Genomic DNA, 144,179 nt, shown 5'->3' with positions numbered 1-144,179 from the left:
TTTGCTTATGGCCTTATAGAGTTGGTTGAGAGTGCCAGCTTCATTCTGTGTGGTAAATAGACGGTTACAAATAATATAGATGAGAACTCTCTTGGTTGATAGTGTGGTCTACAGCTGATCATAAGGTACTCTACTTCAGGCGAGTAATACCTCGAGACTACTTTAATATTAGACATCGCACACCAGCTGTTATTGACGAATAGACACACACCCCACCCCTTGTCTTACCAGAGGTAGCGTCTCTGTTCTGCCGGTGCATGGAAAATCCTGCTAGCTCTATATTGTCCGTATCGTCGTTCAGCCACGTCTCAGTGAAACCTAAGATGTTGCAATTTTGATGTCCCATTGGTAGGATAATCTTAATCGTACGTCATCAATTGTATTTTCCAATGATTGCACGTTAGCAAGAAGAACGGATGGCAGTGGGAGTTTATTTGCTCGCCTACGGATTCTCAGAAGGCTGCCCGATCTGCGGCCCCTTTTCCTGCATCTTTTCTTTACGCAAAAGGCGTGGATCTGGGCCTGTTCCAGTAAAAGCAGGATATCCTTCTCGTCGGACTCGTTAAAGGAAAAAGATTCTTCCAGTCCGCGGTGAGTAATCGCTGTTCTCATGTCCAGAAGTTATTTTCGGTCATAAGAGACGGTAGCAGCAACATTATGTACACAATAAGTAAAAAAAATAAGTTACACAAAACGCAAAAAAAATAGCACAATTGGTTGAAAGAATGTAAAACGTCAGCCATGTTCTTCGGCGCCATTTTCATTAGTGTGGACATGGACTCTACAAGGTGTCAAAAGCGTTCCACAGGGATGCTGGCCTATGTCGACTTCAATGCTTCCCACAGTTGTGTCAAGTTGGCTGGATGTCCTTTGGGTGGTGGACCATTCTTGATACACACGGGAAACCGTTGAGAGTGAAAAACTCAGCAGCGTTGCAGTTCTTGACACACTCAAATCTTTTGTCTTGCCCATTCACCCTCTGAATGGCATACATAAACAATCCACGTTTCAATTGTCTCAAGGTTTAAAAATACTTATTTAACCTGTCTCATCCCCTTCATCTATAGTGATTGAATTTGATTTAACAAGTGACATCAATAAGGGATCATAGCTTCACATGGTCAGTCTATGTCATGGAAAGAGCAGGTGTTCCTAATGTTTGTACACTCAGTGTACTGTACATATACCGCACATGTGACCAGTAATAAGACTATACAATTAGCCTATTCAAATGTTTATCTGACGCCATAAAGATTATTTAGCAATATACAAGGGACTAAAGTTGAGTAACAGTAATAAGAAATCAAGGAATGTCTGAGAAAGGAATTGTAAATACAAGTGTATTTAATTACTTAGTAAAATTAATTAAATCACATACAAGGCATGAAGCTTAAGTTACAAAGCATTAAGCAGCATTACAAGGCATTATTCTAGGCATGATCAGAGAGGGAGAGAGAGAGACAAAGAAACCATGGCTTGAGCCACGACCTCTCATGGGAGAGGAAGAGAGAGTGTAGGTCTATCAACAGTGCCGGTTTTTTATTTTATTTTTATTTAACCTTTATTTAACTAGGCAAGTCACCAGTGCAGGTCAGAAAGAGACAATGAATCTAAGACCATTTATAACCATTTATAACATTTGATTTGTTGTTGAGCAACAGCAGTTGTTGACCAACAGCTTTACTGTAAAGTTAACCTCTGCTACCCAGAAATGAGACAATGAGGGTTGGAGTGATAATGAGGCATTCCTAACACAACACAAAGGCATCGTTCCATAGAGTTGATACAGTTTTGCTCAATTGCTAAAACACTAAAACCCATTGGCTGAACAAAGTTCTCAGTTGCCTGGACTCATTTAGCTAATTATGCAGTCTGTGGTCAATACCTTAAACCATTTCACATGGTAAAACACAATTTGCAGATCTCACTTAGACTTTTCAGCAAAACTCTAAACACATTCTCATTCTCAAAACACATTCTGCACTCTAATGCACATGTCATCCATACTGGTAAACACAAGTGGCAACAATCAAATACAAATCGAGAACACATGTCATTGATTGAACACAACCACTCAAAATGTATTTAACCTGTTTCAAATGATGCGACACAACCAATATCAGCCAGTTCAGAGAGCAAACAGGTTGTTGAAGGTGGGAAGGAGAAAGTCTGAGAATGGATAGAAGAAACAATGTGAGAGGACGAGGACGAGGACGAGTGCGTATGCGAGGTGGGCGACGAGGAGGAGGAGGAGGAGGAGGGCAAGAAAGAGGAAGAGGAGGATGAAGAGGAAGAGGAAGACAAAGAGTGGAAATATCTGATGAAATTCGAGCAACAGTTATAGACCATGTTCTTGTCCATGGACTGACAATGAGGGAAGGAGGACTTAGAGTGCAACCCAATATGAGCCGATTTTCTGTGTCCACCATAGTAAAGACATTCAGAGAAGAGAACAGGTACAGTATACTACTGTATTTTTGTAATTGCAAATTTACTGTACTACACTATATGCAGCTGTTTCAATAGACCTTTGTAAAGTTAATCACTGTATGTATTGTACTGCATGAATATGTTTTGTAACTTTTTGTAGAATTGCAAGGCTGCCACATGCAGGTGGAAGGACAGCTATATTCACTCGGGAGCAAGAGGCCGTTATAGTTGGCAAGATAATGCAATACGACTCAGAGAAATCCAGGGACGAGTGATACAAGACAACACACACTTCCAGGGAATCGACAGTGTGAGCATTTCCACAATTGACCGTGTCCTCCGTCGTAACAGGATGCGAATGAAACAAGTATACAGAGTACCTTTTGAGCGCAACTCACCAAGGGTGAAAGAACTGCAAGCTCAGTATGTGCAAGTAAGTGTACATTCAGAAACATTTACTGTAATCCAGATTGTCTACAGTACTAACACATACTATGTGAATGACATTACTCTTCAGTACATACAATGTATGTGAATCAGATGTGCATACAGTAGGCCTAATTGTACTCTACAGTATAGCACTGTCTCTGTACGACTTACAAAATCCTACATACAGTATATTGTATTTCTACACAGACAATATTTGACTTGGAATCCTTGGACAGACCCCATGAGTTCATCTTTGTCGATGAAGCAGGTTTCAATCTAACAAAGAGGAGAAGGAGAGGCCGAAACATGATTGGACAGCGGGCCATTGTTGAAGTCCCTGGTCAACGAGGTGGCAATGTTACAATCTGTGCTGCTATCAGCAACCATGGTGTTCTACATCACCATGTTACACTCGGGCCATATAACACCCAGCACCTTCTAACATTTATTGCCAATCTAAGAGATATTTTATTTGAGCAGCAGGTTCAAGAGCAGCAGGGTCAAGAGCTAAATGAGAATCCCATTCCCACCTATGTGATAGTGTGGGGCAATGTCAGTTTCCACGGAGCTGCTCAGGTAAGGGAATGGTTTAACATCAATGGGCAGTTTATGAACTTGTACCTCCCTCCATACTCGCCTTTCCTGAATCCGATTGAGGAGTTTTTCTCCTCTTGGAGATGGAAAGTGTATGATAGACAACCCTACACCAGAGTAAATCTGCTGCAAGCCATGGATTTAGCCTGTGGTGATATAGGGGAGGAATCATGTCAGGGCTGGATACGGCACACAAGAGGCTTCTTCCCCCGTTGCCTCAGGAGGGACAATATTGCTTGTGATGTCGACGAAGTGCTCTGGCCTGACCCAGCCCAAAGACAAGAAGAAGCACATTGATCACGTTTACTCCTTTGATTTTTGTCCCTTTTAGTATTGTATACTGTAGTACAGTGCATTATAGGCTGTATAATGGACAAATGGTATTTCCCTGAACATTGTGCTTTCCATTTATTAACAGTACGGACTGCTCAATAGATTTTGACTGGTTGCAGGTTCATATCAACAAAGAACAAGAATTACAGTATCACAGAGACAAAGGACAAGTTTGTGAGGTGCAGGGTACAGTACTGTATAAATAGGGGTACAAGGAGGAGGAAGAACAAAAAACTAAATTGCAAAGAGCAAAGCAGAGTAGTAATTTCTGATCCATTTTGAGCTACTAAGATAGAACATGTTTTCGTTCATCAAAAGACAATGATGGAAAAATATGAATATTTTTCTAGATAAAAAATGTACTTCTCCCTGAGAATTGTATGTTTTGAACAATGTGTTTTCTATTTTTTGGTGTATTGTTTACTGACTGCTTGAGAGTGTATATCATTTTGATCACTTTGTTTATGATTTGAGAGCAGTGTTTGGTTTTGAACACAGGTGAAACTGTTTTGAGGAGAAGGTTTCATTTTGCGAGAGGAGTCAGAGGTTATGTAAATAGTGCTTGAAGATGAGGTTTTGTGTTGAATGTTTTCAGGAAATGGAGCAAGGTTTCAGAAATGGTGTTTTAGCAATTGAGAAAAACTGTAATAGTCAATTGGGGGCTGGGCCACACTACAGTGTTTTGGCTGTTATAAAAGACATGCAGACAAGTGTTTTTTTAAACCATGCCCAGCCACCTAAAAGAGGGGTGCATGATTTATCATAAACAGAAGAACATGTACGTTACAGTGCCTTCAGAAAGTATTTACACCTCTTGACTTTTTCTACATTTTGTTGTGTTACAGACTGAATTTATTTATACAATTTTGATTTTTTTTCACTGCCCTACACACAAGTCAAATTGGACTTATGTTTCTCGAAATGTTTACAAATTAATAAAAAATGAAAAGCTGAAATGTCTTGAGTCAATAAGTATTCAACCCTTTTGTAACAGCAAGCCTAAATAAGTTTAGAAGTAAAAATATGAATGACTACCTCATTTCTGTACCCCACACAAGCAGTGAATTTCAAACACAGATTCAACCACAGGGAGCAGGGAGATTTACCAATGCCTTGCAAGGAAGGGCACCTATTGGTAGATGGATAAGCATACAAAATCGCAGATTTTGAAGTTATTAATTACACGTTGGATGGTCTATCAATACACCTAGTCACCACAAAGATACAAGCATCCTTCCTAAATCAGTTGCCAGAGAGGAAGGGAATCGCTCAGGGATTTCACAATGGCTGTGATAGGAGAAAACTGAGGTAGTTACTCCACAATACTAACCTAATTGACAGAGTGAAAATAAGGAAGTCTGTACAGAATAAAAAATATTCTAAAACATTCATCCTGTTTGCGACATGGCACTAAAGTAATACTGCAAAAACTCTGGCAAAGCGATCCACTTTTTTTCATGAATTTCCTGAATGTTTGGGGCAAATCCAATACAACACATTACTCAGGAGCCACTTTCCAAGCATAGTGGTGGCTGCATCATGTTATGGGTATGCTTGTAATCGTTAAAGTCTGGGGAGTTTTTCAGGATTAAAAAGAAACGGAAAGGAGCTAAGCACAGGCGATATCCTAGAGAAAAACCTAGTTCAGTCTACATTCCACCAGACACTTTCAGCAGGACAATAACCTTAAACAAAGCCCGATCTACACTGGAGTGAATGCTCCCCAGTGGCCAAGTTACAGTTTTGACTTCAATCTACTTGTAAATCTATTGCAAGACCTGAAAATGGTAGCCTAGAAATTAACAACAACCAATTTGACAGAGCTTGAAGAATTTTGAAAAGCATAATCCAGGTGTGGAAAGCTCTTAGGGACTTACCCAGAAAGACTAAGAGCTGTAATCGCTGCCAAAGGTGCTTCTACTAAATATTGACTCAGGGGTGTGAATACTTATGTAAATTAGACAATTCTTTATTTCATTTTCAATACATTTGCTAAAATGTCCAAAAACATGTTTTCACTTTGTCATTATGGCATATTGTGTGTAGATGGGTGAGAAAAACAATTCATTTAATCCATTTGGAATTCAGGCTGTAACACAAAAAAATGTGAAATAAGTCAAGGTGTATGAGTACTTTCTGAAGTCACTGTACTGCCTGAGCAATTCATGATGTTTTTAAATCGTTTGATCTTTACACTCTCTGATTCTGTCTTTGATGCTTCTATCTCAGAAAGTCAACAGTCTGAGACCACAATGCAGTTTAATATTAACTTCTGACACTGTGAAATAAAGAAAATCCACTCTCAGATATGCGATGACGCCCCAACATTTACTTCATCCTCGAATGATATCAGGTAAAGTTAGGGGTCTACTGTTTCATATCTAAATTTGGCTTGACTTGACGTTGACTGACTATCAAAGTTCCCTCCCTACTCCTCTGTTGTCTGCCAATTTGTAATGGAACACAAGACAAATCTCAACGCAACTCAATCACAGTATGCCTTTGGTTTCTTTAACATTATGTAACAGAAAGTTATATGCAAGGATATGCACAGTCTGCAAATATCATGTGAAGTTACTACTTCTGTGTGTGCAAAAGCCTGCCAATAGCCAAGTCCTGTCCTCTGTCAAAAGGATTGCACAAATCCTGGAGTCAAGTTTAACACTGTATTTAATTGCCACTACCATGCCAGCTATTGTACACGTGACATCCTTGATGAGTATACTGTGGCTAAACAGAACAGGGTAAAATACAGCACCTATCCCCCTATTAGGCAATGTTATACAGTACACTGTACCTGGTTTAAGTTTCAGAAATAACTCGGCACAAGGTATGTCTGAATGGAGCAGAAGGCTTCCAAATACACCACAGACACACATAGACACTTCCCTGGTTATATCCTGCTGCCGATTAACAACACTTTATTTATATTCACAAATAGTTCCCATAGAGATGTTCGGAAGTCTTTGATGTGATGTGAAATGACACATAGTCATAAGGGGTTATAATAGGAAGCATCCCACATTCCAATGCTGCTATGTGGGTGTGGGACAATAAGACAGTAACAAAATAAACTTAGCATGGTCAGCCAAGCCAGTCGTCAGTCCCTTCAGTCCCTGTCCACCCACCACCTCTCACCCACATAATGATTTAAGAGGGGTCCTTTCTCCTGTCCAGAAGCTGTCCCATGAGGCTTGATTTCCCTTCCATGCTGCTGCTCAAGCCCTCACGCCCTACCCCCTCCCTCCCTTGCCACCCTACCCTGTCATCTGTTTCAGTTACATGAATAAGAGGTGCCTGTAACACATGCAGGGCAAAGCATTCAGCCCCAGTCCCTCAGCCCCAGAGGAGTGGGGGGGGGGGGGTGGAAGTGGGAAGTGGAAATTTACAGTCCCGAGTCAGTATCTGGATAGTTGGTCCGCGGCTATGAGGCAGTGCCCAATCTCCACATAGGATTTAATTGTCTTTATCTGAGGGGCGGGCCTCGCTGTCAACTCTACTTCTTGTGAGCTGTGTTGGCATAAAGGCATTCAGTACAGAGGAATGTAGACAGCTGAGAGAGAAGCACACTACACATAGCCACACCATGAAGGAAATGTAAGTCCTTGGAATTACTCAACTGGAATTAGAAAATAGCCTTATCTTAATATTAATGTCAAGTGATTATTAAGGTGTTTTGTTGGATGCTTTTTGTTTCAACTGAATAAGCAATTTCATGTAAGTACTTAAAAACCCTTCAATGAAAATATTTTAAATATCTTTGTTGATGTTTGTGAGTGTGAAAATAGGAATTGAAATTCACGAAGACTATGGATTGCATTCTGTTCTTTATGTCTGTTTACCTTTTGATCTGTTGCAATTTTTACAGGATCTTTCTTTGTGTTTGACTGACTATCGGATGCTAAGGTGGACATGTTTCTAATGCTGTGTTTACAGATAATGACAGTGTAGTGTTTTTAGAAGGGCTTGAGAATATCTAGTCAAGGGTTTCTGGGTGGGCCACTTGGCCATTCCAAGGACGGTTTGCCTTAAGTCTTACACAAGGCAGACAGCCTCCCAGCACCCAGCAGGTGAAAGCACATAGAGAGAGAGAGAGAGAGAGAGAGAGAGAGAGAGAGAGAGAGAGAGAGAGAGAGAGAGAGAGAATAGAGTGGGCGATAGCTGATCCAGTTATGTAATGAGGTTTGTGAGTGGATGGCGGTTCAAGTTGACTTGTCATGTATAACAGAGACAGAGAGAACCTAGAATATTACAGTGCAGAATGAGTCCTGAGCGATGCAGAGGAAAATAAGAGTGGATGGATTGAGTAATGAGGGGCTGTGTTGTTGTAGCTCTAGCATCCTTTTAATAACTGAACGAAATAATAAGCAGTTATTTTACACTGCAAGACAAGACTCCAAAACAGAAGCACATAGTGGTCACTGGTCAATGTTTGCAGCTTTGCATTGCATTTTCCCAATGTGGTATTTGTCTGTGAATAGCTACAATGTGTGTAGAGTAGTTTTCCGTCTTAAAAGCATCTCTGTTCTGTTTCTCACTCTGCCTGTACAGTTGCTACATGATGTTCCTGTATGGAGTGTTAATCATATGACATGGTGAATGAAGATACCTTTTTGAAGATTTATAGCTGCCTTTCAACTGAGAATAGTTTGGATAGATTGTTCTTTAAACTGGTAATATGTATTGTCCAACTATAAATCAACTTTGAATAATACTGTCACTTTGTGGCTAAAAGAGAAACATTTACTCATTGGAGAATAATAGTCGACCGACTCGTAGGCTTTTGTTAGCAACGCAATCACCTATAACAGATTTCCATTGGAGCCAGCGAGAGTAAAGGGAAGCCTTTGATGTTTCTGTTCCTGCCAACTGCATTTCAGTCTGGGACAGCCTCAAAAGGAGAGGAAACCTTACCCCGGTACACTGGTATATCAGCCTCACGATTAATCATAGCAGCTTTTTTCATTCTTCTTGTTTTATACAACGCTATTCATTATATTACAGCAGTAAGTAGTATTATATTACATCAATTTGTGTCTTAACATGTGCAAGCAATTTCTTACCTTCTGCCCTGGCCCGGGTTGGGTGTTTTACAGCCCTTTGTCACAGGCAGGGAAACGGCATACCTAAGACGCTAATGACAAATCTTGTCTTTCTTGGAAAGGATGTTTACAATATAAACATTCAGTGAACTTGAGCTGTGGGATCTTCCGGAACCAAGCCAAGCTTTCGGAAAACACAGGGATATCTTCTTCTGTAAATTTGGACTACGTTAGTCCAACTGCTCTAAGCATTAGGCAAATTATTTGAATATATATCTATGGTGGATATCATGAGTTTGTCAGTGTTATTTAAGATGTTTTTTTATTTTTATGCAGTATACAGTATACAGTAAGGCATACTGTATATCATGTTCAAAACATTCCCTTAAAGTATAAAAAATAATACATAATCAAGATTTTATTAAATATGTTATATTATGCACATAGAAATTATAGTTGTACAGTATAACTGCGCAAGTGAGTAATGCCATCAAGAAAAATGATTTTACCATAAGTTATCTAGTCCAACCCAGAGTGATTTTCAATGCAAGATTGAGCACAATATCCAAAGTGAAAAAATTTAAAGAAGACTGTGCCGAGGACGTAGCCATACTGTTGCAGTTCTTATAGCTGAATAACTGTATCACACCATGGCTGACTATACAGCACGTGAGACACTCTTATCATGCTAATGCACCGTCCTATCTCTGCCTTTGTCCGGCTCACGTCTCTCTCTATCTCCCCCCTTCTTACCCTCTTCCTGTTCATCTTGCTCTCGCTTTCTTTCTCTAACTCTTTTGCAATTTTTTTCTCTTTCTCCTCTCTTTTTCCTTCTCCTCATCCTCTCTTCTCTCAACCTCTATAGAATGGCACAGAAAGAGAAGCTACAAAGTCTGAAAGATTTCCACAAGGACACACTGAAGCCTTCGCCAGGGAAGAGCCCAGGCACTCGACCGGAGGATGAGGCAGAGGGCAAACCCATCCAGAGGGAGAAGTGGGCCAGCAAGTTAGACTTTATCTTGTCCGTGGCCGGAGGCTTTGTCGGTTTAGGGAACGTGTGGCGCTTCCCGTACCTCTGCTATAAGAATGGAGGAGGTAGACATTCAAATGAACATGGGCCCTTTCTCCATAGGAACAGGTCTTAAAGTGGGGAGTCAATCAAGTTAGATATTTTTTTTCAGTAACCTTCAAAGAACTCAACTTGGGGACTGCAATTACAGGATTTTGATTTGTGAAATGGCTGTAGGTAGGCACATACTGTAGACCCTGTAGATGAACTGTCTCTCTTCCTCTCCTCCACCCAGGTGCGTTTCTCATCCCCTACACCATCTTCCTGTTTGGTGGAGGCCTGCCGGTGTTCTTCCTGGAGGTGGCTCTGGGCCAGTATACCTCTGAGGGAGGCATCACCTGCTGGGAAAAACTCTGCCCCATCTTCACCGGTGAGTCACCACACTTCCTATTGTCCCAATACCATTCTCCCATATTGCCCTTAGACCAGTCATCATCAGGGAAAGTAGGCAGGGAAAGGACGCGGTGTAAGCCTTCTTGGGCATGGTGTGATGTACTGTAGGTGGTAACGTCAGCGACGGAGAGAGGAATTAGTGAAGTACCTAAACACTGCAGAGTTTCCATTAGCATTGCTTAGGCGGGGCCTGCTCTGTGCCAAGCCTACTCCATGCCTGCTTAGTGATGTGTCCCATCGTAGAAAAAAATCTCAAATTAAAATTATGTTGCCTGCCCTTGATCTAGCCTTGGTGTTCTTCACATCCTGCTTAAAAAAAACTAAATCCAGTGACGTTACCCAGCCTGTGGTTGGTATTGTTGTTCTGACTGCTCTTGCAAAACTCACTAACAGCATCCAGCAGCACTGATTATGCTGTCTGTCTATGGGTTGCTAGACTCAGTGTACAAACATTATGTTCTACTGAGGTGTCCCTCGCTGGGTTCCAATAGGTAATTGGACCACATTTACTTCATTCATTAGCCGGCTCTGTGATGTGTAAAGTACATTATTCAGAATAGCATGAGGAGCAGCCTAGTCCCAGATCTGGATATGCCTCAGCCAATTTCTCTGACTGTGCTTTGTTTTCATGAGGATTTGACTGAAGCACATAAACCTACTGATCTGGGACCAGGCTAATTGAGGATTGCCTAATTTACATTAGAGACTGGACGTCGTCAAACACCAAACATTGAACACTCACCAAACATTGAGACTGGCCTATTTTTGGCAGGTAAATACATACATACACACCACATATGCATGATGTTGTTATTGCAGTCCTGGTGTGAGGTTATGTCCCTAAAACGTATCTCCTTATCAGTCAGGGTCCTGCCATAGATTTTCACTGTAATATACTATAGGAAGACCAGTTCTATCATGCAGACCAGTAAGTAGTGAGACAGCTGAACATAACAAAGCAGCAATAGACCCCCTTCAGATGTTTTAACACTCTAGTGAATGCTCCCAGCCATGAGCTGCTATTCCATGAAGCCGGGAGCGACTGGTAGAAAGAGACAGCTGAAGACAAGGGCTGGGAGTGCAGCCGATCTTTAGCAGCTGTTGATGAGCTTGAATAATCAAGGAGTGCTGAGGCAGCTGCCTGTCTGACTGGCAGGGTGTGTGAACTGGCACAAACATGCACGTGTGCGCACGCACACACACTCACAAGTCACAAGTCCGCACACGCGCACACACAGACTACAGAGAGACAGACACCCACCGGTGGCCTATAGGTGGCTTCCACTATCCCTCTTAGTCTTTTTTTACACATTCAGAAGGCCTGTCTCACCCACCACACACACAACCATGGATTCATTTGTCTAACAGTTTGTCTGTGGAATGTGGGGGCTGAGAAGGGAGGAAAGGGGGAAGAGGCGGGAGAGAGGGGGTTACCGGAGGTGACACCAGTCTAATAATAGTTCAGAGGAGTGGAAGAATACAGGGGATTTCTGTATCTAGGTGGGGACCAATGTCATATCTAAAAATAACATACAAACACTAAGGTCATTATAACTGTAGTTAGTACACTCAAGCCAGGGAAACATCCTCTCTTTGAAATAGGAGTTGAGTTGAGTTGTAAACCATCTGAGTGAGTAAATTTGTTTCCATTGGTTATATATAAATCTCTTCAAAAGGCACTAGGTCAGTGTTCACTGAAGTGCTTCAGCTCCAATGTTGGCTTTACATATTGTCGTTTACAAGGGGATTCAGTGTCACATACTGTAGCCCCTATGACATTGTTTTGCTAGGGATTACATTTTTTCTCTTCTCTGTAGGTATTGGCTACGCCTCCATTGTGATCGTCTCTCTCCTGAACATCTACTACATAGTGATTCTAGCCTGGGGACTCTACTACCTATTCCAGTGCTTTCAGCCGGAGCTGCCCTGGGCCAAATGCAATCAGCCATGGAACACAGACCGGTGTGTGGAAGACACGTTCCGCAAGAACAAGACCCTGATGCTGGCTGCCAACATCACCAACTTCACCTCCCCCGTCACTGAGTTCTGGGAGTGAGTACTCACTGTCCAACAGCTGGGCTAACTCTGTTCTGACACACATGCAGTCAAACACACACAGAGAAAATCAGAAAAGCCTACACACAAGCATACACAAATCAATACACACACATGCAACCACGCACACACGCACACACACGCATAAACACACACACATTCTGTCCATATATACATGGTCAAAAACAAATAAAACAGACAACATGAACACTACAGATACTGTACCTCTTCCTTGTTTGATGTAAACATATGTTTGGATTGGCTACATTTCCAGAGCAGAAAGCACACTGAACTTTAATAAACTCCATGCTCAGTCATGAGGTTTATTCTCTCTTTAAATTGGATCTTTCACTGCACTATATTTGGATCAATGGGTATTATTGTTTTCCTTTCCTTTTAAAAGTACTGCCAAATATGTGTCCTCTTGGGAAGACACAATCACTTAACTTCAAATCCCAGTTCCCTGTAAAATAATGCTTACTTACATTTGGTCAACACAAAATCCAACAGCATAGATTATATCTACTTTCTACCATATCCATGGGCCAGACACTGATGAGGTAGAATATCCCACAGAAATATAACACATAGAATGAAAATAATATACTGTCATCTCTTAATATTCTCTCAGGGCACAGCACATTCAGGCCCAGGAGGAGCTAGAGCAGAGGGGGGTTTGTGAAAACTTAACCTCACCACACATTATTTCCCCACCACATATTGTCTGTCTATTTGCTTTTCACTGCTTTGATGTTACAGCTGTTGGCATGAAACCTTGGTCAGGACCCACAGGAATTATGAGATGTCACACTTGCCCTACTTAAAAAATAAATAATAATTGTAGAGCGAGAAATTGTACTATACTGTACTGTATCATGCAGGGGTCTACATAGACGTACAGTTCCATCAGAGCCTCTCCCCAAAGACCGTAATTGACCTGTATTCTGTCTGTTCCCTCCTTCCTAAGACGCAACGTGCTGAGCATCTCTTCTGGGATCGACGACATCGGCCCCCTAAAGTGGGACCTAGCCCTGTGTCTCCTGGCAGTATGGATTGTCTGCTTTTTCTGCATCTGGAAGGGAGTCAAGTCCACTGGGAAGGTTTGTAGAAGCTTGCTGTGGTTGTTATCAGACTTGTTTGCAGTCTCTAAAAATAGTGTTCATGCACACACCCAAAAAAGGGAGATTTAATAAGGTAGAGTAATGTTTTTCATTATATCCAATTGGTATTTACAATCTTGTCTCATCACTGCAACTCCCCAACGGACTCAGGAGAGGCAAAGGTCAAGAGCTATGCATCTTCCAAAACATGACCTGCCAAGCCACACTGCTTATAGACACACAGCCAGCTCCACCAATGTGTCCGAGGAAACACCGTCCAACTGACGTCAGCTTGCAGGCACCTGGCCCACCACAAGGAGTCGCTAGAGCACAATGAGCCAAGGAAATCCCCACGGCCAAACCCTTCCCTAACCCGGACGACAACTGGGCCAATTGTGCACCGCCCCATGGGGCTCCCTGTCACAGCCAGCTGTGACACAGCTTGGGATCAAACCCAAGGCTGTAGTGGCACCTCTGTGCTGCGATGCAGTGCCTTAGACCACTGCGCCACTTGGGAGGCCCAGGTGGTGGATGTTTTCTGCCGTAGCCAACTTGTCGATGTCACTGTGTTGATGATATCAGAAACAGTCTGACACCCAGGCATGCTAGTCTGCTTTATTACCACTGTGACTTGTTGGGAGATCTATTTGGCAAATTCTTACAGAAATACCCCATTTGTGGCTTCAGCTCCCTACTTAAACAAAATACAGAATTAGCCCCTTCCATTATGGTAAACCGCTGCATATCCAGCATACACTACTGTACGGTGTATTTCCATGCACTCACTTCAGCCGCCCACCCCAACTTAAAATATCCTCACACAATGCAATCTACAGTCAACTTTCTTTGAGGAGTTGTGTTCTTCTGTATATTCCATGCTCCCCTTTCCTATGTGTTTATCTAAAAAAAATTCAAAGCAAGAAACATTCCATTCTGTAAAATGGCCGACTACGCCACCTATTAAAATTCCATGATGAAACCTTGGCTTCAGCTGATGGGCCATCCCTGGAGCCCCCACAGCAGCCATACGCAATAGGCATCCGGACCCAGAATAGTAGAATGCACAAGCTGCAATTTAGACATTTGGAAGTGTGTCAGCAGTTTCCCTTTTGTTATGTCAGTCATTACAGAGCTTAGAGAGCTATATATGACAGTTCATCAACTAGCCCATGTCAGCTAAAGTTTTTTTTTAGCCCATTGATTCTGTTATAACGTTTGAGTCACTCAGACATCACATGAACACACTTAAGAATGGCAAAATCTGTAGAATTACAGGAAATGAGTTTCAGAACTGCCAAATTGTCTTTCCACCCCAAGGCAAAATGTGTGTGTGTGTGGGGGGTGAACAGTTTGTGTCATGGACAGTGCTTGTGCCCATTGAAATAAATGTGGCACAGCTTGCTGAGGGGCGGGGGGAGGTTGCATGGGTTGCGAGGTGGGGGTTTGTTACTACACTCATAAATTACAATATCCATCTGGATTTTTGCCACCTAGGACATTTGTGTGACCAGACCTTCTCAAATATCCCTCCGTAATATATTTTTAAAAAACACGTCAAATTTGCATTTTGACATTTCACATATCAGAAAACACCTCGTGAAAAACTCACTTTATAATGTTTTTTCCTCACTTGTGAAAAGATTGTGTTAACATGTTTCAGCAGTAATGTTTCCACTGGTGGAATTATGGTGACCACATCTACAAAGCCCAAATGCAAGACAAGGGAACGATTTTGCGGGACTTTTGCGGAGTAGTGGACAGATACATTTTTTGGTGGACAGGTTAATGGATTACGTTCAAATGGCGACATAGTTCTGCTGAATGAAGGTTACTGAGTCCCACTGCGAAGCTGGCGCAATTTGGACTAACCCCTCTCAAACATTGTGTTTTTGACCTACAGACATCTGGGTTGTACCATTGGATCAGTCTATTTCTTCTGAATCAGTGTGATTAACAGGGGCTGAGATAGAGTGGTGTTTGTGAAACAAGTGTGGAACCCGAAGGGGCCCGGGGGCCCGGGGGCCAGGGGGCCAGGGGGCCAGGGGGCCCAGGGGCCAGGGGGCCCGGGGGCCAGGGGGCCAGGGGGCCAGGGGGCCAGGGGCTGAGATAGAGTGGTGTTTGTGAAACAAGTGTGGAACCCGAAGGGGCCCGGGGGCCAGGGGGCCAGGGGGCCAGGGGGCCCGGGGGCCCGGGGGCCAGGGGGCCAGGGGGCCAGGGGCTGAGATAGAGTGGTGTTTGTGAAACAAGTGTGGAACCCGAAGGGGCCCGGGGGCCAGGGGGCCAGGGGATCCGGGGGCCCGGGGGCCAGGGGGCCATGGGGCCCGGGGGCCAGGGGGCCATGGGGCCCGGGGGCCAGGGGGCCAGGGGGCCCGGGGGCCCGGGGGCCAGGGGGCCAGGGGCCAGGGGCTGAGATAGAGTGGTGTTTGTGAAACAAGTGTGGAACCCGAAGGGGCCCGGGGGCCCGGGGGCCCGGGGGCCAGGGGGCCAGGGGGCCCGGGGGCCAGGGGGCCAGGGGGCCAGGGGGCCCGGGGGCCAGGGGGCCAGGGGGCCAGGGGGCCAGGGGCTGAGATAGAGTGGTGTTTGTGAAACAAGTGTGGAACCCGAAGGGGCCCGGGGGCCAGGGGGCCAGGGGATCCGGGGGCCAGGGGGCCCGGGGGCCAGGGGGCCCGGGGGCCCGGGGGCCAGGGGGCCAGGGGCTGAGATAGAGTGGTGTTTGTGAAACAAGTGTGGAACCCGAGGGGGCCCGGGGGCCAGGTCTTTTTACAAACATTTCTGTAGTATCCGAATGGTTTGAGCTACAAATTATTAAAAGCTATCTATGAAAATCGGAGACTCTCACAAACCAGCACATAAAACACTGTATAGCCTAAAAAGATGGTTGAAACTATCATTTTCATATCATGGATGGTCAGTCCTTGCATATATAGCATAGTTTATGGATTTGAGAGTGTTTGTATTTCTCCAGCCCCATCCCTCAGCTTTTTACTGAAACTGTGGTGGGGAAAACACATTGTTAATGTTTCAATTAAGGATTTGGTGCAATTCTCTAGTGAGCGAGTCACTTTTGTGCCATTAATATCAACCAAGACTTCTGAAGTGAAGAACAAAATTCTTAGTATTGAAAACAAAAATGATATTGAAAGCAAAACATAAACCCAAAAGTATTGACAGCAAAACAAAATATTGCAAGGAAATCATTTTGAAATGCGAGAAGAAATTAATTGTAAATGGATGAAAAAAAAATGTCTTTAGTGATTTCAAAAAATATATAACATAATTAAATAAAACTCACCCCTCTTTTCTGTTACCTTGGCCTTTGCTTTGGCTGCCTTTTTTCGAGTTGCAACTTTTTGGCCCATTCATTCCAGCAACATAGCACCCTGCATCCCACTGCTGGTTTGCTTTTGAAGCTAAGCAGGGTCAATACTGGTTGGTCCCTGGACAGGAGACCAGATATAGCTGGAAGTGATGAAAAGAAACATGAGGAAAAATGTATATCACAAGAAATGTAATGAGGGAAAACTGTGTGAAAAATGTACATTAGTACATGTCCGAAAATCATGTCTGACTGTGAAAATCCTATAAACCAGATGTGTTTTTGTTATTGTTGTAAAGACTGCCCTACGGAGGATCAGATATTTTTTCATCACCTTATTAATGGGGGATAGTAGATCTGTAGTTGGGGGCAACTTCTTCCTAAAGCATGGAACCTTTACATCAGCGGATGGAACAATCTCTGTCCCATTGCATCATGGAACCTTGACATCAGCTAATATGTCTCTACCAGTCTTTATCTGTTTTTTTTCTAGGTGGTGTATATCACAGCAACTTTCCCTTTCATCATGCTTATCGTGCTGTTGGTGCGTGGTGTGACTCTGCCAGGGGCATCCGAAGGGATCAAATTCTATCTCTACCCCAACCTGACCCGCCTACAGGACCCAGAGGTAGGAGCCAGAACCCAGAATCCTAATCCCCACCCCTAATGACCTTATCAGACATCAATGCATATCTGTTTACTTACACGTCTATCAGGGCCTCTTACTGATATCTCTACATCGCAAAGTCATCTCGACTGCGGAAAAGGAACCGATGTTATAACAATAGGCTGTTCAGTTTTGATGGAAATGTTCCTTTTTATTCCCCGAAATTGTATTTGCGATCGCAACATGTTTAATCAAGTAGCTATTTGTCTTAGACTCAGAAGCTTAGTTAGTTGTGCATTCAATTAAACAGAGATAGAAAAAGTAATAATAAAATGCTTAATCAAATTAAATGTCAAATCTCATCACATTAGGTTAATCTAACCCAATTATGTCCCAGCAAAGATGAAAAAGGTTGCCAACCAAGTGACCAGAAGTGTATGATGAATGGTGAACTGAACAGACTGGCATCATGTTGTTGCTGTTGCCGCCTCAGGTGTGGATTGACGCGGGAACCCAGATATTCTTCTCTTACGCCATCTGTCTGGGGGCTATGACGTCACTGGGGAGCTACAACAAGTACAAATACAACTGCTACAGGTGAGCTTCGTTGTCATGGGGACGGGGGAAAGGCTGTAGTAGTAGTGAGATCAACTCGTGTCAAAGCAGGTTGCTTAATAAAAAAATGGGAACTTCAGTTCCGTCTGTCTAAATTAACATCCTCCATGATATATGTGTGACATAGGGACTGTTTGCTGCTGGGAGGCCTGAACAGCGGTACCAGTTTTGTGTCTGGCTTCGCAATATTTTCCGTCCTGGGCTTCATGGCACAAGAGCAAGGGGTGGATATTGCCGATGTGGCAGAGTCAGGTACGAGGGTCAAAGGTCAACAGTGAACATAGCAGTGATGGTGGGCACTGCTGAAACGACAATGAACGACAATGCCGAAATGTAGAGGTATCGGCAATTGCACACTCCTTGAATAAAGGCCTGAAAGAAAGAGAAGTGTTGCTTTTTGTATGATGTGTTTTCCACAGTGAATTTGGCCCTGGTTGAGTGTTGTGCCGTGTGTCTGAGCTACTGCTGAACCATGTAAAGCTGGGTTCAATAAATAGCCACTCTAATCAACCATACTTATAACCACAGCTGTACTTTACCATCCACAGCCACCTGGGCTCAAAGGCACCAGGTGGGCCAATGTACCACTCTAGGGTTTAAAATCTATTTAATTTGTTTTAAAAAATCATGCCATTCTGTATAATTACATTTTATGGTGAGGGGTCATCCATAAGATGTAATGATATAGAATGGCACGATTTTTTAAAGAAAGATCAATATTATCAATAGATTATAAACCCTAGAGTGGAACATTGGCCCAGCTGGTGCCTTTAACCCCAAGTGTGGCAAGTGTGGATTTATTGAATTAAGAAATTGTCTAGAGGAGTTGCTGTAATGTGCAGTAAGCCAAAATAAGAAAATCTTGGGCATTCTGTTCCAATAAAATTGGTAATTGTTATCATTTGTGTTATAACAACCAGTGCTCACCACCAGTGAAATAGTTGTTGAAAACAAATGTGCTAAGTATTGTAATGTAACTGTAATGTTAAGAACTTTACTGTATTGAGCTGTGGATCCCTGAAGTGGACTCTAGCTAGCCCAGCATGATATTATATTCCATGTGGATTTCGAAGGAGATGCATCTTCTTTAAGCATGCCCGCTCTGTTCAGTTCAGTGTTGCTTAACAACAACCTGCTTTAGAGAGAACCTGTTTCCATGAACTTTTACTTTAATTATTACGAATAGAGAATTCTATTGTACTGTGACTGTTATAGCTATGTTTATGTCAATTGGAATGAAAGAAAATAAATAGTTGATGAATGTTTTCTTAAATGCTATAATTCATGCATATTTATTGGAAAAAGGTTAACTTCGAAAATAGGTCATATTTGCCAAAAGGTTACTCTAAATGTAAATTGTTGTTGATAACAGTAAATAATAATTACAAAAATCTGTGCAAAAGTTCATTGTGTTATTCTGCCTGGATGGACTTGGCAAGATTTAATGATAGTTTGTTGAGTTGAGTTTGCTGTCATTTTGTATATGTTCAAGTGCCCTTGAAATCCTGTTGAATTAGCTTTTGAGCAAACCTCTATCTGCTTTGACAATATTTGTTTAGCTTGTAAACTAATGCAGGATGCTAGAGTCACACACAGCATATGACCAGTAGCAGATACTTAATGGATAGTTCCTCCACCTATCCAGTCCTTACATAAGACAAACATATAGCATACAGAAACGTTTATCACTCCAGTTCTGTAAATGTAACATTACCATTTGAATGTGTTTAGTTTAACGTTTTTACCCCCCTCACACCGTCCAAGCTCAAATTAGATGGGTTGGTTCATTCTCTTCTCCGTCTCTCCCCCCTGCCCTCTCTTCACCCCTCTAGGTCCTGGCCTGGCCTTCATTGCTTACCCTAAGGCTGTGTCCATGATGCCCATGCCCACGTTCTGGGCCATCCTATTCTTCATCATGCTTCTGCTACTAGGCCTCGACAGTCAGGTCAGTACTAAAGCAATAACTAGTATACATTTCTATTGGTAATACGGTACTTGGTACATGTCTCTAGTTTCAACGACCCTGTAACAATATATATCTACAATGTACTTACACTATGTAGTTAGTGTATCTACATTGTAATTACACTATGCCTATGTAGTTACAATGTAAATATATAGGTAGTAGGGACACATACAGTAGTGTAAAGTATACTGAACAAAAATATAAATGCAACAAGCAACAATTTCAAAAATGTTACTGAGTTACAGTTCATATAGGGAACTCTGGACATTACAGTGAACTTATAATAAGATACAAAATCCAGACAAGAAAAGCAACCCAGAACAGTTCAACCATGTCAAAACAGTTGTACATCTTGAAGGCTTGAACGTAAATAGTAAATCGTTTTTGTAGAAGTATGTGAACCAGTAATACATTTATTTCAGGAAACATAATTGAATAGATAGAACCAGACAGTTTAGTCTCATAGCTTTCTCTTGAGGTGTCCATTGCAGTCCAGACTCCCGAGGTGTTGACTAAGACGAACGGAGGCGGGTTCTCTCACTATCACATTTCCTGCTTCCAAGTGTAATTTTACTTTCTGCTAACTCGGTCCTCCTCGTGGTCAATGACATCTCAGCCAAACACCAAAAACTTATGCTTCAAGTACGGTTATTTCCATTGGAAAGTAGATCAGTGGGAGAGTGAGTGGGCATAATTCTTGACCACACATTTTACGCAGATTAGTGGTGCTGAATACAGTATTGTTTCATGGCTCTTATGTACATGCCATAGTTATGAGGAGAGGGCTTGTTATAGGATGTGGAGAGAAAAATGCTTTCAGTGTATGCTAAATAACAAAGTCTATTTCACTAAATCAGAGAAGTGTGACTCCAGATACATTTCCACGATAACAACAGCACTGCCTATAAATTATTCAGCCAATGGCATTATAACTGGATAAGCCCGAAATGGAGAGGGTTTCCATGAAGAACAGAGAGAGAGAGAGAGAGAGAGAGAGAGAGAGAGAGAGAGAGAGAGAGAGAGAGAGAGAGACTGTTGTTTTGCATGAAATAGCCAATTGAAGGCCCAGCCAGGGTTCCCAAGAGGAGTCTTGTATAAAATGTCTCATTATTGCACAACAGAGACAGCAGTGATTCTTTAGTCTAATCAGTGATTTGAGGAGGAGGAAAAAGAAGTCCATGTATGGAGGCAAACTTTGTTCAACTTTCAACAGACCACTGAGAAGTTAAATTGGTCCCACATTTCAGCCATTTTTCCATATTTGGAACCTGTGTACATGCTCATATAGCATGTGTTCGATAGACAGTTTATTAGGTACACCCATCTAGTACCGGGTCGGACTCCACTTTGCCTACAGGACAGAGAACAGCCTGAATTCTTCGGGGCATGGAAACGTTACTCAATTGGTGTCAAGGGACCTAACGTGTGCCAGGAAAACATTCCCCACACCATCACACCACCGCCACCAGCCTGTACCGTTGACACCAGGCAGGACGGGGCCATGGACTCTGACAAATCCTCTGCCATCAGCATGATGCAACAGGAACCAGGAATTGTCGAACCAGGCAATGTTTTTCCACAAAAAACATCCAGTCAGCGGCAGTCCTGTGGGTGAAAACAGCTCGTTGATGAGAGGTCTACGGAGAATGTCCACTGTAGCTTCTTTTTGTTAGCTGATAGGAGTGGAACCCGGTGTGGTCGTCTGATGCAATAGCCCATCCGTGACAAGGACTGATGAGTTGTGCGTTCTGAGTTGATGTTCTGCACACAATTCTAGCCATTCTCCTTTGACCTCTCATCAACGAGCTGTTTTCGCCCAAAGGACTGCCGCTGACTGGATGTTTTTGTCATGTCCTGACCAGTAAAGGGGCTGTTTGTTATTGTAGTTTGGTCAGGTCCAGAGTCCCCGCAGTCCCCGTCCAGAGTTTCCAACGACAGTTCCCCGTCCAGAGCTTCCGACGACAGTTCCCCGTCCAGAGCTTCCGACGACAGTTCCCCGTCCAGAGCTTCCGACGACAGTTCCCCGTCCAGAGCTTCCGGCGACAGTGCCCCGTCCAGAGCTTCCGGTGACAGTGCCCCGTCCAGAGCTTCCGGCGAAAGTGCCCCGTCTAGAGACGGCCCACAGTCCGGAGCCTGCAGAGACGGCCCGCAGTCCGGAGCCAGCAGAGACGGCCCACAGTCCGGAGCCTGCAGAGACGGCCCACAGTCCGGAGCCTGCAGAGACGGCCCGCAGTCCGGAGCCTGCAGAGACGGCCCGCAGTCCGGAGCCTGCAGAGACGGCCCGCAGTCCGGAGCCAGCAGAGACGGCCCGCAGTCCGGAGCCCGCAGAGACGGCCCACAGTCCGGAGCCTGCAGACGGCCCGAGGTGTCCAGCGACGCGCCTCGGCCCGAGGTCTTCAGCGACGCGCCTCGGCCCAAGGTGTCCAGCGACGCGCCTCGGCCCGAGGTGTCCAGCGACTCGCCTCGGCCCGAGGTGTCCAGCGACGCGCCTCAGCCCGAGGTGTCCAGCGACGCGCCTCGGCCCGAGGTCTTCAGCGACGCGCCTCGGCCCGAGGTCTTCAGCGACGCGCCTCGGCCCGAGGTCTTCAGCGACGCGCCTTAGTCCAGAGACTTCGGGAGGGGTAAATAATAATAAGCAATTAGCGGGGGTGGACAGGTTAGGTTGGGGAGTAAGGCCAGAGCCTGAGCCACCTCCGTAGTAGGAGGTTGGGGAGGGGGGGTGTAGCACAAGAACCGTCAGTGACGGTGGCCACCCTCCCTTCCCTCCCTTTAGTTATGGGATTATTTTTGTGTTGGGGTTTATTTTTGTGTTTTTTTTTTGTTGTTGTTTAAGGTGTCCCGGGGTCTGCACCTTTGGGGGGGTACTGTCACGTCCTGACCAGTAAAGGGGCTGTTTGTTATTGTAGTTTGGTCAGGGTGTGGCAGAGGGTGTTTGTTTAGGGTGTTTCAGGGTTGTTTGGGTTATGTTCTATGTTAGTGTATTTCTATGTCATTTCTAGTTGGTCTATTTCTATGTGGTGTTTATTGGGTTGACCTTCAATTGGAGGCAGCTGCTTCTCGTTGCCTCTGATTGAAGGTCCTATTTATAGGGGTGTTTGTTCTATGGGGGTTTGTGGGTAGTTATTTCCTGGTTTAGTGTTTGTTGCACCTGACGGGACTGTTTGGAGTCGTTTGTTTTGTATACGTGTTTATTTTGTTTTTCCTTCTTCAATAAAAAAGATGAGTATACATTTTCCCACTGCGTTTTGGTCCACTCCTTACGACAATCGTGACAGTTTTTTGTTTGTCGCACCATTCTCAGTAAACCCTAGACACTGTCGCGCGTGAAAAGCCCAGGAGAACGGCCATTTCTGAGATCCTGGAACCAGCGTTCCTGGCATCGATGATGATACCACTCTCAAAGTTGCCCATTCTAATGTTCAATCGAACAGTAACTGCCTCGATGCCTGTTTGCCTGCTTTATATAGAAAGCCCCGGTCCTGTGACTCACTGTCTGTAGAAGTGAACCATTTTCGTGAACGGGGTGGTGTACCTAATAAACTGGCCGACTGATTGTAGGCTGTTGCTTTATAATGTATTTAGCATTCATGTTTGTGCAATAAGGCCTAAAAGCAATACCAATTATAATGGTAATGGCCATCAGCGTTCTGGTAGGACACTAAGGTTAATGGCTTTCTTTATGTCTCCCCAGTTTGTGGAGGTGGAAGGACAGATCACCTCCCTGGTGGATCTGTATCCATCCGTCCTAAGGATTGGTTACCGCCGTGAGATCTTTATAGCTGTGATGTGTTGCATAAGCTATCTTCTGGGACTTACCATGGTAACGAAAGTGAGTACACCAACAGCACTTCAGTGTAACTTTATGCACTACATGTTGTTCTTACCTTACAATTATTGTATTAGACCTTGACATACTATAATTTCTGGGACCATTGTAATGAAAGTAAGTTCACCTACAGCAACAGGTCCATAATTATTGTCACCCTTGATAAAGATGAACAAAAAATACTGTATAAAATAAATAATTCAAATACTGAGTTATATTGTATGCTAAAACAAAATGGGCAAATAATATTATTATACACTAATACAATTGCTCAGAGAAAGAGATTTTGTTTAAGTAATAAAGCAATTATATTAGTGTCGTTATACTAGCAGGGGAGGGTGCTAGAGTATTGAAAACAGGGGTGCCAATCATTTTGAACCCTATCTTTTTTGGATTTTTTGACTTACTTGTTGAACAAAATTTCTTTCTCTGAGCAATTGTATTAGTATAAAATCATATTATTTTCCAATTTTATTGAGCATACAATTTAGCTCAATATTTGTATTATTTATTACTATATTTTTTGCTCATCTTTATCAAGGGTGCCAATAATAATGGACCTGACTAAAGACCTTGAGATTCTATCATTGCAATTCAGGTTAGCGTACAAAATAGATAACAACACATGCCTTTTTCCACATGCTTTGCCGTTGTCACACTTTTGCAACCAAATGGGGGGGTTCTACTACCGAGCTCTTATAGCACATCCTGTGTGTTTCGCATCATGAATGGAACAATTTGGAATGTCATTTTCCAGTTAGCAGTTAACTTTACTTCAATGACATCTCATCACCTGTTGAACTCTCCTTTCATTGGCCCAGTGCCAGCATTCTTATGTATCAACCACTTTTTCCTATCCATGTCCAACCCCATCTCTATCTATCTTTCAGGAAACTAACTTTTGCTATCTTCATTCTATTCAGGGTGGCATGTATGTGTTTCAACTCTTTGACTACTATGCAGCCAGTGGTGTGTGCCTTTTGTGGGTTGCATTCTTTGAATGTATTGCTGTAGCCTGGGTTTATGGTAAGTTTGTACCTTTTTTGCCAAATAAATTGTTTATCCTACATTTAGGAACAAACGTTATGAGTCTGTTTTTAAAGGGAAAAACAGCAACAACGCATGAGTTATGACCTCACTTGGTGTATACAATACCCTTGCTGTTCCTTTTCACGCTTATCGTAAAACACTTGCATTGGCTTCCACATATGTCCCATTGGCTTCTATTGACTTCTATTGAAGACAAATTAAGAACTATGCCACCTTTATAATGAAGAGGTGAACAGGAGCACAGCAACCCACATGCCTTTTCTAGAGGTGTTGTTACTAGCTCTGTGATGAACGTTGCTATTATTAAGAGAGCAAGCATGCTGGTTTTGTAAATAATCGTTTTGTAACGGATAACAGTAAGCTAAAGAGAGATTGTTCATGCCATATGACTTCATGGAACAACCAATAGGTAGATGAGGGTGTTTATAGAAGCTATGATGGCGCCACACCCTGTAGCTCTTCTCAACACACCCTGTAGCTCTTCTCTCCACACCCTGTAGCTCTTCTCTCCACACCCTGTAGCTCTTCTCTCTCTGCTATGATGGCGCCACACCCTGTAGCTCTTCTCTCTCTGCTATGATGGCGCCACACCCTGTAGCTCTTCTCTCTCTGCTATGATGGCGCCACACCCTGTAGCTCTTCTCTCTCTGCTATGATGGCGCCACACCCTGTAGCTCTTCTCTCTCTGCTATGATGGCGCCACACCCTGTAGCTCTTCTCTCTCTGCTATGATGGCGCCACACCCTGTAGCTCTTCTCTCTCTGCTATGATGGCGCCACACCCTGTAGCTCTTCTCTCTCTGCTATGATGGCGCCACACCCTGTAGCTCTTCTCTCTCTGCTATGATGGCGCCACACCCTGTAGCTCTTCTCTCCACACCCTGTAGCTCTTCTCTCCACACCCTGTAGCTCTTCTCTCCACACCCTTCTCTCCACACCCACCACACCCTGTAGCTCTTCTCTCTCTGCTATGATGGCGCCACACCCTGTAGCTCTTCTCATGGTCTAGAGATGGATACTGATTCTGTTTATAGTTGATAGTGAGATGTCACCCTGTTTTACCTTGAGAAAATGCACAGGTCTTATATGATGGTTAACTTTACTGTATAGGAGACTAGGAGTGTGTCTCTAACAACAAGTTCTTCTGTATTGTTGACAGGTGCTGATCATTTCTATGATGCAATTGAAGACATGATTGGCTACCGACCTAACCCGTGGATGAAATGGAGCTGGACCTTTATCACTCCCGTCCTCTGTGCGGTGAGTATTCAACAGCCCAACACTGTTACTGTGTGTTCAACAGCCTTCCACTGTTACAAAGTGTTAAACAGCCCAACACTGTTGTGCTGTGGTTTTGAAAGCATGAGGAACCTCTTGGATCAGAGTGAAGATGTACTGTGAAATAAGTGATCATGTCCTAAACCATTTTTCTTGTTGTTCCCAGGGTTGCTTTATCTTCTCATTGGTGAAGTACACGCCCCTGACCTATAACAAGGTGTATGAGTACCCAGACTGGTCTATTGGCCTGGGCTGGTCTCTGGCCCTCGCCTCCATGATCTGCATCCCCATGGTAATGGTCATCAAGCTCCTCCAGTCCGACGGACCGTTCATAGAGGTACGCAAACAAAAAAGATGATGCTAGATAGCTCCTAGTTGTATGAATACAAACACTGCATGAAAGGGAGTGCAGCATTGTGTTAATTACATGCAGTATGCAATTGCATAACTTGGATTATATTGCACACATGATACAAGCCGTCTACATGATGAAGTATACCATGTAATGTGATTTTATGGCATGATACAAGCCGTCTACATGATGAAGTATACCATGTAATGTGATTTTATGGCATGATACAAGCCGTCTACATGATGAAGTATACCATGTAATGTGATTTTATGGCATGATACAAGCCGTCTACATGATGAAGTATACCATGTAATGTGATTTTATGGCATGATACAATGATTTCTACAAAGTGGCTTTTTATCGTTGCATTATTTTCATGTCATGTGGGTCATTTGACATTCTCCTCCACAGAGGATTAAGGCAGTGGCTGCCCCAGTAAAGGGAGGTGCGAGTTCTCGCCCCAAAGAGTACAGCGTGAAGGGCAGCGAGCTGACCCAGCCTCTGAACCCCAATGGGGACAACATCCTGATCAAGCCCACCCACAACATTGTAGAAACAATGATGTGAGCACTCTCTGTGAGAGGAAATACTGATTGGCGTGCTGTCTACGTTATTATCATTTATTTGCTAACTTTGATAGTGGTAGAACCAGGTTTACATTGTTCTATAGATCTGCACTAGGAATATTCTGGTTTGGTTTCTATGACGATGATTAAGAGTTTTATATATATATATATATTGCTGTTGGGTTGTTTTTTATCTTGGTAATTTTTTATCATATTGTTGTTACCGTTTTTGTTGGCGATATCAGTTTGGGCAGAATTTTGACATAGAACAACATGTTCTATGTTAACTACCTTTCTGTTGATTGTGGAACATTTTCACTTAACAAAAATACAGTAAACTGAATGTGTAACTAATCGTGTAACATGTTAGGTAGCAAACAATTAAGATAATATCCTAACGTTATTGTGGCAGTATCCTTGTCTGAGGTCATTTGTAATCTGTTGTCGACGCCATTTGTTGTGAGATGCAACTGAATGAACCTTCTCTGTGCTAGCGGTGGACGCCAGCCACTCACACCTGCTGGTAGAGTAGCCATCTGTACCACCTAGGCTGAACGAGTGTTGGGCCATTAACCGAAATATCGTTGGCTCGAATCCCTGAGCTGACGAAGTGAAAATCTCTCGGCGTGCCCTTATGCAAGGCACTTAACTCTAATTGCTCCTATAAGTTGCTCTGTATAAGACCTAAATTACTAAAATATAAAAGTAACATGCAGTGTAGATATAGTAGTTCACAGGTACGTCCTTATGGTTACTATGGCCCTGCCCAAATCCTGTACAAAACGTTCCCGGAAGGATGTGTCCTTAGGAGGGAGGTGAGGAAGTGAAGGAGAAAAGGGAAGAAGCATTTTAAGAGTATTTGTGCCTAAGACCTTCAGTCAGTCCCAGTGCTGAAACCTCTTTTTCATATGTTGAGTTTCACCTTTATTTTAATGATCTGTTATTGTCACATGAACCTGCTGTTACATTTGCAACATTAATTTCAAAAGAAACGCTATATAGCTTCAAACCTTTTTGATATTGTTCATATCTATCCGTTCAAACATGAGCATTATACTCTCACTCTTGCTATAAATATAAAAACTAAAATAAAGGTGGAACATTGCCATACAACATTCTGTCTCTCTATGACTAAACCTGTAATAGTTGTGAGAACCCTAATTTAATTGGAGCAAAAAATATAACCTTAACAAAATGATTACATTTTTTTGTTGAAATAATAGTTTTTTCTCCAGTGATCTCATTTTAATAACAGTAATGGTCAGTAAATAACTGTTTCATACAAAATTTCCATCAGACTCAATTGTATTTTAGTATTTTACTTGTTTGTGAATCACGTATGCCTTTTTGTATTAACCATTTTATACTGTACAGCATATGAACACCGATGACCTATTTCTTCTGAATACAGTCAACAATTCATATTTCATGTTAAATGTTATGAGCCTGAATGAAATTTGTAGTGTGCAATATTCATCAAATAAATGACCTTTACCACTCAAATTATTTCAGTTTGAAAACAGATGTAAAAATACTAAATATGATATGTGACCAAAATACAAAATTTGAACATTTAAAGTTAAAGTGAGATTCCTTAACCCAAAGCATGTACATGAACATCCAGAGTACAGTGCAACAAAATTCCTTGTCCAGAAGGCAATAAAAAATATTTTAAAATACCTGTTGGAAAATCAAGTGTATTTTTGTCTAACATCCATCCCCCTTTGAGATGCACCTTCATCATCTCTTCCTAAACTGAAAATAAACATATTTTTCTTTACATGTCTTGTAATTAATTATTCATTTGTTCTGTGAGTGCATTTAAGGGCCTACTGGCCTGTTTCTTCTGGCCTGCTTCTTCCTCATAAAGACAGCTACAGTATAAAAACACTCCACAAAAAAATACTATAGTATATTATGGTATAAATACCCTAGTATTCACTGTAGTGTTTTTGCGGACTTTACTATAGACATAAGTTTGCACAAACACTACAGTGAATACTGTAGTATTTACTGTAGAAGTTATAGTTAACTATAGTATAAATATTGTAGTAAAAGAAAACTAAAATATACTATTGTAATTAATGTGGTGTTTTTGCAGATTATAGTATACACTGTAGTGTATTTGCTGAATACAGAATACTGTGGTATTTACTGTAGTGTTTTTGCTGACATTAATGTAGTATTTACTATCGTTTTTTTGGTTTTCTTATCTTTGACATAGAAGCGGAGGCTTTCTCCTTGAGGAAACTAAAATAGCACATATTCCATAACCTGTAAGTATGTAGGACTGGGAAGGATATGAATAGTTAAAGAGCTTCTGTTCTTTTGAATAACATGTACGGAACACATTATATGGTCTATACTTGTATACCCACTTATGGGTGGCTAAATTTGGATATGGGCGAGGGGTATATGAAAATGAAATACTGTAGTATTTACAATAGTTAAAAAATGGTAGTGTTTTTGTGGACTGTAGTGTTTTCGGACATTACTGCAGTATTTACTATAGTATTCTACAGTATACTACAAAATTATACAGTAAGTACTACACATGATCGAGGGATAGTAACGTGTAGTATAGTATTCTACAGTGTACCACATCATTCGATAATAATGTAGTATTATATAGTAAACTGAAATATTTTTTCATGTGACTACACACATTCACTTCCAACATAAGGATACAAGGTATTTTCTACATTCATCCATATTCATAATATACCCAATACTTACATATTGACTGTGACTTAAAACAAGTGCATTAAAATAAGGAGGCCTAAATAACCCCACAATAAAAGTGTAGCTTGTGTAATTATCTAAATAATGTTGGTGTGAAGAGTAGACTAATATTTAATTTTAGCAATCACAGAGTGAATAAAATACTATTGCTGACACCCAAATTTGAAGAAACTGTATTCACACACCCCATCAAAATGACAACTCACAGACCAGTTACGCCTGGCCACAACAGTGAAATGGACTCATGGGCTATAGGATGTGGCAACTCTGACCATACATTTCTCTCCGAGTTAGTTAAAGCTGCAATATGTAACTTTTAGGGCGACCCAACCAAATTCACATAGAAATGTTATATCATTCTCATTGAAAGCAAGTCTAAGAAGTGATAGATCTGTTCTATGTCCACTATTTCTTCCCGTCCTTAAGTATGGTTTTTCCATCTTTTACTTTTAACAGCTTCAAACAGCTGAAAATACAATATTTTTGGTTATGGAAAATATATTTCACAGTGGTTTAGATGGTACAATGACTCAACACTATACTTGCTTGTTTTGTCACAAACTGAAATTTAACTTCCAACAGATTAGAAACAGAGATGTCATGCCTATTGAAACGTGCCTCCATTAGTTTAATCCATGTAGCGTAAATGGACATTAAGCGTCACCTTAAAGGTATAAGGTGACAGAGACATTGAACAGTTGAGAAGTCCCTCTGGTGTTGGGGAAAACTCTGACCCTGTCACCAGGGCAGGAACATGTGCGTTTAGTGGAATTTGTTCAGTGCACTATGCACATGTGATGAGTTACCTTGAGTAATCTGATTAATACTGTAGGGAATATAGCATCACTGCTCATCTTCACATCACCTTCATTATCAGAGCAAGTGCTGCTTCAATGAATCACAATACAACTTGCACTCCACCCCCCAAAATAGCCAATTATAATTATTTGAACTTGTCTTCCTTTGCCCCCTTGCTTCGGCCTTACATTGACACAGGGGTGTCAAAGATAGTCTTTTCAATCCGTCCCACAGGAGGTAGTTAGTTAAAAAACATATACCTTGTAGAAGTGATAACAGACCTATATATAGTATATAGTATATAGTCTCTTCACTCTATCCAGCTTGCTAAAAGTCATCAAAATGAAATCAAGAAAGTCAGGGCGCATCGAAAATGTTGAAGTCGATGGATAGAGGACTAACTTCTGCAAATTTTAACAGCGAGGAAATCTAATATAATACATTAGTTTGACAAACCTGCATTGGCATTTCTGGTAAATGATCCTAGGTGTCCCTTCTAGGCAGGTGGAAACCATGTTGACACCTCACCCACAAAGACGTGACGGTCGCATCTACAGAGAAGTGAGTGCGGCGGGACTGAGACCATTGTAGATTTATGGCCAGCTTGTTACCTGGGATCAACAGTGTTAGGGGAGGCTGGCCAAATCTGTCTGGAGCAAGGTCTTTCTTGGTAGAAATATGCATGAAATCATGATTTAACAAAATGTTTCAGGACATGTTCTTTCTGCAAACCTTCCTTTGCTTAATGTCCAAAGGTAGACTGGGCAAAGATAAATGGCTGAATTCAAGAAAGAAAAAGAGACACAAAAAACACCCTATTCCTCAGATCCTTATTTTAATAAAAAGCAGGAAATACATCTCTCACTAAAGAATCCAATAACATCTTACAAACCAATTTCCTTCAACCCCCCCACCACCACTTAAATAGCTATGCTTGGATGCAGCTGTGGGACAATGTAAACAGAAGAACTGTACAGAAAACAGATACTGCACTCAGTCACATCTTACATACAAAACCACACATGCAGAACGTCAGTTCAAATAAAAACACTTAGGAAGGGAGACTATGTTGTACAGACTTTACTGAATAAAATTCAGAACCCCCTCAAATAAAACGAATAGAACCAAAAATAGGTCTCTGAATCAAATGTATGACAGTTTGAGAGCAACATAAAAACATTCTTAAAACATGTTTCCTCTCTGAGGATTAAAAAGCAGTGAGTCGAGTCCTGAACGGGACAGCATGACTGTGCAGTCTCACATCTCTTCCCCAGCCATTACATGACATGAAACAAATCGTATTTCCACTGAGGCAACTTGGTAAGCAGGCCAGGGCGAGACGTGTTACGTAAGAGCTTTATAAAAACATAATGTCATGAGAAAATGGGAACAGCTCTTGGGAAGGTTGTCTGACTGAGCAGGACAGAGATGGTTCAGCACAGAAAAGCTCTAAACTTCCCCCTTGTGAACAATGCAAGCTTTCTATGGGTGGGACATTAAATCCTATAGCTACATGTTTATGCTTACTAGGATGGGAGGGAGAAACAGCCATGGAAGCTGGGGAAAATACTCTCTAATCCAAGTCCATACCCTATGGAGAGTTGAGGGCTAAAACTCAACAGATACATTAAAATGGGTTTAAAAGGTTAAAGTGAAATCATTCATCATCTCAACTGAAAGGTATTTTCGTTCCACATTTGTCAGGGGATGTGATTTACTTATGAGGGTTTTTGTAGAGAAACCACTGTACTCCTGAGAGTTGATACTGTACACCTGAGAGTTGATACTGTACTGGAACATAATCAGAATACTATGTTTTAATGACAAGGAACACTCCTTTAGACAAAGAATGTGACATTATCACCATTAGTTGTATAATACATTTAAATATTGAGTGATAAAGCATGTCAATTCTAGTGCATGGATCTGATTTAGGTGACCTACTAGTGCATACAAGCAAAAACCGTGTGTGGTTTGGTTTCAGAAATATAGTGAACTAGATTACGTAAAACCATTGACAAGAACCTTGAAACAAAAACGCTGATCCCAAAAAGTAATGAATGACATGACAAATGTCTGCTCAGTCTATCCAGTAGCTAATAACATGGTGTGAGAAATGTAACACGAGAAAGAAACATTCTGCAACAATGAAGGTGTGATAAAAAAGGCCTTGGTAAGTATTTGTCTTCACTTGATGGCCATATAACTTGGACCCAAATCAATTTTCACAAACATTTTAGACTTTAGGACAGAGAGTGGGGTATCTAAAATAGAAATGTCTGCAAGACTTAGCAAGTAACAGTGAATGCCAGCTTAGCATTCTACCTATGTTGTGGCGCTAACAGTTAGGGGGGCTGGCTGGCCAGGCCGGGCTGAAGGGAAGGAAAGGGCAGCCAGCCAAGACATGGCTAAAATAATAGTTCAGCACAGCATGCCTGGACTCCTCGAACACCCACATGTGCGCACATTCCTGTACGTGCAACTCCACCATTCCCCAGCAAGAGGTCACAGAGGGTCACAATTGCACACATTTCACCACACTGTGGTGGTGCTGTATCCCGAACACACCTTCTCTGAGAGGGAAGTGTGCGTTTATGTTTCTCTGGGATTTCTGTAGAGTTGAGCAGGCTGAGTCAGAAGCTGTTACGTAACTACATGTGGTTCTGCCTGACTGAGCTGCTCTCGATCACATGAATACACTGACTAACACTGGTCACAGCAAATGTATGTGTGTGGGAGTGTGAATTAGTGACTGACCGTGTGTTTATTCACGTACACATGTATTCTCACATGTGAATGTGAGTCTGTGTGTATGTACAAGAGATATAACAAAACAAAACCAGTGTGTGAGACGTGCAGTGCCTACGTGCCACATGGTATAATGTGTAACACCATTTCAACGTGCTATTATCCATTACCTCCCCCCTAGACCTTTGTCACAGGGTGATACTATTGGTCCTATAATGTAGGAAGCTGAACAGGGAGTCAGAAGGGTCCTCGCAGTCCTGAGGTGGCCCATTATCTGCCTGTGCCAGGGAGTTTCTGCTGATGACCAGGTCCAAGCTGTCTCCTGCTTCAGTGATGAGAGAAACGGTCAGGCAGCAGTCAAAGTCTCTGGTCCTCACTCTGTTCACCTGGGACAGGAGCGTTCAGTTCAATATAACAAAGACACACAGTATTAATAACAAATGAATTCAAAATGTTAGTTGAACAAATATGTGTACCTGCAGAATGCGGTCGTAGGGTTTCAACCCGGCCTGGTTGGCAGGACCATCTGGTCGGATCATGTTGACGTAGATGCCTTTCTCCAGGAAGCCGTCTGACACACTGAAGCCAAAGTCTCCACACTCTGGGTCCCTCCTCAGGGTCACCTATAGAACAGACAGTAAGGCACATTCACTTGATCCGTGTAAGTTGCCAAGCTCTCCGTTGGGTCCGGGAACAGTGCGGGGTGTAAATTTACTTAAACTCTGAGCGTAATGGCGCTGACCCCAAAGGCCTAGCTCTCCGTAACCCTCTTAGTGAGCACAGCGCCTCCTCCATTGAAAAATAATGGCTTGCTCGGCGCAATGCCATTCTTGCGGACGTCATGGGAATTGGGCATTACAGGTCACATACCGCCACAGGCTAAGTGAATTATGATATGGTTTAGCAATGTAAATTATGCAGATTAGCTATGGAACTGCATCCAAACAAGTTGGCTGTCAGAGGAAATTATACCAATATCAACAATCATTCAATTACAGGAGGTTGGTGGCACCTTAATTGGGGCTTGGGGTAATGGCTGGAGCGGAATTGATGGAATGGTATCAAATACAGCAAACACATAGTGTCCTTGTGTTTGATGCCATTCCATTCCAGCAATTATCATGAGCCGTCCTCCCCTCAGCAGCCTCCAGTGTATTCAATCTGCAATTCATGTTTGTTTTTAAGGGCGTGGTTAGATTCAGTTACTAAGTGCTTGTGCCCTTATTCAACCCCACTGCCTAAACCAACAGTACACTGCAGCACAATAGAACAGACTGTACTGTACATGCAGTGGGGTCACGGCATGTGGCGAGGGGACAATAGTGCTCACAACACCAGGTGCACTACATTATAATGAGCAGGTTCAGTGTATGTTTGTTATCTATTATCCCACACACAGCAAGTCCTGACTGGCCTGGCATTCACTGAGTCCAGTTACACTCCAGTGATGGGCAGGGTAGCCTGCAATTCAGTTAGTGAAGGGTGAGGCTCAGGGTAAGATATTAATTGAACCCAACAGGCATGTTCTCCCTGTGCCATATTATACAACGGGTGGTTCTAATCCTGAAGGCTGATTGGTTAAAACCGCATTCCAGCTGGTGTCTATTCCACAAGTTACCACCAGCTAAATCTATGATGTTAAAATGTCTATTTACTCTGTTCCATCTGACTGCACAATCTTCTGTCTCATCAGTCCAGCCAGGTAATTTATAAACTTGATCTCCACTATAAAAAGCATCTAGACATTATCTCACATTTCTTTTAGACTAACATTTCGTTTTCAACAGCAGAGAATTGTATAAACCTTGCTGTCTGTCTCTCCGACATTTGCAACATTGTTTCAATATTCAAATTGGATCTCCAGCTGTTGCATAGTAATGAAAGTGTCGGGAGTCGGAATGAGACAGACAGGCTGCGTTTCTCAGCCAGTTGAAATCATGAATCAGCTGGCATCATATTTATGGATATAAACAAAGAAATATCAATTGAAAAACGAAGTGCAGCTAGTTTGCAGTCTTTCCAGCTTCTGTTTAAAGTGATTGTGTTAGCTGCATTGTTGGCTAGCTCTTCTGAACAACTGCCTGGCATAGAAAACAGATTAAACAAATGCAGTTATAATTCTGGCTGCACTGTTTGACGCGATTAAGTTAGCCGTAGTTGGCTAGCTAGAAAGAAAGTGATAAGAACGATGCCAGCCAGTATGGCAATGGAACATTTAGAACGAACGACTGGGTCACGTCCATAAATACAGAACAAAAAGCCTGAACAACTAGGTCGCGTCTCTAGCAACCGAACTGATAGAAAAAACAACCAGCCGGCTTGGGTAGCAATCCTAGATTTGTGTCGGGACTATATATGGTGGAAGGATGAAATAGTATGAATAAATTCATCAAAATAACGTTTTTTTAATGAAAGTATGTCAATCATTATGTGAATATGTTGGTAACCAGTATGAAAGTGATGATGCCCTCGAAGCTGGTGTTTGGAGGATATATGTGCATGGTTTTGACTTTGTCTCGGGCCTAACAACACCTGTGCCAATATATCCTCCAAACACCGGCTTCAAGGGCATTATCACTTAAATGTACAGCAGGGTCAGGCTACAGTTCACTGATCAATAGCTTTACAGGGTTGTCTGCATACTCAGTCGATTATATGGTAGCTATTCATGCTTTAAGCATGGATTGGATTGGAAATCAATCCACATTCCCCACGGACCAGGGTTGATATCAGTTCGCATTTCAAGTCAGTAAATTCATGAATTGGACTGAAAATCCAATAATTTGTCAGTCCATGAATAGGAACTGAATTGTGATGCCCCCTCCCACCCTGCTATGCACCTTCAGTAGTTCCAGAGCTGTAGGGGAAGTGGTCTCCTGGGCCTCTCCTCTCCCTCTGGGGGGTGTGTCCCTGGTCCTGTTGGACCTCTGCAGGTTGCCTTTGGTTTTGGGCTCGTCATGGATGGGACCCCTCTTCACAGGACTGATTCTGCTCTGTAGCACTGAGTCTTCCTGGGACGCCAGATACAGGCTAAGAGTGCTGCCTGTCATGGACGCCTGGGAAAATTATGGGCACGTGAAGGAAATAACTTAATATATTGCACGCACGTACCTATGCACACACAGCTTGACTGAATAGAAAAAGTGGCAGCAGGTGTCTGGACTGTCTAGACAATCAGAATTTTGTATTGCTTCATTTAGTAGCAGATTGAAACGGATGGGAGGGAGATGTAGCCTACCTCCAGCTCCCTGAGTATCTCTGATTGGCCGCAGGTCTCTAGGTCCTGCAGGGCCTGGGACCAGAAGGTGTCCTCCTGGTTCAGGGTGCCATGGCAACGAGGGGGGCTGGCGTATCTATGACAACGCAGTAACCAGAACATGAGAGGAGCCTTGCTGTTCTGGGACTGGGGATGCCTGCTTCTGGTTTGAAACGGGTGTGGCCTGCAAAGCAGTGGGGGTAATGCAGGCATTGCACTGCATCGCGGAAAGAGGTCCTTTAAAAACTTTTCAGGCCTCAGGGAGGGCAAGCGTTAACTCTCTCACTATCACAGTAGAAGGCGCAAAACAGTGTATTCCATTAGAACAGACAGAGCCTTCATGCAAATAGTTCACAGTTTAAAAGCACACAAAAAGCCTTTAAGAGTTGACAATTTGTGGCAGTGAAGGTCACAAGTTGAGAAAAAAATCTAGTCAAGAGTCAAGAGTGAGGCAACAGACAAGGAACAGGTGTGTATCTATTTGGGCCTTTGGGTGCTTTAGAGGGACAGGTTTGGTGAAGACAGAAGCAACAGAGAAAAATATGTGTTTATGTGAAACACCAGGAACCTCACGGGCGGCTAGTAAAGCAGATTAGAGAGAGATTACCTGAGAAAGAGAGAAAAAGCACAGATAGGCGAAGCACGACAACATGGATGAATGAAACAACTGTGGTGATTTAGAGAAAAATTGCATATTTCTTGGATTCATTTTACAAATTGATAGCTGGCAGTGAATCAATACATATTGAGTTTTAGACTAAACCAGACTTGTTTATGTTGCTCATTGCTTACATACATCAATGGAGGCATACAGAAGGCATACTTGAAGATGAAAAGCAAAAAATAACAACATTGAAAGCCACAAAATGAAACAATGTTTGATGTTTGATGTAAAATTATTATACCTATTACCTATTACACTTAACACTTATTTTTCTTAAAATTTCTTAAAGCATTGTTGGTTAAGGGCTTGCAAGTAAGCATTTCACAGTAAGGTGAATTGTATTCGGCGCATGTGACAAAATTTGATTTGATAAAATCCATTTGCCATGTCCAGATCTGCATGTGCTTTAAGAGGGTAAAGCACAAACAGACCCTGAACCAGGCTGCTAATCCATTGTTCTCGCCTGAAATAGGCACTCACCCAGCAGCCTTATCCCAGTCATCCTCATCGTATCTCCCATCGTAGAGGTGGGAGTGGTGGGTAAGGGCGGCATGGCCAGTGGAGGTGAGGTGAGTCCTGGTCGGTTTGGTGTGTCTCCACTCCTTAGGCTGGAAGGTGAAATCTGCAGCTCTGTGGAGATACGTTCCTGAACACAAAGGACAAAAACAAACATAAATAAACATGATAACATTCTACCCACCCCTAACAACTGATTTCAGGACAGTCATGTGAGAATAGCAATCGTCTAAAGTGGCCTAAGCTGGTTGCGGCCGTGTTCTGTCCTCACCCTGGCTGCCGTAGCCAGTGTCGATGCCGGAGCCGTCCCAGGAGCTCATGGCAGAGTACACCCCTGAGTGTTTACTGGTCTTCTGGGAGTCAGTCAGCTCATCCTCTGTGTCGCTCAGGAATGCTGCCTGTTCCGACATCTGCTGCCCATCCGATTCTGCATGGGAACAGAGACAGTGAATGGAGAGTCAAGAGAGAACCCTAACTCAACGTAATGAAATGCAATGTATTTATGGTAATGAAACTCTTCTAACAAATACAGGCTCAGCATGCCCTTCCATGCATACTTTTTTTTGAAGCAACTTGGATTAACAAACTTAACAACAGTAGTACATACCGTCTTGGCGTTTCTTGATCTTAAGGGTGACAGTCTCTCCGGCCATTTGGAGTAGATGGATGGCCTCACTCAGGGGTTTCCCCTTCAGACTCACACAGTTGATGGCCAGGACACGGTCCCCTATATGGATGGCACCAGTCCTATAGACAGAAGAAAATATGACAAGGGGTGTCTTCCTTTGAAGGAAAACAAATATTTGTATTCCTTCAAAGGAAGACGCTCCTTGTCATTTCCTAGGGTATCATGAGACAACAGATATACATATCAAGCCTATTACAAACATTAGATAAGATAAGTAATAAGTAAGCAATAAGTAAACAAATTGTTAGCTACGCTGTCCTTAACCTCTCTGGGATAGTCCCACCTACTCAACAGCCAGTTGAATCCCGTGGCGCGTTATTCAAATACCTTAGAAATGCTATTACTTCAATTTCTCAAACATATGACTATTTTACAGCATTTTAAAGACAAGACTCTCGTTAATCTAACCACACTGTCCGATTTCAAAAAGGCTTTACAACGAAAGCAAAACATTAGATTATGTCAGCAGAGTACCCAGCCAGAAATAATCAGACACCCATTTTTCAAGCTAGCATATAATGTCACATTAACCCAAACCACAGCTAAATGCAGCACTAACCTTTGATGATCTTCATCAGATGACAATCTTAGGACATTATGTTATACAATACATGCATGTCTGTTCAATCAAGTTCATATTTATATCAAAAACCAGCTTTTTACATTAGCAGGTGACTAGCATGTGACTAGCATTCCCACCGAACACTTCCGGTGAATTTACTAAATTACTCACAATAAACGTTCACAAAAAACATAACAATTATTTTAAGAATTATAGATACAGAACTCCTCTATGCACTCGATATGTCCGATTTTAAAATAGCTTTTCGGTGAAAGCACATTTTGCAATATTTTAAGTAGATAGCCCGGCATCACAGGGCTAGCTATTTAGACACCCAGCAAGTTTAGCATTCACCAAAGTCAGATTTACTATAAGAAAAATGTTATTACCTTTGCTGTCTTCGTCAGAATGCACTCCCAGGACTTCTACTTCAATAACAAATGTTGGTTTGGTTGCAAATAATCCATTGTTATATCCAAATAGCGGCGTTTTGTTCGTGCGTTCAAGACACTATCCGAAGGGTAAATAAGGGTTATGAGCACGACGCATTTCGTGACAAAAAAATTCTAAATATTCCATTACCGTACTTCGAAGCATGTCAACCGCTGTTTTTCTCGTAAAAAAGCGATAATATTCCGACCGGGAAATCGTTTTTTATTACAAAGAGAGTGAAAGTAAAAGCATGCTATCCCCTCATGCACGAGCCTCAGTCTGATGGCCCTCTGATAGAGCACTTGCCAAACGCGCTAGTGTGTTTCAGCCTGGGCCTTGAATTACGTCATTCAGCTTTTTCCCGGGTTCTGAGAGCCTATGGGAGCCGTAGGAAGTGTCACGTCATGCCAGAGATCCCCTGTTTTTGTTAGAGATGATCAAGGAGGGCAAGAAATGGTCAGACAGGCCACTTCCTGTAAGGAATCTTCTCAGGTTTTGGCCTGCCAAATGAGTTCTGTTATACTCACAGACACCATTCAAACAGTTTTAGAAACTTTAGGGTGTTTTCTATCCAAAGCCAATAATTATATGCATATTATAGTTACTGGGCAGGAGTAGTAACCAGATTAAATCGGGTACGTTTTTTATCCGGCCGTGCAAATACTGCCCCCTAGCCCCAACAGGTTAAGAACCACATAGCATATCAATACAGCAGTATGTACCGGTATGTTAGCTAGCTACCTAACGTTAGTTGGCTACTTATACGTCAAACTTGCCAGTATATTAACTACAGGCTATCTAACTACCCAACGTTTATTGACTTGATTATTCCCGTCATTCTTAACTAGCTAAATGGTATAGTCGTTGTTCGTTCTCAAATGGACATTTGGGTGCTTTCGTAAATTCGCTCTGGCTATCTACTCCGATTTCAGAGCACTCTTTTCTGAGTGTACCAGAGCAAAGAATAATGCATTTACAAGCGCTTAACACCCATTGAATATGGCAGGTGACAGTAAATGTCGGCAAAAAAGCGTAATTAAATTGTTTCCACAGTTACAGTCACCACCGCTATGGATAACATGAAAACTGCCTAACCTGCTCTACTAGGGCGAGTAAAATTATCAGTGGTCTTGTTGGGTTTTATTTCACTTATTAGATGTGATGCATTACCATTTACAGTAGATGTAGGCCTAAGTATGAATGGACTGTAATGCACTAAGAGGTTTATATTGTATTAACATAGATTGAGCAACATATAATAGACATGACTAACTGGAGGGTTGCTGGCTAGTAGGAGTGTAGGCTGAGTAGACTCTTGACACACACACACAATGCCTGGTTGTGGGGCCGCTCAAGGACAGGTGTACGGGAGGGGCTGGTAGAATGGAAGATGGCTGTAGCACAAAAGCAGAAACTGTCCTAACTGTAGCATAAAAACAGGCACTGTCCTTGGGTGTCTGACTCTCGGGTACACACATGAAGATAAGCTAGAAGACAACTATGCTTGGCAACAAAGATGCGTCTAGAGGCTGGGACCAGCCTGCACGCCAACGATAGGATGAGTAAGTTTAAACCACGCTCATCCTCCCTCTGACAGGCCAGCAGTGAGCTGGAACTATCTCTGTCAGAGTATTTAATGAAGAACTTATGATGTCATTTTCAGTTCTCTGTTTGCCCTGCGAGGTGTTTTACATTGAACCTGTATATACGGAAATTGCATTTACCATTTATTCTGCTTGACTAATTCTATTAAAAAACAGCTGAAAATATATTCAGTAGCCTAGTGTTAAATTTTGTTCTGATACCAGAATTGAATTGACGCAGCCTTAACAGTCTCATTTGTGTCTGGAAGTAGCTAGCAAGCTAGCCAACGTTAGCAAGGTCAGATCGCTCAAATCAACCCTACTCCTCGGCCCAGTATGTGCTCCGAGAGCGAAACGCTCTGAATTTACGAGCACACTCTGGCACTCCACATTAAATTTAAAAACACACCCGAAGTCGTAAAATGTCTAACTAGTAATGTGTTATGCTAACTAGCTAGCAAGAGGTTGCATAGCAACAACATCAACTCGACACTCAACTGAAAAGATACTGTTTGTTTATAGTATACTAAAATGAACTAATAGTATATAGTATGTAGTATATACTCATTAAGTACGTAGTATACAGTATGTTAGTATGGGTATTCGAACACAGCTCTAGTGTTTGAGCCTCCTAACCGTAACAATACAATAGATAAACATTTATTTTTTACATATTTTCCATTTTCATCCTATTTATCGAATATCATCAGCTGATAATATTGGTGAAACGATATATGGTTGGGCTCTAATAAGAAGGCGATCAAGGATATCAGAGTGCGATGATAGTTCCTTATCTGTTTCAGAGGCTTTTCAGTTGTTTCAGTTCAGGTTGCGGCAATGAAACAGCCTGCCTGTCCAGTTTGGCGAGAGAGTAACACAGAGCTGACTAAGCAAACAACAGACCAGACAGCTATTGTTTATTGACATATTTTACACAGTGTGGCTTTGAGGGTGTGGCAAAAATCATAGTTTGTAGGGTTCTTATTTCAACCGTAAATCACAACCATAATAGTAGAGTCGAGGTGCATCTCAATAGTCCAACCGTCTAAAGAAGCTTTGACTATCTATACTGACATTAAAGAATTGTACAGAAAATCCAGACAGAAAACAGATCCCGTAGGCATCCTCCATATTGCTTTCACCTACAGCCTGTCTATACGTACAGTACAGATGAAGCAGAGGAGACAAGGAAAGGCTTTTGACACCTATGGAGCCAGTCTATGGGAGAATGTCAATTATACTCATTGTGTCCTCTCTCCTCGCCTCCTTCTCAAAACCCATTAGAGGAGAAGGTCAGAGAGGAGAGGACGCGAGGAGTATGCAATTGAGATCTTCCCAATAGTCTCATCACCTCTAATAGCTCTTATAATAGGAGCGCCAACCTCATGACCCTGACACCTGAACCCCAACCCTTTCACCTTTCAGCCAGGCCCTTCTTGGTGAGGCCTGAGATGACGATCGGGTCAAAAGGCTCCTCTGTGCCTGAGATGGTAATACCCAGCGGGCCGTTGTAACGCTTCAGCTCCACTGTGTAGATAATGGAACCAGACATCTCCAGCTCATCTGACAGGGAGAGAGAGAGAGCACGCATAACCACACATGCTCAGAACATGTATAAATATGACAGTTATTACATAAGGGATAAATTAGACCAAAAATAAATTGCACACTAGCTAGCACAAATCAGACATGAGTCACAAATGAAACATGTAAAAACAGGCCACTTGACGAATCAAAGCACCATGACACTCTGCTATACTTCATTTTACAGTTCTTTTTCAGATGGTATTTTACATAAAAATGTGTGAAAACAGTGGGCACTTACAGCACAAACACACATCACATATTAACTTTCTTATGACAAATGGTATGTAATGATGTTTGTTTATACTAGGTAAATAGACAGCAATGTTTTCATACAGTCTGGAGATGTGTCCATTAGGGAATTAAACCTCACTGGACAGAAATCTGTACTTTAAACCAACATCTCCACGCAATACTGCATCTTTATTGTTGAAGCATGACTCTGTGTTCATCCTACCAGCGTTATCCTCGTCCTTCTGGATCCGGAGCTTGACCATGTCCTCTGCCTGCTGCAGCACGTGCATGGCGTCCTCCATGGTGCAGTTCTCCAGACGCACGTTGTCGATGGCCAGCAGCCTGTCCCCTGGCTCCAACGTGCCTGTCCTATTAGCAGGCAGGGGAGAGGAGGGCAGCAAATTAAACCAGATAAAACATCAAGTGATACTTGTCTGTTTGTACCTGACATTTGCTTTGCATCTTAAAGATACTATTACTAGGGCCCTGTTTTTCCTGGTAAGGTCACATGGTGAGGAAAAACTCCTGCTCATGACTAGTATCACTGCATTTCAGACTTAACTAACCCCAGAACAGAGGCAGTAAAGCAAGTAATTTAAAAACTGGATGTTTCTTTGCTGATCTTATCAGCATGACTCCCCATGTGATTGGGATGTGGGACATACCTGTGGGCTATGCTTCCTTTTCTGATGTCAGAGATGATGAGAGCTTTTTCGGGTCTCTTGCTTGCTGTTCAGACAGAGACACCATTACATTAAACGTTAATAACAGTGATAATTGCAGGGAATAGAAATCACATTTATCAGTAGTTACCTGTAGCCCAAATTATTTGTATTTGCTCTGGATACATGCATGCTCCACTTTAGTGCACACACCCACAACAGTCCCACATCATTGCATATATAACAAGTTCACTGTTGGTTTGCCCTACTACTACCTTCAGTATATGTGGTATCACTTCCTTAAAATCCTCTGTGCTACAGAGAATTTCTGTCCTTTGTTTTTCCAGGCTTGTTAAAGTGTGAAAGAGTTGATGATAAATGCTTGTATTAGACCACTATTATTCATCAGATATAATTAGGCAGTAGCTTTCATGACAGTCTAAGAGACCAGTCATGGATCACAGAGCATTGATCCACAGAGAGAGAGAGACAGAAACTCAATTAGACCCAACCAAATCATGAGAAAACAAAAAGATAATTCTTTCCGATGTGTCAAGTAATTAACAAAAAAACTGAGCAAACTAGAATGCTATTTGGCCCTAACCAGAGAGTACACAGCGGCAGAATACCTGACCACTGTGACTGACCCAAACTTAAGGAAAGCTTTGACTATGTACAGACTCAGTGAGCATAGCCTTGCCTCGCTCTCAAGAGAAGACATGCTATGTGCACACTGCCCATAAAATGAGGTGGAAACTGAGCTGCACCTCCTAACCTCCTGCCAAATGTATGACCATATTAGAGACACATATTTCCCTCAGATTACACAAATCCACAAAGAATTTGAAAACAAACCCGATTTTGATAAACTCAAATATCTACTGGGTGAAATACCACAGTGTGCCATCACAAAAGCAAGATTGGTGACCTGTTGCCACAAGAAAAGGTCAACCAGTGAAGAACAAACACCATTGTAAATACAACCCATATTTATGCTTATTTATTTCCCCTTTTGTACTTTAACTATTTGCACATTGTTACAACACTGTACATTGTTACATTGTTACAACACAACATACTATGACATTTGTAAAGTCTTTATTCTTTTGGAACTTCTGAGTATAATGTTTACTGTTAATTTTTATTGTTTATTTCACTTTGGTATATTATCTACTTCACTTGCTTTGGCAATGTTAACATATGTTTCCCATGCCAATAAAGCCCCTTGAATTGAATTGAGATTGAATTGAGATTGAATTGATATGAAGGCCAAGGATTCTAATGTTGGGCTACGTCGCCCCCTGCTGTTCGCATGGTATTCTCACCACTGATTGTGATGCCAAGTTCTACTCCCCTCCTCTTGGGCAGTTTCACATGGAACGTTCCACTACTTGGAACCACTGATTCTAATTGGGGACAAAAACATGAAATTAACAGATTGATTAAAGCATAAATAACACAAATGCAGACTTGCCTTTTAACTCATTTTAAGGAAATATGCACTAACTATGACTGTGATACAGTATGTGGTTGTCTCACCTTGCTATCTTAAGATGAATGCAGTAACTAAAGTTGCTCTGGCTAAAATATGAATGGATAAAAGAGATGCCATTTCCAACTTTGATAAACAAACATTAAAGAATATAAAAAGGCTATACCTGCTACATCAAACTCGACTTCCAGAGTGACCTTATTGGCCAAAGCGGCATTTCGCAGTAGTTGATTGGCTTCCTCCAGTGTTCCATCCTCTGTAGGGATTCTGTTGATTAACAGGAGCCTGTCCCCCACCTGCAGAAGCCCACATCTGACAACACAAAGCACAGTTAGAAGATAAAAATAGAGGAAAAAGGGTAATTATGTGTGGCATTCAGCATATTTCAGATAAAAAAATAAAACTCCTTTTCATAGTGAATGTGGCCTTCATACAGTTAGACTAGACAGACATTTATCCAAATGGACAGTTGTTACGAACAGTTTTCCCCAATATTTCTCTAATTTACGGCCCATTTCCCAGACCCAGATTAAGCCAACTCTGAAACCAAAAAGCATTTTCAGAGGAGACCATGACAGTCCTGCTGTAAAGTGATAAGAAACCTTATCCATGTTGACTAATACCATGAATCTGTTATATGGAGCACATTCACATTTACAGATCCATCTTGTTTTCTTTACTCTCATGACTGCTGTAGATTTCAGATATAAGTATCAGTCAATTTAAATAAATTCTTTAGGCCCTAATCTATGGATTTCACATGGCTGGGAATACACACCTTAAATCTTTCAAAACAAATGGTAGGGACGTGGATTAGAAAACTAGTTAGTATCTGGTGTGACCACCATTTGCCTCATGCAGCATGACATCTCTCACATAGAGTTGATCAGGCTGTTGATTGTGGCCTGTGGAATGTTGTCACACTCTTCAATGGCTGTGCGAAGTTGCTGGATATTGGCTGGAACTGGAACACTCTGTGGTACACGATCCAGAGCATCCCAAACATGCTCAATGGGTGACATGTCTGGTGAGTATGCAAGCTATGGACACTTTCAGCTTACAGGAATTGTATACAGATGCTTGCGACGTGGGGCTGTGCATTATCATGCTGAAACATGAGGTGATGGCAGCGGATGAATGGCACGACAATGGGCCTCAATCTCATCACGGTATCTCTGTGCATTCAAATTCCCATCAATAAAATGCATTGTTTGTTGACAGTAGCTTATTCCTGCCCATAACTTAACCCCACCGCCACTATGGGGCACTCTGTTCACCACGTTGACATCAGCAAACCGCTCGCCCACACGACACCATAGATGCTGCCTGCCATCTGCCCGGTACAGTTCAAACCGGGATTCATCCGTGAAGAGCACACTTCTTCAACGTGCCAGTGGCCATTGTTAATGAGTATTTGCCCACTGAAGTCGGTTACGACGCCAAACTGCAGTAAGGTCAAGTCCTTGGACGACGAGCACGCAAACAAGCTTCCCTGAGACAGTTTCTGACAGTTTGTGCAGAAATTCTTTGGTTGTGCAAACCCACAGTTTCATCAGCTGTCTGGGAGGCTGATCTCAGACGATCCCGCAGATAAATAAGCCGGATGTGGAGGTCCTGGGCCGGTGTGGTTACAAGTGGTCTGTGGTTTTGAGGCAAGTTGGAAGTACTGCCAAATTCTCTAAAACTACGTCAGAGGTGGCTTATGGTAGAGAAATTAACATTCAATTATCTGGCAACAGCGCTGGTGGACATTCCTGCAGTCAGCATGCCAATTTCACGCTCCCTCAAAACTTGAGACATCTGTGGCATTGTGTTCTGTGACAAAACTGCACATTTTAGTGTGGCCTTTTCTTGTACCCAGCACAAGGTGTACCTGTGTAATGATCATGCTGTTTAAATAACTTCTTGATATTGCACACCTGTCAGGTGGATGGATTAACTTGGCAAAGGAGAAATGCTCACTAAAAGGGATGTAAACTAATTTGTGCACAAAATTTGAGAGAACTAAGGTTTTTGTGCACATGGACAATTTCTGGGATCTTTTATTTCAGCTCATGAAACATGGGACCAACACTTTACATGTTGCGTTTATATTTTTGTTTAGTATATTTCAACTCCACTTTGTCCTTCTGATCTCCTCTCACTGACAACTGCCATCATCAATCCATTGAGTCAGGACCCTGAAGGGCACAATCAATTCATGTTGTTAATTTTTAATAGTTTTTTAACTGGTGCCTCCTGTCTTCTTCTGAGCAATGGGAAACCTTTAAGTAAACTTATTTTCCCAGAAAAATTACTAATATTGAATCAATATGTCACCTAAGTTGAACAAATCTCGATCATCTCTTTGATAACAAAATTACTCTTCACCTTGCTTGACCTTGAATAAGGGCACAGACACTTCACCAAACCACTTCCATTACGCACACACACAAACACACATTCACCCACAAACCCACACTCCTACTGTACAATCAGACACATACTTATTTCCATGATCACATAATGATCAGGACAAACACATAGGAGCACTGTGAACTAGGATTCATTCACTAACCACTGCAATTAATTTACCTTCGCGTCAGGGCTGAGACGAACATCACAATACGATGTTATGCTTGAGTCACTCCCTCCCAACGGCGGGAGCCTTTTAATGGTATTACACCACCCAGGGGACAAGACCTTCTCTTGTTCATACAGACATTATCATTAATCTTACAAGACAAGGAGAGAGACCACACACTGGCCTAATTGGTGCTCGCTGTTAATTGGCCTGTATCATGTTACCTTAATCAATAAAGAGATTTTAAATGCAAGGATCAAAATTAAGAGTGTTGAAGTGTGGTGTGACAAATAAACTACCGGGAAGGTAGACTAGAATGCTTCTCACAAAAACAGATTCTAATACCACTGCAGTTATCCCAATTACATCAAAGCAAAGTGGCTAATGGAATTGACAGGACATAGTGTATCGAACACTGACGTCTTGGGATAGGTAGGAGACCCAGATTAATACTCCTCAGAGAAAGCAGTAACTCGCCTCATCACTCCTGATGATGCCCCACCATCCTCTTGAGTGACTAACACACTGTGCATCTCTGTGTGGAAGGCCGTGTGCGCACATGCATCTCTGTGTGTGGGTGGGTCACCTTTCGGCAGGGCTGTCGGGCTCGATGAAACGGATGACTGGGGGAGCGGACAGGGTCTCTGTGGCAAAGACACCCCCCTGCAGCTGAACCCCAAACCCTAGGAGTGGATCCCCCCTCAGGACGACGTCGCTGGTCTCCACGTGAACAACCTTACCCCCAGGGCCCACTGAGCTGGATGCTAGGGACACTGGTAGGGGGGTTGGATGGATAGGAGGAAGTGAGAAAGAAAAAATGGTCAGAGTGAAAAGAGCGCGAGAGAGAGAAAGGGAAAGTGAGTGTTCGAGAGTGAAAAGAAGAGAGTGAGTCAGCTATCAGTCTTTCCATCGGTCATCTTTCTACGTCAGTGATCCGTCATCAGAGCGGTCACCACCTTGACGAGGGGAGGCAGGGTAAATTCTCAAACTATTATAAAACGCTGTTATGAATTCACATGAAAAAAAAACAATCCACATACGCGAGCTCTTGTGCTCCTTACTCCGCTGGCATCTCTTGTGTGTAGTGCTATGGGGGCTTGTCGGGGCGACGGGGGGGATGGGGCAGGGCAGGGTGCTGCTGCCCTGACTGCTGCTGTACCCTGAGGTGGCTGTAGAGGAAGGGGAGAAGCCACCACACACCAGAGCTGAAAGGACACATGCTCATAACATCAAACCAATGCAAAGAGAAATCCCCTTCAAGGTAGAATAATGCAACTCGCCACGACCTGTAACTCCACGTGGGCTACATATGATGCTAATACAAAGTCAATGATATCATATCATTGGGATCATATCTAGGATCATTAACCCAAAAAATGACTGATGATCAACAGCAACTCAAAATACATACATGCAACAAGGAAATATATACTGTACTATACCCAGCAGCATATTCACACATTCCAACTTACATTTGCAGTGGTCCTGCTGGTTGAGCTGGTGGCTGGGACTGCTCCATGTCTTGCAGTGTTGGGTGTGGCTGTAGTTGGCAGTGGGCTCCCAGTGGTGAAGGTTGCTTTTCTGTACTTTCACTACGGCCACAAATAAACAAAACAACATTTAATAATTGTTTATTAGGAAAATATTAGGAAAACCTGGGGCATCAGGTAGCCTAGTGGTTAGAGCGTTGGGCCAGTAACCGAAAGGTTGCTAGATCAAATCCCCGAGCTGACAAGGTAAAAATATGCCGTTCTGCCCCTGAACAAGGCAGTTAACCCACTGTTCCTAGGCCGTCATTGAAAATAATATTTTTTTCTTAACTGACTTGCCTAGTTAAATAAAGGTAAAATAAAAAAATTACAAATAAATTAAAAAATAAATCGCACAAAAAAAATCTCTCTGCTCATGCATGGCAATGCGCTCTACCCATGAAACCCTGCTTTCCTTTCCATGTCTAAATTTACTCCACACAGAGCCTGCAGGATAACACCATGCAGAGTAATTGATATTTCATGTTTTCTTCATGGTACGCTAGATAATCCTGTGGTATAATGTATTTTTGTCAACACAGGAAAATCTGTAAAACACATTTAATTGAATTAATTGAATGGAGCAAAGAACGACAGAATGGCTGATCTTCCTTTTTTAAGTTCATTAACAAGCTTCAACAAAGCTGCATGGAGATTGGAGAGCATTTAAACATTTCACTTTGGAAGAAAGAAAAATAAACTGTTTAAAAAACACTGTCAGGTCAGTCAGAACTGACTCTCACTGAGCTAATACTGCCTTGAGTAAAGAGAGGATATGCCATGAGAATCTGCCTTCAGTGAACACCGCTGAAACCCAAAAAGCTGATTGCAGATAATGCCTCTGTCATGATGATAAGGCATTTCTCACCTCTCTCCTGATTGGCAGGCCAATACTGAACAATTGAGCGTGAGATGTCAGTGTCAAACCTGAGGATAAAGGGTCTGCATACAAAGGTTCGGCTTGCTCCTAGCAGAACTCGGCTAGGTAAAGCGACAGTCTGTGCTCGCATATTCCCTAAAGACCTTCGCTTGAAAAACAAGAAAAAGGCTGAAATATTACTGTTGTTTGTCCCTGCTAATACAACGTAGCAACAACATTTGAATTATTTTTTTATTTTACCTTTATTTGACTAGGCAACTCAGTTAAGAACGAATTCTTATTTACAATGACAGCCTACCCCGGCCAAACCAGGACGATGCTGGGCCAATTGTGCACCGCCCTATGGGACTTCCAATCGTGATAGAGCCTGGATTCAAACCAGGGACTGTAGTGATGCCTCTTGCACTAAGATGCAGTGCCTTAGACCGCTGCGCCACTCGGGAGCCCTAGACAGAAACACTTCCTGAAATTAGTCAGAATTAAGAAATCTGTCATTCATTTTGACATTTTTACAGAAGAGGTCTTAGTCGCACAATTTTACATCTCACTAAGATGTTTGGTGCAGTATTTCTCAAGTGAAAATGTTTGCATTGAAACTAGTCGTATCTCGTTAAATGACAACACTTCATGTTTCCACTACTACTAGAAGTAGTACTGTTGATCAAGTAGTACATTTCAACAACAACAACACAAATTGTGAGCACGTACAGCCCCCAAAAAACCTGCCTAAGACCAAAACATCACAAAATGTAAAATATGCAAAAACTGTTTTGACTGGTAAGCTTTATTCGGTTGGGTGAAAAGTTCATGTGATTGGAGACAGATGCCACACAATTAAGCAATATGCCCCAAGGAGGTGTGGTATATGGCCAATATACCACGGCTAAGGGATGTTCTTTGTATAACACAACGCAGAGTGCCTGGACACAGCCCTTAGCCGTGGTATATTGGCCATATATCACAAACCCCCAGGTGCCTTATTGCTATTATAAACTGGTTACCAATGTAATTAGAGCAGTAAAAATAAGTGTTTTGTCAAACGTGTGGTATACGTTCTGATATACCATGGCTGTCAGCCAATCAGCACTCAGGGCTTGAACCACCCAGTTTATAACAGAGAATAATGACTGGTCTGAAATGTTCCACTTTTTTGATTGCATTTACAGTGTCGATAGACTTGACTCCTTTTACAAATAATTTGTATTCTTAAATGCTATAAAGCACAGGTTATAGCCTAAAGATAAAGTATTGGCTGTTATTTTCAACGTATTAAAACCAAATTGTTTATGAAACAGTCAATGGAAAAATGTGGAGTTATGCTCCACACTTGAACGCACCCAAACCTTATTTAACGAGGAGAATTACACATGAAAGTAATCCTCAGTGTTCCATTTGTACAGTCTTAATCTGTGACAGCCTCCCCCCTCACATGGAAGGATTTGCAGGAAACATGTTAAGACACTTCATGACCAAAAGTATGTGGACACCCACTCATCAAACATCTCATTCCATATCATGGGCATTAATATGGTGTTGGTCCCCAACTATAACAGCCTCCACTCCTCAAGGAAGGCTTTCCACTAGATGTTGGAACATTGCTGCAGGTACTTGCTTCCATTCAGCCACAAGAGCATTAGTGAGGTCGGGCACTGATGTTGGGCGATTAGGCCTGGCTAGCAGTCAGTGCTCCAATTCACCCCAAAGGTGTACGATGGGGTTGAGGTCAGGACTCTGTGCAGGACAGTTAAGTTCTTCCACACCGACCTCGTCAAACCATTTCTGTATGGACCACTCTTTGTGCACGGGGGCATTGTCATGCTGAAACAGGAAAGGGCCTTCCCCAAACTGTTGCCTCAAAGTTGGTAGCACAGAATTGTCTGGAAGGTCATTATTTGCTGTAGCGCTATGATTTCCCTTCACTGGAACTAAGGGGCCTAGCCCGAACCATGAAAAACAGCCCCAGATTATTATTCCTCCCCCATCAAACTTTGCAGTTGGCACTATGCATTGGAGCAGGTAGCGTTCTCCTGGCATCCGCCAAACACAGATTCAACCGTCGGACTGCCAGATGGTGAAGCGCGATTCATCATTCCATTGAACGCGTTTCCACTGTTCCAGAGTCCAATGGCCACGAGCTTTACACCATTTCAGCAGACGCTTGGCATTGCACATGGTGATCTTAGGCTTGTGTGTGGCTGTTTAGCCATGGAAACCCATTTCACGAAGCTCCCGACTAATAGTTATTGTGATGACGTTGCTTCCAGAGGCAGTTTGGAACTCGGTAGTGAGTGTTGCAACAGAGGACAGACAATTTTTACGCACTACACATTTCAGCACTCGCCAGTCCTGTTCTGTGAGCTTGTGTGGCCTACCACTTTGCGGCTGAGCCGTTGATGCTCCTAGACATTTCCACTTCACAATAACAGCACTTACAGTTGACAGGGGAAGCTCTAGTAGGGCAGAAATTTGACGAAGTGACTTGTTGGAAAGGTGGCATCCTATGACAGTGCCATGTTGAAAGTCACTGAGCTCTTCAGTAAGGCCTTTCTACTGCCAATGTTTGTCTATGGATAATGCATGGCTGTGTGCTTGATGCGATAAATCTGTCAGCAACGGGTGTGGCTGAAATAGCCGAATCCACTCATTTCAAGGGGTGTGCACATACTTGTGTATCTATAGTGTATAAACCCATGGATGTCTCACAGATTCAGGACACCTGGTTAAGTCCAAGACATCGTAGTATGTCTTATGAATGCATGTAGGTAAACCCCAAACTCTTTTCAAACGTCCACATTGGTCTCAGGTAGAAGTTGTCATTATAACCTATCCTATACCTATCCTATCCCCTAATCATAAGAAGTGACAAGATGTCTGACCCTGGCTCATTAGTTAGGGGCAACTTCCATCTCACTCTGTGGTCCTGTAAACATTTGGCTCATGCAGCTTAGAGATAAAATTCACCTAGAGGAGCGCTTTAAGAACTCTATTTCCTATCTTTACTGAGGAAGAGAAAGGGCTAATATATTTGTTGCCATATCAGTCTTACTAAATCCCCCCGCGAGGATTAGACAAATTGTATTTTATGATCACGTATAATACCCAAATCGTATGTATCATTAAAATATCATGTTGTCGTTGTGGCATTTCATTTTCAATAATGAATCTACATCTAGTTCAAGTTTGAAGGACATAAAAAAAAATGACATTTTATAAGCATAAATAAAAAGTCAGTCAAACACTTCCGGATTAGTTTTCATTATCTTGAGTACATGCATTGGTTAGTGATACAGTCCAACTCCATTAGGTAGTGGGTGTCTCGCTAATGACTCCACAATATTTATTTTTCAAAACAACCATAAGAACCGTACACTAAAGCAAAGACGCGCACCACAGATAAGACAGCTACTGTAGTTAAGACTAAGCCACAGCATAGTTCTTCTATGCTCCTGAATCCTGCTTTCGAGCAAAAATTAAAGCAGGAAGCATCAGTGACTAGACCAATAAAAAAGTGATCAGATGAAGCAGATGCTATGCTACAGGACTGTTTTGGTGGCACAGACTGGAATATATTCCGGGATTCCTCCAATGGCATTGAGGAGTACACCACATTAGTCATTGGCTTCATCAATAAATGCATTGATGACGTCGTCCCCACAGTGACCGTATGTACCCCAACCAGAAGCCATGGATTACAGGCAACATCCGCACTGAGCTAAAGGCTAGAGCTACCGCTTTCAAGGAGCGGGACTCTAACCCGGAAGCTTATAAGAAATCCCGCTATGCCCTCCGACGAACCATCAAACAGGCAAAGCATCAATACAGGACTAAGATCGAAGCGTACTACACCAGCTCTGACATTCGTCGGATGTGGCAGGGCTTGCAAGCAATTACAGACTACAAGGGGAAGCACAGCCGAGAGCTGCCCAGTGACACGAGCCTACCAGATAAGCTAAACTACTTCAATGCTCGCTTCGAGGCAAATAACACTGAAACATGCATGGGAGCATTAGCTGTTCGGGCAGACTGTGATCATGCTCTCCGCAGCCGATGTGAGAAAGACCTTTAAACAGGTCAACAATCACAAGGCCGCAGGGCCAGATGGACTACCAGGATGTGTACTGCGAGCATGCACTGACCAACTGGCAAGTGTCTTCACTGACATTTTCAACCTCTCCCTGTCCGAGTCTGTAATACCAACATGTTTTAAGCAGACCACCATAGTGCCTGTGCCCAAGAACACCAAGGTAACCTGCCTAAATGACTACCGACCCGTAGCACTCACGTCTGTAGCCATAAAGTGCATTGAAAGGCTGGTCATGGCTCACATCAACACCATAATCCCAGAAACCCCAGACCAACCCAGAAACCCCAGACCCACCCCCGCCCCAACATATCCACAGATGATGCAATCTCTATTGCACTCCACACTGCCCTTTCCCACCTGGACAAAAGGAACACCTACGTGAGAATTATATTCATTGACTACAGCTCAGCGTTCAATACCACAGTGACCTCAAAGCTCATCAATAAGCTAAGGACCCTGGTACTAAACACCTCCCTCTGCAACCGGATCCTGGACTTCCTGACGGACCGCCCCCAGGTGGCAAGGTTAGGTAACAACACATCTGCCACGCTGATCCTCAACACAGGGGCCCCTCAGGGGTTCGTGCTCAGTTCCCTCCTGTACTCCTTGTTCATTCAGGACTGCACCGCCAGGCATGATTCCAACTCCATCATTAAGTTTGCCGATGACAAAACAGTGGTAGGCCTGATCACCGACAAGACAGCCTATCGGGAGGATGTCAGAGACCTGGCCGTGTGGTGCCAGGACAACCTCTCCCTCAATGTGATCAAGACAAAGGAGATGATTGTGGACTATAGGAAAAAGAGGACTGAGCACGTTCCCATTCTCATCGACGGGGCTGCAGTGGAGCAGGTTGAGAGCTTCAAGTTCCTTGGTGTCCACATCACCAACAAACGAACATGGTCCAAGCACACCAAGACAGCCGTGAAGAGGGCGCAACAAAACCTATTCCCTCTCAGGAGACTGAAAATATTTGGCATGGGTCCTCAGATCCTCAAAACAGCTGCACCGTCGAGAGCATCCTGACTGGTTGCATCCCTGCCTCGTATGGCAACTGTTCGGCCTTCGATCGCAAGGCACTACAAAGGGTACTGCGTACAGCCCAGTACATCACTGGGGCCAAGCTTCCTGCCATTCTATACCAGGCGGTGTCAGAGGAAGGCCCTAAAAATTGTCGAAGACTCCAGCCACCCTAGTAATAGACTGTTCTCTCTGCTACCGCATGGCAAACAGTACCGGAGCACCAAGTCTAGGTCCAAGAGGCTGTTAAACAGCTTCTACACCAAGCCATAAGACTCCTGAACATTTAATCAAATGGCTAACCAGATTATTTGCATTTCCCCCCTTTTACACCACTGCTACTCTCTGTTGTTATCATCTATGCATAGTCACTTTAATAACTCTACCTACATGTACATATTACCTCAACTAACCGGTGCCCCCGCACATTGACTCTGTACCGGTACCCCCCTGTATATAATCTTGCTATTGTCATTTTACTGCTGCTCTTTAATTACTTGTTACTTTTATTTCTTATCCGTATTTTTTAAAACTGCATTGTTGGTTAGGGGCTCGTAAGTAAGCATTTCACATTAAGGCCCACACCTGTTGTATTCAGCACATGTGAATAATACAATTTGATTTGATAGTTCTACCACACATCGGTTTCAGTGATCCCTTCCAACTTCACATGCTAAGAAACCACCTCAAACTGTTGGGATAGAAGCCTGGAAAATAACACGGCATGAACCATCCCAGAGAGGTGTGTGTGTGTTTGTGGGTGCTTGCCACTATGCATAAGAGGCCGGCGGTCTACCCCAGGGCACAAGGCTTGCCTCCCAGCACTCTCCACACTCAGCGTGATTCACAGAATATGGGAGGAGGCAGCAAACCCTCTGCAGTCCCTTTAAAGCAGCAGCAGTTAACAAAGGTCACCATGTAGGGGTGTGAATATGCTGAAAACGCAGTTTATCTGGATTGTGTCTGCTGGGTTACACAGTGCCTTCAGAAAGTATGCCCACCCCTAGACTTTTTAACATTTTGAATTTGTAATTAATTCAATTGAGATTTTGTGTCACTGGCATCTACACAATACCCTATAATGTAAAAGTAGAATCATGTTTTCTGAATTTTTTACAAATGAATTAAAATAATAAGTTGCATGGACTCACTCTGTGTGCATTAATAGTGTTTAATATTATTTCTGAATGACTACCTCATCTCTGTACCCCAAACATACAATTATCTGTAAAGCCCCTCAGTCGAGCAGTGAATTTCAAACCAAGATACAATCCCAAAGACCAGGGAGGTTTTCCAATGTCTCGATAAAGAAGGTCACCTATCGGTATATATATATATATTTTTTTTTAAAGCAGACTGAATATCCCAATTACACTTTGGATGGTGTATCAATACACCCAGTCACTACAAAGATACAGGTGTCCTTCCTAACTCAGTTGCCGGTGAGGAAGGGATCCGCTCAGGGATTTCACCCTGAGGCCAATGGTGACTTTAAAAACAGTTACAGAGTTTAATGGCTGTGATAGTTTTCTCCTGAGGATGAATCAACAACATTGTAGTTACTCCACAATACTAACTTAAATGACAAAGTGAAAAGAAGGACACCTGTACAGAATTTTTAAAAATCCACAACATCCATCCTGTTTGCAATAAGGCCCTAAAGTAAAACTGCTAAAAAGGCAATGAACTATATGTTCTGAATACAAAGCATTATGTTGGAGGAAAATCCAACAACACGTCACTGAGTACCACTCTTCATACACTACAAAAGTATGTGGACACCCCTTCAAATTAGTGGATTCAGCTATTTCAGCCACATGTATAAAACTGAGCACACAACCATGCAATGTCTAAACACAAACATTGGCAGTAGAAGGGCCTGTACTGAAGAGCTCAGTGACTTTCAATGTGGCATCATCATAGGATGCCACCTTTCCATCAAGTCACTCCATCAAACTTCTGCCCTACTAGAGCTGCCCCAGTCAACTGTAAGTGCTGTTATTATGAAGTGTGAACGTCTAGGAGCAACAACGGCTCAGCCGCAAAGTGGTAGGCCACACAAGCTCACAGAATGGGACCACTGAGTGCTGAAACACGTAGCCTGTAAAAATTGTCTGTCCTCGGTTACAACGCTCACTACCGAGTTCCAAACTGCCTCTTGGAGCAACGTCAGCACAACAACTGTTTGCCGGGAGCTTCCTGAAATGGGTTTCCATGGCCGAGCAGCCGCACACAAGCCTAAGATCACCATTCGCAATGCCAAGCGTCGGCTGGAGTGGTGTAAAGGTCATCGCCATTGGACTCTGGAGCAGTAGAAACGCATTCTCTGGAGTGATGAATCACGCTTCACCATCTGGCAGTCCAAAGGACGAATCTGGGTTGGGCAGATGCCAGAAAACCTCTACCTGCCCCAATGCATAGTGTCAACATTAAAGTTTGGTGGAGGGAGGTATAATGGTCTGGGGGTGTTTTCATGGTTCGGGCTAGGCCCCTTAGTTCCAGTGAAGGGAAATCTTAGCGCTACAGCATACAATGACATTCTAGATGATTCTGTGCTTCCAACATTGTGCCATCAGTTTGGAGAAGGCCCTTTCCTGTTTCAGCATGACAATGCCACCATGCACAAAGCGAGGTCCATAGAGAAATGGTTTGTCGAGATCAGTGTAGAAGTGAGCCAGGCCTAATCGCCCAACATCAGTGCCAGACTTCGCTAATACGCTTGTGGCTGAATGGAAACAAGTCCCCGTAGAAATGTTCCAACATCTAGTAGAAAACCTTCTTAGAAGAGTGGAGGCTGTAATAGAAGCAAAGGGGGACCAACTCCATATTATGATTTTGGAATAAGATGTTCTACGAGCAGGTGTCCACATACCATGTAGTTTGTTTTCAAGAACGGTGGCGTCTGCATCATGTTATGGGTATGCTGGTCATCGGCAAGGACTAGGGAATTTTTTTAGATAAATAGAAATGTAAGAGAGCTAAGCACAGGCAAAATCCTAGAGGAAAACCTGGTTCAGTCTGCTTTCCAACAGACACTGGGAGACAAATTCACCTTTCAGCAGGACAATAACCTAAAACATAAGGACAAATATACACTGATTTACTTACCAAGATGACATTGAATGTTCCCGAGTGGTCTAGTTACAGCTTTGACTTAAATTGGCTTGAAAATCTATGGCAAAAACTTGAAAATGGCTGACTAGCAATGATCAACAACCAACTTGGCAGAGATTGAAGAATGGAAAAAATTATCAATGTGCAAATACTGTAAAATCCAGGTGTGCAAATCTCTTAAGAGACTTACCCAGAAAGAGTCGCTGACAAATGTATTCTTACATGTATTGACTCAGGGGGGTGAATACTAACAGTACCAGTCAAAAGTTTTGGACACACCTCCTTATTCAAGGGTTTTTCTTTATTTTTACTATTTTCTACATTGTAGAATAATAGTGAAGACATCAAAACTATGAAATAACACATATGGAATCATGTAGTAACCAAAAAAGTGTTAAAAATATTTAAACATATTTTAGATTTGAGATTCTTCAGTCGCCACCCTTTGGCTTGATGACAGCTTTGCACACACTTGGCATTCTCTCAACCAGCTTCATGAGGTAGTCACCTGGAATGCTTTTCCAACAGTCTTGAAGGAGTACCCACATATGCTGAGCACTTGCTGCTTTTTCTTCACTCTGCGGTCAAACATATCCCAAATATTCTCAACTGGGTTGAGGTAGGGTGATTGTGGAGGCCAGGTCATGTGATGCAGCACTCAATCACTCTCCTCCTTTGTCAAACAGCCCTTACAGAGCCTGGTGGTGTGTTTTGGGTTATTGTCCTGTTGAAAAACAAATGATAGTCCCACTAAGAGCAAAACAGATGGGACTACGTATCGCTGCAGAATTCTGTGGTATCCATGCTGGTTAAGTGTGCGTTGAACTCTAAATGAATCACTGACAGTGTCACCAGCAATGCACCCCCACAGCATCACACCTCCACCTCCATGCTTCACACTGGGAATCACACATGCGGAGATCATTCGACATGGCGGTTGGAACCAAACATCTCAAATTTTGACAGATTTCCACCGGTCTAATGTTCATTGCTTGTGTTTCTTGGCCCAAGCAAGTCTCTTCTTCTTATTGGTGTCCTTTAGTAGTGGTTCCTTGGTAGCAATTTGAACATGAAGGCCTGATTCGCGCAGTCTCCCCTGAACAGTTGATGTTGAGATGTGTCTGTTACTTGAACTCTGGGAAGCATTTATTTGGGTTGCAATTTGAGGTGCAGTTAATTGCAGATTTCTGAGGCTGATAACTAATGAACTTATCCTCTGCAGCAGAGGGAACTCTGGGTCTTCCTTTCCTGTGGCGGTCCTCATGAGAGCCATTTTCATCATGGTGCTGGATGGTTTTTGCAACTTTACTTGAAGAAACTTTCAAAGTTCTTGACATTTTCTGTATTGACTGACCTTCATGTAATGAGGAACTGTCGTTTTTCTTTGCTTATTTGAGCTGTTCATACCATAATATGGACTTGGTATTTTACCAAGTAGGGCTATCTTCTGTATACCACCCCTACCTGGTCACAACACAACCGATTGGCTCAAACGCATTAAGAAGGAAAGAAACTCCACAAATGAACTTTTAACAAGGCACACCTGTTAATTGAAATGCATTCCAGGTGATACCTCATGAAGCTGGTTGAGAGAATGCCAAGAGTGTGCAAAGCTGTCATCAAGGCAAAGGGTGGCTAATTTGAAGAATCTCAAATATAAAATAGATTTGGATTTAACACTTTTTCGGTTACTAAATTATTCAACATGTGTTGTTTCATAGTTTTGATGTCCTCACTATTATTCTACAATGTAGAAAATAGCAAAAATAAAGAAAAACCCTTGAAGGAGGAGATGTGTCCAAACTTTTGACTGGTACTGTAGGTGAATTAGATATTTCTGTATTTCATTTTCAATACATTTGTAAAAAATCTAAAAACATGTTTTCACTTTGTCATTATGGGGTATTGTATAGATGTGGGAAAAAAATCTACTCCATTTTGAAGTCATTCTATAACAACAAAATATGGAATAAGTTAAGAGGTACTTTCTGAAGCATAGAAAACTACCTAGACATTACATAAACAAAGTCCTGTGAGGAGGGGAGGAGCGGACGCCTTGGAGAGTGTTGGGATATGGCTCAAGTCCTCTGATAGACTGACCTGTGTCTTGGGGTTTCATGTGAAGTCTGCTCTGATTGGCTGGAAGGATCTCCAATTTGACAATGTCAGAGGTTTGGGCCAATAGCTGTGTGGCCTCCATCAGGGAACAGTGCTCAGTGCTGGTCCCATCTATAGACAGGATGAGATCACCTATATGCAATGCCCCACACCTGAGAGAAAGAGGGGTAAGAAAGGGACAGACAGAGAGGGATTTGAAAGGAGAAAAGCTTATCACATTTATTCTAAAGCTACTCAATTTTCATGCAAAATATATGGTCTCTTTGGTGCTCAAGTAAAAAGTGAGACATTGTGTGTGACAGGTGGCTTGCCTCACCTTTCCACCACACTGGCTTGTTTGATCTTGTCGATGACGATGACCTGTTTGTTCCTGTACACAGCAGTAGCCAGGCTGACACCCAGACTGGCTGCAGGACACTTCACTATCTCCACCAGTAGGGGGCCAGAGGCCTGCTGCACTGACTCTGAGAGACACAGACATACACAACATCAGGGGGGAATATCCATAGTACTGTAGCGAATTGACGAGGTCGCTTGGTGTTGGGTTAAGGTTGCTACAGTACAAAGTGACGAAATTGGAAATGTGAGCAAGACAATGGAGCTGATCGTGGACTACAGGAAAAGGCGGGCCGAACAGCCCCTCATTAACATGGACGGGGCTGTAGTAGAGTGGGTCGAGAGTTTCAAGTTCCTTGGTGTTCACATCACCAACAAATTATCATGGTCCAAACATACCAAGACAGTCGTGAAGAGGGTACAACAAAACCTTTTCCCCCTCAGGAGACTGAAAAGATTTGGCATGGGTCCCCAGATCTTCAAAATGTTCTACAGCTGCACCATCAAGAGCATCCTGACCGGTTGCATCACCGCCTGGTATGGAAACTGCTCGGCCTCTGACCGCAAGGCACCACAGAGGGTAGTGCGAACGGCCCAGTACTTCACTGGGGCTAAGCTTCCTGCCATCCAGGACCTACACAATAGGCGGTGTCAGAGGAAAGCCCTTAAAATTGTCAGAGACTCCAGTCACCCAAGTTATAGACTGTTCTCTCTGCTACCGCACGGCAAATGGTACCGGAGCGCCAAGTCTAGGACCAAAAGGCTCCTCAACAGCTTCTACCCCCAAGCCATAAGACTGCTGAACAATTAATAAAATCGCCACCGGCCAATTTACATTGACACACACCCCTCCCCTCCTTTTTTTTACACTGCTGCTACCTGCTGTTTATTATCTATGCATAGTCACTTCCCCCCCACCTACATGTACAATTACCTCAACTAACCTGTACCCCCGCACAATGACTCAGTACCGGTGCCCCTGGTATATAGCCTCGTTATTGTTATTCTTATTGTGTTACTTTTTATTATACATTTTATTTTAGTCTACTTGGTAAATATTTTCTTAACTCTTCTTGAACTGCACTGTTGGTTAAGGGCTTGTAAGTAAGCATTTCATGGCAAAGTCTACACTTGTTGTATTCGGCGCATGTGACAAATAGAGTTTGATTTGATACACTTACTTTCTCTTATGGTGGAAAAATGCAAGATGATGTTATAATAGTTTTATTGCATCAAATGGTTGTTTTATGCAAATGAATAGAGGATTCTTATAACTATTGTGTGTGTGTTCTACTGAGGATGGGCCTCTGGGAAATAACACTGACAGGAGATTTATGATGTCTTCTGGGTGATAAAACCTAAAGAGCATTCCAGAGCATGAGTTAATGTTTCTGTTCTATACCGTACCAGGGCGACATGGCTCCAGTATGGAGTTGGGGGGCCAGACACTGGTCTCTACTGTACACAATGAAAACTGTTGACACAGCATATACTGTCTGCTATGAATTATAGGTGTCTTTCATACAAATCTTAACCTTGTGACCCATTCTATACATCTGTTGTTCGTCATGTAGGTTGAAAGGGGTGTATCTTGGCTATAAAATACCTTTGTACTTTTGTCTCGGGGCTCTCAACGAATCATCTGAGCGTGAATCGTTGACCAGCCATCATTATTGTAGAGCAGTCAATCAATTAACTTTGTATGTGTGCATTGTATTGACCTGCTCCCTTATTAATATGTGATTAAAGATTTAGTTGAAGTATAACTCTGACTTGTGTGATAAGTTTGTCTCACCTCATTTGACAGTAAAGAAATTAACCACCACACTCTTCATTATCTCCTCTCTCTAAACTGAAAAACCCATTATATTCTTTCAGGGGGCATTTGGTTTGATAATGATGCTCTCCAAATATATTTGAAATAAGGATATTCCCTTTAACCTCAACCCACCTCACTTAACACTCAACTATGGCAGTACAGAGGTCAATCTGTCTCAGCTGATGACATATGAGACAACCTATCCAGCGATACAGAGAATCGACAGAGCTAGGGGCTTGCAGCGCAACGGAAACGTCCGCTTGTCTGAGACCTTGTATGGGACTTATGTACAACCTTGTCCTGCCTGGGGAGTGTCATTATGCCTGGGAAGTGTCATCGTACCAGAGGAGTGTCCCAGACCCGGGCTGACTAACCCAGGCATGACTGTCACTGATTTATATAGCTGTACTGAGGGGCGTGTGCTGCTTGCCAGATGAAGATAGTAAAATCCTTTTCATATTGGAGGAGAACAGACTGAAGGTCTATTTGACCTCACCAAACGGATGCAATCTCTGTCCTCAACATTCTGTATCCTTCTGAGGGGCTCGCTTTAAAGCAAGAACGTCTGTCTGTCTCAGAAAGCACTAGTGTTAATTAGGACTAATTCGGGTATATGAAAGCCTAGATCTCCATTTGCTTTTTAACTTAATTAAGAAAAAGAAAATAATTAGACGCAACCCACAAAAGATATATATTTTTTTAAATCACCCTAAACCTCCGGATGGTTTGTCTGTATACTTCAATACAATATAGAGTAGACTTCCATATTGGAATTATTCAAGTATATTTATCGATTGTATGTATGTACTTGCTGTACCATTCCTACTCAGTGTTTTTGGAGCCGTGTGAATCCTGGGGTTGCGTCTTGTGCAGACAATACTCTAATACATTCTTGTGGAACTGACACATTATTTACCCTCAGAGCGATGTTGCCTGGCCTGCCGTATTCTCACATATTCCCCCTCCGCCAGGCGTGTGTGTGCTCACCCATGAGGGAGACATCATACTCAATCAGGAACAGGGCTTCCTGGCTACACTGCATCAGCATAGTCAGAGCGTCAGCATGCTTCTCTCGGTTTAAGGGCATCCCGCCTATGCTCAGCACACGGTCACCAGCCTTCAGTGTGCCCTCTCTGGTAAAGAGATAGGGGGGGGGGGGCATTGTAAAAAGAGAGAAAGGAGAGAGAGATGAGAGAGAAAGTGTATGTAAAGGAGGGCAGTGAATATAGGCACTCAGTCCACACAGGCACATCAGATGGCCATCTTTCTGTTTGCTGTCTCTGGGAAAAAATTACAATTTCAAAAGGAAAGAAAGGGGAAGAAGGGGATGTTTTGTAAAAGAGAGATTCTATCTCTGACCTTTCAGGAAATGAACAAACATAAATAATATCAATATATTCTCTCATGGCGTACACTATACTCACCATGTCACTGCTTGCTATACAAAAGTCATGTTGCCCTCAATATTCTGAGAAATCTTGGACAGTGCGGTACAGCATTCAGTTAACTAGTCCCTAGCCTTAGGATGAAGCTTGCCCTTTATACTGTGAAAGTGGATTTAACATTAATGCATGACTGCATTTCCATAGGTCTTTGAGGCAACGCGCATCCCTACATCTTTTCAATGGCATTTGCAATGAAACAAATGGCAAAGGAGCAAACCAGGGTCAGCAAGCTATAAAGATTGCATACAGATCCATACACTGACTGAAAACAAGGCACTCCAGAGCATCTTAAATAACTTACTAAGTGCTATTTCTAGGCATAAGTAAGTCAGTCAGGGTCTCAACTCACTGTTAGTTCGGATAGTAGAATATACAATGTGCAATTTCAAAATTTGGTAGTAAATCAGCAGTTTTCCTATTGGTATGTCAGTCACTGAAGGCAGTCAATTAGCCCATGTCAGCTAACATTCTATAGATTGCATGAAAAAATTACTGACCGGAAGGCAAGGCACTGGCACAAGGGCCCCGACCTCCGGGGGGCCCCATTGATTTTGTTCGTCACTCTCACTCATATCACTTAAACATGGCGTAAGTCATGGCAAAATGTGTAGAATTGCAGGAACATTTGCTTTAAAACTGCAATCTCTTCTCTCAACTCCAAATTAAAAGATGGTGCTGCAGTGGATAACGGCCGTTTCATGAGCTCCTGACCAATTCTGCTATTTTGTGTTAATTTATGCTGATCTTAGCTTTTTTACACAATGTCTCCGCCATCACCTCCTATGATCGAAAAAGGCTTTTGGACATCAGAACAGCGATCACTAATCTTGATTTGGATGAAGAGCTCTACTTCAACAAGTCACAGCTTTTCTGCTTACTCCGGACCAGACCCTAATCAATGGGACTTGAAAGAGGAAGTGGCTCCGAAAAAGAGGCAGGCTGCCTCCTAACGAGTTTATGTCTGCGAACAAATAGACCGCCATTGCCCTCTGTTGTTCTGTTGGGGAATGCGCAGTCACTGGAGAAAAAACTGGATGAACTCCGTTCGAGACTCCTTCAGGACCTGAAGAACTGTAATATTCTATGCTTCTCAGAGTCTTGGCTGAACAAGGACATGGATAATGCATATGTCGCGTGTTTCTATATGCATCGTGTAGACCGGGCGGCAACCTTGGGTAAAAACTCAAACAGGAGGAACCAGTGACGCTCTCAGTACGGAAATAGACCAATAAAGCAGATGCTAAGTTAGCACAGACTGGAATATGTTCCGTGAGTCACCGGCTTCATACAGTAACTGCATCGACAACGTCGTCCCCACAGTGACCATACGTACATAACCCAACCACAAGCCTTGGATTACAGGTAACATCTGCACTGGGCTAAAGGCTAGAGCTGCCTCTTTCAAGGAGCGGGACACTAATCTGGACACATAAGAAATCGCGCTACGACGAGCCATCAAAACAGGAAAAGCGTCAATCCAGGACTAAGATTAAATCCTACTACGCCGGCACTGATTCTCGTCGGATGTGGCATGGCTTGCAAACTACCACGGATTACAAAGGGAAACCCAGCTGCGAGCTGCCTAGTGACGCAAGCCTACCAGACAAGCTAAATGCCTATGCTCACTTCGAGGCAAACACTGAATCATGCATGAAAGCACCAGCTGTTCCGACGACTGTGTGATCTCGCTCTTCGTAGCTGATATGAGTAAGACCTTTAAATAGGTTAACATTCACAAGGCCGCAGGGCCAGACGGATTACCAGGATGCGTACTCAGAGCATGTGCTGATCAAGGACATCAACCACCCGAGCCACTGCCTGTTCACCCCGCTATTATCCAGAAGGCGAGGTCAGTACAGGTGCATCAAAGCTGGGACCGAGAGACTGAAAAACAGCTTCTATCTCAAGGCCATCAGACTGCTAAATAGCCATCTCCAGCACATCAGAGGCTGCTGCCTGTAGACATAGATTAGGAATCACTGGACACTTTATGGAAATGAAACACTGGCCACTTTAATAATGTCTCCATATCTTGCATTACTCATCTCATATGTATAAACTGTACTCTATACTATTCTACAGTATCTTAGTCACTTTAATTGTTTGTCAATATTGCATCACCCATTCTCATATGTATATACTGTACTTTATACTATGCCACTGTATCTTAGTCCAATGCCGCTCTGACATACATGTATATATATTCTTAATCCATTCCTTACTTAGATTTACGTTTATTTTGGGTATAAGTTGTAAAACTGTTAGATATTACTTGTTAGATATTACTGCACTGTCGGAGCTAGAAGCATAATCATTTCACTACACCCGCAGTAGCATCTGCTAAACATGTGTATGTGACCAATAACATTTAATTTGATCAGCTTCTTCACTGACATTTTCCACCTCTCCCTGATCCCAGTCTGTAATACCTACAGTACATGTTTGAACATGGTGTAAGAAACATTAATATAAGAAACATGAATGTGTTGGAAATCCCAAATTGTCTGCATAGTCAACTTACACACAGCTCTGACACACACACTTATCCCACCAGACATGTCACCAGGGGTCTTTTCACAGTCCCCAAATCCAGAACAAATTCAAGATGACATACAGTATTAAATAGAGCCCTTAATGCATGGAACTTCCTTCCATCTGATATTGCTCAAATCAACAGCAAACCTGGTTTCAAAAAACAGATAAAGCAACACCTCACGGCACAATGCCTCTCCTCTATTTGACCGAGATAGTTGTGTGTATGCATTGTATGTAGGCTACGTGTGCATTTAAAAAAGTTTTATATAGTTCTGTCCTCGAGCTGATCTTGTCTATTGATGTTCTGTATTATGTCATGTTTCATGTTTTGTGTAGACCCCAGGAAGAGTAGCTGCTGCTTTTCCAACAGCCAATGGGGATCCTAATAAAATATAAAAATTAAAATACCAAACATTTGTAATAGACTACCATAGTCCCTGTGCCCAAGAAGGTAAGATAACCTGTCTAAATGACTATTGCCCCGAAGCACTCATATATGTAGCCATGAAATGCTTTTAAAACTCTTTAGAGATAGGGGGCAGCATTGGGAAGTTTGGATGAAAAGCGTGCCCAGAGTAAACTGCCTGTTACTCAAGCCCAGAAGCTAGAATATGCATATAATTAGTAGATTTGGATAGAAAACACTCTAACGTTTCCAAAACTGTTAAAATAATGTCTGTGAGTATAACAGAACTCATATGGGAGGCGAAAACCTGAGAAAAATCCAACCAGGAAGTGGGAATTCTGAGGTTTGTAGTTTTCAAGTGAATGCCTATCGAACATTCAGTGTCTGTGGGGTCAGATTGCACTTCCTAATGCTTCCACTAGATGTCAACAGTCTTTAGAAGTTGTTTCAGGCTTCTATTGTGAAAGGGGAGCGAATAAGAGCACTCTAAGCAGATGGCCCAGGTGAAAGCCTTTAGTTTAGTCACACGCATGGCCGTGAGAGCGAGCTCCGTTCCCTTTCCTTTTTAATGAAAACAGTATTGTCCGGTTGAAACATTATTGACTATTTATGATAAAAACACCCTAAGGATTGATTAGAAACATCGTTTGACATGTTTCTACGAACTCAAATTGAACTTTTTGACTTTTGGTCTAGACTTTGTGCCCGCGCTTTGTGCATTTGGATTACTGGACTAAATGCAAAACAAACATTTATTGTCTAACATGGAGACCTGGGAGTGCCATCAGATGAAGATCATCAAAGGTAAGTGATTAATTGTAATGCTATTTCTGACTCTTGTGACACCTCTCCTTGGTTGGAAAATGGCTGTATGGTTTTTGTGGCTAGGCGCTGACCTAACATAATCGCATGGTGTGCTTTCACCGTAAAGCCTTTTTGAAATCAGACACAGCGGCTGGATTAACAAGAAGTGTATCTTTAAAATGGTGTATAATACTTGTATGTTTGAGGAATTTTAATTATGAGATTTCTGTGGTTTGAATTTGGCGCCCTGCAATTTCACTGGCTGTAGGCCAGGTGTTCCACTAGCGGAACCCCCTTCCCAGAAAGGTTAAAGGCTCACATCAACACCATCATTAAGTTTGCTGACGACACAACGGTGGTAGGTCTGATCACCGACAACGATAAGACAGCCTATAGGGAGGAGATCAGAGACCTGGCAGTGTGGTGCCAGGACAACAACTTTTCCCTCAACTTCAGCAAGACAAAGGAGCTGATAGTGGACCACAGGAAATGGCGGGCTGAGCATGCCCCCATCCAGATCGGTGGGTTTGTTGTGGAGCGGATCAAGAGCTTCAAGTTCCTCATGTCCACATGACTAAGGATTTTTATTATTTGATTATATTTTTTTCCTTATTATTATTTTATTGAATATCCGAAACATACAATGTTCTTGCAGTGAAGACGCTCAACAACTACACCATACCAGTCATCCAACAGACTCCCATTCAGAGCGACACACAGAAGCATCCAGGGTCAATGCCCTGCTCAAGGACACGTTGACAGACCAGGCCAAAAAACGTGAACCAGAACCCTCCAAGATCCCCCCCAGTTCCCCAATAGCTGTTCCTCAACCACTCGAGATCCCTCCCACAGCCCCCCCAAGAAGAAAAATAAAAATACAATTAATTCCATTCCCCACCCCAAGAACCCCCCAATGCACCAACAACCAAGAGAATGAACTAAAGAGAAAAAAGGAAAAGACAGAAGAAAACAGCAAACAACAAAAGCAAAAAAATATTTAAAAAAATAAAATATAAAAAATAAGAACATCAAGGACGACTAAAATCATTACAGCAATGCCAAATGTACAGTATATGTTTGTGGCACTACTACGTGTATGTGTGTGTGTTCTTGTATGAGTTTATTTGAATGAGAGTGTGTGTGTGTATATAAATGTGTACAAACACCTGCACGGCATCAGCCTCAGGCAAACCGGCACTAGCTGTAAAAATACTGTCCCTCAGTGTCATTCAAACATACTTTATAATATGTTTTATTTGGCCTTTTTTAAAAAAAACATATCTTTGACCATCATTTTATCTTGCGTAGAGCACCTCCACTCCCACTTGTATCCAATTCCACATCCCAACCCTCAGCTCATCCTATCTACAGTTGAAGTCGGAAGTTTACATACACTTAGGTTGGAGTCATTAAAACAAAATGTTTCAACCACTCCACAAATGTCTTGTTAACAAACTATAGTTTTGGCAAGTTGGTAAGGACATCTACTTTGTGCATGACACAATACATTTTTCCAAAAATTGTTTACAGACAGATTATTTCACTTATAAATCACTGAATCACAATTCCAGTGGGTCAGAAGTTTACATACACTAAGTTGACTGTGCCTTTTAAACAGCTTGGAAAATTCCCAAAAATTATGTCATGGCTTTAGAAGCTTCTGATAGGCAAATTTACATATTTCCAGTCAATTGGAGGTGTACCTGTGGATGTATTTCAAGGCCTACCTTCAAACTCAATGCCTCTTTGCTTGACATCATGGGAAAATCAAAAGAAATCAGCCAAGACCTCAGAAAAGAATTTGGAGACCTCCACAAATCTGGTTCATCCTTGGGAGCACCATGGGACCACGCAGCTGTCATACCGCTCAGGAAGGAGACGCCTTCTGTCTCCTAGAGATGAACGTACTTTGGTGATGAAAAGTCCAAATCAATCCCAGAACAACAGCAAAGGACCTTGTGAAGATGCTGGAGGAAACAGGTACAAAAGTATCTATATCCACAGTAAAACGAGTCCTTTATCGACATAACCTGAAAGGCCACTCAGCAAAGAAGAAGCCACTGCTCCAAAACCGCCATAAAAAAAGCCAGACTACGGTTTGCAACTGCACATGGGGACAAAGATCGTACTTTTTGGAGAAATGTCCTCTGGTCTGATGAAACAAAAATAGAACTGTTTGGCCATAATGACCATCGTTATGTTTGGAGGAAAAAGGGGGAGGCTTGCAAGCCGAAGAACACCATCCCAACCGTGAAGCACGGGGGTGGTAGCATAAGTAGCATAATGTGTTGGGGTGCTTTGCTGCAGGAGGGACTGGTGCACTTCACAAAAAAGATGGCATCATGAGACAGGAAAATTATGTGGATATATTGAAGAAACATCTCAAGACATCAGTCAGGATCTTAAAGCTTGGTCGCAAAGGGTCTTCCAAATGGACAATGACCCCAAGCATACTTCCAAAGTTGTGGCAAAATGGCTTAAGGACAACAAAGTCAAGGTATTGGGGTGGCCTTCACAAAGCCCTGACCTCAATCCTATAGAAAATGTGTGGGCAGAACTGAAAAAGTGTGTATGAGCAAGGGGGCCTACAAACCTGACTCAAACCAGCTCTGTCAGGAGGAATGGGCCAAAATTCACCCAACTTATTGTGGGAAGCTTGTAGAAGGCTACCCGAAATGTTTGACCCAAGTTAAACAATTTAAAGGCAATGCTACCAAATACTAATTGAGTGTATGTAAAATTCTGACCCGCTGGGAATGTGATGAAAGAAATAAAAGCTGAAATAAATCATTCTCTCTGCTATTTTTCTGACATTTCACATTTTAAAAATAAAGTGGTGATCCTAACTGACGTAAAACAATTTTTACAAGGATTAAATGTCAGGAATTGTGAACAACTGAGTTTAAGTATATTTGGCTAAGGTGTATGTTAACTTCCGACTTCAACTGTATCTCTGCTGGCCACCCTCTTCGGGTTTCTACGCAACACATATCTTTCAACTATGCTGTGATGTTTAACTTACAATTTCAATCCATCTAATTGAATAGGATCCACAGATTGCGAGTTGAAGATAAATACTTTTACTAAGAGCATAAGTATATTAGTAATTTACTGACCCGGTCTCTCCAGATCTCCTAACAGTACTATTTCTAGGGTCAATTTTAGATCAACGCTATGCATTTTCAGCCATTGATCTATTGATTCTGTATCCTCACAACAAAATCTGCAAAGCTTCGATGATTTAATGCCCCAAATTTTCAACATTTTGTTGGTGGCAAGAATTCTATATAATCCTTTTAGCTGAAAAGCACAAAGTCTTGAATAATGCGTTGTTTTATATATCAACTCATACACCCTGTACCATGGAATCGGTACATCATAAATCTCTTACCAACTATTTTGCAATCTGTATGGCCCAGTTGTCAACATCCTGGTCCTCAAATGAAACTGGTATACTTACCTATTTATGCTATTTTTATTCCTCTGCCAGTTTTGATCCTTTATATAGGGCAGACAGACCAGTTCCCTACCTCCTCCAGCTGCCACCTGCCTCCTCCATTTTTGGGGTAATGCTGCAATCAATTGGTTGTACTCTTGGATTGAGCAGACATTCCCGTACAATTCTGATAACTCCATGAAGGACATAACTCTACCATTCCAATTTACAAAATGCCCTTTTCAAACATCTTTCCCATAAATACAAGTATTTTATCAACCAGCGCATTTGAGTTCTGCCATAATATTTGTTCTATCTTTTCAGGGGGATGAAATTGAAATTGTAGCCAATGCTTGTTTGAAAAAGAGTGATACTTTGAAAAAAGTATAATTTTCAATTAATTGAAAATGAGACATGGCAATCTGCAAAAAGGCCATTTTTAAACAATGGGTGAGCTTTTCTTAGTAATCTACTTGAGAACCATTTAGGGTTCAAGTAAAACTTTTGAATAAGTGAAGCTTTTAGAGAGAGGTTTGGTGCTTTTATATTTAATAATCTCAACCCACCCAATTCATGCTCATTATATAGATAGGCACGCTTTATTTTGTCTGCTTTAGCGTCCCAGATGAAGTGAAATATATTTTGCTCATATGATTTGAAAAACGAATTATCAGGAGTAGGCAGCACCATAAGTAAGTGAGTAGACTGAGATATGACTAAGGAGTTAATCAGGGCAATTTTTCCATAAATAGACAGGTATTTACCTCTCCATTGTTGCAGGATCATGTCTATTTTTACAAGTTTTCTATTGAAATTCATTGTGGAGAGCTTATTTATATCTTTTGTGATATGAATACCAAGTATGTCTACTTCACCATCAGCCCATTGTATAGGTAAACTGCTGGGTAATGTTAAAGTTGTATTTTTTAAAGATCCTACACTTATTTTCTCTGTTGGTCTTGGAATATTTTCATGATTAAATGTATAGATCTTCTGCACATCCTTGTGGTTGCCAAGACTAGAGGGACGGCGGTTTTCTTACTTACAAAAAGATGACTGCTATGGTGTGTGGTCATCCACACCCCCTCCCAAAATGGCTGCTGTGCCATTTCTTCCCCTTGCATTACTTGACATAAATCCAGAAAAGCTAGATGTGTAAATCTAGTAAGTCCAGAACTGGCATAGTCTGAACTGGCATAGATAAGCATTTCTAGATGAAACACTTATGATAATTAGGTTTTAGTCCAGAGAGCACAGAAAAGTTATCTAGATCTTCAATGAGATATTGCAGGGACCTAGCTTGCAGACTTAATTGTCACGTTCGTCTAAAGGAGTAGACCAAGGCGCAGCGTACTTAGAGGTCCACATGTTTAATAAAATTGAAACAGGCAGCTACACACACACAAGATCCCACAAAGCACAGGTGGGAAAAGGCTGCCTAAGTATGATTCCTAATCAGAGACAACGATAGACAGCTGCCTCTGATTAGGAACCATACTCGGCCCAAAACAAAGAAATACAAAAACATAGAAAAAGGAACATAGAACGCCCACCCCAGTCACACCCTGGCCTAACCAAAATAGAGAACAAAACCCTCTCTATGGCCAGGGGGTGACATTAATATAAAACTTGAGTCATCGGCATACATGGACACCTTTGTTTTTAAGCCTTGGATTTCTAATCCTCTAATGTTGTTGTTATTATTTTGTTAGCGTTCCTGTACTGGAGATTCAGGAAGACTTTTGTGCATTTTTCTCCATATTCCATCCAGTTTGCTTTATTTTTGTAATATATTACATTAGATCGTTCTTGAATAAGCTCCTCAAGTTCTTTTTCCTCTAACTTATTTTGTATCTCTGTAGTATTGATTTATTGCTATCTACCTGTACTATTAGTTAATGTATTTCCCTTGTTAGTCTTGTCTCTTTAGCCAGAAACGGTTTGTTTTATTATTGATGAATATTGAATTGAATGACCTCTGAAGGTACGTTTAAAGGCATAAGGGGATTTGCTGAACCTATATTATACCAGAAAAATTCTTTGATCAAATTTCCAATATCTCCGTCCACGTCGAAAGTCTATAAGAGTTATGTGAATGCCAATTAGATGATGATCCGATTACAGTCTCCTATTAAAACTTTTTTAACCTTTAATGCAAGAGCGAAAGAGATAAGAAAGTAGTCAAGATGACTAGCTTGATTTAAGTCTCCTCCATGTATATCTCACTAGGTTGGGGTTTTATAGTCTCCAAATATCCATTATTACTAATGTGTCCATAATATTTGTGATTTCCTTAAGGGCACGGTGATGATAGTTTGTAGAGTGATTTCCTTTACGGTCCATTGAGGTACTTAACAGTGTTATAGTCTCCTACCATAATGATTTGATCATTTGGTGCCTGTAAATTCAATAAATTGGTATACATGTTTTCGAAGAAGTATGGATCATCCTGATTAGAACCATATAGATTAATGATTTTCGTCCACTTTCATATTCAAAAAGATCCACCTTCCTTGCGAATCAATCCTGACTATTTGCACATTCAGATTGAAATTTGCAAACAGTATGTGTTATATTCCTAAACCGTTACAATTATAACTGGCTATACTTACCATCACTAGATGCTATTCTCAGTCTAAATTGACCATAATTAGTGCTTGTAAAGTTACTGCCATCAGAGGTATTATGACGGTCAAAACTAGAGCTTTCAAGTGTCTGATATTTAGAATTCAAGAAAGAGGTTCTAGCAATATTTGCTTTATTCCCTTGCCTGTTTGCCTGTGAGCCAATGCCACAGATGTTAGAAAATTGAAACAAGATATTATCTGTGTAGTAACTTTGAGTAAGTTGATGTGTACGATATTGGATGTGATTTACTGAGTGTGTACGATGTCTGTATAAGAGTAAGACTATAATGTGTGATGTCCAAATAAATAATAACTCCGCCAATTTGCATGGTTGAGTGTCTATGTGTGTAACATGTAGGCCGTATAGCCTTAATATTCATGATGATAATTGTAATCCATATTGTATCACCATCATAGTTGCATCATAATTAACTTTAACATCATGGAAAAACACATCCCAGCATTTCCATAGCAATTGACGTTTCACGTGATCATGAAAGAGACCTTGCATTACTCTAAAGACGGCTTCACTACAGTGCAAATGTATTCCGTACAATATGTTATTATTCCCCAATGTCCCTATTCTGATATCTTCCCCTTGCTTGTTGTAAACATATAAACTTATAGACAAATACATAAAAAGATAGACAAACAATAAACATATTAAATTATAAAACTGTTCGACAAGAGAGAGAAGAGAAAAGAGAGAAAGAGAGAGTGAGAGAAGAGAGCGAGATCAGGAGTGTGTGTATGTATAAGTCCATATGTGTAAGCCAGCATGTAATTGAGTACGTGTGTGTTCATATCCCATACATTCTTTTTTTCGTAACCTGAAGTCTCTGTAGACATTGGAAATTGGTCATTGAGACTGTATTTGGTCCCTTTAAGCTCCCTTCCTCTGCTTTTGATCAGCTCCTTTTGTTGGTAGTGTTCAAATTTTGCGATCGGTCGGGGACCCTTGGTCTTGTCGCTACGAGCTCCAAGTCTGTGTACTCGGTGGAAAGCCACCTTGTTTACAGTCTCTATTGAAAGTTTTAAGGCGGATTGCATGAATTCTCTGATCGCGCCCTCTGAATTATTGGATGCGTCCTCAGGAATCCCAGAAAGAAAAAGAAAAAATTCACGCAATGCTACGACTTTGTATGTGTAGTAGCGACTCCTTCATCACCCTGTTTTCCCTGAGTAGACAATCCATGTTGGAATCATGGAATTTTTACCTTGGCTGTGAGTGCCTTGTTTTCTCCTTGGAGCGTGAGAATTTCACTCTGGCTAAACTCCAAACACCCCCTCAGCCCTGCTACCTCCTCCAGTGGCCGTCGGGAGCACCGGGACATTTCCCGTTGGCCTGATGGTCGTTTTGGCCTGCTGTGAATAGTCAACTTGATCAGTAATAATATAGCAAGCAGGAATGAGTAGACGGAGAATCCACACATCAGGCGTGACTCTCACTCTCTCGCTGCAGTGTCCCCGTGTGCCAAAAATGACATCAGGACTCTCCGCGACGCACATAGCAACTGTCTACCTGCTTCTCTACCGATAACATTTTAGACAAGTCGCACGGCGAAATGGACGGTCAGAAAAGGAAAGGTGGAGCAGAGAGGGAGAGAATAAAAAAGAGAAAGGCCCTTGCCACAGACGCAGCTAAATGCTGCAAAATAAGTGACATGTTCGCCAGTAAAGGCCCAGGTCAGTCAAAAACACCAGCTAAAACACACACACTGACACACACTGACACCCAGCATGGCTAGCTAAAACACACACATTGACACACACGACACCCAGCATGGCTAGCTAAACCACACACACTGACAAACACACACACGACACCCAGCATGGCTAGCTAAACCACACACACCGACACACACACACACGACACCCAGCATGGCTAGCTAAAACACACACACTGACACACACGACACCCAGCATGGCTAGCTAAACCACACACACTGACACACACACTACACCCAGCATGGCTAGCTAAACCACACACACTGACACACACACGACACCCAGCATGGCTAGCTAAAACACACACACTGACACACACACGACACCCAGCGTGGCTAGCTAAAACACACACACTGACACACACACGACACCCAGCATGGCTAGCTAAAACACACACACTGACACACACACGACACCCAGCATGGCTAGCTAAAACACACACACTGACACACACACGACACCCAGCATGGCTAGCTAAAACACACACACTGACACACACACACACTACACCCAGCATGGCAAGCTAAAACACACACACTGATACACACGACACCCAGCATGGCTAGCTAAAACACACACACTGACACACACACGACACCCAGCATGGCTAGCTAAAACACACACACTGATACACACTACACCCAGCATGGCTAGCTAAAACACACACACTGACACACACACTACACCCAGCATGGCTAGCTAAAACACACACACTGACACACACACACACACGACACCCAGCATGGCTAGCTAAAACACACACACTGACACACACGACACCCTGCATGGCTAGCTAAAACACACACACTGATACACACACTACACCCAGCATGGCTAGCTAAAACACACACTGACACACACACTACACCCAGCATGGCTAGCTAAAACACACACACTGACACACACACACACTACACCCAGCATGGCTAGCTAAAACACACACACTGACACACACACTACACCCAGCATGGCTAGCTAAAACACACACACTGACACACACACTACACCCAGCATGGCTAGCTAAAACACACACACTGAAACACACACGACACCCAGCATGGCTAGCTAAAACACACACACTGACACACACACTACACCCAGCATGGCTAGCTAAAACACACACACTGACACACACACACACTACACCCAGCATGGCTAGCTAAAACACACACACTGACAAACACACACACACGACACCCAGCATGGCTAGCTAAAACACACACACTGACACACACACTACACCCAGCATGGCTAGCTAAAACACACACACTGACACACACACACACACACGACACCCAGCATGGCTAGCTAAAACACACACACTGACACACAAACTACACCCAGCATGGCTAGCTAAACCACACACACTGACACACACACACACTACACCCAGCATGGCTAGCTAAAACACACACACTGACACACACACACACTACACCCAGCATGGCTAGCTAAAACATACACACTGATACACACACTACACCCAGCATGGCTAGCTAAAACACACACACTGACACACACACACACACGACACCCAGCATGGCTAGCTAAAACACACACTGACACACACACACACACTACACCCAGCATGGCTAGCTAAAACACACACACTGACACACACACACACGACACCCAGCATGGCTAGCTAAAACACACACACTGACACACACAACACCCAGCATGGCTAGCTAAAACACACACACTGACACACACTACACCCAGCATGGCTAGCTAAACCACACACACTGACACACACACACACGACACCCAGCATGGCTAGCTAAAACACACACACTGATACACACTACACCCAGCATGGCTAGCTAAAACACACACACTGACACACACACTACACCCAGCATGGCTAGCTAAAACACACACACTGACACACACACTACACCCAGCATGGCTAGCTAAAACACACACACTGACACACACACGACACCCAGCATGGCTAGCTAAACCACACACACTGACACACACACACACTACACCCAGCATGGCTAGCTAAACCACACACACTGACACACACACGACACCCAGCATGGCTAGCTAAAACACACACTGACACACACACACACTACACCCAGCATGGCTAGCTAAAACACACACACTGATACACACTACACCCAGCATGGCTAGCTAAAACACACACACTGACACACACTACACCCAGCATGGCTAGCTAAAACACACACACTGACACACACACTACACCCAGCATGGCTAGCTAAAACACACACACTGACACACACACTACACCCAGCATGGCTAGCTAAAACACACACACTGACACACACACTACACCCAGCATGGCTAGCTAAAACACACACACTGACACACACACTACACCCAGCATGGCTAGCTAAAACACACACACTGACACACACACTACACCCAGCATGGCTAGCTAAAACACACACACTGACACACACACACACACACGACACCCAGCATGGCTAGCTAAAACACACACACTGATACACACGACACCCAGCATGGCTAGCTAAAACACACACACTGACACACACGACACCCAGCATGGCTAGCTAAAACACACACACTGACACACACTACACCCAGCATGGCTAGCTAAAACACACACTGACACACACGACACCCAGCATGGCTAGCTAAAACACACACACTACACCCAGCATGGCTAGCTAAAACACACACACTGACACACACACTACACCCAGCATGGCTAGCTAAAACACACACACTGACACACACACACACTACACCCAGCATGGCTAGCTAAAACACACACACTGACACACACACTACACCCAGCATGGCTAGCTAAAACACACACACTGACAAACACACTACACCCAGCATGGCTAGCTAAAACACACACACTGATACACACACTACACCCAGCATGGCTAGCTAAACCACACACACTGACACACACACACACTACACCCAGCATGGCTAGCTAAACCACACACACTGACACACACACGACACCCAGCATGGCTAGCTAAAACACACACTGACACACACACACACAACACCCAGCATGGCTAGCTAATACACACACACTGATACACACTACACCCAGCATGGCTAGCTAAAACACACACACTAACACACACTACACCCAGCATGGCTAGCTAAAACACACACTGACACACACGACACCCAGCATGGCTAGCTAAAACACACACACTGACACACACTACACCCAGCATGGCTAGCTAAAACACACACACTGACACACACACTACACCCAGCATGGCTAGCTAAAACACACACACTGACACACACACACACTACACCCAGCATGGCTAGCTAAAACACACACACTGACACACACACACTACACCCAGCATGGCTAGCTAAAACACACACACTGACAAACACACTACACCCAGCATGGCTAGCTAAAACACACACACTGATACACACACTACACCCAGCATGGCTAGCTAAACCACACACACTGACACACACACACACTACACCCAGCATGGCTAGCTAAAACACACACACTGACACACACACTACACCCAGCATGGCTAGCTAAAACACACACACACACTGACACACACACTACACCCAGCATGGCTAGCTAAAACACACACACTGACACACACACACGACACCCAGCATGGCTAGCTAAAACACACACACTGATACACACGACACCCAGCATGGCTAGCTGAAACACACACACTGACACACACGACACCCAGCATGGCTAGCTAAAACACACACACTGACACACACTACACCCAGCATGGCTAGCTAAAACACACACTGACACACACGACACCCAGCATGGCTAGCTAAAACACACACACTGATACACACACTACACCCAGCATGGCTAGCTAAAACACACACACTGACACACACACTACACCCAGCATGGCTAGCTAAAACACACACACTGACACACACACTACACCCAGCATGGCTAGCTAAAACACACACACTGACAAACACACTACACCCAGCATGGCTAGCTAAAACACACACACTGATACACACACTACACCCAGCATGGCTAGCTAAACCACACACACTGACACACACACACACTACACCCAGCATGGCTAGTTAAAACACACACACTGATACACACACTACACCCAGCATGGCTAGCTAAAACACACACACTGACACACACACACACACGACACCCAGCATGGCTAGCTAAAACACACACTGACACACACACACACGACACCCAGCATAGCTAGCTAAAACACACACACTGATACACACTACACCCAGAATGGCTAGCTAAAACACACACACTGACACACACACTACACCCAGCATGGCTAGCTAAAACACACACACTGACACACACACTACACCCAATATGGCTAGCTAAAACACACACACTGACACACACACTACACCCAGCATGGCTAGCTAAAACACACACACTGACACACACACGACACCCAGCATGGCTAGCTAAACCACACACACTGACACACACACACACACTACACCCAGCATGGCTAGCTAAAACACACACACTGATACACACTACACCCAGCATGGCTAGCTAAACCACACACACTGACACACACATGACACCCAGCATGGCTAGCTAAAACACACACTGACACACACACACACTACACCCAGCATGGCTAGCTAAAACACACACACTGATACACACTACACCCAGCATGGCTAGCTAAAACACACACACTGACACACACTACACCCAGCATGGCTAGCTAAAACACACACACTGACACACACACTACACCCAGCATGGCTAGCTAAAACACACACACTGACACACACTACACCCAGCATGGCTAGCTAAAACAAACACACTGACACACACACTACACCCAGCATGGCTAGCTAAAACACACACACTGACACACACACACACACACGACACCCAGCATGGCTAGCTAAAACACACACACTGATACACACGACACCCAGCATGGCGAGCTAAAACACACACACTGACACACACGACACCCAGCATGGCTAGCTAAAACACACACACTGACACACACTACACCCAGCATGGTTAGCTAAAACACACACTGACACACACGACACCCAGCATGGCTAGCTAAAACACACACTGACACACACACTACACCCAGCATGGCTAGCTAAAACACACACACTGACACACACACACTACACCCAGCATGGCTAGCTAAAACACACACACTGACACACACACTACACCCAGCATGGCTAGCTAAAACACACACACTGACACACACACTACACCCAGCATGGCTAGCTAAAACACACACACTGACACACACACTACACCCAGCATGGCTAGCTAAAACACACACACTGACAAACACACTACACCCAGCATGGCTAGCTAAAACACACACACTGATACACACACTACACCCAGCATGGCTAGCTAAACCACACACACTGACACACACACACACTACACCCAGCATGGCTAGCTAAAACACACACACTGATACACACTCTACACCCAGCATGGCTAGCTAAAACACACACACTGACACACACACGACACCCAGCATGGCTAGCTAAAACACACACACTGACACACAAACTACACCCAGCATGGCTAGCTAAAACACACACACTGACACACACACACACGACACCCAGCATGGCTAGCTAAAACACACACACTGATACACACTACACCCAGCATGGCTAGCTAAAACACACACACTGACACACACACTACACCCAGCATGGCTAGCTAAAACACACACACTAACACGCACACTACACTCAGCATGGCTAGCTAAAACACACACTGACACACACACTACACCCAGCATGGCTAGCTAAAACACACACACTGACACACACACGACACCCAGCATGGCTAGCTAAACCACACACACTGACACACACACACACTACACCCAGCATGGCTAGCTAAACCACACACACTGATACACACTACACCCAGCATGGCTAGCTAAAACACACACACTGACACACACACACACACGACACCCAGCATGGCTAGCTAAAACACACACACTGACACACACACTACACCCAGCATGGCTAGCTAAAACACACACACTGACACACACACACACACACACACACGACACCCAGCATGGCTAGCTAAAACACACACACTGACACACACACTACACCCAGCATGGCTAGCTAAAACACACACACTGACACACACACACATGACACCCAGCATGGCTAGCTAAAACACACACACTGATACACACAACACCCAGCATGGCTAGCTAAAATACACACACTGACACACACACTACATCCAGCATGGCTAGCTAAAACACACACACTGACACACACACTACACCCAGCATGGCTAGCTAAAACACACACACTGACACACACACTACACCCAGCATGGCTAGCTAAAACACACACACTGACACACACACTACACCCAGCATGGCTAGCTAAAACACACACTGACACACACACTACACCCAGCATGGCTAGCTAAAACACACACTGACACACACGACACCCAGCATGGCTAGCTAAGTAGCTTAGCTGATAATAGTGACACAACGGCCGGTAGGCTAAACAGTTTGCCCGTCTTCCATCTTCGTGGAGGAATTATATCATAGCAATGAGTGCAACATAGAGATCATAATATGACATTGAAGGCAATATGTTTCACCTAGTAAAAAATAGCAGACCTACACTATGGACTTGCCAGCATTCGGTCATGACTCATGCCACATAAGCTAGGGAAAGTGCACGTACAGCAAAACAGGCTACAGTAATGTAACCATAATACATCCATGAACGTAACACAGTAGCCTGTGTGACACAGCACAGGGAATGACAAAGATCATTAGCGCCATTAGTACCAGCATGACAAGTTACTATAATAATATACAGCTCTGGGAAAAATTAAGAGACCAGTCCAAATTAAGAGACCAAGCTTAATTTTCTCCAGAGCTGTATTAATGTAGCCTACTGATACACTAATGATAGTGAGTATGATAAGAGAGTATTTTCTTTGCAAAGGTGGAGAAGGAAGCAGCAGCAGCACTAGAGCTTCAGGTGCTCCTGTACAACTGGAGATGATGGTCAGTTCAGAGTCAGACTCAGAGCAGGAACCTTCAGGTACAACTTCAGAGCACAAACCTAAACATGTAGGCTTTGATTTCAGATTAATATGTGCTTTATTTATGAGATTATCAGTAAGACTGTAATCGGGGGGCATACAATCGATGACTGCACAAATAATACAAGTTTAAGTTGAGGTTATTTATAATGTTAATCTCATTCTGCAGAGCAACCAGATGTGCAGAGAGAGAGAGAGAGGTTCAGAGCCCAGTACAGGGAAAATAGAAAGGGACAGCGAAAGCACTGAAAATCCATTTGATTATTTTGGCAATCCTCAGTCCAAGGATTTTGACTTATTTTTTCAGTACCACCCAAAACAAACCCCTCAAAGAGTCATTCCCTATGTATTCCACTCCAAAGATGGCACAAACAGAAAATGGCTGACATATCATGAAATAACTCACTCCTTGTTCTGCTCAGTATGTCTTGCATTCGCAAAACCTTCAGCCAGTGATAGTGCATTTGTCAAAGGAGGCATGCAGGCCTGGAAACATGCCCATCAGAGAGTACAGGAACATGAGAGAGGCAAGACCCATAGAGAAAGTGCAGAAGCCTTTTTCCTCAGAGCCAGCAAAGTAGACATCCGTACCCTTCTGAGTGATAAGCAAATGTCAGTTCAACGAGACCAAGTCAGAAAGAGGAAACAAGTCAGGGAACGTGTGATTGATGTAGTTAAAGTTATTGGTAAATGTAGGCTTAGCTACAGAGGACACAGACACAAAGCTGCATATAACTTGGAAAACATGGCCGTCAATCATGGCAAGTTTCTTGAGCTTATATTGTTGCTAAGCAAATATGATGTCTGCCTACAAGAGCATGTTAGTGATTGCATTGACAAGAGCAAGAAGCAGATAGGAAATAAAGGAAGAGGGTCCTTGGTAACTATGATGTCCTGAACAACAGCAAACAAAGTAATTGAAGTCATCAGAATGTTGATTCAGCAGACAATTGCTGTTGAAGTGAGAAAGGCAGGGATGTTCTCAATACAAATGGACACAATACAGGATTTAACATCCAAAGACCAGTGTGCAATAGGTCTGTGATATGACACTGATGTTGTCCATGTGAGACTCATTGCGGTCATTGTGAGTCATGGACTGGACAGTACTTTGTGGACCTTGTGAAACAGACCCTTGAAGATGGACATAGATATCAAACAGTGTGTTGGTAATGCAACAGACGGAGCAGCTAATATACACGGGCTTCTCTGCATTGGTCACAGGAGAGTCTCCTAACTAAGTACACATATGGTGTTACTCACATGTCCTCAACCTTATGTTAACTGACACCACTGGGGTGGTTGTGGCAAGTGAATCCCTTTTCTCACTACTGAATGACATTGCAGTGTTCGTTCGAGATTTCTACAAGCGCATGAAGCTATGGGAGGAAACCAGTGAGGACAGGAGACACAGACAGCTTGATATAATTGGTGAAACACGCTGTTGGGCCAAAGACGAGGCCTTGAGGAAAGTATTTGGAAGCTTTGCAAAGCCTGACCGTGCACTTTACACAGATGTGGTCATCACAATGGAAAGAATTCAAAAGGATGTGACCATAAAACCTGCCATCCGAAGCAAGGCCCAAGGGTACAAGGATGCTCTCCTAAAGTATGAAACCATACTTACAGCTGAGGTTTATCTCAGGATTTTTGAGCAGACGTCCCCTCTCTCTAAATACTTGCAAACAAGTGGCATGGATATCGTAACAGCACCGCACTTGCGACGGGAACGGAGGACAACCTGAGAAAGTGTGCCCGAGACTTTGAGGGTGTGAAGAGCGCAGCAGACGACTTTGTTGAGTGGGCCAATGGCATTCTGGAGGAGCAGCAGGACTGTGATGCCGAAGCTCTTCCCAGAGAAGAGAACAAAAAAAAGAAGAGAAAACCAGGTGAGTTGGCAGAAGATGAGCCCATTGCTAATGCAGACATGGATTAAAAAATCAGGATCCACAATGTGGTACTGGACACAGTTGTTGAAAGTATTCACCGCCATTATGCAGCAAATGCAGTGCTGTGTGCAGATGTCTCCTGCATGAATTCGAAGCATTTTCCTGAGATCAGAGAAAAGGGCCTTCCAAAGACAGCCATGAAGGAGCTCCACAAATGCTTACTGGAAATTGATGAACATGCCACTGTTGAGCCATGCAGCCTTGCACAACAGTGGGAAAGACTGAAACAGTCAGCATTGGAGGAGTACAACACCAGTGATGAATCAGGGGAAGGCTTTGAGGATCCTGATGAAAGTTTGGAGTTAGTGAGCAGAAGTTGTTCCACATGTAAAAACTGCCTGATATGCTGCTATCTTCTCCTGTCTCAGTGCAATCTGCTCCCAGATGCGTATCACATCATTGGTTTGGGCTACAAGTTCCACCTCATCCTATCCATCACTCAGGTGGCTTGTGAGAGGACCTTCTCCACCCTTAAATTCATGAAGAACCGCCTAAGAATCTCCCTCACTCAAGAGAACCTTGAAGCGTTCCTTTTCATGGCAACAGAGAAGGAGATTCTTATGGGACTTAACAAAGATGACATCATTGACAAGATGGCAGAGAGCAGTGAGCACGCCACCTACTGGTTTACTAGTGGTAATTACTTACTGGTTACTCTGAAGTAGCTATGCTATGACTCTTCCTTAACTGTCACGACTTCTACCGAAGTTCGGGCGGTGTTCGGCGGTTGACGTCACCGGTATTCTAGCGATCGCCAATCCATTTTTCATTTTCCATTTGTTTTGTCTTGTTTTCCCACACACCTGGTTTTCATTCCCTCATTACGTGTTGTGTATTTAACCCTCTGTTTCCCCCCATGTCTTTGTGCGGAATTGTTTGTTGTAAGTGCTTGTGCACATTGTTGTCGGGTGAGCGACAGGTTTTGTATCCATACGTTGTTATTCTGGATGCCGGTGGTTTTGTTTATTAAACTGCTCCGGTTATTACCCATTTCTGCTCTCCTGCGTCTGACTTCTCTGCCACCAGTTACGCACCCCTTACATTAACAGATTGACAAGGGTGAAAGAACATTTGCTGTGAGTTAAAGCTTTTGTACAGAGGCATGTTTTTTGGACTTTCGTATTATACTTGCAGTTATGTAGCCAATATTCAATTTCATTGACTCAGTGTATAGATGTGTTTATTTTTGTGCTGTTTGCGATATGGACACAAGGGAGTGAACATTGTAATCAACAGTTTTTTGTAGAGGAGTGCTTTTTCGACTTTTGTATTATACTTACATTGTTGTAGCTTCTGTTCAAGTTCAGTGAATGTGTGTGAAGTTTTTGATACTTTTGATATGCTTGAACATAAAGATAATCATTTGAACATTTGAGCTAACTCTGTATATCTCATTCTCTTTTTAAAAAGTGTAGGCTAATTGTTTTGTGTGTCTAGCCTTGTACATTTGTATGTGCTATGATTGGTGTATTCCTAGTGAGTTTTTGAGGGTGCATCCATAGCCATAGCATACCTTGAAAACTCAGTGTTCAGATAACCTACTTGTTGGTCAGTCCCAAATGTTTGTATTTTGTAAGGTGGATAACTTTCATCCCAGATGAACAAAGTGGCCAAATGTAGAACTAGTTTGATACCTGTTACATCAACAAACAGGGTTAGCCTACAAAATTAGCTGTCTGGTGGTTTGCGTGAACAGGGTGGCCTGGTATGGAGTCAAATTCGCGGCCTGAATTATTGTTTCAGTCCACCCCTGACCTCCTCACACAACTTCTCCAGTGTTGCATGGATTCCAGCCAGAGAACTAGCCTCTACTTCAACGGTAAGTAAATCGTCCGAGTCTGTAGATTAATCTGTTTTTCTTTTTTTTGTTGGATTAAAGGTAGTCGAATCTTTCCATGATGGAGTATGTTGTTCCTCCATAGCGTAAAGCTGTTGATACTAGTCAATTTCCCTCAGGATCTCCTTAGTATCCAGGTTGGCTCTTTATTGCAACCAGTTGTTTTACGAACACGTCTTTCCCACAACAACGACAGGTGTCTGTAGTACAGCTAGCTAGCACTCACAGAATCCATGCAAAAAAATGGAACACAAACTTGCAGTCCCAGCCAATCGATTTAATGAAAACATTTTAATACCAACAACAAACCGAGTGTAGACAGTACAATGTTCTGTTGCACTCTGATGATGTATCTGATGACGTAAACCTGTGACTAATGTCATGACGTGGCCCTCTTTGGGTATAGCGTGCCTTCCCTCTCTCTTTCTTGCCTACACCCAAGCTACTGTTATCTCAGGTCGTAAATTCCTGGAGGAGACTCTCTTCCTCATGGCCAGACAGTATAGAGAGAGAAAAGGTTTCACAGGAGAACAAAGGAATTTCTTCCACATCACAGAAGTTGAGAACTGAACAATATTCCTGTTCTGGAGAATGTATAAACGGTCAGTGAAGTAGCCAGCTACGAACTGGTCCGTTTTGTACAATTTTGTGAAACTCATGAGAGACAATAGAGCCACATTACCATAACCCTGTCAATACAAGAGTCTCAGTTATGAGTCTTGCATCTAATTGCTGTATAAAATGAATGAGTAAAGATGAAACTATTTGTGAACTTATGTGATTTTAAATTGTTTAATGAGAGGGAACCCAATTCCCTTTAAAGTTAACTAAGTCATTGGACACAGACATTGATCTGGTGTCACGTGACAGCCTTTTTCTGCTCTTCCAAATATAACCCCCACCTTGGGAATTTATCTTCAAACCATGCTTCTCTCAATTATGAGAGGGCTAAGGTTTGAGTAGAGACCAGTTTACATCGATAACCACGAGAGGGCTAAGGTTTCAGACCAGCTTACCTTGATAACGACGAGGGCTAAGGTTTCAGACCAGTACGTCATCACAGAGGGAGTTAAGGTTTGAGTAGATTGCTGAATCTCTTAACCATACCACGGGGTTAAACTCTGATACTATCGATACCGACAGAATAAGAACAAATCTTTGATACTAATTGCTAGTCTGCAGTTAGGAATTCGGTACCATTGAACGCGAAGACCGACAACCGCCGAAACATCTATTCTATAACAATATTGCTGAATGTTACCCTGAACTATCCATTTTAACCACGGCAGAAAGGGCGAGAGGGCGGACAAACTCTCCAACAGAAACAAACTTTCCAACAGAGATCACGATGACACACTGAGCGTAAATATATATATATATATATTGACTGCAATTATTCCCGAATGAGTGAGCGTTCATGTGCAAAGAATTAGCATTTAAATTGTTATAATTATCAACTTTGTAGTGTCTTTTATCTCAGTCAACCCCCACTTCCCTTTTGTCCACCAAGCCACGATACCGGTTTATCCCACTAGGGAAACTACGCTATCATTTCCTTGTAACTATATCTACTGTTTGTTTGTTTGTGCATTTCTGTGATTATTTAGTTAGTTAATAAATACATTATTGAGACAATTGATGTATGGAAGACAATTGATGTAGGGTTCGTGCAGATAACCAACAATTTACGACGTTTGGAATGAGACTAACGTGAGGTAAAGAATAATTCATTAATTAGAAGACTAATTGATCAGATATTAAAATATCTGAAAGTTATATTAGGAAAATTATAACTTTGTAATTTGAATATTTTCCTTGGTGCCCCGACTTCCTAGTTAATTACATCTACCTGATTAGTTAATCACGTAATAATAATTACAGAGAATAATTTGATAAACTAAACAGTCTTCAGTTTAATGATGCCAAAGACACGACACTAAGGAATTAACATGGTCCACACACACCAACTGTGAAAAAGGCACGACAATGCCTATTCCCCCTCAAGAGGCTGAAAAAATGTGTAATGGGCTTTCATATCCTCAAAAAGTTAAACAGCTGCGCCATTGAGAGCATCTTAACTGGACAGCCACTGCCTTTAAGCATTGCCTTTAAATTGTTTAACTTGGGTCAAACGTTTCGGGTAGCCTTCCACAAGCTTCCCACAATAAGTTGGGTGAATTTTGGCCCATTCCTCCTGACAGAGCTGGTGTAACTGAGTCAGGTTTGTAGGCCTCCTTGTTCGCACATGCTTTTTCAGTTCTGCCCACAAATTTTATAATTTGGGATTGAGGTCAGGGCAATACCTTGACTTTGTTGTCCTTAAACCATTTTGCCACAACTTTGGAAGTATGCTTGGGGTCATTGTCCATTTGGAAGACCCATTTGAGACCAAGCTTTAACTTCCTGACTGATGTCTTGAGATGTTGCTTCAATATATCCACGTAATTTTCCTGCCTCATGATGCCATCTATTTTGTGAAGTGCACCAGTCCCTCCTGCAGCAAAGCACCCTCACAACATGATACCACCCCCGTGCTTCACGGTTGGGATGGGGTTCTTTGGCTTGGAAGCCTCCCCCTTTTTCCTCCAAACATAACGATGGTCATTATGGCCAAACAGTTCTATTTTTGTTTCATCAGACGAGAGGACATTTCTCCAAAAAGTGCAATCTTTGTCCCCATGTGCAGTTGCAAACCATAGTCTGGCTTTTTTATGTCAGTTTTGGAGCAGTGGCTTCTTCCTTGCTGAGTGGCCTTTCAGGTTATGTCGATATAGGACTCGTTTTACTGTAGATATAGATACTTTTGTACCTGTTTCCTCCAGCATCTTCACAAGGTCCTTTGCTGTTGTTCTGGGATTTATTTGCACTTTTCGCACCAAAGTACGTTCATCTCTAGGAGACAGAACGCGTCTCCTTCCTGAGCGGTATGATGGCTGCGTGGTCCCATGGTGTTATTACTTGCTTACTATTGTTTGTACAGATGAACGTGGTACCTTCAGGCATTTGGAAATTGCTCCCAAGGATGAACCAGACTTGTGGAGGACTACCATTTTTTTCTGAGTTCTTGGCTGATTTTTTTTTATTTTTCCATGATGTCAAGCAAAGAGGCACTGAGTTTGAAGGTAGGCCTTGAAATACATCAACAGGTACACCTCCAATTGACTCAAATTATGTCAATTTGTCACGTCCTGGCCAGTATAAGGTTAATTGGTATTGTAGTTTGGTCAGGACGTGGCAGAGGGTATTCGTTTTATGTGGTTCGGGGTGGTGTGTTTGTTGAAGGGGCATTTGATTTAAGTATTCCGGGGTTTTTGGGCACTGTTTGGTTTTCATGTATTCTATGGTTAGTCTAGTGTGTGTGTTTCTATGTTGAGTTAATTGGGGTTGGACTTCCAATTGAAGGCAGCTGTTTGGTGTTGCCTTTGATTGGAAGTCCTATATTAGTTGGGTGTGTTTGTCTTGTATTTTGTGGGAGATTGTTCTGTGTTGAGCCTTATGCTTTGCCAGACTGTTTGTTGTCGTTCGTTCGTTCGTTCGTTCGTTCGTTCGTTCTCGTGGTTTTGTTATTTTGATATTCATTTTGAAAGTAAATAAACATCAAGATGAGCATACACATACCTGCTGCGTTTTGGTCCTCCATTACCGACGACAACCGTGACACAATTAGCCTATCAGAAGCTTGTAAAGCCATGACATTGTTTTCTGGAATTTTCCAAGCTGTTTAAAGGCACAGTCAACTTAGTGTATGTAAACTTCTGACCTGCTGGAATTGTGATACAGTGAATTATAAGTGAAATAATCTGTCTGTAATCAATTGTTGGAAAAATGACTTATGACGTGCACAAAGTAGATGTCCTAACTGACTTGCCAAAACTATAGTTTGTTGACAAGAAATTTGTGGAAATGAGTTTTAATGACTCCAACCTAAGTGTATGTAAACTTCCCACTTCAACTGTATATAGTTATTGTTACTCGTGCTTTTATTCCTTGTGTTATTGTTTCTATATTGTTTTCTCTGCACTGTTGGCCCACAGCGTTTCACTGTGAGTTTACACCTGTTGTTTACGAAGCATTTGAGAAATAATATTTTATTTATTTGAAATGTGAATTGCATGAAATGTGTTTTAAAACTGCTAAAATGGCAAAATGTGTATAATTGCAGAAAATGCCCTTTAAAGCTTCACCTTTTTCTCTGCGCCACCAAGAATGGAGCCCCTAAAATGTTTTCAGTGAGTTGGGAGGGGCCCCCAACAAAATCTTGCTTAGAGCCCCCAAAATGATAGAAACATCCTTGCACTTACTAATGTGAAATTAGTCATGAGGCTATAAGCATGTGTGCACGCACACAGTCTTATCTCTTCTGCATGTCTTTACCTATCAGCTGGACCCCCGGGCCGTACGTAGGTCACTACCAGAGGACGAGACCTGTGCCAGTCTTCATGGAACCCTCCTAGGACAACAGAACACAAACCAGCTCAATCTTTCATCCTTTCTCACCCTCTAACAGACTTGATGATGCCCACCTCTCATGACGAATCCAAAGCTGTTGCCCTCCTTGTATAGGCACACCTCTATAGTCTTAGCTATAACACCTGTGGGAGTATTCTGGACTGAAAAACAGAGAGGGAGAATAATTCAGAGTTTAGACACAATAACAGAATCAGACCAACACCATCTTGCCAACCAACATCTCAGGACACAAACCCAATCACCATTGCAAAAACACAGTGGCGTGAAGGTTTTACCCACTTTTAAAATAATGGAACATTGTAAGATAGTGTTAACTGCAACCCACTCACTGCCAGAAGTACAACCTATTGCTGGGTAGCTGTTTTGGAGGTTGAATCCTTATAAGTCACCACTGGATCATCCGGTGGAGGCTGGTGAAGGGAGGACGGCTCATGGCTAGAATAAATTGAAATGTATCGAAGACATCAAACACATTCCAGGTTCCATTTCGGCCATTATAATGAGCCGTCCTCCAATTGAAAATGACACCAGTCTCCAATGGGATAATCAATTATTTGTTTACTTTTTGGGTCACAGTCCAGAAATAGATGAGCTAGTACTGTACTGGAATAACGTCCAATGGCAAGAATACAACAACAGAGAGAATTGGAGGCTTTTCAGCCAAGTACACAAGCAAGATATGTTGACCTGATCTGCAATGTCGTATATGTCATTGAAATGCAAAGGCATGGACATAACATAACTACTAACAGCAGCTCAGAGGCAGGCCTACACAGTAGAAGTGCTCGTACCAATAGGAGGTAGTTCGTAATCCACTTCCAGAACCACACGCTCTCCTATGTTCTTCAGCAGGCTGATGATCTCATCATGGCGGAGCTTGGACAGATTGATGCCGTTCACTGACTTGATGTAGTCTCCCACATTCAGCTGGTCACTCCTGTGCAGACAAGAGGATGGATTAACAATTGAAAATGTTGGTTGATGAGTAGGGCCAGGAGTTTTCCTGACCATGTCACTTAGCCAGGAATAACTCTGGGTTGGGTCACATGCTTTGGAAAATCTCCTGACCTCACTAATGATTCTCTCAAAACAACATCTCATGTCCTGATGGCTTGAGAACATTGTTGTGTATTTTCATCTTTGCCCTGTCATGAACACTGTTTGGCATCTTTGTAGCATATTGTCTAATTGTAACACAAGCTATATTAATGTAAATCATTGCTATTGCAATGGACAATAAGAAAAGGTCCTAAGAAGTAGTGCTAAACATTCTCCAGTCAGACAGAGATGAGGAGAGAGATGTTGCACATGGTGTCACTCATGTGACATTGTCTGTCAACATAAAGCTCATTTAGATACTATTTAAATAGATGTACTGCTCTGCTACACCTCTGGACTACTGACAATTGCTACAGTGATGCAGGACACACACAAACGCATCAGTTAACCAAACACGGTCATATGTTCTCATCTCAGCATAGATATACACTGAGTGTAAAAAACATTAGGAAGACCTTCCTAATATTTAGTTGGACCCCCTTTTGCCATCAAAACAGCCTCAATTCGTCGGGGCATGGACTTTACAAGGTGTCGAAAGCATTCCACAGGGATGCTAGCCCATGTTGACTCCAATGCTTCTCACAATTGTGTAAGGTAGGCTGGATGTGCTTTGGGTGGTGGACCATTCTTGATATACCCGGGAAACTGATGAGCGTGAAAAACCCAGCAGTGTTGTAGTTCTTGATACACTCAAACCGGTGTGCCTGGCACCTACTACCATACCCTGTTCAAAGGCACTTACAGTGCATTCGTAAAGTATTCAGACCCTTTGACTTTTTACACATTTTGTTACGTTACAGCCTTATTCTAAAATGGATAACAAAAAATCCCCAATGTACACACATTATGACAAAGCAAAAATTGATTTTCATAAAATTAAATATCACATTTACATAAGTATTCAGACCCTTCACTCAATACATTGCTGAAGCGCCTTTGGAGTGATTACAGCCTTGAGTCTTCTTGGGTATGACGCTACAAGCTTGGCACACCTGTATTTCCGTAGTTTCTCCCATTCTTCTTTGCAGATCCTCTCAAGCTCTGTCAGGTTGGGTGGAGAGCGTCGCTGCACAGCTATTTTCAATTCTCACCAGAGATGTTTGATCGGGTTCAAGTCCGGGCTCTGGCTGGGCCACTCGAGGACATTGAGACTTGTCCCGAAGCCACTCCTGCATTGTCTTGGCTGTGTGCTTAGGGTCGTTGTCCTGTTGGAAGGTGAACCTTCGCCACAGTCTGAATTCCTGAGTGCTCTGTAGAAGGTTTTCATCAAGGATCTCTCTGTACTTTGCTTCGTTCATCTTTCCCTCGATCCTGACTATTTTCCCAGTCCCTGCTGCTGAAAAACATCCCCACAGCATGATGCTGCCACCACCATGCTTCACCGTAAGGATGGTGCCAGGTTTCCGCCAGACGTGACGCTTGGCATTCAGGCCAAAGAGTTCAATCTTGGTTTCATCAGACCAAATAATCTTGTTTCTCATGGTCTGAGAGTCTTTAGGTGCCTTTTGGCATACTCCAAGCGGGCTGTCATGTGTCTTTTGCAAAGGACTGGCTTCCGTCTGGCCACTCTACCATAAAGGCCTGATTGGTGGAGTGCTGCAGAGATGGTTGTCCTTCTGGAAGGTTCTCCCATCTCCACAGAGGAACTCTGGATCTCTGTCAGAGTGACCATCGGGTTCTTGGTAACCTCCCTGACCATTGCCCTTGTCCCCGATTGCTCAGTTTGGCCGGGCGGCCAGCTCTAGGTACAGTCTTGGTGGTTCCAAACTTCTTCCATTTAAGAATGATGGAGGCCAATGTGTTCTTGGGGACCTTCAATGCTGCAGACATGTTTTGGTACCCTTCCCAAGATCTTTGCCTCGACACAATCCTGTCTCTGACCTCAACGGACAATTTCTTTGACCTCATGGTTTTTGCTCTGACATGCCAACTGTGGGACCTTATATAGACAGGCGTGTGCCTTTCCAAATCATGTCCAATCAATTGAATTTACCACAGGTGGACTCCAACCACGTTGTAGAAACATCTCAAGGATGATCAATGGAAACAGGATGCACCTGAGCTCAATTTTAGTCTCATAGCAAAGGGTCTGGATACTTATGTAAATAAGGTATTTCTGTTTTTATTTTTAAGAAATTAGCAAAAATTTCTAAAAACCTGTTTTTATCATTACGGGGTATTGTGTGTAGATTGATGAGAATAACAATTTTAGCAATTTTAGAAAAAGTCTAACGTAGCAATATGTGGAAAAAGTCAAGGGGTCTGAATACTCCCGAATGCACTGTAAATATTTTGTCTTGCCCGTTCACCTTATGAATGGCACACATACACAATCCATGTCTCAATTAAAAATCCTTCTCCGACCCTTCATCTACACTGATTGAAGTGGATTTAACAAGTGACATCAATAAGGGAACATAGACTGACCAGGTGAATCCACTTTGAATCTATGTCATGGAAAGAGCAGGTGTTCCTAATGTATTGTACACTCAGGGTTTACTGTATTCGAGACCTACAGACCAGCAAAGAGGCCAATGTTGTAAAGGTTATAATGGTGAGATAAGCTGTTCAGCAATATTATGATTGTCATGTCTAGTCGTCCCATCACATTCTACACTGAGACACCTCGGTGGTGGCAGAAAGAATATTAAATTCCAAGTATTTCATGTGTGTGTATCATTAGAGGCTAGCAGTCACATGACGCTTAGTAACTGAAGCGTGAGTGCTTTCCATTGGGTTTTGCTCTCGTGGCTGACATAGGAACAAATTAAATTAAATTAACTGAATGTTAATTAGACTATCTGTACTGAAATAACATCGCTCCACACTCCAAAATGGAAACATTACATCAAATCAAAGTTTATTTGTCATGTGCGCCGAATACACCAGGTGTAGACCTTACACTGAAATGCTTACTTACAGGCTCTAACCAACAGTGCAAAAAAGGTATTATGTGAACAATAGGTAAGTAAAGAAATAAAAACAACAGTAAAAAGACAGTGAAAAATAACAGTAGCGAGGCTATATACAGTAGCGAGGCTACATACAGGCACCGGTTAGTCGGACTGATTTAGGTAGCATGTGCATGTAGATACGGTTAAAGTGACTATGCATATATGATGAACAGAGTAGCAGTAGCGTAAAAGAGGGTTTGGCGGGTGGAACACAATGCAGATAACCCGGTCAGCCAATGTGCGGGAGCACTGATGGTTGGTCGGCCCAATTGAGGTATTATGTACATGAAAGTATAGTTAAAGTGACTATGCATATATGATAAACAGAGAGTAGAAGCAGCATAAAAGATTATGAATACCAAGCAAATAGAGAGGCAATTAAATAAAGCAGGTAGTTGCTGAAAATGTTCTCTACATAAAGTTAATACAAATTAACTCACTGTAGTAAAACATTATTTAATTTAGTTTGTGTGATTTGTGAGTAGGTGGGAACATCCATATTTATCTTGTTTATTAACATAGGAGACTCTCTCATAGACTGTGTCCTGGTGTAATATCAGTTCCAGGCTAAACATCACCCAGTAAAGAGCTGATCTACTGCAGTGTCCATAATATCTAGGTTAGGGCGAGATGGTACAATAGAGACGACATGTGTGGGTGGCGGGTAACACATACAGACACCTCGCTGCGGTTGCCTGGTTACAGATGTGTCATCCTAGCCAAGATCTCACCTGGCAGCTAGCCCACCTGGCCGCAGGTTTGACACTCTGGGCTTGCCGTCCTTATCGGACCCCCCGGAGATGGTGAGGCCCAGGCTGCTGCCCTCCCTTTTTATCAGGTCCAACGTGGTCACGCCCCAGTAGTCCTCTATAGACACACAGAAACGGACAGGAGGAACAGTGGATGGACAGAGTCAAAGAGTCAGCATCCATCTGGGACACTGAACCTGTTTGTCTGTGCTGCTACAAACACGGATTGATTATCTCTGCCTCTATCATTCTGCCTCTTTCTCGCTCTCTCTCTCATTCTGACTAACTCTCTTTCGCTGCCTTTACTATCTCTCCATCTCTGTCTCTTTGGTGATGATGTCATGGATGGGGTCAGCTCTATATTAACTGAGTACATTCAACATAATTGGGTGGAATTCAGTGGATGAATTGAAAATGTAAATCTTGACACAAAAGGGCAATTTTCTAGATTCCTAAATTATATTTATTCATTTCCTGAACAGAATTGAGTTCAAATTGGGGTTGACCCTAACTGATGGCTAGCTAGCCGTAGTGCGTTTAGACATTGTAGGTTACACTACATGAAAAAAAGTATGTGGACACCCGCTCCTCGAACATCTCATTCCAAAGCCATGGACATTAATATGGAGTTGTTCCCCTTTGCTGCTATAACAGCCTCTTCTGAGAAGGCTTTCCACTAGATGTTGGAACATTGCTGCGGGGACTTGCTTCCATTTAGCCACAAGAGCATTAGTGAAGTCAGGCACCAATGTATGGCGATTAGGCCTGGCTCGCAGTCGGCGTTCCAATTCATCCCAAAGGTTTTTGATGGGGTTGAGGTCAGGGCTCTGTGCAGGCCAGTCAAGTTTTTCCACACTGATCTCGACAAACAATTTCTGTATGGACCACACTTTGTGCACAGGGGATTTTCATGCTGAAACAGGAAAGGGCCTTCCCCAAACTGTTGCCACAAAGTTGGAAGCACAGAATCGTCTAGAATGTCATTGTATGATGTAGCATTAAGATTTCCCTTATCTGTAACTAAGGGGCCTAGCCCGAACCATGAAAAACAGCCCCATTACTCCTCCACCAAACTCTAAAGTTGGCACTATGCATTGTGACAGGTAGCGTTCTCCTGGCATCCGCCAAACCCAGATTTGTCCATTGGACTGCTAGATGGTGAAGCGTGATTCATCACTCCAGAGTATACGTTTCCACTGCTCCACTGAGTCCAATGGAGGCGAGCTTTCACCACTCCAGCCGACGCTTGGGATTGCGCATGGAGATCTAAGGCTTGTGTGCGGCTGCTTCGCCATGGAAACCCATTTCAGGAAGCTCCCGATGAACAGTTCTTCTGCTGATGTTGTTTCCTGAGGCAGATTGGAACTCAGTAGTGAGTGTTGCAACCGAGGACAGACAATTTACCGTGCTACGCGCCTCAGCACTCAGCGGTCCCATTCTGTGAGCTTGTGTGGCCTACCACTTCGTGGCTGAGCAGTTGTTGCTCCTAGATGTTTCCACTTCACAATAACAGCACTTATAGTTGAACGGGGCAGCTCTAGCAGGGCAGAAATTTGACGAACTGTCTTGTTGGAAAGGTGGCATCCTATGACGGTGCCACGTTGAAAGTCACTGAGCTCTTCAGTAAGGCCTTTCTACTGCCAATGTTTGTGTGTGGAGAATACATGGCTGTGTGCTCGATTTTATACACCTGTCAGCAAGGGGTGTGGCTGAAATGACTGAATCCACTAAGGGGTGTCAACATACTTTTGTATATATAGTGTATGTGCTTGGTTCCATTCTGTCTGGCTGCGGACACATTGTGCTGTTAAATGCTAAATGAAGTCCACGGAGGGAGAGGATTCCTTTAGTCTCCAATGACAGGTATGCTACATAGGCCTTTTCTCCACCTTATCTAAGCACTACAGTACCACATCTATCAACTAATGTAGCACAGACGTGATGGAACATGTGCAATCAAACAATCCCAGTGAAAAGCATGACTCTTGTGGATAGCTTTCCATCATGGAGAAAGGCTGAAGATAGTGGATATGGTACCACAGAAGATACTGTAGAATGTAGAACGACTGAAAGTTACAGTAAGGTGTAATCACACTGTACCTTTAATACTGCGTCTCCTGGAGGTAAGGGCATGGTCGGTCCCTCCAGAGTCCTTGCTGCCCTTAGAGTATGGCCCATCATCTGGAATAATGAAAGGGACATTTGATGAATAATCTGGACATTTGGAAAACTACTATAGTATGTGAGGAATGTGTGCATGCTGTTCCTTAGAGAAGAGGGGAATCTGACACCATCACATCCCCTGTCCACACACTGACAACTGCCTGGGCCTCGTTTAACCCTTTGATCCCTATTAGAGGGAGTGTGAACATTAGAAAGGGGCACAACAGGAAGGAACTCCGCTAACCAACTCAAAGAACACTGGCGTGTCAATCTCAGAGACCCGGAAGGTCATGCTGCTGTTTCCATGGTAACAGTGGGAGGGGTAAAGAGATCAGTTTTAGTGTGAGTAGTATGAACTTGTCTCAATAGACGCTTATCTGAAGATAATGTTGCCTTGTTCACCCTAATGGTTAAGATATAGATTTGTAGGAGCTGATAGTGCGATGTGTCCACAGGCATCTTCTACCTGCAGTGAAACATGATGTCTGCACCAAGATGATGCATACAGTATACATCAGAGCTGGGAAATGCTCTTGAGGGAACATGCTGTGGTTAAAGGACTGTTCAGGCATGTGGAGAATACAAACATTTTCAGTCAACTACAACAGCTGCTACAGAGGAAACCAGGAAATGTTCTCTGTTCCTCTGGGATTCACTTTTTACAGTGGCAGCCATTTCTGACACAGCACCGGGCCCAGATTTGCAGTGACCCTGCCCTGCCTTGCCATTTGAATCTGGATACAGCACGGGCATGTCAGCATTGAGAAATCTGATGCTGCACTTCCTTAATCCTGTCCACTGAGGATGAACTTTTCAACCAAATGACTTAAACATCATATTACACACTTAAGGAAAAGCTAAGCCAGTTGTTTAAAAAACATTTGAGGAGAGCTTGGGCCTATGAGAGGTCCACACTGACAGGTAGACTTCATACACTGTATGCTCCAAATATTCTGACATAAGCACTATTCTTACTATTGATTGAACGCAGCTCAGCTTTTCCACTCACTTGCTGAGCTATACAGTACAATGTCACATGTAACACTATTGGTGATGAAAAACAAAATGCTAATTTAGCCTAGTAATATCCTGTTCATCAGCTTTAAGCAGGATGACGTGTGTAGGTGATATTTCTGTTCTGTGTTGTCTACACTCAATTAACCATCATCCACTTTTGTATCGCAACTAATCATCCCTCGTGCATAATATCACATGACCCTTAACTAAATTCACATCATCAATATTCAAATGGGGCCAGCCTTTGGTCAAAAAGGGAAAAATTCTCAATTTTCATTCTTGTCATGCACAGGACTAATTTGCCCAAAGACAAAAATAACATGGAGTGTATCTCAATAGCCTAAAATAGCTTAGTCACCTTTCTTTCATTTGCACAGATGTAAAAGAATGGGGGAAAACATTTAGCTGGTACTGGTCTTTCACCTTTCCTACATTTTCAGATCAGTGCATTTGAAGGAGAGACGAGGAGAAGGAATGTCTCCATATCATAGAATCATGGAGGTTGATAAGCCACATCTTAACTGTGGAAAATATGCAGACATAATATAAAAATGAAACATAATGAGAGTTGACAAAAAGAAAACTCAAGTTCATGCAGGAATATGCATACAATGATAATGCACACTTCCTTGCACAAACATCCTGTTCAACAACCTTAGGGCATAAGTGCACGGCGACCACGCACGCACATACATACATACAGTGTGAATCACCAAAGACACACTGTGACAGGCAGCAGCGTGCGTGGTCCCATAGCTTCATGAGGGGCCTGACAGTCCAAGCAGCCATCATTGCAGTCAAAAGGCAACGTTTGCTCTGGGTTACAAAGACCCCATACGCCCCACGTTACTGAACGCAACTATACCATACATACAGCAATACCAGTTAAGAAAAACATCATTAGTGATCCTGACGGGCCAATCATGGGCCAAATACATTACTTCTTTATTTGGCTTAATCAATTCAGCGGCCAAAACAAAATGCCCCCTTGAACTGAACAACATCATAACTGGGTATGGCAGGGCACGAAACCTCCTAGTAGGAGCATGTTGTCTTGGCAGAGGGAATACTCATCTACTGTGGTAGCTAAAGAATCAAGTACGGAACTGCAAAAACGATACGCTTAAGATCTGCAAACAGGACAGTACTGTAACGCCCTGGCCATAGAGAGGGGTTTTTGTTCTTTATTTTGGTTAGGCCAGGGTGTTACATTGGGTGGGCGTTCTATGTTCATTTTCTATGTTGTCTGTTTCATTGATTTTGGCCGTGTGGCTTCCAATCAGGCACAGCTGTTGTTGGTTGTTGCTGATTGGGAGTCACACATAAGTGCCTGTTTTTCGGTTGGGGTTTTGTGGGTAATTGTTTCTGTTACGTATTGCACCTGACAGTACTGTTTGGCTGTCAGTTTTCTAGTTTTTGTGTATAGTGTTCTTTCGTCCATTAAAATCATGATGAACACTAACTCCGCTGCGCCTTGGTCTACTCTCTCTCCCGACAGCTGTTACAAGTACTTACAACATTACTTAGAGTGGTGTGCAAAGTAATGTTAGAAAAATAGTCACCCCTATTCATTTCTGGCGAGTCAATTAACTTAATCTAATTCAGGGCACCGTATGCTATCCCCTTTAGAACCAATCAGAATGTAGGTTAAATGTGGGGGCCTCTGACAATAGCTATGAAATCACAGTGCTATTTTCAGAGGTAAAACATTATTTATAAACTGGGCTTCACTAGACCCAGTTTGCATTGCCATATCTGCTCCAATTTCAGACTGCAGTATTCAGTACTGTCTGGCCCTAATTAAATGGCATTAGGTCTACTGTCTGTACCTTAATAGTGAATTAATAGATATACTGTGAGTAAAATGGTGCTTGAAAAAGCTGTCATTCAAAGTGTCATTCAACAATTCTGAATTCATCTGAACGTGTACAAATATTGGAAAAAAGTGTAACATTTCCAGCTGACTAAATAACCTCTAATGACAGAAAGTCTAGCTATGTGACAAGCTACCTCACTGGGCATAGATGCCAATTCAACATCTATTCCAGGTTGGTTCAATGTCATTTAAATGAATGTTGATTCAACCAGTGTGCCCAATGGGATGTGTGTTACCACCTGAAGACATTGAATCACAGATATAAATACTTCACTACACTCTTCACATTCAGAACTAAATACTGTTACAGGTGCTATTGATAGTCCTTAGCCCCTTACTATTGCAATACTAGGGTGTAGCACTACAAACCATATGACATACAGTGCACACTAGATAGCCTATGATGGCTGTGATATTCATTCATTCATCATCACAATCAGTGAGTGTCAGGCAGATGTACCGATGCTGCTGTTCTTCGCCTCTCTCCTCAGACCACAAAGCATGGCTGCAGTCCTGTCAAAACATCCGACCTGAGAGGAAAGTAGCTGTTCTGTTGTAGTGGCCAGCAGACCCAGCGAGGTGCCCCTGGGAATACGGTATCCTCTGTGACCCAGTCTCACTCGCTAACAAGCAGGACATCCGACCTGAGAGGAAAGTAGCTGTTCTGTTGTAGTGGCCAGCAGACCCAGCGAGGTGCCCCTGGGAATACGGTATCCTCTGTGACCCAGTCTCACTCGCTAACAAGCAGGACATCCGACCTGAGAGGAAAGTAGCTGTTCTGTTGTAGTGGCCAGCAGACCCAGCGAGGTGCCCCTGGGAATACGGTATCCTCTGTGACCCAGTCTCACTCGCTAACAAGCAGGACATCCGACCTGAGAGGAAAGTAGCTGTTCTGTTGTAGTGGCCAGCAGACCCAGCGAGGTGCCCCTGGGAATACGGTATCCTCTGTGACCCAGTCTCACTCGCTAACAAGCAGGACATCCGACCTGAGAGGAAAGTAGCTGTTCTGTTGTAGTGGCCAGCAGACCCAGCGAGGTGCCCCTGGGAATACGGTATCCTCTGTGACCCAGTCTCACTCGCTAACAAGCAGGACATCCGACCTGAGAGGAAAGTAGCTGTTCTGTTGTAGTGGCCAGCAGACCCAGCGAGGTGCCCCTGGGAATACGGTATCCTCTGTGACCCAGTCTCACTCGCTAACAAGCAGGACATCCGACCTGAGAGGAAAGTAGCTGTTCTGTTGTAGTGGCCAGCAGACCCAGCGAGGTGCCCCTGGGAATACGGTATCCTCTGTGACCCAGTCTCACTCGCTAACAAGCAGGACATCCGACCTGAGAGGAAAGTAGCTGTTCTGTTGTAGTGGCCAGCAGACCCAGCGAGGTGCCCCTGGGAATACGGTATCCTCTGTGACCCAGTCTCACTCGCTAACAAGCAGGACATCCGACCTGAGAGGAAAGTAGCTGTTCTGTTGTAGTGGCCAGCAGACCCAGCGAGGTGCCCCTGGGAATACGGTATCCTCTGTGACCCAGTCTCACTCGCTAACAAGCAGGACAAAAAGCTGTTTTCTTCTCTTCATATCTCTGTTCTACTTGAAGCATATCTTGACTTCACTTATTGCATGAAAAATCCTGTTCCATAGATGTCTATTTCTATGTCCTTTAACTGTTTAAACAACCCCCCAAAAAAAAAAAATATATATATATATATATTGCTAAAATAAGTAATTCCCACAACAAACCGAAAGCAGGGAAACCGAATGATCAAAGCATCAAAGGAATAGTCATCTCTCCTTTTCCTCCCACCATTCTGAGGTTCCTTTTGAGGTATTCATGGTTGCTCTTCCTATTCCATAGGAATAATCATACCCCTCGTTCACGCTCACATACCAGCTCACACACATAGCAACCATTACACACAGCCAGTGAGTGTGTCGGAGAAGGTCGCTCTCCCTCCCTCTCTATGCCAGAGGGGTGTGATGAAGCAGGCAAACACTCTCCCCACACATGACACGGTCACACCCCCTGCACACACACTCTTTCTCTCACACACACACACACTCAGTGCAGTCAAGCACACAATTAATGTTACCCCCACATCCATTGTCACTTCGAGCTCATACAAGAGCAGCCATAAGCAGTTACACATTTTCCACACTAGTCGACACATAAGCAGTGCCCATCTTACTGTGCCCACCATAGTCATCCTACCCACACACATACACTGGCTAACTAATGCTTGCAGCTTTTCCCCTCACATGCCTTAAATTCCACCTCCCATTCCATAGGCTCATCACAGTGATTATTATCTGCTTATACAAGAGCATCCCTAGTGGTGGAAAAGGTACTCAATTGTCATACTTGATTTAAAGTAAACATGTCTTAATGGAAAATGACTCAAGTAAAAGTCACCCAGTAAAATACTACTTGAGTAAAAGTCTAAAGGTGTCTGGTTTTCAATGTACTTAAGTACAGTGGTGGAAAAAGGACTCAATTGTCATACTTGAAAAAAAGTAAAAACTGTACATCAAATTCCTTATATTTAGAAACCAGATGGCACAATTTCCTTTTTTCTTTTTTTCTCAGACAATTTACAAAACGCAGTATGTGTGCTTTGTGAATCCGCAAGATCAGAGGCAGTAGGGATGACAACGTGTTATATTGATAGGTCCATGAATTTGACCATAATTCTGTCATGCCTGAGTATTCTAAATGTAACGAGTACTTTTTGGTGTCAGGGGAAATGTATGGGAGTAAAATGTCCATATTTTCTTTAGGAAGGTAGAGGTAAATGTTCTCAAAGTACAGATACCCCAAAAAATAGCTTAAGTAGTACTTTAAATAATTTTTACTTCAGTACTTTACACTATTGAGCTACCCTACCAATAACTATACATGCATGCCGCTACAAAGCCAAAATAGACTTATTTACTCAACCTCTGACCAGAGAATTCTGTCCTTTATATGAGACAATGGCTGCAATGGATATAAATCAAACCAACAATATGGTTTCTCGCTTTCAATCTGTGGTGTGTTGAACATCTCATGTTCCCTTCTCTGGGTGAGAGGGCTCTTTCCCCCACTGCCACTGCGCTGGCTGTCTTCTACCCAGACACACACTTACAGAGGAGTTAAAACGGCCGCTGACTGACTGAGAGCCCCACCTGTCTGTCCATTTGTCACCCTCACATGCTCGCCACTTCCTGACTCACCCGTCCTCCATTCTTTCCCCTTATAACGCTTGAAAATCCCACCCAAAGGAACTTCTGTCATCGTCAGGTCTGAGAGTAGGGAAATGACATCAAAGGATACACAAAAGCTCTAAACAGACAAAAATATGAACTAGAGCCCAAACAATAGCTTCAAAGTCCACACAGATGTGAGGATGAGCTCAAGTACAAATAAAAGCTAGTAAACTATATGTGCAGTACAAACACATCCTTGATCCCAATGCATAGATTTATTGAGTCTATGTAGCATTTCCCTGACCAGAGACACCTCAACCAACTTCAAACAAAGCGTTCTCTCCACTGTAGAAGTATTTCTCGCCAATGTAGCATGTCTCCTAATTAGTCGTCTCTTTCCAGTGGACCCAATACTCGTTGGCATAGACAATTTCCTCAGTTTTGTCCTCAATACCCCATTTACTCAGGTGTTTCAGAGTGAAACAAATTAATTTCTTACAGAATAAAGAGGAACAGAAGACGCAGAGCTGTTTTTTGGTCTTATAAAAACCCAGGGAAACAGAACATACTAGGCCACACAATTAGGGTAATTATTTATATTTTTTTATTTTACCTTTATTTAACTAGGCAAGCAATATGCAATCGACTCTAGATTCAACAGATACCTGACTGTTTAAATGTATAAAACAGTGCTATTGTCTGACACTTCCAATTAGTGATAGTTCTAAAAGAGCATTGTAATATATGTTAAATAAGATATGACATTTTCACTTACCTCTAAACGAGTAAGCTCTCACATACGTTGAAAGTACAGTAAAAACTAAACTATGAGCTATTCTCCAAACAAAAGGTAGCTGGGCACATTTTCTAACATGCAGCTGATCAGCTCCAGTTGCGAAGAAATCTACCAAATGAATGCAGCAGGGATGACAGAAACTCGAGTCAACACATCGATCACGGAATTACTTAGGCTACAAGACAGGCTCAGAGGTGAACATGTCATAATTCAGAGACATGGTTTCATAATCATAGTACGATGTTCACCTCCAAGGTAGCTTAAACGTAAACTAAAGGTAAAATATGACCCCATTAAATTACTCATCCCACATTTAAGCTAAGTTATAATATTGATTTTGACAAAACAAAATAGACGAGAAGATACATTCTAGGTATAGTTTCTTATTTAAAATTGTCTAAACTAAGAAATAATTGTTCACCGAAAAGATTATGCAAATGCCTTGTAAAAAAAGTAACTCAAAGGTTTTTATTATGTTATTGGTACCTGGATCTTATTGGTTAGGTTACCTGGATCTTATTGGTTAGGTTACCTGGATCTTATTGGTTAGGTTACCTGGATCTTATTGGTTAGGTTACCTGGATCTTATTGGTTAGGTTACCTGGATCTTATTGGTTAGGTTACCTGGATCTTATTGGTTAGGTTACCTGGATCTTATTGGTTAGGTTACCTGGATCTTATTGGTTAGGTTACCTGGATCTTATTGGTTAGGTTACCTGGATCTTATTGGTTAGGTGACCTGGATCTTATTGGTTAGGTTACCTGGATCTTATTAGTTAGGTTACCTGGATCTTATTGGTTAGGTTACCTGGATCTTATTGGTTAGGGTACCTGGATCTTATTGGTTAGGTTACCTGGATCTTATTGGTTAGGTTACCTGGATCTCATTGGTTAGGTTACCTGGATCTTATTGGTTAGGTTACCTGGATCTTATTGGTTAGGTTACCTGGATCTCATTGGTTAGGTTACCTGGATCTTATTGGTTAGGTTACCTGGATCTTATTGGTTAGGTTACCTGGATCTCATTGGTTAGGTTACCTGGATCTTATTGGTTAGGTTACCTGGATCTCATTGGTTAGGTTACCTGGATCTTATTGGTTAGGTTACCTGGATCTTATTGGTTAGGTTACCTGGATCTTATTGGTTAGGTTACCTGGATCTTATTGGTTAGGTTACCTGGATCTTATTGGTTAGGTTACCTGATCTCATGGTTAGGTTACCTGGATCTCATTGGTTAGGTTACCTGGATCTCATTGGTTAGGTTACCTGGATCTCATTGGTTAGGTTACCTGGATCTATTGGTTAGGTTACCTGGATCTTATTGGTTAGGTTACCTGGATCTTATTGGTTAGGTTACCTGGATCTCATTGGTTAGGTTACCTGGATCTCATTGGTTAGGTTACCTGGATCTCATTGGTTAGGTTACCTGGATCTCATTGGTTAGGTTACCTGGATCTCATTGGTTAGGTTACCTGGATCTCATTGGTTAGGTTACCTGGATCTTATTGGTTAGGTTACCTGGATCTTATTGGTTAGGTTACCTGGATCTTATTGGTTAGGTTACCTGGATCTTATGGTTAGGTTACCTGGATCTTATTGGTTAGGTTACCTGGACTATTGGATCTTATTGGTTAGGTTACCTGGATCTTATTGGTTAGGTTCCTGGATCTTATTGGTTAGGTTACCTGGATCTTATTGGTTAGGTTACCCTGGATCCTTATTGAGTAGTTACCTGATCTTATTGGTTAGGGTTACCTGGATCTCATTGGTTAGGTTACCTGGATCTTATTGGTTAGGTTACCTGGATCTTAATTGGTTAGGTTTACCTGGATCTCATTGTTAGGTTACCTGGATCTTATTGGTTAGGTTACTGGATCTCATTGGTTAGGTTTACTGGATCTTATTGGTTAGGGTTACCCTGGATCTTATTGGTTAGGTTACCTGGATCTTATTGTTAGATTACCTGGATCTTTATTGGTTAGGTTACCTGGATCTTATTGGTTAGGTAGGTTACCTGGATCTCATTGGTTAGGTTACCTGGATCTCATTGGTTAGGTTACCTGGATCTCATTGGTTAGGTTACCTGGATCTTATTGGTTAGGGTTACCTGGATCTTATTGGTTAGGTTACCTGGATCTTATTGGTTAGGTTACCTGGATCTTATTGGTTAGGTTACCTGGATCTTATTGGTTAGGTTACCTGGATCTTATTGGTTAGGTTACCTGGATCTCATTGGTTAGGTTACCTGGATCTCATTGGTTAGGTTACCTGGATCTCATTGGTTAGGTTACCTGGATCTCATTGGTTAGGTTACCTGGATCTCATTGGTTAGGTTACCTGGATCTCATTGGTTAGGTTACCTGGATCTCATTGGTAGGTACCTGGATCTTATTGGTTAGGTTACCTGGATCTAATTGGTTCGGGTTACCTGGATTCATTGGTTAGGTTACCTGGATCTCATTGGTTAGGTTACCTGGATCTTATTAGGTTACCTGGATCTTATTGGTTAGGTTACCTGGATCTTATTGGTTAGGTTACCTGGATCTTATTGGTTAGGTTACCTGGATCTTATTGGTTAGGTTACCTGGATCTTATTGGTTAGGTTACCTGGATCTTATTGGTTAGGTTACCTGGATCTATTGGTTAGGTTACCTGGATCTTATTGGTTAGGTTACCTGGATCTTATTGGTTAGGTTACCTGGATCTTATTGGTTAGGTTACCTGGATCTCATTGGTTAGGTTACCTGGATCTCATTGGTTAGGTTACCTGGATCTCATTGGTTAGGTTACCTGGATCTTATTGGTTAGGTTACCTGGATCTCATTGGTTAGGTTACCTGGATCTCATTGGTTAGGTTACCTGGATCTCATTGGTTAGGTTACCTGGATCTCATTGGTTAGGTACCTGGATCTCATTGGTTAGGTTACCTGGATCTTATTGGTTAGGTTACCTGGATCTTATTGGTTAGGTTACCTGGATCTTATTGGTTAGGTTACCTGGATCTTATTGGTTAGGTTACCTGGATCTTATTGGTTAGGGTTACCTGGATCTTATTGGTTAGGTTACCTGGATCTTATTGGTTAGGTTACCTGGATCTTATTGGTTAGGTTACCTGGATCTTATTGGTTAGGTTACCTGGATCTTATTGGTTAGGTTACCTGGATCTCATTGGTTAGGTTACCTGGATCTCATTGGTTAGGTTACCTGGATCTCATTGGTTAGGTTACCTGGATCTCATTGGTTAGGTTACCTGGATCTCATTGGTTAGGTTACCTGGATCTCATTGGTTAGGTTACCTGGATCTCATTGGTTAGGTTACCTGGATCTTATTGGTTAGGTTACCTGGATCTCATTGGTTAGGTTACCTGGATCTTATTTGTTAGGTTACCTGGATCTCATTGGTTAGGTTACCTGGATCTCATTGGTTAGGTTACCTGGATCTCATTGGTTAGGTTACCTGGATCTTATTGGTTAGGTTACCTGGATCTTATTGGTTAGGTTACCTGGATCTTATTGGTTAGGTTACCTGGATCTTATTGGTTAGGTACCTGGATCTTATTGGTTAGGTTACCTGGATCTTATTGGTTAGGTTACCTGGATCTTATTGGTTAGGTTACCTGGATCTTATTGGTTAGGTTACCTGGATCTTATTGGTTAGGTTAGGTTACCTGGATCTTATTGGTTAGGTTACCTGGATCTCATTGGTTAGGTTACCTGGATCTCATTGGTTAGGTTACCTGGATCCTCATTGGTTAGGTTACCTGGATCTCATTGGTTAGGTTACCTGGATCTCATTGGTTAGGTTACCTGGATCTCATTGGTTAGGTTACCTGGATCTCATTGGTTAGGTTACCTGGATCTCATTGGTTAGGTTACCTGGATCTCATTGGTTAGGTTACCTGGATCTCATTGGTTAGGTTACCTGGATCTTATTGGTTAGGTTTACCTGGATCTTATTGGTTAGGTTACCTGGATCTTATTGGTTAGGTTACCTGGATCTTATTGGTTAGGTTACCTGGATCTTATTGGTTAGGTTACCTGGATCTTATTGGTTAGGTTACCTGGATCTTATTGGTTAGGTTACCTGGATCTTATGGTTAGGTTACCTGGATCTCATTGGTTAGGTTACCTGGATCTATTGGTTAGGTTTCCTGGATCTCATTGGTTAGGTTACCTGGATCTTATTGGTTAGGTTACCTGGATCTTATTGGTTAGGTGACATGGATCTTATTGGTTAGGTTACCCTGGGGATCTTATTGGTTAGGTTTACCTGGATCTTATTGGTTGGTTACCTGTTTATTGGGTTAGGTTACCTGGATCTTATGGTTAGTTACCTGGATCTTATTGGTTAGGTTACCTGGATCTTATTGGTTAGGTTACCTGATCGTCATTGGTTAGGTTACCTGGATCTCATTGTTAGGTTACCTGGATCGTCATTGGTTAGGTTACCTGGATCTCATTGGTTAGGGTTACCATGGATCTCATTGGTTAGGTTACCTGGAGCTCATTGGTAGGTTACCTGGATCTAATTGGTTAGGTTACCTGGATCTTATGGGTTAGGTTACCTGGATCTTATTGGTTAGGGTTACCTGGATCTTATTGGTTGGTAGGTTACCTGGATCTTATTGGTTAGGTTACCTGGATCTTATTGGTTAGGTTACCTGGATCTTATTGGTTAGGTTACCTGGATCTTATTGGTTAGGTTACCTGGATCTTATTATGTTTAGGGTACCTGTTTAGTTACCTGGATCTTATTGGTTAGGTTCCCTGGATCTTATTGGTAGGTTACCTGGATCTATTGGTTAGGTTACCTGGATCTCATTGGTTAGGTTACCTGGATCTCTTGGTTAGGTTACCTGGATCTCATTGGTTAGGTTCCTGGATCTTATTGGTTAGGTTACCTGGATCTCATTGGTTAGGTACCTGGATCTATTGGTTAGGTTACCTGATCTATTGGTTAGGTTACCTGGATCTGATTGGTTTAGGTTACCTGGATCTATTGGTTAGGTACCTGGATCTTATTGGTTAGGTTACCTGGATCTTATTGGTTAGGTTACTGGATCTTATTGGTTAGGTTACCTGGAATCTTATTGGTTAGGTTACCTGGATCTTATTGGTTAGGTTACCTGGATCTATTGTTAGGTTACCTGGATCTATTGGTTAGGTTACCTGGATCTCATTGGTTAGGTTACCTGGATCTCATTGGTTAGGTTACCTGGATCTCATTGGTTAGGTTACCTGGATCTCATTGGTTAGGTTACCTGGATCTTCATTGGTTAGGTTACCTGGATCTCATTGGTTAGGTACCTGGATCTTATTGGTTAGGTTACCTGGATCTCTATTGGTTAGGTTACCTCGGATCATTGGTTAAGGTTACCTGGATCTTATTGGTTGGTACCTGGATCTTATTGGTTAGGTTACCTGGATCTTATGGTTAGTTACCGGATCTTATTGGTTTAGGTTACCTGGATCTTATTGGTTAGGTTACCTGGATCTTATTGGTTAGGTTACCTGGATCTTATTGGTTAGGTTACCTGGAGCTATTGGTAGGTTACCTGGATCTTATTGGTTAGGGTACCTGGATCTTATTGGTTAGGGTACCTGGATCTTAGTGGTTAGGTTACCATGGATCTTATTGGTAGGTTACCTGGATCTTATTGGGGGTAGGTTACCTGGATCTTATTAGGTTAGGTGCCACCTGGGATCTCTATTGGTTAGGTTACCTGGATCTTATTGGTTAGGTTACCTGGATCTTATTGGTTAGGTTACCTGGATCTTATTGGTTAGGTTACCTGGATCTTATTGGTTAGGTTACCTGGATCTTAGTGGTTAGGTTACCTGGTATCATTGGTTTAGGTTACCTGGATCTCTTGGTTAGGTTACCTGGATCTATTGGTTAGGTTTACCTGGATCTTATTGGTTAGGTTACCTGGATCTTATTGGTTTAGGTTACCTGGATCTTATTGGTTAGGTTACCTGGACCTCATTGGTTAGGTTTACCCTGGATCTTATTGGTTAGGTTACCTGGATCTTATTGGTTAGGTTACCTGGATCTTATTGGTTAGGTTACCTGGATCTTATTGGTTAGGTTACCTGGATCTTATTGGTTAGGTTACCTGGATCTTATTGGTTAGGTTACCTGGATCTTATTATGTTATTGCCACCTGGATCTTATTGGTTAGGTTACCTGGATCTTATTGGTTAGGTTACCTGGATCTTATTGGTTAGGTTACCTGGATCTTATTGGTTAGGTTACCTGGATCTTATTGGTTAGGTACCTGGATCTATTGGTTAGGTTACCTGGATCTTATTGGTTAGGTTACCTGGATCTCATTGGTTAGGTTAACTGGATGCTCATTGGTAGGTTACCTGGATCTCATTGGTTAGGTTACCTGGATCTCATTGGTTAGGTTACCTGGATCTCATTGGTTAGGTTACCTGGATCTCATTGGTTAGGTTACCTGGATCTTATTGGTTAGGTTACCTGGATCTTATGGTTAGGTTACCTGGATCTTATTGGTTCGGTTACCTGGATCTTATTGGTTAGGTTACCTGGATCTTATTGGTTAGGTTACCTGGATCTTATTGGTTAGGTTACCTGGATTCTCATTGGTTAGGTTACCTGGATCTCATTGGTTAGGTACCTGGATCTCATTGGTTAGGTTACCTGGATCTCATTGGTTAGGTTACCTGGATCTCATTGGTTAGGTTACCTGGATCATGGTTAGGGTTACCTGGATCTTGGTTAGGTTTACCTGGATCTTATTGGTTAGGTTACCTGGATCTTATTGGTTAGGTTACCTGGATCTTATTGGTTAGGTTACCTGGATCTTATTGGTTAGGTTACCTGGATCTTATTGGTTAGGTTACCTGGATCTTATTGGTTAGGTTACCTGGATCATATTATGTTATTGCCACCTGGATCTTATTGGTTAGGTTACCTGGATCTTATTGGTTAGGTTACCTGGATCTTATTGGTTAGGTTACCTGGATCTTATTGGTTAGGTTACCTGGATCGTATTGGTTAGGTTACCTGGATCGTATTGGTTAGGTTACCTGGATCGTATTGGTTAGGTAACCTGGATCTTATTGGTTAGGTTACCTGGATCTTATTGGTTAGGTTACCTGGATCTCATTGGTTAGGTTACCTGGATCTCATTGGTTAGGTTACCTGGATCTCATTGGTTAGGTTACCTGGATCTCATTGGTTAGGTTACCTGGATCTCATTGGTTAGGTTACCTGGATCTTATTGGTTAGGTTACCTGGATCTTATTGGTTAGGGTACCTGGATCTTATTGGTTAGGTTACCTGGATCTTATTGGTTAGGTTACCTGGATCTTATTGGTTAGGTTACCTGGATCTTATTGGTTAGGTTACCTGGATCTTATTGGTTAGGTTACCTGGATCCTCATTGGTTAGGTTACCTGGAATCTCATTGTTAGGTTACCTGGATCTCATTGGTTAGGTTACCTGGATCTCATTGGTTAGGTTACCTGGATCTCATTGGTTAGGTTACCTGGATCTCATTGGTTAGGTTACCTGGATCTCATTGGTTAGGTTACCTGGATCTTAATTGGTTAGGTTACCTGGATCTTATTGGGTTAGGTTACCTGGATCTTATTGGTTAGGTTACCCTGGATCTATTGGTTAGGTTTACCTGGATCTTATTGGTTAGGTTACCTGGATCTTATTGGTTAGGTTTACCTGGATCTCATTGGTTAGTTACCTGGATCTTCATTGGTTAGGTTACCTGGATCTCATTGGTTGGTTACCTGGATCTCATTGGTTAGGTTACCTGGATCTATTGGTTAGGTTACCTGGATCTTATTGGTTAGGTTACCTGGATCTTATGGTTAGGGTACCTGGATCTCATTGGTTAGGGTCTACCTGGATCTACATTGGGAGGTTACCGGGATCTCATTGGTGAGGTTACCTGGATCTCATTGGTTAGGTTACCTGGATCTCATTGGTTAGGTTACCTGGATCTCATTGGGTTAGGTTACCTGGATCTCATTGGTTAGGTTACCTGGATCTCATTGGTAGGGTACCGGTCTCAGTGGTTGGTACCTGGATCTCATTGGTTAGGTTACCTGGATCTCATTGGTTAGGTTACCTGGATCTCATTGGTTAGGTTACCTGGATCTCATTGGTTAGGTTACCTGGATCTCATTGGTTAGGTTACCTGGATCTCATTGGTTGGTTACTGGATCTCATTGGTTAGGTTACCTGGATCTCATTGGTTAGGTTACCTGGATCTCATTGGTTAGGTTACCTGGATCTCATTGGTTAGGTTACCTGGATCTTATTGGTTAGGTCACCTGGATCTCATTGGTTAGGTTACCTGGATCTTATTGGTTAGGTTAACTGGATCTCATTGGTTAGGTTACCTGGATCTCATTGGTTAGGTTACCTGGATCTCATTGGTTAGGTTACCTGGATCTTATTGGTTAGGTTACCTGGATCTTATTGGTTAGGTTACCTGGAGCTTAGTTACCGGATCTATGGTGTTACCTGGATCTTATTGGTTAGGTTACCTGGATCTTATTGGTTAGGTTACCTGGATCTTATTGGTTAGGTTACCTGGATCTTATTGGTTAGGTTACCTGGATCTTATTGGTTAGGTTACCTGGATCTTATTGGTTAGGTTACCTGGATCTCATTGGTGTCGGTTACCTGGATCTCATTGGGTAGGTTACCCTGGATCTCATTGGTTAGGATTACCTGGATCTCATTGGTTAGTTACCTGGATCTCATTTGGTTAGGTTACCTGGGATCTCATGGTTTAGGTTACCTGGATCTTATTGGTAGGTTTACCTGGATCCTATTGGTTAGGGTACCTGGCTCTCATTGGGTAGGTTACCTGGATCTCATTGGGTAGGGTACCTGGATCTCATTGGTCAGGTTACCCTGGATACTCATGGTTAGGTTACCTGGATCTTATTGGTTAGGGTTACCCTGGATCTTATTGGTTAGGTACCTGGATCTTATTGGTTAGGTTTACCTTTACCTGGATCTTATTGGTTAGGTTACCTGATCTGATTGTTAGGTTACCTGGATCTTATTGGTTAGGTTACCTGGATCTTATTGGTTAGTTACCTGGATCTCATGGGTTAGGTTACCTGGATCTCATTGGGTAGGTTACCTGGATCTCATTGGGTAGGTTACCTGGATCCTCATTGGTTAGGTTACCTGGATCTCATTGGTTAGGTTACCTGGATCTTATTGGTTAGGTTACCTGGATCTTATTGGTTAGGGGTACCTGGATCTTATTGGTTAGGTTACCTGGATCTTATTGGTTAGGTTTACCTGGATCTTATTGGTTAGGTTACCTGGATCTCATTGGTTAGGTACCTGGATCTTATTGGTTAGGTTACCTGGATCTTATTGGTTAGGGTTACATGGATCTCATTGGTTAGGTTACCTGGATCTCATTGGTTAGGTTTACCTGGATCTCATTGGTTAGGAGGTTACCTGGATCTCATTGGGTATGGTTCCTGGATCTTATTGGTTGGGTTACCAATGGATCTTATTGGTTAGGTTACCTGGATCTTATTGGTTAGGTACCTGGATCTTATTGGTTAGGTTACCTGGACCTAGTGTTAGGTTACCTGGACCTTATTGTTAGGTTTACCTGGATCTCATTGGTTAGGTTACCTGGATCTCAGTGGTTAGGTTAACCTGGATCTCATTGGTTAGGTTACCTGGATCTTATTGGTTAGGTTACCTGGATCTTATTGGTTAGGTTACCTGGATCTTATTGGTTAGGTTACCAGGATCTCATTGGTTAGGTTACCTGGATCTTATTGGTTAGGTTACCTGGATCTCATTGGTTAGGTTACCTGGATCTCATTGGTTAGGTTACCTGGATCTCATTGGTTAGGTTACCTGGATCTCATTGGTTAGGTTACCTGGATCTTATTGGTTAGGTTACCTGGATCTTATTGTTAGGTTACCAGGATCTCTTGGTTAGGTTACCTGGATCTTATTGGTTAGGTTACCTGGATCTCATTGGTTAGTTACCTGGATCTCATTGTTAGGTTACCTGGATCTATTGGTTAGGTTACCTAGATCTTATTGGTTAGGTTACCTGATCTTATTGGTTAGGTTACCTGGATCTATTGGTTAGGTAACTGGATCTTATTGGTTAGGTTACCTGGATCTCATTGTTAGGTTACCTGGATCTCTTGGTTAGGTTACCTGGATCTCATTGGTTAGGTTACCTGGATCTCATTGGTTAGGTTACCTGGATCTTATTGGTTGGTTACCTGGATCTTATTGGTTAGGTTACCTGGATCTTATTGGTTAGGTTACCTGGATCTTATTGGTTAGGTTACCTGGATCTTATTGGTTAGGTTACCTGGATCTTATTGGTTTAGGTTACCTGGACTATTGGTTAGGGTACCTGGATCTTATTGGTTAGGTTACCTGGATCTCATGGTTAGGTTACCTGGATCTCATTGGTTAGGTTACCGGATCTCATGGTTAGGTTACCTGGATCTCATTGGTTAGGGTACCTGGATCTTATTGGTTAGGTTACCTGGATCTTATTGGTTAGGTTACCTGGATCTTTGGTTAGGTTACCTGGATCTTATTGGTTAGGTTACCTGGATCTTATTGGTTAGGTTACCTGGATCTTTATTGGTTAGGTTACCTGGATCTATTGGTTAGGTTACCTGGATCTTATTGGTTAGTTACCTGGATCTTATTGGTTAGGTTACCTGGATCTCATTGGTTAGGTTACCTGGAGTCTCATTGGTTAGGTTACCTGGATCTCATTGGTTAGGTTACCTGGATCCATTGGGTTAGGTTACCTGGATCTTATTGGTTAGGTTACCGGATCTTATTGGTTAGGTTACCTGGATCTTATTGGTTAGGTTCCATGGATCTATTGGTTTAGGTTACCTGGATCTTATTGGTTAGGTTACCTGGATCTTATTGGTTAGGTTACCTGGATCTTATTGGTTAGGTTACCTGGATCTTATTGGTTAGGTTACCTGGATCTTATTGGTAGGTTACTGGATCGTCATTGTTAGGTTACCTGGATCTCATTGGTTTAGGTACCTGGATCTCATTGGTTAGGTTACCTGGATCTCATTGGTTAGGTTACCTTGACTCATTGGTTAGTTACCTGGATCTCATTGGTTAGGTTACCTGGATCTTATTGGTTAGGTTACCTGGATCTTATTGGTTAGGTTACCAAGGATCTTATTGGTTAGGTTACCTGGATCTTATTGTTAGGTTACCTGGATCTTATTGGTTAGGGTTACCTGGATCTTATTGGTTAGCTTACCTGGATGCTTATTGGTTAGGTTTACCTGGATCTTATTGGTTAGGTTACCTGGATCTTATTGGTTAGGGTTACCTGGATCTTATTGGTTAGGTTACCTGGATCTCATTGGGTTAGGTTACCTGGATCTCATTGGTTAGGTTACCTGGATCTCATTGGTTAGGTTACCTGGATCTTATTGGTTAGGTTACCTGGATCTTATTGGTTAGGTTACCTGGATCTTATTGGTTAGGTTACCTGGATCTTATTGGTTAGGTTACCTGGATCTTATTGGTTAGGTTACCTGGATCTTATTGGTTAGGTTACCTGGATCTTATTGGTTAGGTTACTGGATCTTATTGGTTAGGTTACCTGGATCTTATTGGTTAGGTTACCTGGATCTTATTGGTTAGGTTACCTGGATCTTATTGGTGTAGGTTACCTGATCTCATTGGTTAGGTTACCTGGATCTCATTGGTTGGTTACCTGGATCTCATTGGTTAGGTTACCTGATCTCATTGGTTAGGTACCTGGATCTTATTGGTTAGGTTACCTGGATCTTATTGGTTAGGTTACCTGGATCTTATGGTTAGGTTACCTGGATCTTATTGGTTAGGTTACCTGGATCTCATTGGTTTAGGTTACCTGGATCTCATTGGTTAGTGTTACCTGGATCTATTGGTTAGGTTACCTGAGCTTTGGTTAGGTTAATGGATCTTTGGTTATGTTACCTGGATCTTATTGGTTAGGTTACCTGGATCTTATTGGTTAGGTTACCTGGATCTCATTGGTTAGGTTACCTGGATCTTATTGGTTAGGTTACCTGGATCTTATTGGTTAGGTTACCTGGATCTTATTGGTTAGGTTACCTGGATCTTATTGGTTAGGTTACCTGGATCTTATTATGTTATTGCCACCTGGATCTTATTGGTTAGGTTACCTGGATCTTATTGGTTAGGTTACCTGGATCTTATTGGTTAGGTTACCTGGATCTTATTGGTTAGGTTACCTGGATCTTATTGGTTAGGTTACCTGGATCTTATTGTTTAGGTTACCTGGATCTTATTGGTTAGGTTACCTGGATCTTATTGGTTAGGTTACCTGGATCTTATTGGTTAGGTTACCTGGATCTCATTGGTTAGGTTACCTGGATCTCATTGGTTAGGTTACCTGGATTCTCATTGGTTAGGTTACCTGGATCTCATTGGTTAGGTTACCTGGATCTCATGGTTAGGTTATATTGGTTAGGTTGCCTGGATCTTAATTGGTTAGGTTACCTGGATCTTATTGGTTAGGTTACCTGGATCTTATTGGTTGGTTACCTAGGATCTATTGGTTAGGTTACCTGGATCTCATTGGTTAGGTTACCTGGATCTCATGGGTTAGGTTACCTGGAGCTCATTGGTTAGTTACCTGGATCTCATTGGTTAGGTTACCTGGATCTCATTGGTTAGGTTACCTGGATCTCATTGGTTAGGTTTACCTGGATCTCATTGGTTAGGTTACCTGGATCTTATTGGTTAGGTTACCTGGATCTTATTGGTTGGTTACTGGATCTTATTGGTTAGGTTACCTGGATCTTATTGGTTAGGTTACCTGGATCTTATGGGTTAGGTTTACCTGATCTTATGGTTTAGGTTACCTGGATCTTATTGGTTAGGTTACCTGGATCATATTATGTTATTGCCACCTGGATCTTATTGGTTAGGTTACCTGGATCTTATTGGTTAGGTTACCTGGATCTTATTGGTTAGGTTACCTGGATCGTATTGGTTAGGTTACCTGGATCTTATTGGTTAGGATACCTGGATCTTATTGGTTAGGTTACCTGGATCTTATTGGTTAGGTTACCTGGATCTTATTGGTTAGGTTACCTGGATCTTATTGGTTAGGTTACCTGGATCTTATGGTTAGGTTACCTGGAATCTCATTGGTTAGTTACCTGGATCTCATTGGTTAGGTTACCTGGATCTCATTGGTTAGGTTACCTGGATCTTATTGGTTAGGTTACCTGGATCTTATTGGTTAGGTTACCTGGATCTTATTGGTTAGGTTACCTGGATCTTATTGGTTAGGTTACCTGGATCTTATTGGTTAGGTTACCTGGATCTTATTGGTTAGGTACCTGGATCTTATTGGTTAGGTTATCTGGATCTCATTGGTTAGGTTACCTGGATCTCATTGGTTAGGTTAACTGATCTCATTTGGTACCTGATCGATTGGTTAGGTTACCTGGATCTTATTGGTTAGGTTACCTGGATCTTATTGGTTAGGTTACCAGGATCTCATTGGTTAGGTTACCCGGATCTTATTGGTTAGGTTACCCGGATCTCATTGGTTAGGTTACCCGGATCTTATTGGTTAGGTTACCTGGATCTTATTGGTTAGGTTACCTGGATCTTATTGGTTAGGTTACCTGGATCTTATTGGTTAGGTTACCTGGATCTTATTATGTTATTGCCACCTGGATCTTATAAGTTAGGTTACCTGGATCTTATTGGTTAGGTTACCTGGATCTTATTGGTTAGGTTACCTGGATCTTATTGGTTAGGTTACCTGGATCTTATTGTTTAGGTTACCTGGATCTTATTGGTTAGGTTACCTGGATCTTATTGGTTAGGTTACCTGGATCTTATTGGTTAGGTTACCTGGATCTTATTGGTTAGGTTACCTGGATATTATTGGTTAGGTTACTTGGATCTATTGGTTAGGTTACTCTGGATCTTATTGGTTAGGTTACCTGGATCTTATTGGTTAGGTTACCTGGATCTCATTGGTTAGGGTTACCTGGATCTCATTGGTTAGGTTACCTGGATCTCATTGGTTAGGTTACCTGGATCTATTGGTTAGGTTACCTGGATCTTATTGGTTAGGTTACCTGGATCTTATTGGTTAGGTTACCTGGATCTTATTGGTTAGGTTACCTGGATCTTATTGGTTAGGTTACCTGGATCTTATTGGTTAGGTTACCTGGATCTTATTGGTTAGGTTACCTGGATCTCATTGGTAGGACCTGTCTTATTGTTATTGGTTAGTTACTGGATCTTATTGGTTAGGTTACCTGGATCTTATTGGTTAGGTTACCTGGATCTCATTGGTTAGGTTACCTGGATCTCATTGGTTAGGTTACCTGGATCTCATTGGTTAGGTTACCTGGATCTCATTGGTTAGGTTACCTGGATCTCATTGGTTAGGTTTACCTGGATCTCTTGGTTAGGTTACCTGGATCTCATTGGTTAGGTTACTGGATCTCATTGGTTAGGTTACCTGGATCTTATTGGTTAGGTTACCTGGATCTTATTGGTTTAGGTTACCTGGATCTTATTGGTTAGGTTACCTGGATCTTATTGGTTAGGTTAACTGGATCTTATTGTTAGGGTACCTGGATCTTATGGTATGGTTACCTGGATCTCATTGGTTGGTTTACCTGGATCTCATTGGTTAGGTTACCTGATCTCATTGGTTAGGTTACCTGGATCTTATTGGTTAGGTTTTGTTTACCTGGATCTTATTGGTTAGTTACCTGGATCTTATTGGTTAGGTTTACCTGATCTTATTGGTTAGGTTACCTGGATCTTATTGGTTAGGTTACCTGGATCTTATTGTTAGGTTACCTGGATCTTATTGGTTAGGTTACCTGGATCTGATTGGTTAGGGTTACCTGGATCTCATTGGTTAGGTTACCTGGATCTTATTGTTAGTTTACTGGATCTCATTGGTTAGGTTACCTGGATCTATTGGTTAGGTTACCTGGGATCTTATTGGTTAGGTTACCAAGATCTTATTGGTTAGGTTACCTGGATCTTATGGTTAGGTTACCTGGATCTTATTGGTTAGGTTACCTGGAGCTTATTGGTTAGGTTACCTGGATCTTATTGGTTAGGTTACCTGGATCTTATTGGTTAGGTTACCTGGATCTTATTGGTTAGGTTACCTGGATCTTATTGGTTAGGTTACCTGGATCTCATTGGTTAGGTTACCTGGATCTCATTGGTAGGTTACCTGGATCTCATTGGTTAGGTTACCTGATCTCATTGGTTAGGTTACCTGATCTTATTGGTTAGGTTACCTGGATATTATTGGTTAGGTTCCTGGGATCTTATTGGTTAGGTTACCTGGATCTTATTGGTTAGGTTCACCTGGATCTTATTGGTTAGGTTACTGGATCTTATTGGTTAGGTTACCTGGATCTTATTGGTTAGCTTACCTGGATCTTATTGGTTAGGTTACCTGGATCTTATTGGTTAGGTTACCTGGATCTATTGTTAGGTTACCTGGATCTTATTGGGTTAGGTTACCCTGGATCTCATTGGTTAGGTTACCTGGATCTCATTGGTTAGGTTACCTGGATCTCATTGGTTAGGTTACCTGGATCTCATTGGTTAGGTTACCTGGATCTTATTGGTTAGGTTACCTGATCTTATTGGTTAGGTTACCTGGATCTTATTGGTTAGGTTACCTGGATCTTATTGGTTAGGTTACCTGGATCTTATTGGTTAGGTTACCTGGATCTTATTGGTTAGGTTACCTGGATCTTATTGGTTAGGTTACCTGGATCTTATTGGTTAGGTTACCTGGATCTTATTGGTTAGGTTACCTGGATCTTATTGGTTAGGTTACCTGGATCTTAGTGGTTAGGTTACCTGGATCTCATTGGTTAGGTTACCTGGATCTCATTGGTGTAGGTTACCTGGATCTCATTGGTTAGGTACCCTGGATCTCATTGGTAGGTTCCTGTATCTTATTGGTTAGGTTACCTGGATCTTATTGGTTAGGTTACCTGGATCTTATTGGTTAGGTTACCTGGATCTCATTGGTTAGGTTACCTGGATCTCATTGGTTAGGTTACCTGGATCTCATTGGTTAGGTTACCTGGATCTCATTGGTTAGGTTACCTGGATCTTATTGGTTAGGTTACCTGGATCTTATTGGTTAGGTTACCTGGATCTTATTGGTTAGGTTACCTGGATCTCATTGGTTAGGTTACCTGGATCTTATTGGTTAGGTTACCTGGATCTTATTGGTTAGGTTACCTGGATCTTATTGGTTAGGTTACCTGGATCTTATTGGTTAGGTTACCTGGATCTTATTGGTTAGGTTACCTGGATCTTATTAGGTTAGGTTAGCCCCTGGATCTTATGGGTAGGTTACCTGGATCTTATTGGTTAGGTTACCTGGATCTATTGGTTAGGTTACCTGGATCTTATTGGTTAGGTTACCTGGATCTTATTGGTTAGGTTACCTGGATCTTATTGGTTAGGTTACCTGGATCTTATTGGTTAGGTTACCTGGAATCTCATTGGTTAGGTTACCTGGATCTCATTGGTTAGGTTACCTGGATCTCATTGGTTAGGTTACCTGGATCTCATTGGTTAGGTTACCTGGATCTCCATGGTTAGGTTACCTGGATCTCATTGGTTAGGTTACCTGGATCTTATTGGTTAGGTTACCTGGATCTTATTGGTTAGGTTACCTGGATCTTATTGGTTAGGTTACCTGGATCTTATTGGTTAGGTTACCTGGATCTTATTGGTTAGGTTACCTGGATCTTATTGGTTAGGTTACCTGGATCTCATTGGTTAGGTTACCTGGATCTCATTGGTTAGGTTACCTGATCTCATTGGTTAGGTTACCTGGATCTCATTGGTTAGTTACCTGGATCTCATTGGTTAGGTTACCTAGAATCTTATTGGTTAGGTTACCTGGATCTTATTGGTTAGGTTACCTGGATCTTATTGGTTAGGTTACCTGGATCTTATTGGTTAGGTTACCTGGATCTTATTGGTTAGGTTACCTGGATCTTATTGGTTAGGTTACCTGGATCTTATTGGTTAGGTTACCTGGATCATATTATGTTATTGCCACCTGGATCTTATTGGTTAGGTTACCTGGATCTTATTGGTTAGGTTACCTGGATCTTATTGGTTAGGTTACCTGGATCTTATTGGTTAGGTTACCTGGATCTTATTGGCTAGGTTACCTGGATCTTATTGGTTAGGTTACCTGGATCTTATTGGTTAGGTTACCTGGATCTTATTGGTTAGGTTACCTGGATCTCATTGGTTAGGTTACCTGGATCTCATTGGGTAGTTACCTGGGATCTCATTGGTTGGTTACCTGGAGTCTCATTGGTTAGGTTACCTGGATCTCATTGGTTAGGTTACCTGATCTCATTGGTTAGGTTACCTGGATCTTAATTGGTTAGGTTTATTTTTACCTGGATCTTATTGGTTAGGTTACCTGGATCTTATTGGTTAGGTTACCTGGATCTTATTGGTTAGGTTACCTGGATCTTATTGGTTAGGTTACCTGGATCTTATTGGTTAGGTTACCTGGATCGTATTGGTTAGGTTACCTGGATCTTATTGGTTAGGTTACCTGGATCTCATTGGTTAGGTTACCTGGATCTCATTGGTTAGGTTACCTGGATCTCATTGGTTAGGTTACCTGGATCTCATTGGTTAGGTTACCTGGATCTCATTGGTTAGGTTACCTGGATCTTATTGGTTAGGTTACCTGGATCTTATTGGTTAGGTTACCCTGGATCTTATTGGTTAGGTTACCTGGATCTTATTGGTTAGGTTACCTGGATCTCATTGGTTAGGTTACCTGGATCTTATTGGTTAGGTTACCTGGATCTTATTGGTTAGGTTACCTGGATCTCATTGGTTAGGTTACCTGGATCTTATTGGTTAGGTTACCTGGATCTTTTGGTAGGTTACCTGGATCTTATTGGTTAGGTTACCTGGATCTCATTGGTTAGGTTACCTGGATCTCATTGGTTAGGTTACCTGGATCTCATTGGTTAGGTTACCTGGATCTCATTGGTTAGGTTACCTGGATCTCATTGGTTAGGTTACCTGGATCTTATTGGTTAGGTTACCTGGATCTTATTGGTTAGGTTACCTGGATCTCATTGGTTAGGTTACCTGGATCTCATTGGTTAGGTTACCTGGATCTCATTGGTTAGGTTACCTGGATCTTATTGGTTAGGTTACCTGGATCTTATTGGTTAGGTTACCTGGATCTTATTGGTTAGGTTACCTGGATCTCATTGGTTAGGTTACCTGGATCTCATTGGTTAGGTTACCTGGATCTCATTGGTTAGGTTACCTGGATCTCATTGGTTAGGTTACCTGGATCTCATTGGTTAGGTTACCTGGATCTCATTGGTTAGGTTACCTGGATCTCATTGGTTAGGTTACCTGGATCTTATTGGTTAGGTTACCTGGATCTTATTGGTTAGGTTACCTGGATCTTATTGGTTAGGTTACCTGGATCTTATTGGTTAGGTTTACCCTGGATCTTATTGGTTAGGTTACCTGGATCTTATTGGTTTAGGTTACCTGGATCTTATTGGTTAGGTTACCTGGATCTTATTGTTAGGTGACCTGGATCTCATTGGTTAGGTTACCTGGATCTCATTGGTTAGGTTACCTGGATCTCATTGGTTAGGTTACCTGGATCTCATTGGTTAGGTTACCTGGATCTCATTGGTTAGGTTACCTGGATCTCATTGGTTAGGTTACCTGGATCTCATTGGTTGGTTACCTGGATCTTATTGGTTAGGTTACCTGGATCTTATTGGTTAGGTTACCTGGATCTTATTGGTTAGGTTTACTTGGATCTTATTGGTTAGGGTTACCTTGGATCTTATTGGTTAGGTTACCTGGATCTCATTGGTTAGGTTACCTGGCATCGTCATTGGTTAGGTTACCTGGATCTTCATTGGTTAGGTTTACCTGGATCTTATTGGTTAGGTTACCTGGATCTTATTGGTTAGGTTACATGGATCTTATTGGTTAGGTTAACCTGGATCTCATTGGTTAGGTTACCTGGATCTCATTGGTTAGGTTACCTGGATCTCTTGGTTAGGTACCTGGATCTCATTGGTTAGGTTACCTGGATCTCATTGGTTAGGTTACCTGGATCTATTGGTAGGTTACCTGGATCTTTATGGTTAGGTTTACCTGGATCTATGTAGGTTACCTGGATCTCATTGGTTAGGTTACCTGGATCTATTGGTTAGGTTACGTGGATCTCATTGGTTAGGTTACCTGGATCTCATTGGTTAGGTTACCTGGATCTCATTGGTTAGGTTACCTGGATCTTATTGGTTAGGTTACCTGGATCTTATTGGTTAGGTTACCTGGATCTTATTGGTTAGGTTACCTGGATCTTATGGTTAGGTACCTGGATCTTATTGGTTAGGTACTGGATCTTATTGGTTAGGTACCTGGATCTTATTGGTTAGGTTACCTGGATCTCATTGGTTAGGTTACCTGGATCTCATTGGTTAGGTTACCTGGATCTTATTGGTTAGGTTACCTGGATCTTATTGGTTAGGTTACCTGGATCTTATTGGTTAGGTTACCTGGATCTTATTGGTTAGGTTACCTGGATCTTATTGGTTAGGTTACCTGGATCTTATTGGTTAGGTTACCTGGATCTTATTGGTTAGGTTACCTGGATCTTATTGGTTAGGTTACCTGGATCTTATTGGTTAGGTTACCTGGATCTTATTGGTTAGGTTACTTGGATCTTATTGGTTAGGTTACCTGGATCTTATTGGTTAGGTTACCTGGATCTTATTGGTTAGGTTACCTGGATCTTATTGGTTAGGTTACCTGGATCTTATTGGTTAGGTTACCTGGATCTTATTGGTTAGGTTACCTGGATCTTATTGGAGGCACTTCAGCTCTCACACAACTCAGGCTGGAGCTTGCAGCAGCAAAGGTTTTTATTATGTTATTGCCACCTGGATCTTATTGGTTAGGTTACCTGGATCTTATTGGTTAGGTTACCTGGATCTTATTGGTTAGGTTACCTGGATCTTGTTGGTTAGGTTACCTGGATCTTATTGGTTAGGTTACCTGGATCTTATTGGTTAGGTTACCTGGATCTTATTGGTTAGGTTACCTGGATCTTATTGGTTAGGTTACCTGGATCTTATTGGTTAGGTTACCTGGATCTTATTGGTTAGGTTACCTTGATCTTATTGGAGGCACTTCAGCTCTCACACAACTCAGGCTGGAGCTTGCAGCAGCAAAGGTTTTTATTATGTTATTGCCACCTGGATCTTATTGGAGGCACTTCAGCTCTCACACAACTCAGGCTGGAGCTTGCAGCAGCAAAGGTTTTTATTATGTTATTGCCACCTGGATCTTATTGGAGGCACTTCAGCTCTCACACAACTCAGGCTGGAGCTTGCAGCAGCAAAGGTTTTTATTATGTTATTGCCACCTGGATCTTATTGGAGGCACTTCAGCTCTCACACAACTCAGGCTGGAGCTTGCAGCAGCAAAGGTTTTTATTATGTTATTGCCACCTGGATCTTATTGGAGACACTTCAGCTCTCACACAACTCAGGCTGGAGCTTGCAGCAGCAAAGGTTTTTATTATGTTATTGCCACCTGGATCTTATTGGAGGCACTTCAGCTCTCACACAACTCAGGCTGGAGCTTGCAGCAGTTGATGCAATACAGTAGCAGTATAAAAACCCAATTAACTAGTCAGTTTGGCTTTTATGAACAAAAATAAACAATTTGTGCTCTGCCATCATAAGTATTCATAAATATTGTTGCGTAAGCAATACCTTTGGTCCTCCCTCTGATGATCCCGAGCCGACAACGGAGTGAAAAGGAGAACATCCTCCTCTTTCCTCCTCCTTTCCTCATGGACTCTGTCTGAGAGAAGGCCAGGGTGATGAGCTTTGGATTGGCCATGCGTCCCTTTCCACATATCACTCTGTCTGCCATATTCATTCTCTCGTCACTGAAAGTAAAAACATTGACGCTTTCGATCGCTCTCTTTACTCAAACGGTTTCTTCTAGCTCTGTCCTGCGGTCTCTTCACAATCCCCACCCTAACTGGAGGAGTTCCAACATCCTCAGGTGTGTCTGAATAAGCCTACAAATGAGATGGAGAATAGGGAAAAAAACGGATCCTACGAAAGATCAGATATACATACTTGTAAATCTATGCATATTTATAAACCCATCAGTGTCTGCTTCTCTCGTAACACACACAAAATGTGAAATTAAAACTGCATGCAAACAAAAACATTGTTATTCATTTCAGGGAAGGTAATGTAATGCATGTTATATTGTTTGTGATTTTCATCACTGGCAGAGTATTTTACATGAACAGATGGATAGGAGCTAAAGGCTGCAGAGATGGCACAGCCTGCCAGAACGCAATGGAAACTTTCACCCCAGGTGGCTGGCGGTAGACACTGGCTATTTATTCATGCCAAAACATAGCATTTCAGAATTGCAGCATGAATGTGCATGATTGACAAGGGCATCTAACGATGTTAATTTCTGTAATTCCAAAAAAACACTATGCGGTTGTCTACATTAAATGACTTTAATGTATGAGGCCCGATTGTCATAAGCAGCGAAGAAATGAAAGTAATTTATGTGGAAGATGGCAAACCGCTTTGGTTTCATCGATATTTCTGAATAATCCTCAAAACTAAGTAAAGTGTTAAATCAAGAGACATCTTGATTTGAAAGCATCTTGTTCTGGTCTTCAGACTCAAATTGCACTCATGATAATCGAGTATCGTTGGTGTAGTCGAGTGTATTCGGATTAATGTCCCATACATATATTTTTATTATGTTTATGAAGTTCCTTCAAGATCTTCAAAGACCCCAAAGGGGATTCAACTACTTCAAGCCTCATAATAAATCCCTGTTGGGAGCATATCAATTGGAAGTTGAAAACATCTTTCATACAAGTACCCATTGCCTTACTAAATCCTAAATTGTCAGAAAGGGGCTAAGGATCACTACAGGGTGTTGGCAAGGATGACTGCACATCCGGCTGAAGTGCCACAAGGCTGTTAGCACAACAAACACTGATGCACTTGGGAAAAGTACAGTCAGTGAGTGCTATCCCATAGTTTCAGTCGAGACACGTCACACAGTTCTAAAACTTCCCTTGTGTTGCACACAGATCACAAGTCTCCAGTAACCAGGTTTCCATCTAATCTTAATGCGCCCTAAAGTGCATGACGGATAAAAAAATTAAGTCAGGACAGGCCTGATTGAAACAGCAAATTTGTCATAAACTGTCAACAAAACACACTAGACAGGGTGGGACCTTGTGTCTGTAAAATTAACTACGGGAGAAATGGAAGAGAAATACTTAAGTGCAAATATTGATATAACAACCGTCACATTGAAGCAAACTTGACATGTGGTCCCCCACTATGACTTGGGAAAGCATTTTATTCGGCTACAGATGAAATAAATCATGAACTTCATCGGTTTGGTGAAAGTGCAAGGTGATGAACTTAATGCTACTTCCCAATATGCTTGGCTACTGTTGGACGAATTAAAATAAACTCGCTCTTTTGTCCATAATGTCATCTCGTAGGCCGGCTATACCTGCACGGTATCTGCGAGCTGTTGGCTAGAGCGCATGTGGCAAGATCAGAGAAGAAACATGCGCTATATAACGCAACATTTCTGACAAAACCATCGGAGTTGAAAATGCAATTAAACCCATTTAACTAGTATTTTTTATTTGGTACATGGGAATTCAACTGGAAGTAATTTTTATGTGCACTATGGCATCACGCACAGACTTTCATCCTCAAGTCAATTTGATGGAAACCCAATCAGCATAAATATTGAATTTACGCTGATTGTAGAATATTCACATGAAAACCTGTCACAAATTGGATAGAAGCTTAGCTTGTGATATTGAAATATTGTAAATAACGTGGTCTTTTTTTCCTTCCAGATACAACCCTGTCTGCTCTATAGGACTGTCTAACAGGTAGAACTATATATAGGATTTGGTCTGAAAAAAAGTTAACTTCTTGAACAAAAACTTTAAGCTAACCCAAGGATTTACACTGCTCAAAAAAATAAAGGGAACACTTAAACACAATGTAACTCCAAGTCAATCAAACTTCTGTGAAATCAAACTGTCCACTTAGGAAGCAACACTGATTGACAATAAATTTCACATGCTGTTGTGCAAATGGAATAGACAACAGGTGGAAATTATAGGCAATTAGCAAGACACCCCCAATAAAGGAGTGGTTCTGCAGGTGGTGACCACAGACCACTTCTCAGTTCCTATGCTTCCTGGCTGATGTTTTGGTCACTTTTGAATGCTGGCGGTGCTTTCACTCTAGTGGTAGCATGAGACGGAGTCTACAACCCACACAAGTGGCTCAGGTAGTGCAGCTCATCCAGGATGGCACATCAATGCGAGCTGTGGCAAGAAGGTTTGCTGTGTCTGTCAGCATAGTGTCAAGAGCATGGAGGCGCTACCAGGAGACAGGCCAGTACATCAGGAGACGTGGAGGAGGCCGTAGGAGGGCAACAACCCAGCAGCAGGACCGCTACCTCCGCCTTTGTGCAAGGAGGATCAGGAGGAGCACTGCCAGAGCCCTGCAAAATGACCTCCAGCAGGCCACAAATGTGCATGTGTCTGCTCAAACGGTCAGAAACAGACTCCATGAGGGTGGTATGAGGGCCAGACGTCCACAGGTGGGTGTTGTGCTTACAGCCCAACACCGTGCAGGACGTTTGGCATTTGCCAGAGAACACCAAGATTGTCAAATTCGCCACTGGCGCCCTGTGCTCTTCACAGATTAAAGCAGGTTCACACTGAGCACGTGACAGAGTCTGGAGACGCCGTAGAGAACGTTCTGCTGCCTGCAACATCCTCCAGCATAACCGGTTTGGCGGTGGGTCAGTCATGGTGTGGGATGGCATTTCTTTGCTCGCCAGAGGTAGCTTGACTGCCATTAGGTACCGAGATGAGATCCTCAAACCCCTTGTGAGACCATATGCTGGTGCGGTTGGCCCTTGGTTCCTCCTAAAGCAAGACAATGCTAGACCTCATGTGGCTGGAGTGTGTCAGCAGTTCCTGCAAGAGGAAGGCATTGATGCTATGGACTGGCCCGCCCGTTCCCCAGACCTGAATCCAATTGAGCACATCTGGGACATCATGTCTCGCTCCATCCACCAACGCCACGTTGCACCACAGACTGTCCAGGAGTTGGCGGATGCTTTAGTCCAGGTCTGGGAGGAGATCCCTCAGGAGACCATCCTCCACCTCATCAGGAGCATGCCCAGGCATTGTAGAGAGGTCATACAGGCACGTGGAGGCCACACACACTACTGAGCCTCATTTTGACTTGTTTTAAGGACATTACATCAAAGTTGGATCAGCCTGTAGTGTGGTTTTCCACTTTAATTTTGAGTGTGACTCCAAATCCAGACCTCCATGGGTTGATAAATTGGATTTCCATTGATTATGTGTGTGATTTTGTTGTCAGCACATTCAACTATGTAAAGAAAAAAGTATTTAATAAGATTCTTTAATTCATTCAGATCTAGGATGTGTTATTTTAGTGTTCCCTTTATTTTTTTGAGCAGTGTATTTCATAACCCTTCTCACGAAGGTGCACTCGGAACTTCACACTTTCAATGGTTCTCAAAGAAATCTCAGAACCATCTAAACCAGTCATGCTAAACCAGACCAATTCTCAACCCTTCGACCACATGTGTACTCTCCACTTTAAAGGGAGGATTGATGTCAGGAATATGGGGAAAAGGGTAGAGAATTTGAACAGTCTAGCTATAGCAAAGGCTTAGACCAGAAAAAATTGTCAGGAGAACATACACATTTAAACATCTGTTTTATTGGGAATTAATGGCTGGATCACTCGTTCTCCTCGCTGCGGAGTCTGGCATTGGGGTTGGTGATCTTTATGGCCAGCTGGGCTGCTCTCTCCACAATCAGCTTCCTGTTCTTGGAAGACACGTTGTGGGCAATCTCAGCAGCATGGGTCCTACGGAAAAGGTGAGAGCAGGATAAACTGTCAACAAAAATAGTTACTAATTCAAGTGGCAATTTACGAGACTTTAACTTACCAAATAGACCCAGAAAAAAAAAATTATTCTTCATTTCAGTTGACTAAAACGAGACGAAATTATCTCTGTGGCCAAAATCTGACTAAATGGAGTGGACAAGAGTTTTTGGAAAGATTTAGAGCGATAAGCACAAATAATATTAACAGCACAGATGCACAGCACAGTTCTGTTCAGCAGTGGGAAAGACGCGCCACACCTGGCACACAGCCTACATGAGCTGTTGAGCTGTGGTGGAGTAAGTAATGATTGTGGGCACAGGCAGACCAGCTTTGCTCTGATTATACACATCTCGCAGGCAACTCTCTTGCTTTCCCTGTAACTAACCAGTCACCACCAGCCATCTTGTTAGCTACCTTTTGCCTGGTTAAGTAACACAAGCTGCTTTACGAAATTTAAAATAGCAGCATTGCTTCAATAGTAAAACAGTCTAGGTATGTTGTTTCTCTCCTTCGAGTATAGAACAGTCTTTAAATTTGTAGTCTTCCAACCCTCCCACTTTACCACTGTATTTCATAGCCAGGTTCTGTAGCTAAGTAGGTCTTTCATCAGAGAAAGCAACTTGATTCTAGCCCACAGTTCAAAAGATATGACCCATAATACCAGCGCTGTTTTTCCCCCCCTTTCTATCTCGCATTGGCAGGTTGCATTTTACATTCAAAAAGTATATTGCGGGCCGTTCTGAAACTAGGCTACTTATAAGGTCAGCTCTATTCATTAGAATATCTATCTGCAACTGAAAGTAGCCTTGGTAACGTCACCAGCATGCATGCCAACATTTGGTGGAAAAGAAAGGAAAACAATTTGACTAAATTCCTCTTGCCACTACACTATATCTGACCGGGTAAGTAACTTTATAGAATAATTTGTAGACTGCAAATTGACCGCAAGAAGACCAAACAGAAATAATATTTGACTAAAACAATAATTTCAAACCTCATTTACATTTGTATAAGATCAATTAAAATGTTTCTCATCTTAAAAACTCTGCATTGTTCAAAAGGGACACGTAAGTAAGCTATTATGCGTGGGAATACTTGGGATGAAATCCCCCCCCCCCCCAAAAAAAATCATTTGGACCTGATTTCCACAGTTTATGTCCTACAATGAATATATAGAAAAAATAGATATTAAAAAATTTGGCTGAGAAAGTTTGGAGGGCCAAATAAAACCACCCATGGCCACCAGTTGGGAAACCCTGCTGTTTATATGAGCTTGTTTCAGATCTCCATCCACAACCTAATCTATCAAGTTAGTCTTGTCTACTGGGCTACCATTCATTGTTATTGGTAAACTGACTATTATCACATAATTAGAAGTCTACTGTTGGCATACATCTATATCAAGAGGAAAGATGAAGACCTTTTTAACATAGGCCTACTAATCTTTAACAGTCTAACGTAACTTTGCGAAGGACAGTATCATCGGAACAGCTAGTCTGTTTCCATCCACGCAGTGAACTACGTTTCAATGCTTGTCAATGCACGCGTGCATACTACTGTTGAGGAGATCAAAGCATGTGCAGACAAGTGTTCTCACTTAGTTGACTAAACGCTGTAGCAAACTACCTTCGATGTACTGAAGCCTTAGTTAACTATGAAATAGTGGTTGTTCGCTTGACAAACATACAATTTTGGAAAATATATTTGGCAAACAGTTTGTTCTCGATTTTTCCCTACCCTTTTTCCTCACATCAGTGACATCAACTGACAAAGTGGAGAGCTGCCATCCAGCTCAAGGGAGGGAAATTGTACCAGAGACAGAAAAGGAAGCAAGACACCCCACTAGCTGTTTTTTCTGGTTCAATTAAAGTAAATTCACTAAGTAGACCAGACCCAGCTGCTATCGCATTGGTGTCTATGGGAGAGCCAACCCCTTAAAGACAGGTACTGACAATTTTTTCCCAATAGTAAACAGCCAAACAACGTCATTTATCAACCATTTTTGATAGTACGACTACAGGGAGAGAGAGCTAGAGATGTGGTCCTCCTCGACCAAGTCCTCTGACGGTTGAGTCAAAAACCACAATGTGCCAACAAGAAGCCTATTTTTTGGGTAGTTTTTCATACTAGGGTCCGCAAAATACGTGCTGGTTGACAGGTCCGCATTTTTAGATACAACTTCTGAGTCCACTGAAGAGGACCAACTTGAGCAAAGTGAGGTGTTGAATTACTTATCTACAAATTGTATTCCCTGTCAAATAATAGGCTTTGTGCTATTAAGATTCGTAGAGCTACGCCTCCCCTGGCTTAGGCGATCCCCCCCAAACACACACAACTGCAGATTGATTGGAGACAGCTTGTGTCAATAAAACATTTCATAGGATGTTCTACCTGTAGCAAACCTAGTGGATAATGCTGGAAATTCTGGTCAAAGAAAAAAACACACAAAAAAAACTCTGAACAACTTGTCCTACCCATTTTGTATGTAGTACCTTTAGAAAGAAGATCAGGATAACTGTATTAAAGCATGTTAATGCATATCTAATGATACTTGTTTGAGTAAACAAGCCAAATGGACCCAAGGGGAATAATACAGTGCACCCAACAAAACGTACTTGTTGCTCATCATGAGGACCTCAAGCTCCTTGATGTTGTGCACCAGGAACTTCCTGAAGCCAGAGGGCAGCATGTGCTTGGTCTTCTTGTTGCTACCATAACCGATGTTGGGCATCAGCATCTGACCCTTAAACCGCCTGCGGACTCTGTTGTCAATACCCCTGGGCTTACGCCAGCTTTTCTGGAGGGGGCAAATAAAAAGATGTTACTTACTAAAGCAGTTATGATCAATGTTCCTTCCAACTACTTTGCTCGAGGGAGATCAATGTCTTTTACCTCTCTGCATGTGAAATGTCTGAAAAGCATCGCTCGCTCCACAAATGACACAACAGCACATTCATAAAGAAAGATTTATCATCTTTAAAGTTATGCGTGTAGCAAATGCTCTTACCGTGATCTTGACATATCTGTCAGACTGATGGCGAATGAACTTCTTAACCCTCTTCTTGACAATCTTCGGCTTGGTAAGAGGTCGGAGGGCTGCCATGGTGACCTGACCTGTAATGGGGTAAAATGTTATTTGTTAACGTGAAACACTGCCAACAATTACAACTAGCAAAAAAAAAAACCATTGCACATCTAATCACCCACAATCAGTCACAGTTACATGACTAGTAACTGAAAGCCAACAACTGTCATTAGAAAACAAGCCAGCTAGCACGGTGCATGTCATTACGATTATCCCAATAACAAACTACAGGTAGCTGACGGTTAACTTCAGTCAACAGACACCTCGACGCTACCTTTACAATTGGGAACAGTCAATCGCAATGAAGTAGCAAGTTGTGTTCTAGCTACAGCAATCAACACTGTTTGAGGGCATGAGTAAGTTTGAGCTAGCTGGCTACGTTGTTAGTCTGGTAATTGTCAAAGTAGCTAACAATATGAATTCCAGGGTGATCCTAAAACCTTAGTCATAAAAACCATGCTAAATTAAAGCGTGGTTTCTAGAACGAATGCGTGTCGGTCACATTGTAGAGACATAGCTAGTCACTAGCCAGTTACAATATTAGGAAGGCTAGCTAGCCACTTGGAATGCAAGCCGTTCGAAACAACGGCATTTTAAAATGTCTATACTATTCGATAACTTCTGAATGTTGAATTTGCGTCGGTGATTATTTATGTCAACAGTTCTTATTTTGTCTACTAAACCAGTAGATGGACATAGATTTTGATAAACTCACCCGCCTGTGTAATTTTAGGTAGGGAGTCAGCAACGGCGGAAAGGAAAGGACTTCCGTTAAGGACCGCAAGGTGGTATGGGTAGTGTATTAAATGAGAGAACTGGAATTAGAGTAGCTCGTCTAGGCACTACTTATCCCAAATTGAGGACATCTCCCTCAAAATGACTCATTGTGAGCTAATGGCAACTAAAGTTTTTTGTGAGATCACGAGATAAACTCTATAAATAGGAGTGGACGTATTGATGATATATTGACAGCTTCGAACACACCGACAGCGTTTTTGCGCAAAATAGTAAGCATCATCATCATCTGGATATGCATGCAACAAAAGTTCAATGCATACATTCGATAAATCCAACGTATGCATTACAACTGCCTCTGCAAAACCATGCTGCAAGGCAAACACTGCTTTCATTAGAAATGAATGATGCACCGGAGAAGATGGCTGACGCTTGACGTGCTTCTTCTTCTATAAGGTTTAACGGTTGGCATCCAATTTGTTGCATTACCGCCACCTACTAGACTGGAGTACAACTTCGTTATACTTAGCTTGAAAAACAAACAAACATGTACTCAATAAATACCCTACCATCTAACACTACGCTCACTAATTTCAAAATGATATACAATAAAATGAACACCGCCCTATTCCACTAATTAAATGTATTTAATCCTACCTCATGCCATTGTAACCGATGTGAAATGGCTAGTTAGTTGGCGGTGATTCGCGCTAATAGTGTTTCAATCGGTGACGTCACTCGCTCTGAGACCTGAAGTAGGGTTTCCCCTTGCGTTGCAAGGGCCGTGGCTCTTGTGGCGCGATGGGTAACGATGCTTCGCTGGGTGTCAGTTGTTGATGCGTGCAAGGGTCCCTGGTTCGAGCCCGGGTTGGGGCGAAGAGAGGGACGGAACCTACGGATATCATCACCTAACACACCCTGTAACTCTTCGGATGTCAAGTCTCGCACACCCAAATACCTCTCTGCCGCTGCCACCACAACCTCAATTTTCTGAAAGTTCTGATCCATCCCTGCAGTACAATTAATAACCATTGCTATAAATGCTAAAAATCCAATCTTACTGAAACTTGTTTTACTTTTTGTCCTATTCCTCTGTTTTTTATTTTTATTTTATTTCACCTTTATTTAACCAGGTAGGCAAGTTGAGAACAGGTTCTCATTTACAATTGCGACCTGGCCAAGATAAAGCAAGCAGTTTGACACATACAACAACACAGAGTTACACACGAAGTAAAACAAACATACAGTTGTCGTGTCTTTGGCTATGCCGGATTAAGTGATATGACATGCTAACCTATCAAATTATTTCTCTGTAATTAATATCACCTGATTAAGCTAATCATGTAAATGTAATTAACTAGAAAGTCGGGGCACCACGGAAGAACGTTTATGGAGCCGTTATCTTCCGAATAAACTCTTAAAATACTTAGTCATAGTTTACATCGATGGCAGTCAATATTAACCCTTATCTTATTTTCAGTCTCATAATGAAAGTTGTAAATTCTTGGCTATCTTCACGAACCCTGGCTAACAAGTTGAATCAGCAATACAAAAATTGGGTTTAATTATTTATTTACTAAATACCTAAACTAATCACACAGAATTACAAATACACAGAATACAAATGATGTCATACAGAAAACGTCCCTGGTGGACGGAACCTGTATGAAAGCTGGTTACACAAAGGAAAGGGGGTTGGGCTTGAATGAAAGAGCGGGAAGACTTAGGAACAAAGAAACAGCAGCTATGCTATCGTAAATACATTATCTTATGCATTACTAAATTACCGCCCATTTGGAAAAGGAAAATGCAATAAATATTTACTCTGAGCTGCGCTTCGGTAGATTGGTCGTAGATGCTGGCCGGGTTGGCCGACAGATCTTCCTGTCCTCGGAAGAATGTCTCTGGTGGTAAATTGGATACGTGGTGGTATCTTCGTCTATTTGTTAGACTGCATCAGTCGTCCGTCCTTTCCTAGCCCACGTCTACAGCGACCGCTGCTAACTCAACGGCTAGGAAGTATCACTTCTGTAGTGAATAAGCTCAAAGTTCATACCATTCGCCACCAAAGCTCACGCCGAGGTTGGCTTAGTTCTGTACTTGACGTGTGTCCTTCTAACGTAGAGGCTGCAGACCTCACGTACTGGAACATGTGGTTATCTTTTAGTCAAAGGCTTATATAGTGGAGAGGGGGAAGGATGTGTTTCATCGTTTATAACCCCTGTCTCTTCACAGGGGTGGGCCACTGATCAAGCAGGGCACTTTCCTTATGAAAACCCAATTCTCTCATTTGGAAGCTAAAATTACATTTAATCTCCTAACAAACAATTTCAATATCAAACATTTCAATTGCATAACAATTCCATGTGACTCTGATAACTAGAGGGTGTATACTTTCCCAGGTACAGTTTATGTCGTCCTGTCATCAGTCATAATGTCTCAGATGACAACCAAACTGACATCCATACTCATTACGTTCCAAAGCATATTTCCAACTGGTTTTATTACCAAAATATGGTTCCTTTCCCCATTTGTTTGATGTTCCCAGACTCTCTATATTTAACAGGACAGCAGTCCTTCAGGACAGCAGTCCTTCAGTAGGGTCAGAAAGAGAGGGGAAGGGAGAAAGGTATTTATGGGGGGGTCATAAACCTTACCCACAGGCCAACGTCATGACACAGTCAATAATATAGTAGAAAAATAAGTCTATATACAAAGTGAGCAAATGAGGTGAGATAAGGGAGGTAAAGGCAAAAAAGGCCATGGTGGCGAAGTACATAAAATATAGCAAGTAAAACACTGGATTGATAGATTAGCAGTGGAAGAAAGTGCAACGTAGAAATAGAAATAATGGGGTGCAAAGGAGCAAAATAAATAAATAAATAAATACAGTAGCAGAAGAGGTAGTTGCTTGGGCTAAATTATAGATGGGCTATGTACAAGTGCAGTAATCTGTGATCTGCTCTGACAGCTGATGCTTAAAGCTAGTGAGGGAGATAAGTGTTTCCAGTTTTAGAGATTTTTGTAGTTCGTTCCAGTCATTGGCAGCAGAGAACTGGAAGGAGAGGCGGCCGAAGGAGGAATTGGCTTTGGGGGTGACCAGAGAGATATACCTGCTGGAGCGCGTGCTACAGGTGGGTGCTGCTATGGTGACCAACGAGCTGACATAAGGGGGAACTTTACCTAGCAGGGTCTTGTAGATGACCTGGAGCCAGTGGGATTGGCGACAAGTATGAAGCGAGGGCCAGCCAACAAGAGCATACAGGTCGCAGTGGTGGGTAGTATATGGGGCTTTGGTGATAAAACGGATTGCACTGTGATAGACTGCATCCAATTTATTGAGTAGGGTATTGGAGGCTATTTTGTAAATGACATCGCCGAAGTCGAGGATCGGTAGGATGGTCAGTTTTACGAGGGTATGTTTGGCAGCATGAGTGAAAGATGCTTCGTTGCGAAATAGGAAGCCAATTAGGAAGCCAAGGAAGCCAGAACCCTGTGGCACACCCATAGAGACTGCCAGAGGCCTGGACAACAGGCCCTCCGATTTGACACACTGAACTCTATCAGAGAAGTAGTTGGTGAACCAGGCAAGGCAATGAATTGAGAAACCAAGGCTGTTGAGTCTGCCGATGAGGACGTGGTGATTGACAGAGTTGAAAGCCTTGGCCAGGTCAATGAATACGGCTGCACAGTATTGTTTCTTATCGATGGCGGTTAAGATATAATTTAGGACCTTGAGCGTGGCTGAGGTGCACCCATGACCAGCTCTGAAACCAGATTGCATAGCGGAGAAGGGGCAGTGGGATTCGAAATGGTCGGTAATCTGTTTGTTGACTTGGCTTTCGAAGACTTTAGAGAGGCAGGGTAGGATAGATATAGGTCTGAAGCAGTTTGGGTCAAGAGTGTCCCCCCCTTTGAAGAGGGGGATGACCGCAGCTGCTTTCCAATCTTTGGGAATCTCAGACGACACGAAAGAGAGGTTGAACAGGCTAGTAATAAGGGTTGCAACAATTTCGGCAGATCATTTTGGAAAGAAAGGGTCCAGATTGTCTAGCCCGGCTGATTTGTAAGGGTCCAGATTTTGCAGCTCTTTCAGAACATCAGCTGACTGGATTTGGGAGAAGGAGAAATGGGGAAGGCTTGGGCGAGTTGCTGTGGGGGGGTGCAGTGCTGTTGACCAGGGTAGGGGTAGCCAGGTGGAAAGCATGGCCAGCCGTAGAAAAATGCTTATTGAAATTCTCAATTATAGTGGATTTATCGGTGGTGACAGAGTTTCCTATCCTCAGTGCAGTGGGCAGCTGGGAGGAGGTGCTCTTATTCTTCAAGGACATTACAGTGTCCCAGAACCTTTTTGAGTTTGTGTTACAGGAAGCCAATTTCTGCTTGAAAAAGCTAGCCTTGGCTTTTCTAACTGCCTGTGTATATTGGTTTCTAACTTCCCTGAAAAGTTGCATATCACGGGGGTTGTTCGATGCTAATGCAGAACGCCACAGGATGTTTTTGTGTTGGTTAAGGGCAGTCAGGTCTGGAGAGAACCAAGGGCTATATCTGTTCCTGGTTCTAAATTTCTTGAATGGGGCATGCTTATTTAAGATGGTGAGGAAGGCTTTTTTTTTTTAAATAACCAGGCATCCTCTACTGAAGGGATGAGGTCAATATCCTTCCAGGATACCCGGACCAGATCGATTGGCAGTAATAAAGCCTCTCTTGAAAAAGCCGAATCTTGACCCAGAAATTATAAAAAACTATCGGCCTATATCGAATCTTCCATTCCTCTCAAAAAATTTAGAAAAAGCTGTTGCACAGCAACTCACTGCCTTCCTGAAGACAAACAATGTATACGAAACGCTTCAGTCTGACTTTAGACCCCATCATAGCACTGAGACTGCACTTGTGAAGGTGGTAAATGACCTTTTAATGACGTCAGACCGAGGCTCTGCATCTGTCCTCATGCTCCTAGATCTTAGTGCTGCTTTTGATACCATCGATCACCACATTCTTTTGGAGAGATTGGAAACCCAAATTGGTCTACATGGACAAGTTCTGGCCTGGTTTAGATCTTATCTGTCGGAAAGATATCAGTTTGTCTCTGTGAATGGTTTGTCCTCTGACAAATCAATTGTAAATTTCGGTGTTCCTCAAGGTTCCGTTTTAGGACCACTATTGTTTTCAGTATATATTTTACCTCTTGGGGATGTCATTCGAAAACATAATGTTAAATTTCACTGCTCTGCGGACGACACACAGCTGACTTCCCTGTAGCTCAGTTGGTAGAGCATGGTGTTTGCAACACCAGGGTTGTGGGTTCGATTCCCACGGGGGGCCAGCACAGAAAAAAAAAAAAAAAAATGTATGATATGTATGAAATGTATGCATTCACTACTGTAAGTCGCTCTGGATAAGAGCGTCTGCTAAATGACTAAAATGTAAATGTACATTTCAATGAAACATGGTGAAGCCCCAAAATTGCCCTCGCTAGAAGCCTGTGTTTCAGACATAAGGAAGTGGATGGCTGCAAACTTTCTACTTTTAAACTCGGACAAAACCGAGATGCTTGTTCACAGCCAGAAGAAGACTGGCCACCCCTCATAGCCTGGTTCCTCTCTAGGTTTCTTCCTAGGTTTTTGGCCTTTCTAGGGAGTTTTTCCTAGGGAGTTTTTCCTAGCCACCGTGCTTCTTTCACATGCATTGCTTGCTGTTTGGGGTTTTAGGCTGGGTTTCTGTACAGCACTTTGAGATTTCAGCTGATATACGAAGGGCTATATAAATAAATTTGATTTGATTTGATTTTGCTCGCTGAAGTGTTTCAGGGAGTGTTTGACAGTGATGAGTGGAGGTCGGTTGACTGCTGACCCATTACGGATGCAGGCAATGAGGCAGTGATTGCTGAGATCTTGGTTGAAAACAGCAGAGGTGTATTTAGAGGGCAAGTTGGTTAGGATGATATCTATGAGGGTGCCCGTGTTTACGGCTTTGGGGTGGTACCTGGTACGTTCATTGATAATTTGTGAGAGATTGAGGGCATCAAGCTAAGATTGTAGGATGGCTGGGGTGTTAAGCATGTCCCAGTTTAGGTCACCTAGCAGCACGAGCTCTGAAGATAGATGGGGGGCAATCAGTTCACATATGGTGTTCAGAGCACAGCTGGGGGCAGAGGGTGGTCTATAGCAGGCGGCAATGGTGAGAGACTTGTTTTTAGAGAGGTGGATTTTTAAAAGAAGAAGTTCAAATTGTTTGGGTACAGACCTGGGTAGTAGGACAGAACTCTGCAGGCTATCTCTGCAGTAGATTGCAACACCGCCCCCTTTGGCCGTTCTATCTTGTCTGAAAATGTTAGGGATGAAGATTTCAGAGTTTTTGGTGGTCTTCCTGAGCCAGGATTCAGACACGGCTAGGACATCCGGGTTGGCAGCGTGTGCTAAAGCAGTGAATAACACAAACTTAGGGAGGAGGCTCTAATGTTAACATGCATGAAACCAAGGCTATTACGGTTACAGAAGTCATCAAAAGAGAGCGCCTGGGGAATAGGAGTGGAGCTAGGCACTGCAGGGCCTGGATTCACATCTACATCGCCAGAGGCACAGAGGAGGAGTAGGATAAGGGTATGGCTAAAAGCTATGAGAATTGGTCGTCTAGGACGTCCGGAACAGAGAGTAAAAGGAGCAGGTTTCTGGGGGCGATAAAATAGCTTCAAGGTATAATGTACAGACAAAGGTATGGTAGGATGTGAATACAGTGGAGGTAAACCTAGGCATTGAGTGATGATGAGAGAGATATTGTCTCTAGAAACATAATTGAAACCAGGTGATGTCATCGCATGTGTGGGTGGTGGAACGTGGAACAGAGATTGGATAAGGTATAATGAGCAGGACTAGAGGCTCCACAGTGAAATAAGCCAATAAACACTAACCAGTTGACATTAAGGAGAGGCATGCTTAGCCAAGTGATCAAAGGGGTCCAGTGAGTAGTGAGGTCGGTTGCGGTCACGGCTATTCAGACAGCTAGCCGGGCCATAGGTAGCAAGCTGGCAGAAGATGGAGGGAGGTCTGAATTTTAGCCACCTCGTGCGTTTCCGTCTGTAGATTAGTGGGGTTCCGTGTGGTAGAGGGGACCAGTCCAACTGGCAAAATAGTTATAGTTATAGTGGCCCAAGAAAATTGTCTGATAGACCTATTCAGATAGCAGTTGATAAGACAGCTAATGATTAGCTGGCCGCAGATGGGCGTTCAGGTTACGTCGCGATGGAGGGGCCAGTTGGATAACTCCCTCGGGCAGATAACGTCAGTAGTCCAGTCGTGAAGGCCCGATGGGGCTCCGCATCGGCAGTAAAACGGGTCCGGATAGGCGATTGTAGCCCAGGAGTGGCTGATGGAACTCTTCAGCTGGCTAGCTCCAGAATAATTGATGTTAGCTCCGGGACTGACATTAGCCAATAGTCACTCGGATAGCAGCTAGCTAGCTGCAAGATCCAGGTGTAAATGTCCAGAGCTTGCGGTAGAAATCCGGGGATATGGAGAGAAAATAGGTCCGGTATGCTCTGGTCTGAGTTGCGTTGTGCAAAACTGCCAATAGCTTTTCCAGCTAAGGGATAGCTGATGACCGCCAACCGTGGTTAGCTGAATTCTAACGTTAGCTAGTGAACTGGCTAACTTCTGGCTAACTTCTGGCTAGCTTCTGTTGTGGATTTCAGATTTTAGGTAAATATATATTTTTTTTTTAATTGGTGAGGCGGGATGCAGGAGAGTGTTTTGAAGTTCAGTTTTTAGAAAAAAATATATAAAAAGATGCGAAGAAAATATGTAAATATATATATACACACGGGACACGACAAGATGAGGACGTCTGACTGCTATGCCATCTTGGATTGTACTGGTATATCTCTGATACTCTCACCACTCCTACCCCTTAACCCATCTTCATCTACTTTCTTCACTGCCTCATGACAACTTCTGCACCACTCTAACCCTGGAAACCTCAACCTGCCTCTCTTGCATGGGACATTTCTGATCCCCAGCTCCATGGGCACCCCTACAATTAACACATTCCACTACTTTCCCTAATACCACATATTCCTTTGCCTCATGCCCTTCTGCACATTTCTCACACCTTGGACCCTCCCTCCTACACACTGCTGCCACATGCCCATAAGCTGGACACCTATAGCATCGTAATGTAATTGGCACATAAGCTCGTACAGGATAACATATATCCTTTTTCCAATTTTGTACATGTTGTTGCTGCTACTGTCTCTTATGACCGAAAATAACTTCTGGACATCAAAACAGCGATTGCACACCACAAACTGGCAGAAGCTTTTTTTTCCTTTAACGAGCCTGACGTTAACGTCATACTGCTTTCCCGGAAACAGACCCAAATCCCAGTCATTTGCGTGAAGAGAAGACGGAGAAAAAGAGGACGGAGGTTGGGCTGCCTTCTGAGAATTCTTAGGTGATTGAATAAAACCCCCCTGACTTCCGTTCTTCTAGCTAATGTGCAATCATTGGAAAATAAAATCAACGACATACGAGGAAGAATAAACTACCAACGGGACATTAAAAAGTCGTGGATGAACGATGACATAATCAACATACATATGGCTGGTTATACGCTGTATCGGCAGGATAGAACAGCAGCGTCTGGTAAGACAAGGGGTGGCGGACTATGCATATATGTAAGCGATATCTAAGTAAGTCTCAAGGTTTTGCTCGCCTGAGGTAGAGTATCTCATGATAAGACCACACTATCTACCTAGAGAGTTTTCATCTGTATTTTTCGTAGCTGTCTACATACCACCACAGACTGATGCTGGCACTAAGACAGCACTCAATGAGCTGTATTCCGCCATAAGCAAACAGGAAAACGCTCATCCATAGGCAACGCTCCTAGTGGCCAGGGACTTTAATGCAGGGAAACTTAAATCCATTTTACCAAATTTCAACCAGCATGTTAAATGTGCAACCAGAGGGGGAAAAAATCTAGACCACCTTTACTTGTACAAAGCTATCCCTCGCCCTCCATTTGGCAAATCTGACCAAAGCACAGCCGAGAGCTGCCCAGTGACACGAGCCTACTAGTCGAGCTAAACTACTTCTATGCTAGCTTCGAGGCAAATAACACTGAAACATGCATGGGAGCACCAGCTGTTCGGGCAGACTGTGATCATGCTCTCCGCAGCTGATGTGAGAAAGACCTTTAAACAGGTCAACAATCACAAGGCCGCAGGGCCAGATGGATTACCAGGATGTGTACTCCAAGCATGCACTGACCAACTGGAAAGTGTCTTCACTGACATTTTCAACCTCTCCCTGTCTGAGTCTGTAATTCCAACATGTTTTAAGCAGACCACCATAGTGCCTGTGCCCAAGAACACTAAGGTAACCTGCCTAAATGACTACCGACCCGTAGCACTCACGTCTGTGGCCATGAAGTGCTTTGAAAGGCTTTTCATGGCTCACATCAATACCATTATCCCAGAAACCCCAGACCCACCCCAGACCCACTCCAATTTGCCCTAACAGATCCACAGATGATGCAATCTCTATTGCACTCCACACTGCCCTTTCCCACCTGGACAAAAGGAACACCAATGTGAGAATGCTAATCATTGACTACAGCTCAGCATTCAACACCATAGTGCCCTCAAAGCACGCCCCCATTCTCATCGACGGGGCTGTAGTGAAGCAGGTTGAGCTTCAAGTTCCTTGGTATCCACATCACCAACAAACTAACATGGTCCAAGCTAGAGGTCGACCGATTAATCGGAATGGCCGATTAATTAGGGCCGATTTGAAGTTTGGCCTTCCCTGTAGCTCAATTTGGCCTTCCCTGTAGCTCAGTTGGTAGAGCATGGTGTTTGCAACGCATGGTGTTTTCAACGCCAGGGTTGTGGGTTCGATTCCCACGGGGGGCCAGTACGAAAAAAATAAAACAAAAAAAATGTATGAAATGAAATGTATGAAATGTAAGTCGCTCTGCATAAGAGCGTCTGCTAAATGACTAAAATGTAAGTTTTCATAACAATCGTTAATTGGTATTTTTGGCCACCGATTTGCCGATTAAAAAAATAAATAATAATATTTACACCTTTATTTAACTAGGCAAGTCAGATTAAGAACACATTCTTATTTACAGAAACGGGGCTTAACTGTCTTGTTCAGGGGGGATTCATTTTTGCAACCTTCGGTTACCAGTCCAACGCTCTAACCACCTGCCTTACATTGCACTCCACGAGGATTAACAGGCTGACTACCTGTTACGCGAGGGCAGCAAGAAGCAAAGGTAAGTTGCTAGCTAGCATTAGACTTATAAAAAACTATCAATCTTAACATAATCACTAGTTAACTACACATGGTTGATGATATTACGAGTTTATCTAACGTGTCCTGCGTTGCATATGATCGGTGCTTGTTAATTTTCGACAAACGGGTGTTGATTTAACAAGCGCATTTGCGAAAAAAGTACTGTCGTTGCACCAATGCACCTAACCATAAACATCAATGCCTAACAGGAATATTTAGACTTAGTCACCAGTTAGATAAAATACGGAACGGTTCCGTATGTCACTGAAAGAAAAAAAACTTTTGTTTTCGAGATGATAGTTTCCAGATTCAACCATATTAATGACCCATATTAATGACCCAAGGCTCGTATTTCTGTGTGTTATTATATTATAATTAAGTCTATGATTTGATAGAGCAGTCT

At 42.6% G+C, this 144,179-nt stretch overlaps 3 protein-coding genes across 6 annotated transcripts; 1 reads left to right on the top strand and 2 right to left on the bottom strand.

Annotated features, from left to right (window-relative positions):
* The first annotated feature begins 7,182 nt into the window (after positions 1 to 7,182).
* Positions 7,183 to 28,800, top strand: LOC115166316 (sodium- and chloride-dependent taurine transporter). 2 transcript variants are annotated; one of them, XM_029720221.1, is made up of 14 exons: positions 7,183 to 7,383; positions 9,694 to 9,923; positions 10,133 to 10,267; positions 12,108 to 12,342; positions 13,313 to 13,445; positions 17,255 to 17,389; positions 17,862 to 17,965; positions 18,111 to 18,235; positions 19,816 to 19,928; positions 23,641 to 23,778; positions 24,699 to 24,801; positions 25,984 to 26,084; positions 26,269 to 26,439; positions 26,866 to 28,800. In XM_029720221.1, the coding sequence occupies exons 1-14, from the start codon at positions 7,373 to 7,375 to the stop codon at positions 27,019 to 27,021; spliced, it is 1,890 nt and encodes a 629-aa protein (XP_029576081.1). In that variant the 5' UTR covers positions 7,183 to 7,372; the 3' UTR covers positions 27,022 to 28,800. The 2 variants fall into 2 exon arrangements, with proteins under 2 accessions (XP_029576081.1, XP_029576082.1); XM_029720222.1 differs by having other exon boundaries at positions 7,377 to 7,503; positions 26,866 to 27,021.
* A 2,578-nt stretch (positions 28,801 to 31,378) lies between these two features.
* On the bottom strand, positions 31,379 to 127,770 carry LOC115166314 (glutamate receptor-interacting protein 2). 2 transcript variants are annotated; one of them, XM_029720219.1, is made up of 24 exons: positions 125,414 to 127,770; positions 97,622 to 97,702; positions 95,504 to 95,639; positions 91,551 to 91,696; positions 90,813 to 90,899; positions 90,664 to 90,739; positions 63,432 to 63,577; positions 60,606 to 60,753; positions 60,272 to 60,441; positions 49,017 to 49,136; positions 48,585 to 48,749; positions 48,131 to 48,317; positions 45,148 to 45,293; positions 44,815 to 44,895; positions 43,493 to 43,556; positions 43,051 to 43,196; positions 42,428 to 42,572; positions 38,352 to 38,491; positions 38,016 to 38,171; positions 37,709 to 37,874; positions 36,547 to 36,748; positions 36,149 to 36,364; positions 33,785 to 33,931; positions 31,379 to 33,694 (listed from the first exon to the last, which is right to left on the bottom strand). In XM_029720219.1, the coding sequence occupies exons 1-24, from the start codon at positions 125,580 to 125,582 to the stop codon at positions 33,497 to 33,499; spliced, it is 3,438 nt and encodes a 1,145-aa protein (XP_029576079.1). In that variant the 5' UTR covers positions 125,583 to 127,770; the 3' UTR covers positions 31,379 to 33,496. The 2 variants fall into 2 exon arrangements, with proteins under 2 accessions (XP_029576079.1, XP_029576080.1); XM_029720220.1 differs by having other exon boundaries at positions 36,547 to 36,661.
* Positions 127,771 to 129,188: 1,418 nt separating this feature from the next.
* On the bottom strand, positions 129,189 to 133,594 carry LOC115166313 (60S ribosomal protein L32). Of its 2 annotated transcripts, none has more exons than XM_029720217.1 (4): positions 133,459 to 133,594; positions 132,666 to 132,772; positions 132,274 to 132,455; positions 129,189 to 129,637 (listed from the first exon to the last, which is right to left on the bottom strand). In XM_029720217.1, exons 2-4 carry the CDS (start codon positions 132,759 to 132,761, stop codon positions 129,508 to 129,510), a joined length of 408 nt encoding a protein of 135 aa, XP_029576077.1. In that variant the 5' UTR covers positions 132,762 to 132,772; positions 133,459 to 133,594; the 3' UTR covers positions 129,189 to 129,507. The 2 variants fall into 2 exon arrangements, with proteins under 2 accessions (XP_029576077.1, XP_029576078.1); XM_029720218.1 differs by having other exon boundaries at positions 133,463 to 133,481.
* Positions 133,595 to 144,179: the final 10,585 nt, after the last annotated feature.

The sequence above is a fragment of the Salmo trutta genome, chromosome 28 (genome assembly GCF_901001165.1).
Source record: "Salmo trutta chromosome 28, fSalTru1.1, whole genome shotgun sequence".
NCBI lineage: Eukaryota > Metazoa > Chordata > Actinopteri > Salmoniformes > Salmonidae > Salmo > Salmo trutta.
This window is presented reverse-complemented; position numbering and strand designations above follow the sequence as displayed.

What these genes read in the sequence shown, in the direction of transcription:
- LOC115166316 (XM_029720221.1), top strand. An exon ending in GACTTACCATGGTAACGAAA is followed by an intron (nt 23,779 to 24,698) that starts GTGAGTACACCA and finishes CATTCTATTCAG; the next exon opens with GGTGGCATGTATGTGTTTCA. An exon ending in TCACTCCCGTCCTCTGTGCG is followed by an intron (nt 26,085 to 26,268) that starts GTGAGTATTCAA and finishes TGTTGTTCCCAG; the next exon opens with GGTTGCTTTATCTTCTCATT.
- LOC115166313 (XM_029720217.1), bottom strand. Translation starts at nt 132,761, where the DNA reads ATGGCAGCCCTCCGACCTCTTACCAAGCCGAAGATTGTCAAGAAGAGG. An exon ending in ACAGATATGTCAAGATCACG is followed by an intron (nt 132,456 to 132,665) that starts GTAAGAGCATTT and finishes TGCCCCCTCCAG; the next exon opens with AAAAGCTGGCGTAAGCCCAG. An exon ending in GTCCTCATGATGAGCAACAA is followed by an intron (nt 129,638 to 132,273) that starts GTACGTTTTGTT and finishes CCTTTTCCGTAG; the next exon opens with GACCCATGCTGCTGAGATTG.
- LOC115166314 (XM_029720219.1), bottom strand. Translation starts at nt 125,582, where the DNA reads ATGAATATGGCAGACAGAGTGATATGTGGAAAGGGACGCATGGCCAAT. An exon ending in GTATGATGTCTCCCTCATGG is followed by an intron (nt 60,754 to 63,431) that starts GTGAGCACACAC and finishes TGTGTCTCTCAG; the next exon opens with AGTCAGTGCAGCAGGCCTCT. An exon ending in AGATACTCAGGGAGCTGGAG is followed by an intron (nt 36,365 to 36,546) that starts GTAGGCTACATC and finishes TAATTTTCCCAG; the next exon opens with GCGTCCATGACAGGCAGCAC.